The sequence below is a fragment of the Lutjanus erythropterus genome, chromosome 19, assembly GCF_056507025.1.
Source record: "Lutjanus erythropterus isolate fLutEry1 chromosome 19, fLutEry1.hap2, whole genome shotgun sequence".
Lineage (NCBI taxonomy): Eukaryota > Metazoa > Chordata > Actinopteri > Lutjaniformes > Lutjanidae > Lutjanus > Lutjanus erythropterus.
In genome coordinates this window covers 10594491-10738669 of record NC_139335.1, presented here as the reverse complement: position 1 = coordinate 10738669, position 144179 = coordinate 10594491, and the positions used below count along the sequence as shown (strand labels likewise).

The 144179-nt window shown below is 39.6% G+C and overlaps 3 protein-coding genes across 3 annotated transcripts in view; 1 reads left to right on the top strand and 2 right to left on the bottom strand.

The window, feature by feature from the left end:
• Nucleotides 1-7581, bottom strand: part of gpr146 (G protein-coupled receptor 146) — a 9317-nt gene extending 1736 nt beyond the window's left edge. The window contains exons 1-2 of the mRNA XM_084744188.1: nucleotides 7280-7581; nucleotides 1-306 (exon numbers count right to left, since the gene is read on the bottom strand). The exon at nucleotides 1-306 is cut by the window's left edge and continues 1736 nt beyond it. Of these exons, the coding sequence (XP_084600314.1) occupies nucleotides 1-266 (266 nt within the window). The 5' untranslated portion in view covers nucleotides 267-306; nucleotides 7280-7581. The remainder of the gene's footprint in view (nucleotides 307-7279) is intronic.
• Nucleotides 7582-46741: 39160 nt separating this feature from the next.
• baiap3 (BAI1 associated protein 3) lies at nucleotides 46742-86473 on the bottom strand. The gene is made up of 34 exons (XM_084744559.1): nucleotides 86264-86473; nucleotides 75575-75717; nucleotides 67271-67358; nucleotides 65730-65813; nucleotides 65445-65552; nucleotides 64889-64948; nucleotides 62918-62984; nucleotides 62327-62540; nucleotides 62026-62070; nucleotides 61110-61187; nucleotides 60244-60349; nucleotides 59968-60075; nucleotides 59798-59890; nucleotides 58797-58900; nucleotides 58589-58706; nucleotides 58289-58413; nucleotides 56962-57052; nucleotides 56599-56655; nucleotides 56385-56482; nucleotides 56237-56288; nucleotides 55978-56129; nucleotides 55711-55834; nucleotides 54259-54399; nucleotides 53998-54093; nucleotides 53519-53734; nucleotides 52691-52759; nucleotides 52513-52592; nucleotides 50798-50906; nucleotides 50218-50289; nucleotides 50042-50125; nucleotides 48735-48855; nucleotides 48529-48652; nucleotides 48245-48450; nucleotides 46742-48056 (listed from the first exon to the last, which is right to left on the bottom strand). Exons 2-34 carry the CDS (start codon nucleotides 75706-75708, stop codon nucleotides 47953-47955), a joined length of 3528 nt encoding a protein of 1175 aa, XP_084600685.1. The 5' UTR covers nucleotides 75709-75717; nucleotides 86264-86473; the 3' UTR covers nucleotides 46742-47952.
• An 8731-nt stretch (nucleotides 86474-95204) lies between these two features.
• usp31 (ubiquitin specific peptidase 31) lies at nucleotides 95205-116240 on the top strand. The gene is made up of 16 exons (XM_084744336.1): nucleotides 95205-95876; nucleotides 96695-96829; nucleotides 97027-97121; nucleotides 97208-97300; nucleotides 98292-98427; nucleotides 98835-98982; nucleotides 99078-99258; nucleotides 99490-99601; nucleotides 100231-100325; nucleotides 101698-101775; nucleotides 104295-104424; nucleotides 104895-105014; nucleotides 106053-106278; nucleotides 106397-106555; nucleotides 107582-107734; nucleotides 108165-116240. The coding sequence occupies exons 1-16, from the start codon at nucleotides 95349-95351 to the stop codon at nucleotides 109646-109648; spliced, it is 3873 nt and encodes a 1290-aa protein (XP_084600462.1). The 5' UTR covers nucleotides 95205-95348; the 3' UTR covers nucleotides 109649-116240.
• The last annotated feature ends 27939 nt before the right edge of the window (nucleotides 116241-144179 follow it).

Here is a 144179-nt window from a genome sequence, read left to right as displayed (position 1 = left end):
AAGGTAGAGCTCAGCAGCTCCACGGGCGCCACCAGGTTGAGAACGAGGCCCGCAATGGCCATGTTGACAAAATAAACATCTGGCATGGTCATGGACACCTTGTTGGAGAGGTTGACCACGACCAGCAGTGCGTTGTAGCACAGGCCCAATGGGAAGCACACCAGGAGGTAGATGAGGGAGAAGACAGACAGAATGAGGCTGTAGTCCTGGCAGAGCCGGAAGTCCACGCTGGTGTCCGTCTCATTGTAAACCATGCAGATCCACATCGCTGGGCTCTGACACGGGTCACGTCTCTCAACAGGTCCACTGCAGGCAGAGAGTTATGGAGAAAAAAAGTTAGTTACTGTTCTGATAACAATAATATAGTCTAGCAACTCACTTGCCTCACAAGACAAGTGGTAAAAAAGAGATTTCCCGCTTTTCTCAGTTTATTAAAATATTAAAATCAATATCTTTTCCTCAGTCAAATGTTTATTTCCACAGTAGCATATTGCATATTCTCTGACAGCATTACATAGCTTATGGAACACATTATGATATAAAGGCCTGCATCATAAACACATATGTTTGAATATCAATTAATGTGGAGCGTGCTCATAAAAAGTGATTATCATCTCTTGTTATTACCATGTATATTATTGAAGTAGTGGCCATGCATCGTACTAGAGCTGACAGATTCTGTCTGTTGCTGGCATTACTTGCAAATTAAGTTCTGAGGAAGTTCAGAGGAAGTTCTGAGGAAGTGACCACTAAGTTGTTTTTCCTCCATGAGCAGCATTCGACTCTCTTGTTTTTGGTGTCTGTGCTTCAGCTAGAGGAGCAAGCAAGGCCTTGACACAAAAACACATCAGCCACGGCACAGCTATTATGCCCTGGGTAACGCTGTTAATTTCACTTCACTGCATCTGACTGGCTGAATACGAATGCCTCACAATATGCTTCAATTGCTAGCTCAGCCTCAAAACCCACTATTGGTCCTCTTTGAGGGCCACGCTGGCCAAAGCAAGTGTTTGACGCCTCGGCAAGCTTTTGCCGTCTTGCTTTGTGTCTCTTTCTCTTTCTGTCACAGCCACATGCAGGGACATTGCTGCCTGTGCAGTGCTGCCCTTGTGCTTTTCTCATGGTCAAGCGACCAGATAAAGAAAAACACTCTTCTAGCCTGACACTTCACGGACTGCTTTGGTGTTACTACCATGAGTAAAGCACATGCACCTTCTGTTCAGGTTACTGCCAAGTTGACTAGGGGTTGGGCACGTGGTGATGGGTAGATTTATAAGGAGTGAAATGTGAGTCAGGCTCTGGCAAAGGGTCAGCGAGGACCCAGTCAAGGGGTTGGAGTTCAGGGCAAGGTCAAAGAAAATGGCCATGCACATGTTGAAAGCGTTTTTGATCAAGCTGCAAGGGGCTGCAAGTTTAAAAAAAAAGCTTATGTAATGCTGCCTTGCATAATTACTTCAGGTCATTTTAAATAAATTATTCAAATAGCTTTGGTTAAGGAAAAAGAAGATCATAAGGCTACTGCAGGATAGCAGTGATAAGTCACACACGATCTGTATTTTATTTCCTCAGTGGCTGTTACTTATCCACGTTTGGCTTCACTCCCAAAACTATTGACAGGAATGATTCTGTGAATAGAAAATCATTCTGCAGAATTTTTTGGGAAACCTCCTCCATGAAAATACCATTGAACAGGAAGGCAGTTTTGTTTTCAGGAGGATGAGTAACGATGCCAGTAAATGGGAAAGATTCTTCCGTTCACTTACGTAACACCACTACAGAGGGGCTGTTTTGGCCTTAAGCCTCAGACGCAGACACATATACACACACACACACACACACACACACACACACACACACACACACACACACACACACACACACACACACACACACACACACACACACACACACACACACACACACACACACGCTTCAGTCCCTCCTCTATACTAATCCAATTGGCTGTAATGAGACTATAGTGGAGGCTGGAGCTCAGAGCTGGACTGGAACAGGATCAGGAGGAAGAAAGTGTAGTGTTACTCTAAACAAAAAAAACCTGTCCTCACCCAGACAGGAGCACTGGTCAGGCCTCTTGTAAACATGGTCCTCTAACACAAGCAGCTAGGTGACTCATTTATCAAAGCAGGCCTTGACAAAAGTACATAATTAGCTATGGTCCTCTCTCCCATAGATTATGTGCTCTTTTCATATTGTAGTTTGGAAGAATTTGTTCACTCTGCACTACTTTAACAAGCTCTGATCACCTAAGGAGAAAATGACTTTAAGAGAAGTTGGTGATAATTAAAGAGAGAATGCTGCATTGTGGCTGGCTGTTCCCATTCATTAGCACCTGCTGTATACAGACATTTTAGCGCCCTTTCATTACCACTTTGGCTCACTCTAGCTGACGATAGCTGCAGGGGACCTAAAATTCAGCATATTAAAAGGACTCATGGGGTTTGTGGTGCACTGGTGTTTAATTGCCAAAACTGTTGTCTTTCCAAAGACTTTGTTTCTCCTTTCCTACCCCTCTATAGACAGAATTAGCTTAGTATTTGACACAGGACCTTGATAATGACAAAACATGATGAAGTAGTGGTTAACACTTGGCCTGGTCTTTATAATGTGTGTAAACAGTGAAAAGTGAAATGTTGGGATTTCCAGTATTTACCAAATGTTCAGTTGCAGTATGATAGTTACTGAAAAGCTGAGTGTTGTTTTCGCTGTCACAGAAAAGAAAAAAAAAGTCCCAGTTGTTACTACAGCGCCTGCTTGTACTCTTCATAGCAGAGTTGGTCCAGATGGCAAACAGCTAACACTAGTTAGCAGCTACAAGTCAGGCTGAAGACAATTAAAATAACCTGAAACCAGAGGTGTCCCAAATACGTTTTTGAGTTGTGGAACTGGAATCTGCAGGGATCTGATGATCCGGTTTTCTCTTGAGATGTTTTGAGATGTTGTTGATGGCACTACCAGGTTAACTTCTCTTTTCAGTCGTGGAGGCTATGCCCACTTCTTTTATACGGTCTTTACTCCTGATTGGCTTTGGCAAGAGTTTGTTGTTGTGTTTCCTTTTCTGCAGTCTTGTACCACTAAGGTTAGGTGATGTCTACCAAACTGGCGGATGACGAGTCTTTCAGCATAACAATTTGTAGCAATTTGTAGGACCCTAACTTGCCCTAACTAAGCAAGTTCTCTTAGGCTATAAAAAATGTTCATTCAGCTCACCACATACAAATAAATGCCTTTGTTGATCAGCTTGATTATAGTTAGCCAATGATAGACAGTGACAGACAGATGGCTCATCCAAGTGTTTTTTGAAAGTGCTTGCCCTTCTCCAAACAGTTTCCATTTTCTCCTCTGTATATCAGTTGCTACAGCCCCCAGGCCCAGGTGATATCGCTGAAAAGTCTATCACAATATTGAAACTTCTTATCAGTTTATATTGATAATTATTGATCATATAGGTCATGACAGTCATAGCACCAAGGGGTATCATAGGCTGTTTATTAGCCAGGGAGGAGGCCTGCATCGGGTGTGTCTGTTTGAGATGATTGGCTGTTCACGTGCCACTCATTGCACACTCCATCATTAAGGAACAGGTTGTTTATGACCTGAGGCATATTTGTTATGTGCTTTCACGGTGGTTTGCATTTAATGCACTAACCTGAAACTATCAAACATTTAATCGAAGTACTTTCTGATTGCTATTGGTGACATGTCTGTCGCTAATAGCACTGATGTATTGCCTGCATCAATTAACTCTGGACAACTTTTACATTGGTGCTGTGTAAGTCATTACACTTTAGCACCCATAATGAAACCTCAAGTTTTCCACTCAGCTAGGGTCGGGCACAAACAGAAGAAGTGAAAGAAAATGTCTACTCCTAACTCGGAGGAACTGCATCCTTTTACCGCATGATCGCTGTGTGTTTTAATTTAGAATACCAGACCATTTTATTGGCAAGTCCACTTCAGATTCAGCCAAAACTACAGATGAAAGTGGTGTTGTTGGGGCTGAGTGAAGCTCAGAGATAAATTCAGTTGTTATTTCACCATACTACCTGAGGCTACCAGAAGAATATGAAGTTATGGCAGTTATCAATATTTATGCAGTGATCAAAGCATGCAAATTCATCACTGAGGTGCACTAAGTAGTCTTTATCATCTGACAAGTGTACAATAATTTGTCTGGTATAATAATCATTTGCAAGTCACAGCTGCTCAAATTCAAATATTTGAGTTTTTAACATAAATCCTTTAACATAAATTCTCACAATAGATCACTATTTCCAGTATTGTATCTTTAACATAGCATCATGTATACAAATCTACTGTAAGTTTGTATTTATGAGACTAAAACCAGGAGAAAGATGTCTTCTTGCTAGCTGCCTCCTGCAAATGTGCCATATGTAAAATAATATGGCTAAGTAGGAAAAGCCTAATCTCTTGTCAGAAGAGGACATGAGGAAAAATCTTTGTTGAGTTCTTCTTGCACGACTATGACGGCAGACGTAGACCTGGCTAAGCCTCGTCTGAACTTTTTGCCCTACTCCATGTCAAAAGTGGTTAAGTTAAATATTCCCAGAGGGGGAGGCCCTGCTTCAGCATGCTTCAGCCCCACCAAACATGATCTCGTAAGAGTGACGCCCACGTGCTTGACGTCTCAGCGTTTTGAAGCCAGATCTCACGAGCTGATGGGAGTAGTGTGACATAGTGGGCCCACACCCCTCATATATCCTTACTGGAATTTACTGGCTCTTCTCAGAAAGTAGAAAGAGTGATGTCACATGATTCGCTAGTTGCGTCTGCACCAGTGCTCAGTGGAACAGCCACAGAAATACTACAGAAAGAAAATAAGATTACATGACTCACATTTATACATGTTGTGACTGTGCAGCAATGTTAAAAGTGCAGCACAATGACATTTGAAGAACAACATTTTCTAGTAATTAAAGGTATTATATGCAACATTTTGTTGCATGTATTTTTTTTTAAAAACGATGTATAGACTTATCACAGACCAGAAGTGTGTGCTGGTGGCTGAATCTGCAGAGACCCTGCTTTGCCTGTATTTGCTTATTTTTCTCATTATTTTGCTGTACTCAGGATGTTTTTCCAAACCAAAAAATCTGTATTTAACGTCCTGATACCTTTCTAGTGCATTTACAAACCTCTCAGACAAATTCTACAGATTCTACTTTAATGGTGTATAATTTATAGCAACTGCCCTCAGAACTACCAAACTACTGACAGTATGACAGGCCATTAAGATGTGAATGGTTCATTTAAGAAAGCCCCTAAATCTTTTCTGGTTCCTCTCTAGTGCCTTTCTCAGCTGCCTATTATTCTTGGAAAGCAGCCCATTAACTGAGAGTATTAATGAGAAAGCTGACTTCAGGTGCATGCTAATGCTGTGTAACATTTTGCAAATTAAAATTACTAAGCTCTCAAAGGTGATTAAAATACTTACAATTGACTCCAGTTCTGTACAGGGGGGGGGGGGGGTTATATAATTCAGAACATTTTCCCAAAATAATTATCAGTCCCCACAGAATTGAGTCACATCGATGGGTAAGACAACCTGTTTTTGAATGACTTCCTTGCAAACAGGAAGTTTTGTGGCAAACTGCACATACAGATTATCTACCTGCCAGCTGTACTTCTTGTTTGTCTGTCGACTGGTTCACAACTGAAAAACTAAAAGGTCCAAAATGTGGATGAATTATTTGACTCACTACTGCACAGAGGGGGTTGAACAATGTTGGATTTGCCTTGGAGAAAACAGTATTGCCTCATAGCAAGTTCCAGCGTAAGAGGCTCTGGTCAAGCACAGGTCACGGTCAGTCCCAACGGCGTCTTTTCGGCAACATGTTGAACTGTCACAGGAATCAACAACTCAGAGCTCAATGGTCAGCACAAAGCAGGCTTACTGCCATTAAGCCATAGCACACATGCCCATGTCCCCTTCGGTCACATGGATGAAGTTGAACAACAAGTGCAAAGCCTAAATCTCAAGAACCATTTAATTTGGGGAGCGGTGAGACTTATCTTTTTATAAAGCAGCATTTACTCAGGATCATAATTGATGTGAAATATGGCAAACAACCATTAATAAGGGCTAAAAGTAATCATTATTTTCATTGTTGATTAACCCATCAATTTGTTTTTTGGTCTATAAAATATTAGACAAAGGTGAAAAATGTTGTTCCGTGTTTCTCAAAGCCCTAGATGATGTCCTTAAATGTCTTGTTTTGCTCAAAACCCAAAAGGAGTATCAGAAACCAGAAAATATTCATATTTAAGAAGCTGTAATTAGAGAATGTTGACTTTTTTCTTTAAAATTACTCAAACTGATTAACTGATTATCAAAACAGTTGGCGATTAATTTAGTAATTGATTAATAATTGAGAAATTGTTGCAGCTCTATTTTTAAGATCTGTTATTAAATAGCCTGGTGGCGTTAAAACTGATCAAATGTTCAAAACAAAAGTGTCAAACTGGTGTTGACTAAAAAGAAAACTAAAAACTGGGAGGAAATTCATGTTCCTGTGCTTGAATCAGTTCATGATCTTGTATTTTATCAGTGATTTAACATCACAACATTAAACATACATATGTAAAAACGTTGTAATTACTCACTGATGTCCTGTGATTTATTTATAGGTTGATCAAGCGAGCAAAGCTGCTTTCATCTTGCAGTCTATTAGTTATAAACATGCTTAAATGAACAGACTCAGTATGACGTCCCATTAGCTGTAGGTCCCAATGACAGATGTCATGTCAACAATATAGAGGCTATTATTCATGTTAAGAGCGCAACTTTAAAACTAAACTTTCTATAACTAATGTATGAGCTTTTCCCTCAGGTGGCTTCTGATTAAACTGATAAAACTTTTCTCCAGCACTTGAGAAAGCTGATCCCGTGAGAAACGTCTTCAGGTGTTGTTTTCCCAAATATAAACGTCTCGTTAAAACCGCTACAGCTGAACAACGGTAATAAAAACAAACCAGCCGATCGCGGTGTGTATTGATTGTTGTGATACACTGAGTCTCTCCATCACACTTGGCTCCACGGATCAAAGCGTGGATAGCTGTCACGGCTTCACCATTATTCTGCCATTTCTGCGGCTATTGTTGGCACCACTAAAGCTAACGCGCTCACTGTCGCATCTCCAGTGGGGCTAATTCACTTCTCTGTCGTAGTGAGGTGAAAATCAAAGGCAAACACGCCACAGAAAGGAAGTCAAAATAAGAGAACGGAGATTTAAAAACTCACCAGAAACGTATAGATTTTGGTCGGAGACAAACCTACGGAGGCATAGGGTTTGGATGTAGCATTTCCACTGGCATTTCTCAGTCGTTTCATTTCACAAACAGACGTCCTGAAATACGCTCCCCGTCTCTCCCCGCGCTCATGAAGCCTAAAAACAGCAAAAAAGAGCCGTTTTACTGCATGTCGGTGGACCCTGGCTTCATCTATCAACTTTTCGGACGAGGCTTGTTCTGAAAAGGGGCCGTCCGTTACAGACTTTACTACTGCTGGAGTGCTGCTGAGTCCCACACTGTGTACACACGTGACCCTCCCCCACTGTCTCCCCGCTCCCTCCGCTCTCTGCTGCTGCTGCTCCACTACCAGGCCCGAGCGCCCGTTCTCTGCTCTGATTGGACGGATGGCAGGGAGGTGGGGCGCGAGGGAGACTGAGAGGAACACACACACACACGAACATCCAAAACCAAATTTGTAGCATCACATCAGACCAGTGGCTGGTGTATAAACACAAGAATCAGTGTCATATCCAAATTTAATTTTATCATTCAGTCCCTATCTTACGCTGATCTAAAGCGGAAGTGGAAAGCACGAGGCGCAATGGACAAAATTTATGTCAGAATCCACCTTTGCTGTCTTGCCCCAGGGGCACAGGGGTATCCTGTCCTGTCCCACCCCTTGCACCAGCAGCGCACAGCGGGATACACCTATCAGCTGTGCACAAATGCCCTCATTAATTCACTGGCGAGTTTAGGCATAAAGTTGACTCTCATCACCTTGGAGATGGCAGGATGTCTCCAAAGCAGTATCACTTGGAACATGAATGCCTGCAAAAAGTAATGCAGTGCATGAACTGTAAATGTTATGCAGATATGTAGCTGGGTATGCTTTATACTGACACACCTTGACAGAAGTACACATACTGTTTTCTTCCCGGGGCAGACTGGTCTCATGGTCAGATATAACAGTATAAGATCATAATTGTTCAGTCCTTGTTTTCTGGATCCCAGTAAACACGCAGACACAAACACTACAGCTGCTCCAGCTGTCATGTGGCTGATTTGTTAAAGACTATCTGACAGCTGTGATCCCGTCCTGTGTGCACTTTGCAGGTCAGTTGAGATTTACTGGGCTTTGTAATTATAATAACAGTTCCTGGTTCCTTATTAGTGAGCATGTCACACACACACACGCTGTTTAACGAATGAAAGGTGTCCTGTGATTGTAGAGACGTGTTCACACCTTAGCCAGGCGTTACACCTTAGCCATTTACACTTTATTGCTGATAAGAAATATGTTAAAAGGACACTTTACTAATCCACACTCCTGTGTAGGGAAAAGACTTAACATAAATTAAGGTATTTTGTGATTGTGGAGACGTGTGTGCCTCGGCCAAACACAATCTTTTGCAGGCAGACCAATTGTGCCACAGACTTAGCGCTTCAACCTGATTTTAGACAGTCTAAGGCGTCAGTGGTTTTTACTCTAAGATAGCAAATGTGTCATTTTGCCTTCATTTTTAGACCTCCTGCCCATGGCCACACAGCCCGCAAGTTCATTTGCCATCATCAAGGGGCTGTGTTGTCGAAGTCATGTTGTTTCAGGCTCCAGTGAGATATGGAAATATGAACCAGGAAGGCCAGTTTGAGACCAGTCAGTCTGAAGGTTTATCAGCCAGAAAGTTTACATACCTGCATTAAACAAAATGTCATTCCTTAGAGTTCTTCAATCACTGCTTCAGACACATCCCTGTTGATATCTAAAAGATCCTCTGAGGTCCTGCTTGTCTTTAGGGAAGGTGAAAGTTCCCCTCTTGCAAAATGAAAGAAAATTAATATCAGAAGAATTAGAAGCAGAACAATGGTGGTAATAATGTTTCTCTTTTCTGGTGAACATATGAGGAAAATGAGGAAAACTTTGTAATGAAGCGCACTTGATTATCACTTTGGGCAGTACTGTATGTTTGAATGATGTAATGCCTTTGTGTTGTTCTGCTGAATTGAGACTTTAATTAAGCAACTGAAGTTTGCTAAGAAGATTAAGGATTATGATGTAAATTCTTGTAGCACATATGATAATCCTGACATAGAGAACAATGCAGCACAGCAGATGATTCTAAGTACAAAACGTGTCTTGTTTCGAAAGCAGCTTCATGAACTACTCTGATACTGATAATGAGTCAAGTTAGTAATTCAGTGGTTTTATTACAATGCTTAAAGGCTACAGTGTTTTTATGGCCAAACTCATGCATTAATTTTCTGGTTTCTTACTTTGCTGGTTCTTAGTGTTATATTTTGCAAAGCTTGCGACCATACTGTATTTTAATAACTCAAATAAACTGCAGTTATTTCAGCTTTTAGTGGGTGTTGATTCATTTCACAGAGACAGCAAGTAAATGTGGTGTTGACTTTTATTGCGATTGTCACTGGAAACCTACAAAACATGATTTGACCATTCTTAAGGTCTATCCATTGGCTTGAGATAACATGGCACATGCAGCGTGGTAACATCAGGTCTTAATCAGCGCTTCACTGTGTGCGGATCCATCCCTTAATTTCCTGCTCAGCACCTGAGGGGAAGGAGGGATACAGCAACAAAGCCCTGAGGTGAAACCCTGAAGGTCCACAGTGTTAAAAGAACCTGGAGGCAGATATTTCATTAAACTCTTAAGAAACGTCTCCGTGCCCCTTGAGCTCTCCTTGCAAGTAATGGATTAGTTCTAGGCCAGCAATAAAAATGAAAAACAGTAATGAAAGATTTTTGGAATGCACAGTTTCAAAACAAAATGCCTCGCCATGGCTCAGTGAGCGCACTTGAGCTTTACAGAGTGTGTAGGAGTGCTGAACATAAGTCTCTTGTGCCACTTTTGAAAGGACTGAAGTAGGAATATTGGAGTGGAATAATTCAAGAGCAGCATATTTCACTGATCTTATATTAAAGAGTTTGTGTAACCAACGTCATCTTCAGTCAGATAGCTTCATCTGTTCGCCTCTTACTCAGGCGGAGATATGTGTGACCACAGAACTGCAAAATCTGAGCTGTAGTGTCCAATTTGACGTCTGAATCTTTAGGAAACTTCAACTCAAACTGCTCCCTGGTTGTAGGTATCATTGATTTGAATCAGTCAGAAAAAGAGCAGAGAACCCGGTGCTATGAAAAAAAAAGAAGCTTTGTATTAATATCAGTTGTCGCGGCGTGGCAATGACAGGAGATTAGTACGGTGGAAACATGCAGTCTTTCCTTGTGCATGTGCTATAGTGATCACTCGTGGAAGAAGCAGCACTGCATCTCAGGAGTGAGTCTTAAATGTCAGGCGCTATACTTTCCACAGCTGCATCGATCATGGAGCCAAATCAGAAGCACACACGGTTAAAGAATAGTATTTCCAGCAGAGGAGTGGGGAGATATCCACCAATTCACCAAAGTATGTTGATGATGGCAAGGCTCTACAGTATCTCCATTACACTGCATGGATGACTTAAAAAATGTATTCCAATACAATTACTTACTAACCTAATCCAAGTATCACAGTATTAATGTAATGTAACTTGATTACTTTACCTTACTTTTGGATTACCTCAGTGCCAAATATAGAGAAACTGGTTATCCTAATATAATGTTTTGTCTTTGTCAGGTTTAGTGTTTGTCCAGCTATTTCTTCTTTTGTTATGCCTAAATACATATGTAGATTAATAGCTGCAATTAATTGCCATAAACTTATTCCAGTCTAGAGCTGGTGTTTTGACAGGTTAGCTAGCTATCTGTGTAGCTAATGCTAGCGGTTGGTCTGTGTCTTTTTTTTATAAGTAACTTTTTTGTTTCCTAATTATTTAATCCCATTTCATGTGTTCTGTCACTCCCCAAGCCCGATGACATGACAACAGTGATTACAGTACTTTTAACAACCGAGACAAAGTGTTGCATGGACCATTATGACAGGTTTAAGAGCATCAGATCTATGAGTCTGGTCAATAAGAGGTGCAGATGAGACAATTTTGGTCTGTGGTCCTTTGTAACTTTAGCACTTAAACATTTGCTAGGCTCTGACTGTGCAGAAAGATATGTACAGTACGGCGACTGCAAGACAAAGCCGGAATGCAGTAGAGTTAAGTCAGACAAAAACAGCAGCAACAGCACTGTGGTTTGACAACCAGATGGGAAATCACCCAAATCCTTCTTGTTCCAAGCCAGCTAGCCTTGATATTTTGTCTTTCATCTCCACTTTTCAACTAATTGAGGCACAGCACTCATAGGTTCCTGATTTCTGCAAAAGCATCACCCTGGAGACAGAGATTAGAGTTGTTCTAGGAATTATCCTGTTGACTGTGTCTCCCTATCCGACAAGACATTTTAAGTTCATCACCATTCAGAATTTGCCAAATTGATTGGAGAATACAAAGTGGTCATTCATGCCCAAATCACTTCTGCAAGTTTTTGTAAATTGATTAACCTAATGAAGGATTACGTAGATACACACAGAATCTTGTCTCTTTTGGCATGGGATTACTTTAAAGGAATAATCTGTAATATATTTACTATAATTTCTATGAAAAAACATGATATGCAATTAGAATTGAAGGAAATGTTAAGTTGAAATGCTTGCTTCTCTGATGTGGTGTTCTACAATTAAATTTCTATTCCAGGCGGGAATAGCTGTTGTAGTTTGCCTGATTCATGTTCATTAGAATTCGAATTAATGCCAGTCTTTTGCAGAATGAATAAGTGTCTGTTTATGAGTTGTAAAAAATAACTGATACTCTTTTAGAAGGAGTAAATCATTATAGCGGTTAAATTGAGCAGTATGTTGGAGTTTGGCAGGCAGTAAGACAGGCAAGAGTGTATTTTGCTTGCTGTGCTGTGCAGCCTGCCTGAGCTTTCTCAAGTCTGGGTAGGAGAGGGTGAAGGGGAACAACTTGCGAGATGTAATGATATACACAGAAATATAATGTTCTCAGTTGACAGAGGAGATACAAATTTTGCTGTGTTAAATTTCAGACAAAAATTAAAACGATCTGAAATAAATAACGAAGCAAATAGCAAACGGTTCATCATTTACATCTCAGTCTGTACCACTTGTGTGCGAAGGTTGGGTGTTAATGCAATAATCCCTCACATATAATCGTCAGAGTTCCAAAACATTAGTCAGATTATTTCTGCTGTACATGTTTATGCACAGCTTAAAGTTTTCTTTAGCTTGTATGTCATGCATGAGAATCTGGTCAGGCATTTCTCTCAAAGAACTATGATAAAATGTATAATTTCTTTTTAACAGCAGTTCTGTCAATGCAGACAGCTCATGCTCATGCTGTATGTATAAAATATAAAAATATAAAAGATCATATTGCCATGTATTCAGGTAGCCCTTATGACATGACAACCATGAGGAAGAAAAATACTGAATAACTGCTTTGGTATATATAACAAATGTTTTTTTGGTTTGTTTTTTTAAAATATAGATTATTTTTAATTCACTAGATATTTGTGTGCGGTCTGGATAAGTTTTTTTTTAAAAGTCTTGATTGCATGTTTAAATAGGGAACAAATGTTAATCAGTTTGCGTGGCAATGTGTGTGATGTGGTCATTTACTGCAGTAGGAGAGAAAGTGAGGGGCAGAGTGGACCGTGGATCTGAGGACTAAATCACAGTTTATCCCTAATCAGGCTCTGAAATCTGTTCCTATTCTTGGAAGCTTCAACACCACTGCAAGACTCTGGTCTGCATTTACTTTCCCCTAAAGACTTTAGGCTGCATGACGACATATGGCTTGTTTACAAATGAAAGTCTATGCTCAGGCTCAGTCAGCCCTGGATGCATGTCAGCTGTTTGCACAGTCACTTTGGCAGCAGATGGTCACAGACACGTAATGTGAGCCTAATGATAATGATTAAACCGCAGTGTCTGTGGGCACACTGAAATTCTGAAATATTTCATCACATTGTGACTTTAAGTCATGTCTTCCCTCACAGAGAGGTGCCACAGTTACCAGAACTGTACTGAAAGATGATGTTGTCACAAAGTTATGATCAATCACAGCAGACACACCTCACTGCTTGTGCATCTTTTTGACTTTTTATTTTTATTTTTTTATGTGAAGAATAGCATCCATACAAACAGAGGCAACCAGTGCAGCACAGCAGCACAGTGCATGCTGTGCACATGCCTTTAAGCTCAGAGGCCTGGGAGCGCACATTAAGCTCATTAAGTCTGTGGTGGAGATTATGGTGTGTTGCAGACCAAGCACCAGCGTCCAGTGGCTGGGACGTCTCCTCATTTTCAGATGGCAGGGAGGAAGTGGCTAGATGAGGGTGGAAAAGCGCCTCCTAATCACATCAAATGCAATCCATAGCGTGTCACACACACCCACACTACTAAAAACAACGTGAAATGTTGATACAGGAGAGCAGGGCTTCGATACAGTGAGCTCCCATGATTATTCAAAACAAATTCATAATATAAACATCAGTATTAACATTGCAGCTCGTTTTTGTTTTGCCATCACAACTGATTTGGCACCACACTGAGGTCTATCATCCTGTCAGACAGCTTCCTGGAAAAAGGCGTCCCATGTAGCAAGATGTGTTTGTGCCACCGGGCCTGCTTGTGGAGGCAGTGTATGTGTCTGTGAACATAAATAAAAATACTAAAATGTTTGAATGGTGGACTAGGAGGGTGAATATATATATATATATGTGCTGTACACATTTTGTTGCTGCAGAGAAAGAATGGAATAGCAGTGGAGCCTGGATTAATATTAATACGTAAGCCTGTCTCCTAAGCTGGTGTCTGTGTGTGTTTCCCTGCTGGGACAAATGATGCTTTGGAAAGATTTTTGATGATGAATTTTGATATTCCCCTCCCATCTGTCTGTCTCCTACCATTTCCCCCCAAAGATTCATTAACCTTTGGGCTTTTCCAGCCCAATGATGTCATCAGCAGTAGTGATTTTTGCTTTGTTCTGGCCCACAGCCCTCCGTTTTGTTTATGCTCAAGTGAGCAGTATGCCTTGGCAGAAGATGGCAAAGAGCACATCTGCTAAACTGGAGATGCTTCTTGAAGTCTAAAAACAGACAGTGCAATGACGGGTATTTTAGGGAAACTTCCAAAACTCAACCTCTATAATTCATTTAGAGACATTACATGGTTTGACATGCTATCATTTTTAATCCTTTTCCATTGAGTGAGACCGTGCATGTTAGTTTTGTGTGTGTGTAAATCAAGAGGAACTAGACAGTCAGCTGCAGAATAAACTTAAGCTAATACTGCTGCTCTTCCCTGTGGTGTGACTCAGGGTTCCACTTTAGGCCCTTTTCAGTTTACCTTATCTATACTTCGCCTTGTACAAATAAGTTATACTTAAATGGTACTGTATTGAGTGGTGAAGTTGTAGATTGCAACCTACTGAATAGAGCTTTCAAGTCTAAATTAGACTATGTCACACCATTTAAGATTACATATATTTAAGCGCTATTTAGTTATGTTTTCCAGTATAATGTTATAATGGTCAATTTGAGAATTCATCTATAGTCAGGTAAAAGTCATTTGCAGGAAATATTTGCTTGAAGCCAGTTTTGTGTGGAGATATAAGCGTCTCATTCAAAGGTGACAAAAACACAACAATTCTTATTTATATCAGGTGACTTTATGCTAGTAAAAACATACTATGAATATTATATTCTATTTCTGCCATATTCTGTTGATAGATCCACCTAAATGTTAGACTTAGACAAGACTTAAAAAAATGTAGATGTCACTTTTGACCAGACCTTGATCAATGACTTTTGACTTCTTCAACTGTATATCCATTGCAGGTAAACGGATTGCTTTTACATAACACTTTTATCCAAGTACTTTTACAGCTGGCCCTTCACACACACACACTGATGGCAAGAAGCTACTGATCCTGCTCTGAACTGACCATCAAGAGGAATTTGCAACTTGCCCCACCTCCTAAAAACTGCCACTAAATGCATTATTATGTTTTCATATCTGTAGTGTCTAACTCCTGTTATAGTTTATGATGTTTGCTCACAAGGCGCTATGTGAATACACACACGTTCGCTCTGTTACTCACTAACTCGGAGTGTTCTCTTGGGGTGGGTTATCCTGTGCATAAATCATGAGTGACCCTGACCCTGCACACATCAGCATGTAAATATAATGATCTCCCGCAGTACATAGCTGCAGAGAGGCCTGCATAGCTTTGTAACATTCCTGGAGTAAGTGAGGAGGACAGTTAGTGTTTTGGTTGTGGGCGTGTTCAAAATCGGGATGCAAGGTAACTGGAGGTGGTGCTCATGTGCAGGGAGAAAAAAAAAACACGCAGGCAGATGTTTCCACCCACTGCTCTGCTGTTAGCCGGTCCCCAGCAAAAGAATGAGCGCTGCCCTCAGGTCAACCTTGTAATGTATCCTTTTCAATAACATCCACTTCAGCCGTATGCTTAAACAGTAGTTTTACGGCACGTTCCTGACATTTTCTTTGTCTCTCGAGGGAAATTTATTTGTTGCCTTTTTGTCACAGAATAGGAGTCTGAATCAGGTCAGCTCACACGAAGCTTTTAGTGTAAATACAATCCGGAAGATTGGGGTGACCTCCATTAGGAATGTGAGTAATTAAATAGCCTCCTGGTCATGTGCTCTGTCTCTCGCTGGCAAATTGATAATCATCATTATTTGGAGTGTTGTATAAATCTCTGCCATGTTTTGGGTTGTTTATAAGGTACTGATCATTGGTAACAAGAGATCTCTCTGTTAATGCTTTCTGTCAGTGTGAAAAGCTCAGTGACAAAATGTAACTTAAAACATAATTGTTTATCTTGTTGTAAAACAAAACAAAAAGAGTGGATAAACAAACAATAAAACTTATATTCTACAGATTTTACTCATATTTTCTTAAAGCACGTGTGTTAATATTGTTGCATGAAAAACTTGAAATCCTGAGTTAAAGCTATGACAAGGAGTTTTTAACCGGCTCCGAAACAGTCTCAGTTTATTACTGATGCCTCTATATGACCTACATAAGAAAACAAGATCATCTGTGAGAAGACTGGCTATTCCTGTATAGCTGTTCTTAATAGCTGCCTCCGGGTCGGATTTTCCGTGAAATCAGATGAAACGATGTTGTGTTGACATTAACCCAGAGAAAATTACAGTGAGTCATACATTAGTCGGTTAAAGAAGCATGACATACTGTATGTCTTAATTGATGTTATATTTTGTGGTTATTACAGTGGAAACACTATGGCTTTTGTCCAAAGGGGTCTCCAAACTCAACAAAATCTGAAAATTTCTTTTAGTTGCTTTTAAACTTTTAAAATCTGTTTGGTTTATGAAAACCATTCAGTTGACAAAATAATCCATATATCACTTAAGAGTGATTTTAGTGAAAACTTTAGTGAAATCATTCTTATGATATGGGAAAAAGACAATAATTCCATTATTGTGTACAGGTAAACAACATGTGGGTTAAGTCTTATTTAAACTCTACAGTCCTATTCAGCTGTTTGCTTTTATTAGAGTCTGAGGAGACCATGCAAATCCTCTTGCTCCTAATCTAGTTAAGAATGTATTGGTTTTAACACTTATATTGTACAAGAGTCTAGTGTTTTCTTTGTTGCTCTCTTTTGTTTTCTATTTTTTTCAATAACAGGATATTAAATACAATTATATTTAGCTAAACAAATGCATTAGTTGACCTCAGTTGATATTTCTAACTTGAGTATTCTCCTTAAAACACTTGAAAAACAGAAAGAAAAAAGTAACATGTGTGAGGTTCATATGTACTCATGACATCTTTCCTTTTTTCATGGTTTCTTCCTCTCAGTGGGACAGAGGGGAGTGGTGGGGCAGCGGGGGATCCGGTGAGGGCCCCCAGGACTCCCGCCTCATGGGCCCCCTGCTCCATTCTGCTGCAGCCGTAAGCCAAGATTATTCCGCTGTTTGGTTCCACCAGATGCGGCAGCGCCACTGGATGGGCACTGTCTGGCCCTGATGAGCAGATCTAAGAGGGATTAGTGGCCTGTTGTGGTGGATCGGCAAGAACAGTGGGAGGCTGTCCACACACAGCTGTGTGTTTGTGTGTTTCATAATGCTCTGGCCTCTGGCCTGTCTCTGGCTTTGGCTCCAACCCTGAACCACCTTTCCCTCCCACTGACCTCACAGTTCAGGGAACTCTCGGACTGCAGACAGCAGGAACTCCAAAAGTTTTGGAACGGCATGAAAGCTTTCAAAGAAACATGATTCTCCCTCAAGGATTGTGGGAGAGAAGTGCTCAGACAGGCGCACTGTAGCATCTGAAAGTGTTTTTTCAATGGCTGCAATTGTTTGGGATGTATACAGCTTCACAAACATTTCAAGTATTCATCAACAAATAGGCTTACAATGTCTTTTCCTGGGGAAAGATATAAGTCACTGTTGCACTAATGTATTAAAGGTGTGTTTGCTGAACAAAGAGTCAGTGTAATTCTTGGCAACGATTTAATAATCCTCTCATACAGAAAGAAATCCTTGTTTGGGCCTGAGAAACTGCTCCTGGATGTGCTGGTACCCATGCTGGCACAGACAAATGCTTCTGTCCAGGTGAAGCTGCCAAGTTGTGTTTATGTCCTTTCAGTGGCTGTGGTCATATTTCAAGTCCCCATAGCAGCCACTGTTAGCTGGTGACAGTTTCTATTTACAGAAAACAATCCCCGTGGACAAAGAGTTGGTGGAAAATGTCAGATGATAAATGTCTCGTGGAAAGAAATGTCTCAACATACCAGCATAAAAAAAAAAAAAAAAAGGAAAACGTCTCGGAGAAATGTATAAAATTCCCTGCTTCGTTTATCATCGGCTTTGCAAGTGTTAGAAACCAGCGTAATCCAAATAAGTCATGTCATCAGTGAAAGGTATTAAAACAGTTTTTCATTTTTGGAGATAAAAACAGTGTTCTCACATTTGCAGTATGTGAAATGGAAATATTTATTTGGATATTTTTGGAAGTCTTAACCTGACCCAACCAGGCCTTTTCAAAACAAAACTTTTAAACATGACTAAACAAGGTTACTCGCCTCAAGAAATGTGTGTATTAATCAAGGCCAGAACCTGTGTGTGTCTCTAATCAGAGCGCTACAAGAAGCTCATTACCTGCTGCTTTTGTTATGGTCCATCTCTCTTAGGGGAGAGTGGGGTAAGTTGAACCGGCAGGTAAGCTGATCCACCCTCTGTTTCTAGGTAACTGTATCTGTTGTCATGTGACCGTTCATTTAGGAAGCACCCATTATTTCTATCTGCCCGTGATAGAAAAACTTTTGATGGCCAAAGTAGATTTTCTGCATATAATGACCATAATATGAAAGCAAACTGATCCACATCTAAAAATGTAGGAGACTTGAATCATTTAACTAAAGATTAGCCTGAATTTCTAAACCAGGCATTTTTTTCCAAAGTGGTGGCTATGAGACAAAGTGACCCACGATGCTGTGGGTAAATTGAGCCACTGGTTTATCTTACCTCACCATAAGTTTATGCCTCTCTAGACTATACAGTAGTGTTTCAATGTAGTATTACACAATTGGTTTAAACATCGTAGAAAAGCTATCATCATCTCTAAGAAGAAAATCACCAACTAGGGCTCAAAACACCTTTTTCTAATGTTATGATTTGTTTATTTCTCAAAACATCCTACTCTCTATCATGAGACTCACACTGATGATACTAATGATAGGAGCACAGATAAGAAAATCCAGCAGCAGCATCGGTTCAAAGCTGCCTGAGCTCGTTTCTTTGTTGACCCAGAGTTCTGTTTTTTTGGCTCGGGCTGCATTGTTTTCTCCTTTTTCTCAAAACACTTTTCCTCAAAGACTTTCCCAATAAATCGGAAAGTGGAGCGGTCAGGAGAAAATGCTGTCCTTCCAAACTTTTTTCTAGAAGGCCTCAGTCTGCACACAACATTGCTAACAACTGTTTGGATTCAGTGTCTCTTTCCTCTCACTCTCTGTGTGTGTCTGTGTGTTTGATGTCGTGGTTTGGCTGTCCTCTAAAGCGTTCATTTCAGAGTGGTTACTTTGGGCCTCATTTTGACTCACTGGCTGTCTGCCTACACCCTGTGGTCTACCATCCACTACAGCAACTGCCTCTATGTGTGTGTGTGTCTGTTTGTATGTGTGTGTACAGTATTTCTTTTTGTGCACAAGTATTGTGCATTCCTCAATAAACTGTCTCTGCTCCACACTGTATGTTGTTCTATGTGCAGAATAGGCTTGTTTAGTCTGAAAACGGAGGTGAACCATAAAGAAAAGCCCCTGGCTGTCAGCCAGCGCAACAACCAACCTCCAGTCAGCTGATGTTTTTCAGCTCCACTCATCATGCTGAAGTGTACAGTATATTGCAGTCAGCCTATTAATGGAAGGACGAGGAGTGCACACTGAACATGCTCATTACTTTTTAATGAAATCCATCATCTTTAATCGCAGTCAGAACTGCAATATGCAGACTGGCCATTTAAGAGCAGGCCTTGTTTCGTTCCTCATTCACTTTGGCAGATAAAGTAACTTCCCCTGTGCCTTCCAAGAACAGATAAGCCAGGTTCCTATTTTAAATCCATTGTATCTGCGACAGGAAGAGCTTTGTTGTATGAGAAAAGATGACTGGAGTGACTGGCTCTATATTCTGGGCAGCCTGTTGATGTTCATTACTAAATAAGAACACTGCAGCGGTGGATAGAAATGTTCCAAAACTGAGTTGTTTTCTGTCAGGATCTTCAGTCATCCAGGTCAATGCATCCCCAGGAGCTAGAGACCTTTTTTGGGTTGACGTCAGGATTACGTCACAGTGTTTGCTGGAGGCAAAACAAAGGAAAAACTGGAGCCAAACACAGAGTAGTAGGACACACAACCGAGCTGAAATGTCATCTTGCTGTGTTGTTGGATGCCAGAATTGAAGAAGGAATCTTAGTTAAGCTGGGAGATGTGTGTGAGCTGTGACAACAACTCACAAAATGTCAAGAGAGGAAATATTGTCACTCATTTTCAAAATGTAACAGAAAAATACAACAAGTTTCTCTCCTTTACTGAACTAAGACAAGCTTTAATTGCCTCATTAACGCCGTATAACACACTTCATTTAAAACTCACCAAAACCATCTCGTCCAGTTTTTCCACTGTTCCAACAATCACCGTCTCTGGTTTGGTTGAAATAAATCCTTCATTCACTGTGTTAGATGTGAAAACGGTCCTGTTCCACAGGCTGTTTTAATCTCACTCACCCTCAACAGCTCATCACACCGTCCTCCAGTCAACAGCAGCGTTTTGAGCCGGAGCAGCGCCTGTCACTCTGCACATCATTACATTAGCATAATAAAATGACAAAAACCCAAACATAAAAAAACAACTGGCGATGGACACCGATCACTGATATATTCATAATGTGAACTTTTTCAAGTAACTCTTGCTGTTCTGGAGAGTAAGTGACCTCAGGCTATGAATTTAGAATAACTTTCTGAAAAATGTTCTTCAACCATTGCTAAAAAACAAGACAACAAAACTTGTGAGCAACAGCACATTGGAAAAGAGGCATGTTCACTGCAGAGGTACACTGAAATTTTCAAAATCTTATACTGAATTTGGGAAAAGGCATAAGCTATTGCAATGTGAATTGCATTGCTTCTAGTGCACAGAGATATACAGTTTGAGTAAGGTTAGCCTATAGCTAACAAATAACTGCTTTATTGGTGTCTTTGGAAGTGGGGAAACTAAGTAAAGCAAGTAGTTAGAAGAAAATATTAAGACAAAAAGCGTTAGTTTGGTCATGTAGTCTATAATGGAGAGATCATTTTCTCAGGAAAAGTCATGCCCAGTGGCAGACAGACAAAAGTGAGGCTTTTAGAGAACCAATCTAAACACAGAAGGTGCCATTTCCCTATAAATATTACATTTTGTGATGTGCTTTAGAGGCTGAAACAAAAAAGTTTTCTATTTCCACTTTAAGGGCTTTGCCAAGAAATCTGTTCAGCAGATTGTGTAGAACATGTTAAACAGGGCATATGTTGAAAATGTAGCTGTTAGGAACTGTAAAGAAATGCTTATAATCCACAAAACTTTTCAGTGAAATATAGTCAAGTTTGAACAGACGGCAGACATCTTTTCTAGGCTTTGCTGTTATCAGCTGCTCCAACAAACAAACTGAGACTTAAAGAAAAAGAAAGTACAGAAAATAAGAGCCAAATCCTCAGTTTTCCTGTCCTAAATCTCCATTATTAAGAAATATTTAGATGCATTCTGAGCAATTTGCAGACAAAGGACCAACGAATGACCAGTGGCCAAGCGATGGTTAACCACTAACTTCCACATTTACCAGACTACTTGATCAGTCGGAGTAGGTCTCTGCTGACCACGATCAACACAAAAGTCTGCTTTCACTTTCAGTGTTCAGTTCTACATCACTGCAGTGACACCACATAAATCAGATTGTAACTCATATCTCAAATAGTATTCAGTCATAACCTTTGTAGAGCTGAATACTAACCGCTTCATCAACATGCTGACATTATGACTACTGATGTGCTTTTTCAAAAGGCATATTTTTTCTTCTTATTTTCCTCTTTGAGACAAACAATTTTTGGAAACAATAGTGTCTTTTTATTGCCCATGTGTGATGCCCGAGGGAAGACCAGGCACTTTGCCTCCAAAAACATTTTTAGAATATCTGAGGCAGAGACTGACAGGAACTGTGCGGGGACCAACTGGAAGAGAGAAAGGAAGTGAACAAGTGTCGGGAACTCTTTGAATGGAGAACAAAGAGCCCATGGACCTCGACGTTTATGACTCTTGATCTGCACATGGAGTTTGCCTCTGCTGCATGGCTGTTTGAGCCGCTCAGGCCAGGCTCTCTGAGTGTGGAGAATTGAATTGGTGTGGATGTTTGTACAAGGGGACGGATGACAGCAGGGGAGGAAATGCTAATGATCTTTATGGGCAATAAACAGGACATATATCTTCAGTTTGATAGATGCACATGACCTTTGGGGTGATTTAGTTACACTTAGGAATCTGAGTGAGTGCCTGGGGAAGCCTGACGTCAAGAGGTCTTTTGGAGTTCTACTGAAGCAGAGATGAGAAAACACAGAAGCTGAGAAGCCTTTGCTCAGAATTAACTGTCTAGTCTTTATCTATTCTTTTTGTCCAGGAACCAGAACATTTCTGCTTCACCTCATTCTAAAATCTCTTGGCACAAATTAGTGACCCAATTTCCCTTTCATTCTGACTCTCAGTGACTCACTAACATAGATAGATATGTCCCATGCAGAATGTCTGTGTTACTGGTAACATTATCGATCTTTCCGGTATCTCGCAGTCATTGACCTGTGCTTGTGTGTATTTGTGTGTGTTTAAGCATTTAAAGCTCTCCGTGTTGTACTTTGTCATCAAAGGTGAGACGTTTTTAAGCCAAGGGACAGTTCATGGTGGATATACGTACCTCCTGCTGCAGCTTTCAGTGGAGCAGAACGCCCCCACCTTTCTTGCTCTTCTCCTTCATCTCCCACAAGCCTCTTCGGCCGCTGCCAAGCCTGATGAGATGGCTTTGGGGCCCCTCCATCAGATAACACTGCTACTGATAGGGATTGTCTGGTACTCTGGAGGGGGCCCTCCTTTATGGCAATGGAAGTGTAGGAAACCTATTTTTAAAGAACTGACTTGAAAGAATAGTTCAACATTTTGATAAATACTTTCATGCTGAGAGTTAGATGCAGAGTTTTCAGGATCAAACTGCGCATGTACAATTTATAGCGAGAGTCAATTGGGAAAAAAAAATGCTCCCCACACCACCCACATATTGTCCTTGCTCTTTTAATATATATACAGTATATATTTAAAAGTAATTAAGTCTTCCTCATTGAAGTTTTAGGATGTGGGGAGAGTCTCTGATGGTGGAACCACAAACAGTGTGTAGTATGGCCATGATCAGTTCTGGTGGCGTGACACAGCCTGGTGGAATCAAGCCCTAAGAAGATGTTTAGTATTTAGAGTACATATGTGAAGTACATCAGAGTCCGACACAGAAATTACAATACAGCGTTTTGTGAATTAAGTGCACATGCCCAAGAGATTTGGAAAATCCAGGGTTTGTGACATCCAGTGACGATTTGATCTGGTGATATGTATATTTTAGGACTTCTGGACTGAGCCGAGCTGGCTGTTTCCCCTGTTTCAGTCTTAATGCTAAGCTAACCTGCTGCTGATAATATTTACTGCACAGATTGTGAGAGGAGTATCGATCTTCTCATCTAGCTCTTTTCAAAGAAATTGAATAAGTGTAATTCCTGAAATGTCACACCTACTTCTTCATCACTGGATGTTAAGAAATGATACAAGTATGAAAACTGTGATTTTACCAACTTCTCAGAAAAACCCTTTAACTTATTTCACAAAACTAGTGTAAAAAAAAACAAAATAAAACTTTCCAGACATGTGTTTTCACTGTTAGAGAATATAAAATATGTCAGTCCCACATTATCCAAGAAAGTAAAGTGATCTCACTCATCTTTTGAACTGCTCCAACATAAATGTTTCTGACACCTGCTGATGTCAGTTTTTAATAGAGTAGTGATCTGCTTTCCTTTTGATCACCCTGTGTGGATATCATAAGTTAACAATGTCGTTCTGTTGTACTGTGATGCACACATGTTTTGTAATCAAAATGCTCTACAGCCTATCTTCTTGTTGTGGTTATGGCTCATGTTGTAGCTTCACCACCAGATCAGGCAAAAAACCCCACAATTTCTGAGAGATTTATCTTTCTACACCCTTGTGGTGTACCAAATGGCAGCCAGTGGGGGATCTAACTTCAACCAGCCATTTGTAGAAAATAAAGCCGCAGAATAGGACCACATGTTTCGCAGTCACATAAGGTATATGTTGGCTTGAAAGTGTTTATACAGCACCAGCTCAAGTCATGATTTCGAGATGGGTATAGAATAAAATACATCAAAGAGACCTCAGCTGTACTTGCCAAAGTGGCCTGAAATTTCATATTTATGTCTTCTCTTTCCTTTCATCAATCCTTGCCAACGCTGTCCGTCAGACAAAAACACTCTTACATGTACGTCTATGGAAAACATTTGCTTTTATTTGGATAGCAGTTGTCCAACCTGTGCCACTGGCACAGGTGAAACAGGTTTTGTGCACGTGTAGGCTCTGTGTGGACATCTATGTATCCCCCATTTGCTGTGACTGCACTAACTTGCCACTTCAGGCTACATTATTTTAAATTGGCTTAGCTTAAAATATAATGTTCCTGCTGCCTCAAAATGTGTGTCAGCTGAACATTGTTGAGTTGAGTGAACTCCCTGCAGTACATTCATTCGACTAACAATTCTCTGTCAGAGATTCTCAGATTCACTCAGATTTATAAGTTAAAAAGTGGTCTAAAAATAAAAACTTTAAATCAAAATTAGCTTGCAATTGTTAAAATGTATATATTTATGTTAAGTTAATAAGAAAAGATTAATTGAATCCACTAAATGCCTGTATGGTATTTTACAGTAAAGACACTGATCTACTGTCTATGTATGGAGTGCAACCTCCAGAACATCATAAACACACAATCTGCACAGAATTAGAGACAATATTCTTCAATAGCACAATTCATGTGATGCACAGTGAGAAGGGATGTTCTTTTAATGCTGAATTCATATCCTTGAACTACCTTTCGAATAATCCCAACCTCTCTCAAGCCAGAAAACATACAGTGGGATGCATTTTTACATAACCAGCTTCAAACGCTAATAATCCACATTCCTGCACTAATGTTCCTCTAAAGTTCAAAGAGTGCCATTTCTCCCTTTGGGGTTATGCTATGTAGCACTGCAGCGCTCAGAGAATATGAAACTACACACGCATGAAGTCCATTGATCTTGCTCTGATGCAAATTATATGGTTGACTGGCCACAAGAAAATCTCTCAGTACAGTGGAAAGCTGAAAGGCTGTATTAGTACACAAATTAAAACATCTGTTGTGCGCATGATGTCTCAGTGTTCACACCACCCATTCCAGCTTGTGATACCGAACAGATTGCACTTTTATGCAGATTTGTTAACATTCAAAAGTCTATGTGATATTTTAACTAAGCCTTGTCAAACAGGGAACTGCTCTTTAAAGAGAGAAATGTGGCAATATATTCAAATATAGCAAATAGAGGAAAGAAGGCGAATAGATGTGAAAATATGAATAATAACAAACATAGTGTACTCATTAGAGACTGGGCGGGTTACTGCATAAATGGTTCCAGAAAGATTAATCATTAGCTTCTTTACTAAGTACACAAGGCTGCTCTGACTCACATGAGGATAGAAAAAGAGGGAAAAACAATATCAGTCTCTCTGGCAAAGTTATATGCTATTAAATCATCATCTTTGCCACGGAGATAATCTTTTGACACAACGCATCCTGCCGCAATGATGGTGGTCTGGACAAAGTAAAACATTATAGCTGGTAGGAAAAGGGCACTGATGCTGTGGTCTACAGCCATTATTCAAACCTGTCACATTTCTCTATTGTGCAGTAAAACTTTATGTCATGGTGGAACAGGTATGAAAACAATACTATATGAAGAATGGCTCAATAAACTGTAAACCTTCCAAAAAAAAAGTTTTAAAAAATCACAAAAAAACAGTCAAAATGCCCTTATTGCCATGGCAAATCATCACAAACTCTGATGCATTTCAGCATCAAGCCATCTGTGTTGCCATTTGTGAATGCAGCACTAAAAGTTAACCCCTTGTCTGTGGCTCTGTGAAGAAAGGGATCTGTGTTAATCAGAAAAAAGCAGTAAAATATTATTTTTTGATTGTTAAATGTTTGTGAAGCTCAGCCCTGCCTTCAGTCAAACAGACACAGAGATCTGCAGCTCTTTGCACATCCATGACACAGACAGAGAGCAGAGATCTAACATTTTGTAGAATGTTTTTTGTTTGGTCCAACATCATTCCCGGTTGAACTTGTGATAAAACCTGAGGGAATCACGCAAATCATCACTGACTGGCCGAGGGGAATGCTGTATTATTATTTTTTGTTTTAGTGGGTCACATGCTATATTAAACTAGAACATTCTAATCAACAACTGACCTGTGAACAGTGAAAAATAGGAAACTGTATGTAGCACAGGATATATGTACCCTTGTACCCTCCAAATTTAGGCAGCATTTACTGAATACAAAGAGGACGCCCTGGTTTTCAGCAAAACGTGTCCGTCTCAGTGCACTGTAGCATTTATCTCCACCAATTATAAGCCTGGAGGGGATCATGTGTTTGGCAGTGTGTGTGTTTGTGAGTGTGACATCTGACTGTCTGCTATTTTAAGTTACTGGGGCGATCTAATAAGCTGTATTTCAAAACATTAACCCTCTGAATAGCCAAAACTTCCACGCAGGCATGAAGGCTCTGACACATGAATGGGCAACATCATGTGTGCATGATTCACAATTTCTGCTTTTGTGAGTTCCTCCAAAAATCTGTATTTATAGATCTACTGTATTGTTGTAAAGCTGCCTTATATCTTGTAATATTCTAAATAAGACGATTTCAGAGTGGGAAGTTGACCTCCTCAGGGTGGCTGCAGACAGTTTCAGGGAACGCTTAGTGAATGGAAATTAAAAAAGAACTTCTAGAAGTTATTACATAAGTTATCAAAAGGAGATAACACAGAACAGTCTAAATGGATCAGTAACAAAGATTGAAATAAAGATTCAAAGATACAATTTTGAGGAATTTTACTGTTTCGGAAACTAAATTTTTGTTTTTTATGTATCTGATGTAGTCCGAAGTTATGTAAAATGGTAATATTAGGCGATCTTGCGTCAATTGTAGAATGTCTCTGGGATCAAATGACATAATCGTGGTCTTATGATTACACTATTCTATGAATATTAAAGAAAAGTTTCATTACTGTACAAAAACAGTAAATAAATAACAGTAAATAAATCTAGATATGCAAACTTACTATACTATACAAAAAGACATAAAATTCAAAACTTTGCAAATCTCCACTGGTTGCATCTGTCAGTTGTGGTGGCATTGCAGTCAGTGCTTCACCATCTGTCGCCTGGTGGAGATCTGGGGACGTATTCAAAAACAAGGTGCTCCTAACATAACTTAAAAATTTCCAGCAAGGGGTCTTAGCTTAGGAGTTGATTAGGAAACTTCTCTTCTGAGCAGGGAGAGGACAGAAACTTTATCTTTTTTGAGAAAATATAGTTGCGAAGTATTACTCAGTTTTATTTTCTTCAGTGTTTGCAGAATATTTCTGCTTAGGCAGAGCATTTTTGCATGGTTTTCAGTATAAGAGTCTTTTAAGGGTAAAGATGCTTTATGAAAAACTTTTATATTTATCAGGATCTGATCACCTATCTAATATCTGTAAGGGAAAATTCTTGGAAAATCTCATAATTCTAAGAATTTTCATCAAATTCATCACCAAAGCATCAATCATCAAAGCTTTCATGGAAAATGGTGGAGATTTGTGTGAAAACAAGCTGAATTATTCTAAAGCTGATTTCATTTATTTCTTCAGAGTGTCACACCAGGCCAAAAAGAGGACTCAGATGCTGGACTCAATCAAGGGGTTTTAATGAAGAAACAAGAGCAGGCAAAACAGGAACACAAAAAGCAGGAACAGGTCCAAAAGTAGGATATTCTCTAGAAAAACTGTTGAGCTAGAGCACACTCTCAAACAAAGACACGAACTGACACAGACAAAGGGTGGCACAAGGACTAAATACACAAGGGAGGAGGGGTAATGAGGGACAGGTGAAACCAATCAGGGTGGGGCAGGCAATCACACAGGAGGGAAACACACAGGGGCAGGAAGTGAAATGCCTGAAACGAGAGACAAGGGTGAGTACCAAAATAAAACAGGAAAAACTGACAAAAACAGAAAACAAGGAAAACATAACCTTCAGGATGTGACACAGAGACATTACCCCCAAAAGAGGAATTTCTCTGATTTTCCCTTCTGATGGAAAATTTCCAGATTTTGTTGTTACAATACGTCTACATAATCTACGAAATGGAGCAGCTGATCTGCGAACTGGTGAAAGATTATGGCAAAAAACATTTGCTGCTGTGTTTTCAAGTGCTGTCAGCATGGTGCTGTATGTGTGTGTGTGTGTGTGTGTGTGTGTGTGTGTGTGTGTGTGTGTGTGTGTGTGTGTGTGCGCCTCCCTCCCTCTGTGTCCTGCTACACTGTGGGCCTTTCAGCCTCCCCTCTCTGGGCCCCCATCCCCTCCAAAGCCCTCCTACTCTCTATTGTTCTTGTGTTTGGTGTTTTGTTTGAGGCCTTCTCTTATCAGATGTGCAGGCTCCAACTTTCCTATTTATAAACATCTCAAATATCTCTGACTTTCTCTGCCCTGCTGCCTAAAAAATGCAACATCGAACAGAACGTTAAACGGAGCAAATCGTCTGATAAATCTGCAGGCCAGGTCCGTCTGCTTCTGTCAAATATCACCATTCTCTCTCTCTGCTCCCTCGATATTCCCTACTCTTTGCCTGCCAGCAGCCCTGTTTATTGGCCTTCTTAATGCATTGTGGGAGGTTTGTGTGGAGGTAGAGCTGAGGTGGCCGCCCTTGTCTGGAAGCCTTGTTTTATGGGAGGTCTACAATCACCGCACAGGATTTTCTAGAGACACGCAGACTTTAGCAGACGACAGAGTGTTGGACGTACGCGTCTTCATTTCCCACACAGAGCCGGAGTCAAGAGCATAATCCATTGTCCTTATGTTACTCATGTGCACATTATTTATGTATTTAAGGTGGTAGAGGGATGAGTTGTGTGAGCATAGTGAGGTCATGTAGAGGTGGGACTCTGTGTTTATAGCCAACACATGGAGGACCTTGGGTAGGATCAGTGAACCACAAGGGTGTCATTACACAGTTTTTCTTACATCAGCCACATTTCCTTCACACCCAAAAACACATGACTGTAGCGCAAACAAAGAACATGCCTCCGGTCTGTCCAGTAACACAAAGACAGATTGACTGCTAGAAAACCATCACCGCAAGCGTCTCTGAACCCCTGGGTTTGTCCGGGTGACATCTTGAACTTGAGTTGCTCCGCTGCAGCTGTGCAGGAGAGCCAGACTTCAGGCTTAACCAGCTTGTATAAGAAAGCCTGAATAAATGCACGGGCCTCCCTGTGCTTTCAATCAGATAAGAGTAAGTCCAGGGAGCAGGCATGGACTTCCCTGAGCATTCCTCTGCTGCTCCACACAAGGCGGCTTTTGTCTGCCCTCCATATCTGAGGCCCCTATTCCAGTGGCAGTGCAGGATGCATGCTGTTTATTAGATGTAGAAGCCTTTAGTCACTTGTTCCTAACTGAATCACACAGACAGATGATGTGATTAGAGTCTGTATCTACTGTACATAATGGGCCACCCAGCTGTAGTATGTGGCATTAAATGGCACGGAGGTAGCTGGGAATCAATCACTGCCTCCACATATTGTGTTATCATCAGAGATGGGAAGCACAAATTCTTCACTCCTGTACTTCAGTAAAGTTTTCAGGTATTTGTAATTTACTTCAGTATTTATTCACTCCCTACATTTTAACACAAATATCTTTGCTTTCTCTTTCTGTTTAATGCATTTTATTTATTATATTCATTTTTGCATTATTGCACGCTGCCTTCCTGACATCAAGACTGATTTTAATTTAAATAGACAATAACTCACTGAAAGGATGTTTTTTTGGTGTACCCATTAGTGGGAAAACAATGTAAAAGATATAAAAGGACAAAAACGAAAATGTAACAAGACAAAAACAAAGATGTAACATGACTGAAACAATGTTACAGACATAACATCATGGAAAAGTAGGAAAAATACGTAACAAGATGAAATGATGAAAAAGACATAACAAAGCAAAAATAAAGATGCAACAGGACAAAATCAGCGTAAAAGACATAACAAGAAAAAACAAAGGCGTAACAAGATGAAAACAATGTATGGATGTAACAAGACAAAAATGAGAATGCAACAAGATGACAACGATGTAGACGAGACAAGGTGAAAATGACATAAAAGATCTAACAAGACATAACAAACTGAAAATGACATAACATACGGGCACATTTTTGCCACCTCTAGTTATCAGATGTATGGTTTGTTTACACCTCTGCAGGTTAGTTCTGAATAATGTGTTGGTGTTTAACTTACTGCACCTAATGTTGCTGTACAACTGAGAAAATGCATCACGCAGTATGAGCAAGTTACATCTCACTAAATCTTGAGGTGCTGATGTGTCACAATATATCATTCAACTGAAGCTATAAGAGGTTAATAATGGTCTTACTGGGACACACAGTAAGAAAAGCTGTCATTATATTTGGAACCCTGCGGGACATTTCTGACTTTTTACACCTGGATTCATTAAATTCAAAGCGTGTGTGCTACACAACTAAACACAATGAGAGTGAGCGAACAAAAAGATTTACATTGTGCTGGTAATTTATACTGCCTCCAAACAGCTATTTATGACTCTGGTAGACAATAGATTCTTTTAGCTCTTGATACAGTATGTGTCTAAAGCACAAACAAAAGGGAGAAATATGAGCTGGATCGTATCACTGTAGTTAAATTGCCACATTCTTCCTTCTATAACTCTGGTAAGTAAACATTTTCCTTCCTTTTAGTCAGAATTCAGCATTCACCGAGCAGTTAATTATCTGTATGACTTGAAAATAACAACAATAATCCATGTCTTTATTCTTAAGTGATGTCTGTATGTAACTGCCTGCAGAAACAAAATTCTTTTCAGCTTTTTTAATTAGACTCTAAGCTGCAGATTTCCATGTATGCTGAATCCAAATTTGCCGGTCTTTGCTCTGCTCTTAAAACTGAGAGTCACAAGCCTGTTTTCGACTCTCTTTCATCTCAAATTGCTTTAAAACTATTTCTATTTACACTTGTGGGGTTTGGCTGATGAATCGTCATGCAAAGTGTTTCCATCCCATTAATATCTGATGTCATTATGTTGGCATTTCTCTTGCCCAGAATTAGACCTACCATAAATAATACTTCATTATGTCTAATAGCTTGTTTACTGGTTTTGGCTTGGTGCAGAGTTTGATGTATGGCTCTTTAAACTGTGTATACTACACTGTAACTCAGCCACTGCACCACACGGAGAGAGATTTATGACACAGATTATTTTAGAAATAGTCAGCGATGCAAATAAGAACCAAAAAAGCTGGTGCACCTTTGCAAACATTTGTCTTTCTCCACAGCAACGTAAGTGAACGTGATTTTTGTGGCATTTTTAAGTCTTGATTAACCAAATACACTGAAATACTGATACTGTTTTTGTACATCCATTTTTAAATAAATACGAGACATTTATGGTGAAGTTAAATCGTGAACTAGACCAAAGTAGCCCCGGACATTTGTTATCTGCCTACAGACATCTGGTCCTGTTATTATAAATGATGGAGGGGAGAAGTTTGGGAGCGATAAAAATATATATTTATCAATGGACAGACAGACAGCATGATTTTTCAACGGGGTTTCTTCCAGAAATGCCACAAACCCATCGCTCTTCACTTCAAAGAGAGCAGTGCATTCTGGGGAAAACGTCAGGATTTTGCTGTTGCGTAACAACCAAGGGGTGTTTCTAGGATTTGAGTAAAAGGGAGGATGTGGGAATGTATGTGGGAATGTACAGTGCCTGATCTGATAAAGTGGAGTCAGTCCGCTCATGCACTGATTATCTGTGTGGTATTTTCCATAGAAACTATGATTAGTTAACCTCAGACTATATTACATTTTGTGTTTACAAAACTACTACTGGGCAGTAGTACAGTACAACTCTCTGACACTGTTTCCAAAATGATTATCCCATCCTTACTCTCAAGATGCATGGAAAAACTCCCTCAGGAGGGAAAACAGGAAAAAATGGAGAAATATCAGATAGTCACAATGACAAAATTATTGATGCATTGTGAACAAATATGAAGCATATGGATGTAGGAAGATGTCCAACTGTTTCAAGGTGCCACTAAACATACCTGAGCCACAAACACTCCTTTCTATCAGTGAAGGAGGACAGACACAAACTCAAACTGCATTTACACAACAAATTTTACGCAATGAGCCTGATTTCTCTCTTTTTGAAGACATCTGGACTCATGCTGCTGTTTTTGTCAGATTTGCAGATTCTGGAAAGATCATTTTAATGAAATTCCACCAAAGTCAGATGTGAACATGACAGATTGCTCTGCTGCAATGAGTGAAGCATTGAGAGTCCGCCATGTTGTTTGTGGAAGCCAGTCGGGAGAATAGGATGAGACAGTGCTGGTGTTGCCAAATAGCAGGCATCTGGATTGAGTTTCATCCCAGTGGGGCTGGGTCTGCAGCAGATGGTGCTCGCCAAACAAGCAATGCAACTCTGATTAGAACCAGAGGGGCGGTCCTTGCACTTACGTGCACTCATTTCATGCATGCTTGTCAAAAGGCCAGTTTTAATAACGTGTACATCAGGGAGAAGAGTGCTTCCTCACTGCTCTGTGGTCAGTGCAGGGAAAGCTTTGTTTACTGTAAAAGCAGGTGATGACTGATCAGCAGTGTTTCTTTCTGTTTCTGTTAACTTCAAGGAGAAAAAGCAAGTGCTTCCCCTGAATATGTAATTAAGGTTTTAATTCATTTCATTGTGGGTTGCGTTTTTGCTCAGAACAGAGGCGACCAATTAGTTTGCATGTTAGGAAAAGGAATTTGGGACAGATGGTGTTGTGTAAACACTTAAATTGAACCAGCTTTGGAGTGAAACATCTTCATCAAGCTCGCCAGTGAGAACAAACAAGTACAAGGCGACATAAGAGTGAGATGTCACCTCGCTGCTGCGGGCTGGCACACAGACACATCATTCCCTTCTTTTCAACCAGGCTGAGTGTACCCTCGAATTACCAAGCATTAGCTGCTGGATCCTTTGCAAAGAGAGGTGGGGGTGCACTGAGCTTCTGTTCTGTTGGAATACAGGATGGCAGGTTCTTTTGAAAAGCTCACCACATTATGTCCACATGATACAAAAACACACTGCAGCACTAGCCCACAATGGCCACAGAGTTTACTAGCTATGTGGGAGCTGATGAGAGCAGACTGTGAGTGTTGGCAGCTGCCATGGTGGTCCCAGAGACTCAACGACGACATCCATCAGGCTTTGAGCAGACTAAAGAGGCTGACGCAGGATTTTGGCTAAAGCCTGGCTAGGTGTAGAGGATTTTGGCATGTTGAGGGCTGTATGGTTTGCCATGCAGTAAACTGTCACCTTTAATTTGTTTGCCCTGCCCCGCAAAGGCATCTCTGTTCCTCTGACACTCTCACACAACAGTGTTACGATCCACCACTGTAGAGACATTCACAATACTGCAACAAAAGAGAGTTTACATTTTTCTGTTTAAGTTGGTACTACAAGTGGCTATGTGGTCATATATGTTTAGTCAGGGATGTGTATTTATACAGAGATGCTTAGCTGAAGGAATGTGTTGGAAACAACAGGACTATTTAAAGGACTATTTTTAATGGCACTCAGTTTGGCTTTGGTATAATTTGTATATTTCATAGAAGTATACAATAGAGTTAGTGGCCGTGACAATGCTACATGAACAGGAACATTTTTAAAGAAAAACAGAAAAATGTGGCTTCATCTTTACTAGAATATACAGTGTATACAAGAACAGCTTGAGTGGAGCAGCTTTAAACAGTGAATAAAAAAATGTTTCATTTCCTATCAATTTTTTTCACAATAGCAGTCTCCTGTTATTTTATTGTTAAAAAGCTTTTATTATGAAGCAAAATTAGAAAATTTTAGAAGCTACAAAAGCATGGACAGCTGAAACAGAGACTTTTAAAACATTTCTCTCTGTGCTTTCAGGTATCTGCTTTATTTTACTGTTTCCTGTTTACTCTCAGCTGTAAAGGAGTTGTGTGCCTGTGACTGTGCTGAGAAATGGGGGACTTTTACTGTGAAGAATTTATAGGAAATGCATTGTTTTTATTTATCATTTTTCAGCTAAGCTCATCTTTAGTTAAAAGACACACCTTCAAGTGGGCAGCCCTGTTACAATGGAGATGCAAATCCCTACAGTATGCCAAGTCAAACTAAGTCAAACCGAGGCAAGCACATGCGTATGGAAAAAGGGGTATAAGTAGGTTGTCAGGGGTTGGATACAGAGACTCAGCTCTCACCTGCTCTGATAATGTGTCATGTTCATTTCTAAATGGGTGAATGGGCTCTCAGAGTTAAAGTCAAGATCACAGGCGACAGTGAAACAAAACATGGGACAGCTGAGCCATTTGTGAAACATCATGTGCTTGGACAGAATGGTAGGATAACATTTTAACAGCTGCTCCTGTCCTGAAAAAACACAACTTGAAAGTGCCAACACCCCAACACTGAACGCCCCCCCACACGCACACACACACTTCTAGTGTGCGCTGTGCACAGCACTGCTGATGTACTGCTGCGGGGGGGAGTGATGGTGTGTAGCTGAACAGGGGGTTTGTCAGAGAAAGCTGATGTGACTTATGTGAAGGTCTGGGGGCATGAGAGAGAGGCCAACATTATAGTGTTTCTCGGACTCGCATACTATACCCACAGGCCCTGTGACTGTGGAGGCTCTCTTTAGATTTGTGTTTCTCACCATTATTCCCTTTTGGGAGGATTCCTTCAGTCCTTTCCCACAGCCTCCATGTAAGGGTCTAGTTAAGAGAGAGACAGAGAGCGCTGCATGCAGCTGTACCTCCCACCCAGTGAACTTTGACTGTGGAGACTTTTAATGAACTACCACAATGAACTTCTTTGCTCAGTTTACTTATATTTGCATGCTTTGTTCAACGCCTCAGATCCAATTAATGCAAGAAATGAAAGGTGGCATGTGAACTGACTGGAAATCTTCCAGAAAACTGAATAGTTGGCACTGGAAAGCAAGAAGACTCTATACAAGACCCACATACATTTTATGAAATATTTGCAGCCGATACAAAAGCATGGAAGGAGCAGGAGAGGAAGCACATTGTGTTGATGTCCGCTTCAGAGGTCAGAGTTTCCTGTATGAATCATAACATCAGTTTCGAAAGGTGCTGCAGTGGTCAGTTACAGAATGTGTTCCTCATCCAACAAAGTTTGGGAAGTGTGAAAAGTCTGCTGACCTTGAAATGAACCGGGAGATTTTATCTGTGGCAACTGGTCGCATTCATCCTCTTTCACCACCGGTGGCCATGGATACAGTCGTCTTTGTTAGTTAGTGGCCATCAAAGACTTCAAAGAGAGAGCTGTGAACGCTTTGGCTTTGCGACTGACCACTTGACCCTCGGACGCCCTGCTTGTGGAGAGCTGTAATAGGAAATGAACTAAAGATTACTCTGAGCACAATCAGTCAAGGGATAAAAAAAGGGCTTCACACCGGAGGATATTAGCTGCTACAGCACGGCGAGAGAAGAATACACGGGCCCTCCAGAGAGAAATGCTAAGGTGGTGGTCCTTCAGATTCAATTAATACTGACTTTGGGTGGCACGGCTGCTACTCTGAAGAATTCAGACTCTGGCTCTGTTATTTCTTGCCTTTGAAAAGGGCAGCGGTGACAAGGAATAAATAACAATAGGACTAAGCAGCTCTGGTCAAAATGTCATCTTTAATGTCACCCCAGTCATTTGATTAGCAATGGACACAAGTCTTTTCCCTCTCCTCCAGTCTTCACCTTTTGTGACCTTCACACCCTCTGGATGTAATTAGACTGGGCAGTTTGAGTATTTCTTTCAGGGAGAGAAGAAAGTTTTATTACATCCATCACTGCAGTCAGCATTTGCCAAAAACCAAGAAGGTTTACGTTTGCTTGTGTATTGGTAGTAAAAGTAAAAGTGTGTCACAGTGTATGACTAATGTGATGAAAAATAGACGCAGTGCTGTAGGAAAATTATTCCGTTTGAACTGTTTTATCAAGGCCAGATTACTGGCATGATCCCTAAATACAGTTTTCCTCAGAGTCTGCCATTTTGCATCTTGCAGTGCCAAAGCAAACAGTGTGCATAAAAGTACAGGAATCAGACACGGCAGATTTAGTAATACTCGAATTTTACGGTGTTGAAATAATCACTGCTATTTATTTTTTAATAAAGTACAGTGACTAAGTTCAAGAGAGTCCCGATGTTGAGATAAATTCTTTCATGCATCTGCAACTTGAATCATCCTTCCTGTTCCAATGAAACAACTATTTACAGTAGTTTTTGTCTTGCAGTATCATATTCCCAGGGGCGGATTTAGTAATTTTAGAGCCCAAGGCAAACACAGACATGGGGCCCTCCTCATCACTTGTTCTTCCCCCTTTTTTAACCCTTGAATAATTTAAGTCTTCAAAAAACAAACTTTTATTTATGGTGAAGTATGGAGGATGAATTGAGGAGTCTCACAGCCTCATGAAAGAAGCTGCTCTGGGTATGGCAGTGTATACTTCTGTATCTCTTGCTAGATGGCAGCAGGGTGTTTTCACAAGTTGTCTACTGTCTTCCTGAATCAGAAATCTACAAATGCGCAATACGATCAGTGAATAGTCCATATTAGTGGGGAGGCCCTGAGACATGAAAGAAAGACATGCTTATTTAGTGAAAAGTTAAAAAATATGACACAAAACAAAACAAATACTTGCTCATAGGTCCCTTCTTGCATATTCCATTGAAAGTCAGAGTATATTGTATTGTTCGTATGGAGTTGCACATTCTTGTGTTAACTTAAAAAAAAGTTTAATCTTACTCTCTCAGAGAATGTTATTAACAGTTTTACAGCCCTTACTTTGGCCAAACGTTGCCTGCTGCATATTAAATTTTAGTGACAGCCTCCTGTTTGCTTGAGGAAATCTGCAGCTTCAGAAGTCAGTCTTGCATGTAAAGTAGACTCTCACCATGTGGCAGCAGAACTGTGCAGGCCGGATGTTTCTAGGTGAGGTAAAAGTTTATTTTAACACCACCATCCAAGTTAGTCTCCCATTACGCACATAAAACAAACTGCCAAGAGAAAATAAAGTCTGATGGTGAAAATACACTTTGCATTGATAAAGAAGAATGCCAGGAGAGCTGGTGAATTATGTTAATGCCCTATTCCAATCCTGTAATCACTGTAATTACAGGTATACAAAGATTATCTCCAATGTAGGTACCATGGTGTCTTCAGAACCAAATTAATCCAACATAAACCTGAGTCGAAATCCTACACCTCAAATGTTTCCACCAATTGTGAGTTGTTTGTGAGCTCTGAGGGACTACACACTGCTAAGTCGTCAGTGCTGTGGCAGAAATAGCCAGGGATAGATGTGCGTGTTTGGGACCAACTGAGGAAGGAACCACAGTTAGTGTGCTTGCCGAACTGAGTGGATAAACAGAGGATTCATGTGGACATGCCCTGCCACAATAATGACTTCTTCACAGAGTGCTCTCTGAGGAAACAGTTCTGTTTTCATTTAAGTCCAAAAATGAACATCCCTCTCAAACTATGGTGTTGGCTAACCTCCACTGTATGCTCTTGTCTGTACTTTTCACGCTCTGTTTTGGTAGAACCTCCCTTTCTGCTATGACTCAGCTGTTTATCGTCTACCAGCAAAACAGTAAATTCACAAACAGAATGTCCATTTGCTTTGGAGAGCTAACAATGACAAAATGATCACTGGTTTCAGAGGAATCAAAGAGCCTCCTCTGGGCTGTTCACAGACATATCAGACACCGGAAGGAAATCAGACGCTGTTCATGTGATAACCATTTGGTTATAAGTCCGAAAAGCACATACTGTTCTTTATGCACTGAGGCATTGTATATTTTTTGCAGTACATGATCTACTTTGTGCACCTGTCATATCTAATTGCATGGGGCTCTTCACAGTGTAGCCTACAGCACAATTAACTGTGTAGACACCATTGACATAAATAAGGATGGATGCTGCAGCTCCATTTCCTCCCTCAGTACAAAACTGAAGCCAAAATATCCCGGATATGTGAGCTGCCATCTTGCATTGGTCATGTGATTTGGAACCAGAATCTGCACAGAACTGATCTGGGTTGGAGGCATGCTCTCGAGTTCCCACCCACACAGCTGACTGACTGAATCTGGAGCGATGCTCAGCCATCAAACATGGTATGACACCCCATTTTTATAGCATCACATAACTAATTATAACCAAACTGATGAGAAAAAAATAAAATTTATTGTCATTATTAACAGAATGTGTTGGCACATTTGAGTGACACAGTGTAGTATCAGCAGGAGCAGCACACAAGTCGGTTTGCAGAATGAGAGTTGCATGGTGCTTCTCCATGGTATTTGTGTGGAGTGCGTCTGTGTGTCTGTGCACGAGTATGCGCTTGTGTCTGGGGCTCATCAGGCATGTGTTGGTGTCTTTGGATGATGTTATAGTTATATTTTTAAACCTGGGCCCTATTCTTTTCACATATTTTGGGGTTGAAATGACTAATAGTTACAGTCGTGCAGTGGGTGCAACACAATTCCAAAACATTTTGTACCTTTTACTCATTTGGACCCCGAAATATGTCAAATTAAGGCCCAGGTTTACAAATACCGGAATTGCCCTTTAAGGCTTGGAGAAAAACTTTGCAGGTCTACCAGCAGAAGCGGAGCTAAACAGCGGGGGGCTGTCTGCCTGATTAGTTTGCTCATGAAACCGGCTCGCACTGTCAGTCTCTCCAGAGAACAAAAAGAAGAAGTTAATTATTATCACAGTTGCCAGAGGGCTGTTTTATGAGATGTAACTGCGGACAATGACTAAGAAAGAGAGAGGAACTGTGTTTGTAGTTCACTGGATTTCACTTCAACAAGCAAACTAGAGAAACTTGACTGTATCAGTGTGAAGCAGCAGTGGTGTGTATGGGTATTATTTAATCATCTTTAACGCTCCTGACATATTATCATCTTTAAGGTCACATACAATCCCACTTCAAATAATGCAAACTATCACTTTCAAATACAATTACTGCTTAGTGTAGTTTATTGTTTTTTATTCTATTGGGAAATAGAAGAACTGCATGTGAAGGCTGAACATGAACTTTATCTGGGCCCACTGGCTTCACCAGTCAGCCTTGATAGTTACCACTTTTCACTCTTTGGTCTTAGCACTGAACTTAGACTCAAAATACTAAACTGTACCAGAGGGACAGGAGCACTTACTAGTGACCTGAGCAAAGGCATTTCTGTGGTTACTAAATATAGTTTAAATAAGCCTATGAATGTTTCTTATAAAGTCTAAGTTTATCACCAAAATCATATTGCTCTTGGCAGAAATCATATGAAATAATTTGGAAATTATTATTTTAAGCATAACTACAGACAATGATTGCGAATGAGCTATGCACATGTAGGTCTGAACTTGTTCAACGGGGGTCTGGATTTCCCCTTTTTTAATGTAACAATACTATAAATTGCGGCGGGAGGGAGCCCTCCGGCACTGGTTTTACAGTGGGATAAACCTAATCAGAGCATGCCATAACATGTGTGTTTATGTCGATGGGCTGGGATTGGACCACTCACTCAGGCACTCACTGTACTGAGATCCGTTGACGCTGCTCTGTGTGAAGCTGAAGGGATGATTCTGTGACGGGTTCTGTTAAAAGGCTCAGTGGAGTCTCTGGCTTGGGCCCAAGAACTGTCCCAATTGCATTCCTCAGGGGCAAGCTGTCCAGTGTTATCTCTGCTCACTCCGACAGAGGCCCCTGAAGCCACAAAGGACTTGCTGTGTTGGCCTCTCCTCACCCTGGCCTCATCACATTTGCTAGAGAGGAGAGGCCGACTTCAGAGGTGCCTAATTATTGCTGACGGCGCAGCAAAGGACGCACCTGCAGACAACAGGTGTTTATGTCCTTAGCCTGTGAGGAGCCTTCCTTTATTCTAAAGGAAATATCTCAGGACTTGGCAGTAGCAGACATTTACTACGTGGTATGTCAGAAGTAATCACATTTCACATGATTTTCCAAAGGAGGATATTGGGAGTGCATCAGAAGTTTTCATTCCCTCATTTCCTTGATGTCTCTGAAGACACTTAAAGTAATTTAATGCATGAAAGGAAGCACACGCACGTACAAAAGCATACTGTACACACAAAAGCAGTTTATATTGAATTAATGACGCCCCTTGGCAGATGTAAATGTATCATGCAGGGTCATAACTAAACCTGTGGCGTCAGTCTTCAAAGGAAGGCCACGCAGCGTCACATCAGGGAATTTTCAGGTGTGTAATCTAAAATCTTAGATAGAAAAAAAAGTGGAATGAGTGTCTGTGTGGGGGTTCAGGTTGAACTGCTACAGTAGGAGTGGACAGCTTCTGCGGTGTTACATTTCTGTGTGGAGGCTTAGTGCTGTTTGAGGGGAGATAAGACACCGCAGGATCACAGCGCTGTTAAATGTGTCTGCCAGAGCCAGCACAGGAACAGCAGCACCGCAGAGACTCTGCCAACATTCCTGGGGATCAACACCAGCTGAAGACTTCCATCTATCTGCCCTGCTGCCTAAACTTAAAGAATATCTGATAAGGGAAGATCACTGTGGCTTCTCACACCACTAAACAATGTAGATGTTTTGTACTTTTTATTGAATCGGTTTTAAATCGAGGCTTTTTTCGTCTTTAATATACAGAGACAGCTGAAGGCGGACAGGAAAGGGGGTGGAGAGAGAGGGTTTGACACACAGCAAAGGGCCTACAGGCTGGAAACAAACCTGGCTGCTCTACTAACTGAGCTACAGGGGCCCCTGGAAATTGAGGCATATATTATAAGAACTATTATTAAGAGGATAGACACCAAGAACCTAGAACCCAACCTAAAAGATTATATCTAGAACCATCTGTAAAAGGCTTTCAACCAAAAAAGCTCTGGTTCTTGAGATGGCTGTCTTAAAGATCCCTGGAACTGTGGTGCTACCTGGACAATCCACCTACGTTTCCACCAGTTTTGAGCAGAACCATTGTAATCAAGGACGTCATCAACAGAGGGCACTGAACAATGCACAACAACCTGCAAAACATGACACCCCAACTTTGGCTCCCAAGGAAAACCTGCAAAACTTTTTTGTTTCCAGCTGAGAAACAACTTTCAGTTTCCAAACCAATTTATTTTTGGTGGAAATGCTCAAAACGGTCAGAAATTAGGTGCCTGACCCGGAAGAAGGCCGATTCCATGTTGGTGGGAAAGGCCTGTTGGAGGGTTCTCCCTCTAAACTCAAAGGTTCCACAGAGAATCCTTACATGGTGTAATTGTTCCACCCAGAAGGTTCTCTTGGGGTTCAATTCAGAATCTTTCCACTTTCTTTTATTCCTAGGGTTTCATCTAACACCCACCCAGGGGAATCATCCATTATTTTATTGATCTGTTACAATCCTTGAAGAACTCTTTCTTTAGTGTTCTTTAGATGCACAGGGTTTGGGATCTTCAGAACCAAATGGTTCTCAGTAGAACCTCAGCCCCTAAGGAAGAGCCTTTTCCAAACCGTTATTTCTCAGCGTGTAGTAATATGTTAGGCATGTGTGTTTTATAGTTTTAATCCAGGCGTTTTATTTTTTTTTATTGGTATGTCATGCTATTTGTCCTCAGAGCAACACATCAGCACTATTAGTAAACACAAGCTGACCCTTCGTAGGCTCCAAAGTACCTTTAAAATCAGAGATGATGGAGGAGTATGATGGTCATGAGCCATCATAGAGGAGGACTACATGCATAGAACAACTCAAGCTCATGAAAGTATTTGTAAAATTACGAGGACATCTAGTGGTTAAAATCAGAAGTCCTAAAATGAATCTCTTGATTTTCTCTCTCATACTCATGCATTTTGGTCTGAATGAAGCTTGTATTTTTCGTCCCTGAATAGACGACCCAGTGAGAGTATTATTAAGCAATATGAAGCTTCCAGCTGCACACAGACATTAAAGTAGCAGCAAGCTGTCAGGAGCACCGATGAATGCAGTGTGTGCAGGCGCTGACTGGAGGGCATGATGTCCGCATTAGATGACAAGATCCTCTTCACACCTGAGCCAGCACACAACTCAATACCCTTCAGTCATCCCTGGGCTTCTAATTTAAAATGTATCGACTAGCATTCAGTAGAGTACAAGCTCTCACAGACATTCGTGTCCTCCAGCTATGTGAAATCCTTGTCTAATATACTACTGTAGCAGCTCTTTGAAAAAACATGGACATGAAAAGGATTGTGTCACGGTGAGTCCTCTGGCCCTCTGATTTTTCACTGGACATAATAAACACTCCGGTTTCTCGGTGCACGTATGTGGTCTTTCTCCGGGGTTGCTTTAGGATGACAGGATGCGTTTGATCTCCAGGTAGCTGCTGCAGAGGGGAGGTAATATATTAAAGGTCGAGGACAGACGGAGACAGCGCTAAGGGTAGGAACATGGCAGATTGGTCAGGTGGGCGGGAAGATGAAGTGTAGACAAACAGGTCAGTGTCAGCCTGTGGCATTTCGCTGCACTAAACACACCTGCTGCGTGAAAACCAGGAAACAACAGGTGCTTGTTCATTCAGAAATAGTTCCAAGTATTATTAATTTAACCACCCTGCATATTTAAATGATTTATGCTTGTGTCAGTGAAGGCACCAAGTTCAAATTTAAATACAATCTTTATTCAAGGTCATAGACACCTCCCAAAGTTATAATCCAATAAACAGCAACACAGGCATTTACAATTCAAGGACGAATAATTCACTTTTACAATAACAAATTGAAGACCGTTTTGCCTCTTGAAGATACATTTCACCAGCTGTTCTTTAAATTTGGACGGCAGACGACAAACCAAATACTCCATTCAACAATATTTTTTATATAGTACCTCAAATAAAATATTTCCATGTGAGAAGATTCTGTTAATTCACAGTCTGATATCCTTTGTCTTGTTTTCCAAACTAAATGCTTTTTTTTCCAATGGTCATCTTTCATGAAATGCACTTTTTAGGAAACGAATAATACTATTGACTTCACTTAACATTTGAAGACTAAAATACTCTTTGAATTTGAACATCACCAGAATAAATCCATTTAGTCAACTAATACTGACCAGATTGCCTGTCTGAGGGCAACATGAAGACATCTACAATACTGTGACTGAACATAGACGATCATATTTAATGGGAAAAGACACGGTGCTTTCCTCACATAGAGAATCTGGAAAAAGATTGTTTTTAATTTTAAACGGTCCCTTTTAAATTGTACTTATCTTCCAACACTGGTAGAAAGATGGAAATTCATTCTGAAAGTGTTATTGTGACTCTATAATAAATTTTATTACACTATATTCACTTTATTTGACTATATAATGGTTGTTTAAGTGAGGTTGATTTTTTTTGTGTAAACATCTGTCCAGAATACCTGGTTTAAAAATGATGTAGAGAAAATATAAACTGCCACACTGACAATTTAAGTCCATCTGTCTTTGTTTATAACCTCCAGTAATTTGTTAACACAAAAGACGGCAGATGAATTAATATACTAATGATGAAAGAGTTCATCAACGATGCACACAAACACAAATTCTGCCTGCAATATTAAAAAAATAAAACATGAAGGCAAGTGCTGTTCAGATGGACTGAAAGGATTCCTCGCTCCTGTTAAGTAAGGCAGTCTTCTTGAACACCTGAACAATCCCTGTAATGCAGCGCACTCTCCAGGCATAGATATGTTTTTTTTTTTTGCGTGCTTCATCCTCACAACTCCACAGGTTTAACGACAAAGCACTAGACAAGCAGCTACCGTTAAGTTACATCACTATCAAAATGCTGTCGGTGTGAACATTTTGGTGCTAAGTTCTCAGTACTTGCTACAGTGTTTTACGCATGTGTTACTATTTTGTGTTCCGGTTGTCTCACTACAATCAGTAAAAATGGCAAATTAAAACAGAAAACATTCAGTGACAACTCTGAAAGGCCTGATCTGTTTATACTTTTTGAAAATACGTTTTAACATGCAACATCATGATACCCGTTTTTTTTTGTTTGTTTTATTTTTGTTGTTGTTGGGTGCTTATGATTAGAGGAGTGAACCTTGCCTAAAACTGCCTTAATATATGTTTACCAACTGTAAACTTTAAGCTACATTTGTGACTATAAGGGCCAGTTTCCTAGACAGGAGTTAAGCCTAAATTACATGTAAAAGTGTCTTTTTTGACCATTTCAAAGGGATAGTTCTGATTTTCTCAAGTGGGCTTGTATGACCCAGTTTGTAGAAAGCTAAGCAATGTACTGCAGTGGACAGTGTCAGCATTATTTTTGCCATTTTAACTTGTTGTCAGGCAAAGAAGGAAAAACAGCAGTTTCACCTTGCAGAACATAGGAGGTACTGCCTCAATCTGACTGTGGTGTTTTAAAGGGTTACTTCAGATTCACTGATTTCCTGAAGAAAGATTACAGTTCACCCAGGAATAGGAGGGACTTGGGCTTAAAGTAAATCTTCAATTCTGAAGGTAGATTAATTGTTAAGTCAGTAAAGACACATGGAAAATTTGGACTAATCCAATAAAGACCCATAAGTTCTTTTCATGCTTGCTTTGTTTTGTCTGTTTTCTCTATAATAAGGCATTTTTGCGTGTGACTGACTAGTTTCAGCTTTCAGGAGCACCTAGTGCAGCTCTAATGAGGGTGACGCAGCTGATTGATATTAACCTTGTTAGTGAGAGCTGAGTGCAGACTGACTAGAGAACAAACACAGCTGACTGAAATTAAGCTTGTTAGTCCGGCTATTGTAGATTTAATGTGTAAGAGTTACAGTGGGTTTACTGGCAGAATGTGATAGAAACTAAATGTAATATTCATAAGTATGTTTTCAATGACATATCATCACCTGAAAACAAGTATCTGTGTGTTTTATTTACCTTAGAATGACCTGTTTATATCTACAAAGGATCATCTTCCATGGAGGCCAACATGTTGCACCACCGTGTCTCTACTGTAGCACAGAATAGACAAAAAAGACACTGGCCCTAGATATGTCCTTTCATGTTTTGCATGACTTTTATGGCCACTGCTCTGCTACATCAGGCATCTGCAACCTTTACTATTAAAAGAGCCACTTTTGGCAGAGAAGGAAGAAAGAAATCTGTCTTGGGCTGCAAGTGCTAAATTCTCTATTTTCCTCAGAGACTTTTTTTTTTTTTTTTGATTTGGCATCCATAACTAGAGTAGGGAGACTAGCTAGCAGCAAAATTTTGAGGAGAAGGTGCCGAGTAGGTGTGGGCACATTAGCTGGAAAAAATATTAAAACATTATTTTCCATTTGGTGTATGGGCTATGCATTTATACAGTTGGAGAATGTAAAAATTAGTTAAGACCTACAACAACAGGTGGAAATTGTTAAAATAAGAACCATTATTCACTTCTGTTTATTTTTTTTGTTAAAGCCAAAGGGAGACACTGGAGAGGGGCAAAAGAGCAGCATGTGGCTCTGGAGCTGCAGGTTGCAGACCCCTGTCCTACATGCTTGGAAGAGGAGGGAGCGACGAGGTGTTTGCAATCTAAAAGTTCACCACTAGATGCCGTTAAATCTTACACAGTGGTCCTTTCAACAGAATCCTGGTTTAATTCAAACCCTGTCCAGGAAACTGGGCCTTTAAACTTGCTACAATAATGTTAGCTTGCTCAGTCACCACTACTAAAATAACATCTAGGCTACTCCATTAATAAACTGTTACCAGAATTTGTGATTTTTTTTTAGTTGTTGTTGTTTCAAGTGCATAACAATGTTATGTTCATCTCAAGATGGTAGTTGAATTCCAGGCTGTAGTGTGATGATTATTTTTTTCTGCACAATGTTACGATCCTAATCTTTCAGTCACAGACAAGACACGTGGCTTTGGAGGACCGGTGAGAGCTGGTGCTGAATTATGCCCGTCAGAGCTGATGCAGGCAGCGAGGTCTCGCCTCACCCCTGAAGTATAATTATGCCTCAGCACAGGTTCATTATGCTTCTCCTTTCTCTTTACCTCAAGAGATTGTGCCCCACATTGAGACACATACTCAAATTTTGGTCCTTTTAGAGGGACTGTGATGAGATTGCATTGATTTAAAGTCAGGATAACAGAAGGCTTTACCGTGTTTAATGGCTCTTTCCAGAACTTTCTGTAAGCTACATGAGCTCATTAACTGCAATTAGCTGGGTTTCTCCTATTAAGTGTTTTTGAAGCTCTACCATCTGGACATAAGGCAACACACTGCGATACGCACCGTGTTATCTTTGGAGATGTCATTTTCTCCATTTCAATTATCAGGCATCAGGGTCTCCTGGTGTAGCCTCATAACCATGAAAGCATGAACGCTTCTGAATATAGCTTTTCTCCCCATGGAGGAGAAGCAAGCTACAAAACTGATTAATCATTTCACAAATTAAGTCTCAATTTGAATGAAAATATACAGTTTATTCAACTTAGTTGGTTGGACTGTGCTCTTGCTTTTATTTTTTTTAAAAAAAGGCAATAATTAAACCATGAAACTGTAATTTAAGTAAAACTAACATTAAAAAGCTAAGTAATTATGTTGGTATTAACATGCAGGTTGGCAACTGCTCCAAAAATGTTCTGTGCTTTTCTATGACACTCAGAATGGCAAAATGTAGTTAACATTTTTGAAGAAGTATATGTCTCTACTGAATATTTTAGTATGATAATTTGATAACAATTCCTGGAGTCTTGTCATCACTATGAGGTGGCCAGACAGCCACCAGAGACATATATCTCATTAATTTTAAAGCCAGCAACACGGATTCAGATTGAATAAATCATTACAAATGTCAGTTATTTCATCATCACTTCTCTAAATGAGCATGTTGATTGTTGAAAACTTTAATTTAGTGAGCTGTTGCCAGAATAACTATCACATACATTTCTGCAGAGATGTTGACTCACTGCTGTCAAGACAGCAAGATGGAACTGAGTTAAAAGAACCGTTTTTGGCCTCTTCACCGACCCATGATGAGCTTTGTGAAGAGCAATCTGAAAAGTCAAATGAACCCGAGCTGTGGCGCGTGGCTCAGGGGAGCGTCTGACTGGCTGTAAAACACCACGTCTCACAAAGTGCATTTCCCCAAAGCTGTGTCCTCATGATTTCCTTCATGACACAGGTATTTTTATTCATAACTGTTCTTTAGTATGCCGGGAAAATCAATGTGGGTTCAAGCGTTCACATCCTAAATAGGCTTTCATGCAATTTATCTCCACTCTGTCCATGGAGAATGTGAAAAGTCTCTGTGAAACTCCCCTGCAACTAATGAGCATATCTGAGGTATAGATTTAGACTTTGACTGAATACTATTGGATATGTAAGCTACTTCCACAAAATATTTCTGTAATGATAAATCTATCATATCAAAGATCATACAACAAAGATAACAATTACCTCATTACAAAAAAATAGAGACTAGTAACATTTAGGATCAACTATCCATTCAATTCTAAAATATAGTTTAACTGAGACAGCATAGGGTTGCACAGTGACAGGATGGTTATCTCCCAGTTAGAAAACACTGTTTTCTGTTTTCTGTTCTCTTTTCATTTTGGTATAATTACTGAACAAACAATAACATTGGAAAAAATTCAAATATTGTAAACATCGTACCAGTACAAAAGCACATGTCGCAAGACGTGGTCAGAAAACACCAATACAGGCAGCGCTGACAGCTTTTACTCTTCCTCCATCGACTTCTCAATCTCCTTCAGCCTGCGGACAAACTCCTGAGCCTCTCTGTCTCCAATGCGAGCGTCCAGCATCCTCATGATTGGCTTGTCTGCAGGGGAGAGCAAACAGATGAGAGCAGTTCCTACACCTGACACAAATATCTCCAGATTGAATGGCTTTTCATGCTGTATTGGAGAAGTAATTGGAAACCGAGACCTGCACCCTCCGGTCTCCCATGAAGCCAATATTATGTTTGTGTAAAACAAAAAGGTGGATACAGCCTGGAGCTATATGTACCGCTGGGTTTACTGCGAGACAGGTGGAGAATGACAGGCTGGACGCTCTTGCCGGCTGGTGAGGCGTTCGGTCTCCCCGGCCAGCAGAAGTCGCTGAGAGGAGCCACAGCTTCTCCGGCGAAGTCGTTGGTGGAAAGCCAGTCATAGTCCATCACAGTGAAGGTCAAACACGCAAACCTGTGTCTGTACTGCTCGGGACTGACGTGACTGGAAGACACAGGAACCAACAAATCAGCGACAGGGTGTGCACAAATAAGAAGAGGAAGAGAGGGAAATGGGACTCACAAGTAAAAGAGCTCGTCGAATACTGGGTGCAGCGTCTTAAGCTTCACTTGCGTGCGTTGACTCTTGGCCAATGGGAACAGGTGGTGAGGACAGAGCTCCACTATGACAAACGGGTCACTCAGACCTGAGAGGGACCAAAGAGAGTGAGTGAACGCTCAAATTTAAAAACAACAACCTGTATTTTGTTCTGATTGCAACAGTTTTACCGTTGGCATCCAGTGCGATGATATCTGCAGCGTGCAGAATCTCTACCGTCAGTCTCTGCTCTGGAGCGTCATAGTAGCACTTCACACTGATTCGCCCGTAACGGGTATGTTTGAGTGTTTTCTGAAACATTTAACACAGTTTTTAGCAACAAAAAACAGACATGTTCAGCATTAGGGTTGCCACAGTGTCAATTCTAAAGAGAAAATGAGCTAAATCTAAAAAGCAGGTATCCCAGTAGACGACACAGTGTAGCTTCCCAGTAGCCTGCAGTTGTACTTTTCACTGCACTGAAAAACAAAAAAGTCAAAGTTTTTAAGACAACTTACCTCAATAGCTTTTTAAGTTCTGAGTCCAACTCAAATTCTTAAGTTTTGAAAAGGTTTTATAAACTCATAATGTTTGATTTAGATAATTTACATTTCTGCATTTCTTCAACTTTAATCTTTGAGTTTTAGAAAGTCAAAAAATTGCATCCACTTCAAAAATTGTTGAATAAAGTCACTGAAGTGCAAGTAAATGATAGTTAATAACTTCTCATTTTCAGTTGCAGCCATTTAATTTTCATGCACCCAAATAATTACAGATCAGGTTCACAGCTCACTGAACTGTAAGAAAATTATCTCAACAAAACTCTGTTTAATTTAGTTCAATAATAACTCAAAAATCCAGTGAAGACAGTTGCCTTGAATGTTTTCTCAGAGTCAGAGTTGGTATCCAATTCTTTGTTTAACCCTCACTCTGCACCATTGCCACAGTTATCATATGACCTCCTCCCTGTCAGGACATAAAACCAATAATCTGCTGATCTTTACAAATCAAGACTCAATATGACATAGTGCTGAAAAAAATGTTTCAATTGAAAATATAATTGAATCATGGCCTTAAAACTGAAAGTCAGATCAGATTGTGGATTTTGAGATTTTGTCATACACCTACAGTATATCATTCTACATTAGTGGTTTTCAAACTGGGGTCCAGAGACCAATAGGGATCCTCAAATGGGTTGTAAGGGGTCCCAAGCAGAAAGAGAAACAAAAGATTTTAACCTCTATCACATATTTTGGAAGGTGGAGCAAGAAGTGAAGAAATCGGGATGGCCATTTTGGTTGACTGTAATTTACAGGGATCCTAGATAAGACCCCTCTGTTACAAGTTACATCAGCTGACAGCGTCTTGAGACCAGGAGAAGGCAGATTTTCAATCAGAGGTGAAACAACAGAGGACAGGGTGTTGTGCTGTCCAATCAATACCCGTCTGTCCTCTTTAGGGCTAAATGAAATTGTCAGTCTGGCAAGCTGGAACACACCTGTAGGGAAATCTTCTCCAGATAGTACTGTTCAATCAGCTCAAAGGAGGAACATTTATTCAGCCTGAGTTCCTCATCCAGGACCTAAAGCAGCAGCAAAAGGGACAATCAGAAAGGGGAAATGATAAATGACACTTTAGGCAGGACATAAATCCTGAAAAAAAAACACATCCTACCTTGTAGTCTCCACTCTTCATGTCTTCCAGGGAAAGACCTTCCCCCTTAGCATGGAAGAAGTGCAGCAGGGTCTAAAGCAATTCAAGTGAAAAAAAAAAAAAAAAAAGAAGTACATAACTGGGAGTCATCACATTCATCCATCTGCTTTTGATAGAATGAAGTGTCAGCAGAGTAGAGAGACGTGTTGTTCACACAAATAGCATGAAACCTCTGGCAGGAAAGCACAATATCTGTCTGCCAAATTTCATGAGCCCACTCTTGTGGCAAGCCATTACTTCTCACACAGATCTGTCACATTCCCTGCTAGCTGGCTGAATTGGCATTAGAATATACAGTAGCTCCCATATTGTCATTCATGAGGGGACTAATTTTGCCGCTGAGCTATTACCCAGCGACTGCATAAATATCTAATATATGCAAATGATTGCACAACAGCAAGAACACGGAGCATATTAAAGGATGATGGGAACAGTTGGGATCTTTATTGAGCTGACACGTCTTTTTACGCAGACTACTCATCTTAGTGACTGGAAGAAGCTATAAAAGAGTAGCGTGCAATGACACGTAGAAATCACTGACCTCCACCGTGTACTGGAAGCGGTTGTAGAACTCCACCTGAACGCCCCTGTTTTCTGCCACCGCGTCCAGGATCATCCGCATGAGCAGCTCCCACATGCTTTGGAGAACTCTGTGACGAGACAGCAGACACAACGAGACACCCACGTGTTTGTGTTTACTAGCTTTTCCAATTACACCCCCGTGCCTTCACTTAGCCTCATGTATGTTTTCACAGATAATAGCGTGATAATGATAAGTTGTAACACAAAATATGTCTGAGTGGTTTTATTATTGTTGCAAAGCTTAAATTCACACACAATCCAGTATCTTATTTGCTGTGCAGTCACAGCTTTCAAATGTTACTCAATCAAATAAATGAAATCTTATTTAGAGGAAGCGGAAATAGTGAATCTGGCTATGTAAGCTGACATAAGGATACGTCTGTTGTGAGGTTCAGTTTCTACAAAAGTTGATTTTGGGTGTGTTGGCATTTCTCCTGGTTTACAAGTCATGTGTATGCTGATGATGCAGTGTTTTATGTGTATGCAGAGAATAGACAACAGACTGGACAGGAGCCCTACGCTAAAGTGGTGCACATTTCAACTTGTTTCCTGAAATCATGATTCAATCATCATTTAAAAAAATAATAAATTTTAAAATTTCTAATAAAAGTTTGACATTTTTTATTTTAACAACCCAACAGAGTAGGCTTATACACACTCATCCTTACCAAAAGAGTAATAATGAGGTCACAGAGGCGTGGCCTTCTAAGTGGCCTACTACAGTGTTTTTGAGTGAGGACAATAATGTGTCTTTTTAAATAGTGTTGTATACAGATTTTTTGTATAAACTGTGATTTTCGTTGACATGTGCAAATCTAATTTTCACAACCTCAGAGCAGACAAAGCCATGGGAACCCCCTGTGATTTTTGTTGTCATGCTCCCCTGCTGTTTTCCCTCTGTCGCTGAGCAGCAGGCAACATGAACACAAAGCAGAACCTGATTGGTCCTCCTATGTACCCTCTAAGTGCTGATTGGCTCATGCAGTCAGAACCTTACTGAAACGAGTCTGACTTTGCAGACAGATCATTTTTGTTTTCTGAATAAAAAGCCCCAAATTGCATATGAGTACTAAATGCAGTCATATTTTCTTCCAGGGAAGTTTTAATTTCTCTATGCTACATTTCTCTGTAACATGTTTGTCATGTCTTTCTTTTGGCAAGAAAAGTATTGGCGCCAAAAATCAGCAGCCAGAGGAAAAACATGACAGGCATGTTACATAAGTTGCAAACACACAATATAGTAAGTTGATTTTTAAAGTGCACTACTTAGAGCCCTACTTAGAGTACGAGGTAGTAGTGCCCTTCAGACTCTTGTGGCTGAAATGTCTATTCCAACAATAAACACTCAGAAAAAAGAAAAAGAAAAACACTCTTTACCTGTTCTTAAGTCATCTCTTACAGGAGAGAAAACAATTTAGATCAGTCTGAGAGGAAGGATCAGCATATTTTTTTTCTCACTTGCCTCTCTCGGACACTTAACAGTTTCATAATATTGTACTAAATGTTTTCTTTATATCTTTATCATTAGCTGCACAGGCATACCAGATGGAAATGAGTAATTAGGCAGAATGTGTCACAGTAATAACTTAGAATAGTTATTAAAATTAATTTGTGTTGCCAGAAAATAAATGAAGTCCTATTTATAGTAAGGAGAGAGGAAGAGGAAGTAATTACCTTGTCAGATTCTCCTTCACAAGCTTTTCGGTGAGGATGACCATAGTGTCTTGTAAGTACTTCATAAGTGGGGACACAGCCTGGAAGGATGTTATATTAACACATATTACATGAGCACTGTTGGCTGCAAACACTGATACAGGAGTGAAAGCTGCAGAAAACCACTGCTGGGCCTTACTTCATCATTGTTGATGGAGTCTGGAGACAGACTGATGTGCTGGATGTACCTCCTCAGCTCAGGCAGCATCTGCACACAAATATTATCTCACACATGTGCATGCAGGTGCATGTGTACACAGCAATTCATATTTGCATCATGCATGAACACTTCTGCTAAGAGTTTACGTACACAGAATGGTGCAGTTTTGTTGCATACAAAGAAACCTGAGCAATCATCCATATTCTATAATCTTACTTATGTCACTGCCTGTACCCACCTCAACATTTTGAGATTACTCCATTCAACATATTTACACTGCACCCATTTTCCTCTGACAACATGCTAAGGGTAAAAATCTCCGACTGTACTGCTCTGTTTAGGTTATACAATGTCATTATCATTTCACTGCTTCCTGATTGATTGATTTTCAAACATTTTCTAGCCAACGTTTCCAACATCATTACTGCGACACCAAACAAAGTGCTTCTAACTTTTGTGTTGGATGTAATCTGTATAAACACTACACAGAAACATGTGCTCCAGTGAGTATTAGCATATATTACAAACTTGATTAGGTTTTAGCTGATTTTCACTATCCATTGCCTTTTCAATTGCTTAACAATCAGGAACCAGTGAAATTAAAATGATTTGTCTGATTGTTAACGTTTATATGAATTGTAGACTGGAACACACACACACACCCTGAGTTAAAACGTAAAAACAAAATGTGAATATGTTGAATTCCATTTAAAGCATAAAATAGTGGAGTTACAAGCTTTTTGCAGGCAGTGACATGTTTCTATAGGCCTATGTGAAGCATGTCTTAGAAATGCAGTTGATCTGCACCTTGTCGGTGAGCAGTGTGATGAGACGTTTGGCCTCTCTCTGCAGGTCCAGGTCCATGTTAAACAGCTGCCCATTGAGTGCCTTGTACACCTGCTCCTTCCCCTCCATCCCACAGGACTCCTCCATGGCCCGCTCCACACCCTGCCAGTCCAGGTCACGGGGCAGGTGACCCAGGAAAACGCGCACGTGCTCCGTGTTGTTCAGGGCAATGCAGAGCTAGCAGAAAGCGTGGAGGAGCAGAAGAGGAGAAACAGAGGGTGGAGGTGGAGAAACAAAGAAGGAAAAGAAGCAGGGCTACAGAGAAGTGGAGGGACGGGGTGCCAGTGTAAATGATTGACGACGACAAGAGTTTTTTTCTGAGTGTAAACATATCTGATCTCCCGCCGAGCCCTTTGTGTTGCCAAGGAGAACACTTGCTGACATTTACTTCCCACGTCATTGTGCGCCCTCCCCCAGTTTTGTCTTGCTACAGGCGTTACCTGCACTGTGAAGCTCTTGTGGTCTCGGCCCAGCTGGTTCCTCTCAATCTTGCGTGTTATCATCTCCGAGTAGCAAACAGCCTCGCTGCAGAAATTCTGTGATAAAATACCAGTCTTGTTATTACAGTGAAATTCTCACTTTCCTTTTTGTTTTTGACTCTAATAAAAAATCTTTTTCCTGTATGTGTGTGTATATGTGTGTAAATCTGCTCATGTTTTTATGTGTGCAGGATGTGGGTACATGTGTGAAGTGTCACTCACGTCTGTCAAACGAGTGATGAAGATGAAGGCCCCCGCAGAGTCTGGCCAGGCCAGCTGGAGCCAGATCTCACGTACCTGGCTGAAGCACATTGTCACTTCTACTGCTGAGGAGCTGTGTTTGGCCGGATGCACAGGCTCAAGCTGCTCAAACAACACATTAAAAACTCAAAATGTAATGTACACACAATACTACTAGTATTACTTTTTAACTACTTATTTAGCATTTATGAGGATTATGTAAACAGTTAATAATGCTAGTTAACTGTTAACTGTTAATAAAATTAATTAATAATTAATTACACACAAAAGAACACATTAAAGTGTAGCTGAAAGCAGCTATAGACGATAGTTTGAATGTTTATTTATGTGATTTTATACAAAAAATATTTACAGCAATAAGATGGTTGTAACAATTGCTATGCTATCATAACATAGTAAAAAACAAAATAATGAAAAATGTAATTTAAGAATACAAATTGATATACCTTGACCATAACCAATATAAAAAGGTAAGTAACACACAGTTTAACTTTGCTATAATCATGTATTTTAATATGCCTGTAGTACAGTAACAGTTTTAACCATCTTGTGGATTATTTGTACATGTGTACAAACTGTTAATAAATAGGTTATTACACAATGTTGAGTTGTTAGTTCAACCACCTAGCTTACCGGTTAATACAAGTTTTACAACACACTGTATGACTGTAGGCCAGTATATAAATATATTTAGAACTGGTTATCCATGCATTTCTTAAAAAAAAAAACCATACAAACCAATTCATATTCTACCTATGATGTAAGGTGCATGTATATGGTGGTTTATTATTACACATTAAATGCAGAAAGCAATTACTTTATAAAGATATATGTTATTTAGATATATTGATAAAAACAATCATGACCAATGACTATTTTATGTTCATGTTTCTGTTAGAGGTGGAACCACAAAATTTGCTGTGGAAACTGTTAAGACATGTGGCTACAGATAAAAAAATCAGGACTTTAGATTTCACATATTTATCATCCCATATCATTTATCAATTATTGCAATTAGAGTAGTTTTGAATGATACCAAACATTTAATAATACTTTGTGTAGTTTTTGAGATACAGCCGTTTCTGTATCACACTACATTTAGTTGTTAGTCACATCATTTTTCATTGTTCTTAATCACATCTACTTATGACCAGATAGACTCGAGTGAGAATAAATCAGAAAAAATAGTTTCCAATTTGTTTTGAGGGCAAAATGAAGAAAAATGTAGCTCCATAACACGAGTTTCCATGCATTTCTAAACCCATAACCTCCACAGAGATGCATGGAAACTCATGGGTTTGAATTCTCATTCACTAATGACCTCTGTTCCTTTTTGATGTTTGAGTTAACCACTAACACAAATGCACACACGCTATTTCCATTCACATCATTTCAAAGGCAGAGACCTCTCACCTTGTCTGTTTCCACGGCTTTGCGAATTCTGTCACAGGATCTGTCATGAACGATCTGCAGCCACTTATGGATGGAGGACTTAAACCAGTTGTGAAAGCCTGTCAAGGCCAACATTTTAGCATCCCTGTTAGAGAAGAAAACAGGTCTTTTTAATAAATTCAGAGCTGAAGTCTCATCTTCTCGCTGGCATTTCCAACAAATAAAAGGCCAGTCACAGCCTTTAACGCTGCTATATGAAAAGTCATTAAAGTTGAACTGATAACCAACTTGAGAGGAAGGAACTCCCGGAAGCCTTTGAGGATTTTTAAGGACATGAAGAGCTCAAAGATGGTCTCTCCCATTGTCTGTGTCAGTCTGGAGCTCTCCTGCTCCAGAGTCCCGCAAACCCGCTCCATCGCTACATTTACATCATCGGCTACCTGAAGAATGAAAGCATGCGACTGTGTCAAAGTCAGCAGCAACAACAGTATACGTCTCAAATAACACTTTATATGACTTGGATTTAATTTTATTTTCAATGATCTACCTGTTTCTCCAACTGTCTGTATGATATGCTGAAGAAATCTACTTTCACTGCACTGTGAAAACAAACAAACAAAGGATGAAGTGGCATCAGTCCGACAGTGTCCAGTGGAAATCGATGTTTCTGTGAGATGTGCAGCACTGATGTTCACCTGTAGAATAGCTTGTTGTAGATGTTCTGGGCTCGCTGCACATCTGCACACACACCATCCACCACCTGAACCAGCCTCTTCAGCTGCTCCTCCAGCGTCTGCATTGTCAAGACATAACAGGAAAAAAAAACCATACCAATTCTCAAGCCACAGTCAGAAAATGATAAGATGTGATGGTTTCTATCATTAGGACTTACAATCAGTGTACGCTTACCCCTTCCTCTGGTTTGTATCGTGCAATTAAGCTCTCGTACCACTCTGCACTTCCTTTCTGTTGAAATAATTATACAAAGAGAATGAGTGGGTTAATTAAATATTTAATGTTGTTTACGTTCAGTTTTTCCTCACTAACACACACACACTCTCTCTCATACACACACATATAATATACAGACTTTCTGGTCTTCCTTTTTCTTTTTTCTTGGTACTTTGCAGCTTTCAGACCAACGATAGGACCAACAGCTATCCAGTGCTCTACTGTACTCTAATTGGCAGAAACGTACATCATGTCAGCCCTGCTTTCCTGACATGTGTTTTCACATCTAGAGGTAAAAAAAAAAGACTCTATCATTATTACCTTGACAGCAGTAGTGATGTCCAAATGCAGTTCATTTCGAAGAGGACATACAGTCTTAAATGCCCGCATGTTTTGCATGTAGCCAATCCCCCTGGCATACACAGACAGGGAAAATTACAACGAATTACAGCACAAGAAAGCTTTCAGGTCACATAAATGCTGGTTTCACAACAAACACTAACACTGTTTTTGAAAAAAAGTACAAAAGCTGCAATCTTACAAAATAATTTTCCACTTAAATTCTATGCAGGATCCTGATCTATTATCGCTGCAGGAACTTTACTTCAACTGTTAGCTGAGTCACTGTGTGTGTGTGTGTGTGTGTGTGTGCACGTGTGTGTGTGTTTCTGAGAGGTGTAGAGAAGATCTCCCTTGAGGTGTTGATCACTGGGCAGAGCTGGACTTCTTACTGGGGAAGTTTCTATAAAAAAGTCTGTCTCCTTCAAATTAGTGTGACACAGCAACATGAACTTCAATAATTAGCTGATTTTACTGGCTGGCACTGAATGTGGAACAGACTCCCTAATGTGGTACAATTCACTGCTCTAACTTTCTTCTTCTTCTTCTCCTCCTCCTTCTTCTTCTTCTGGTAACTTGAAGCTGAGGCAAAAAGATGGTAATTTTTGGCAGTCTATCCAAAACTGAGCAGAATCTCTACAATACTGGCCAGATTACCATCCTTTAGTGCGGATATCCATGGTCCTCCATGGATTGTTTGTCATGATTTTCTGGTGAAATTTACACTTGGTCAACACATTGGTCAGTGCCAATGTGTCTAAAAATTAATGCCTGGATTTCCATGAAATTCACTGTGGATTCATGTCCTCCAAAGGATGAATGCTTATGATTCTGTGATTTATTTGAACTAAAAGTCCCACATGTAAGCCATATTAAAATCTAAAATTCATCTAAATATATGATGAGTTTGTTTGGCCCACATACCAGTGTGTATGACAGAATTTGGTAATTAATTGAATTTCTGTAATAGAAGCTTAATATGGCAATAATACACGTTATATAAGGTAAAATATGTAAATTGTTGCTTCGGACCACAATATGTTGATGCAAATAACAGCTATTTTATTTCAGGTTTTACTAAACAAAATTTGTGGCCAGGAACAAATGTTTAATACTTTATTTTGAAATGAGTAATGAGCAATGATTAAGATATTTCTGTTTGCGTAAGAAGCCCAACACTGCTTTCTCCACACACTGACTGACTGAGGTCCGTGTGTGTGTCTGTGTGTTGGGCTGAGAGGTTGAGCGTGCTCCTGATATGGTAGCACAGGCGAGTGCGTGATGTGATGTGATGGCAGTGTGACTTTACCTCAGCATGAGCTCGTAGCGTGTAATGGCAGCGGCGCTGGTGCAGGGGAAAACCTGACGCATGTTCTTCATCAGACACAGGCAGTGCTCTGTGTACAGCCTGAAGCTGTCTGACAGCTGCCTCTCCTGGACACAGGAAGGGCCCTCAGTTATAGCTTCAAGTACACTGGCTGTGAGACATTTTTGGCTGAACCAAAAACCTTGATGAATGTCAGTGAAGAGTTGAGCTAATGAGGTGGCTGTTTCCAGATGATGAAAGGTTTTTTTTTCCCTACTGAGAGGCCGATGGCGGCGAACCTACCAGGTCGCCCCTCACTGCGGCGGGGTCCCACTCTGCATCGATGGTCCTCAGGAGGCGCAGCAGCAGGGAGTAGCACACCCTCTGGGTTCGATGGTGGCTGCTGTAGCACTGCCAACGACTGCGTTAAAAAACAACGCATGCACCTTTTGCCTGATGTTGAAGCTTTCATGTTTGATTTGATCAATTTTATTCTTCCATTAATACTCACATAATAGCCTGTTGGAGAGGTGAGAGATCCGTTTGCACAGCATGGTGAGTCAGTACAGTCCATGCTGCTGGGCAAACCTGCCCATTCCAGTTGTAGGGCTCTCTCTGTAATTATATTACCATTTCATTTCAATCATACTTGGACAAGTATAAGAATAATCTGCACGTTCTCATCAAAAACTTTGTCTTAAAGTTAACAGCTGAGTTCACCCACATGGCAAACACCAAAAGAAAAATGTTCTTTCTGTCATTTTAAAACACTCAAAGTGAAAGTGAAGCTATTCACATTTATGAATCGTAACTTACAAAATTAGAACTCCCCCACATTTCTCTGTTACATATAACAGCCTGTGGACTGATTTCTCTTAAATTAACTTGGGACAGTTTTCTCAGGAAATCCAAAGGCAGTGAAGTTTATGCATGCTCCTGAGTGTCTTGCCACTCTTTATTTCCCCCACAGCATCAAGTACGGTAGCCCCTAATAGTCAATTGAACTGTTAGTCAACCAAGTTTTCATTTCTCTGTTAGTGCAGGAAGAAAAGACACTTCACACTTCATGCATCTTGCCATTAGGCCTGGGAGATGGAAACAACACAGACCTTTTCTTCCCGTAACACTGAAGTCCCTGTCGCACTGCTGCTAACTGTGCTTTTGCTGCCATTAGCTAGTTAGCTCAGTTAGCCCGGCCCTTTGAGACTCATGTATGTGTGATTAGACTGGGGCACAACCTCAGAGACTGACAGAGGCCAGTTTGACGACCGGTAATACAGCATCAATGTGATGATGTTACAGCGGCTCCATTGGTTGTTTGTTCCAACCAACAGATCAAGCAAGCAACTGATCAACTAAAGCCATCGTTAAAGCTTCAAATCCATCATGACGCACTTTTACTCAGGTAGCTCAGAATGTTGTTCCTATAAAAAGTGCTATACAAATGATCTTATTAACTGACTGATTGACACTGTAAAGGCTGAGATGAAAAAATATCAACTAGAAACTCACCTTTACATGAGCATGCTCATATTCCACAATCTGACTCAGCAGTTTCTTGTGAATAGTGACATTTAAGTCTTTCTTAGATAAAGCTGTGTCTCTCTGAAAGGAAAAAAAAGAGTATTAATCCATTATCAATTAATGTTCTGTATACTGATTTACTGTTGTACCGCACAGACCTGGCTGGTGAAGAGTTTCAGTATCAGGTGACATTCTCCCTGAACTTTAGACGTACTCGATCGAGGCTCTAGCTTAAACCAGGTGTCATAGCCGATGACTGGGATCTCCTGCGAGAAGCAAAGCAGACAGATTAGTGGCACTGACATACTTCCAGGGAAATCCTCAATCCACATTGTATCCCTCAAGGGCATCTATTTGTGATTGTCTTTGATTTCTCGCAGTAGCCCGATGCCTGTGACTAGTGAAAGTTTGAAATTTTCCACTATGAAACTCACATTCAAAGGGATGTTGATGCATCCGAGGAAGTCGTCGGCGTTCTCCTCAGAGCCTGATGATGCGGATCCATTGGCACGCACCGACTTTGCTATTTGCTTAAAATACCTGACAAAAAAAAAAAAAGCAGAGCAGAGGGAAAAGTCTAGTTTGTCACAGGTTGAATTCATGTTAAATTATAATGTGGGAGCTATAATCTAACAGTTTCCATTTCTGGGCATTCAGCTAATGCATTCATCCGCTCTGACTTACAATTAGACTCGACAAATTGAGTTTCATTTCCTGATAAAAGTTGGCCATCATTCAGATTTTTGTTCAAAGTGAAGTTGCACATTTTTCACCACAGGATCCTTTTGTCCCTTGGTTATGATTGACATCTCGAGGTTTTCATTAGACACGTCTGCTAGTTATTAGTCTCTCCATGACCACAGTTGAACTCTCTGTGTTCTCTGTGTGCACAGCTTTATTGCCCTGTATGTCAGTCTTTCTTAAGGTTAAAGGATAAATATCAAATATTCTCCTAAAATCAACAAAACAGTGGGTGTCAGTTTTTTCTCTTTGTTCCTAAACTGCAACTTTTGGCTTATTTAGATGGAAATGACCCTTTGATTGACAGGTTGGCTGACTCATCTAATTAGTGCCACAATACCAACTGAATGGATAAATGCGTTACCAACCTTATAGAACTGTGCACACAATCACAATTAGTGATTCATTTGTCCATCAGACGTTCAAAGAAAAGAATAAGACAGCTACCGGAATATCCGGCATTTCTTACCAATGATGTATCTAAGGCAGATAAGGCAGATACATCATTATGTGCCATTACTATAATGATAATTTAGGTACAAAATAGAGTTTGTTCTACCTGCCCATTCCACGAAGTCCACTGACTTCATTGAGCTTTTTGCAGGCTTCAGCAACAGACACGTCATCATCATGATCCCTGGAGAACAGAGGATAATTCAGAGGTTATTACAGCACCTCATCTCCTGCAAGAACAAGTTTGTACCACAATTAACTGAACTGAGCGGCACGAGGCATCGGCAGTCAAGAGCCATTACAGTTCCAGAAAAGCACAAACTTACTCAAGTTGTTTTGAAGTCAAGAGAGGGGTGAAAGCTCACAACTTAACCTGTCTGTTGTGGCTCACATTTGACCCAATACTTGCGTAGAGGAACATGCAGTAATGGATACTATTATCAGCTATAACCAAACCAAACATTTTTTTTTCATCCAACCTAAAAGACCTCTTCTGTTTGCTTGGCGATTGAAAAACTGATGTTTATGGATTTTGTCAGTAAATTTCTTCTGTAACACTTTATAATATCCATCACTGAAAAATGGAAAAGTGATATTAATTAATCTTTAGTAAAAAGTCCATATATACTTTAAATGCCATTCATTAGGAATTTGTAAAGATTTATAAACATCTGTTGCTACTTTACAATTAACAGCCAGATAACATTTATAAACAGTTTACAAACTATTTTTAACCATTAATTAATTAATTAATTAATTAATTATTTTATATCAGGCAAAATAATGATAAAAGTGACATACATTATAGTATTACCAATAATTACTAAACATAATTAATTATCATTTTATTGTTTGTTATCAGTGAAAAACACCCATTCTTGAGAATTGGGACAAATCATGTCCTTTAAAAATTATTAACAGTGACACTCTAATTACAATTTTCATTGGAACTTTATTCTTTAAGGCTTTATGAGATGAGTTCCAGTTCAAGAACTGAAGGTGTTGCTGTGTATAAATCTCACCATATGTCAAGATGTAAGAGGTCATTGTGGACATCATCTACTTCACTGTGAAAAAAGAAAAACAATTAAAAACAAAACAAAACAGGGAAATCATCAGTTTAACCGTCCTCTCCATGAGTAAGTTCTGACAATAAACACCTCGATCTTCATCCCTCCACAGGGATGACGACGTGCTGCACTGGACCGGTCTGACTAACAGCTTTGGTTGTTAGTGTGAAATAAATGAAACTGTGAATCCTGCATGTCGCACATATCACCATGTCCAGTACTTTGATGATGAAGGTCAAACTGCTGTACTCACAACACAAAGTGTTCGTCCCACACTGGGTTCAGAGTCTCTGGTTTGACCTCAGTCACCTGGATACACCTGGCAGGTAACACCTCCTTGGTGCTGGAGCGTTTCTCCAGCTTCTCCTTTCTCTTCCTGAAGCTGAACTTTCTCTCTTTCTTCTCCTCCATCTCCCGGGGGCTCTGGCCCACCAGGATTCCCAGCATGCAGTAGGGGTCGCTGTACCCTGGCAGGCCATGGGGTGACAAGGAGAAAAGGTTATTGCGCATATGAAGCTGTTTATATCCCCCTGATGATGCTGTCGGAGCAGCAAGAAGAGGGAAGCCTTTGGGCTCATTTATACTCTTCTGTGCAGATTTATCATCTGTATCACTTAATCTGACTGTAAAAACAATAAAATTAATTAATAAAACCTATGCATGCCTCACTTTTGTTGGCCAGCCTCATTGCCATGACTAAAAACTATTAAGACAATGACTGACGGGAGGTGAATCATTTAATTGGCTAAGTACCATGAAAATGTTTTCAGTTTCATTGTTGCTGGATAGGACATTTCATAGTTTTCTAACAGAAAAAAGTCATTCAGTACTTGAGGTGCCTCACCATTTGCATCCTTGGCCATCAGATTCTTTGCCTTCATAACAGAAACGCCCAAAGAAAAACTGGCTCGCTGTGAAAAGAGTTGAGCAAGAAACTGTTAATGTAACAAATAAAGGTCATGCATTGAGTACATCACAATTTAACTATTCCTCTGTCACCATTTAAATAAAGATCAGCATGCATAGATTGAGGTGCAACGTACAAGCACTTAAAGTTCCAGCAGAGGCAAAGGAAAATTTTCACTCTGGTCACAATAATAGGTTTTGCATGTTTTAGCACATATTCACAAACTTTTGCAAACCATGCTATTGTGTGTCAGAATTTTTTTTTACAAGGCACCAATTGATTTCCATTAACTTATGTATTACACAACATGACAATATATTAGGAGACGTTTTAAAGTAACTTCAATCCTGTTCTCCATCGCCGTCATGATTTGCTAAAGTAAAATTATTGTTACAAAGTAAAAAAGCAGAGAAATAAACCACAGATTAAATGAGAAGAAAAACCCACAAATTTACTCAAGAAAAGAAAAGTATATTCTTTAAGAATATTAACTCACAAATTTAAGGGAAATAAAAAAACCTTGGAAAAATCGTGTCTTTTTTTGCTGCATTGCTTTAAAGTTATTACTTTAATCTTGAGAAATTCTGCTTTTTTTGGAATATTTCCCCTCATTTACCAGTTCATAATTTATTCTTTTTATACAAAGGTTTTAGTATGAATTTGTACTGTTCAATCTGGCCAACATAATTATGATTTCAAATACCAACAAACACTAGTGTAGACTTGATGTGTGTTTAGCTGGATGAATTTCTCAGTTCACACAAATACTAAGAGTTCACTATTTTCATCTTAAAATTACTGTAATGGAACTTTTTCTGGAAAAGCAGAAAAAGACATAAAAGTCTACAGTTGTGCAGCATGCATTCAAAAACATTCAGCAAAAATGTCTTTTATGCACACAAAATATAAACTATACTATTTCATATAACTATATAATCTTGGCTCATTTTTCGAAACAGTGGTTACAAATATTGCATGTCTGCAGACGGACCTGACTCATCCAAAACATTTTGTTCATGTTTCAAATCCTTGTTATTGTGTCAGTAAATGGGTCAATGCCACCAAAAAGAAAAGTTGTTTTGTCACTGTGTGAGCCGTACGACATGTTCAGATGTTTTTTGCACGGTGCCAGGCAACTCTGGAAATAGCTCTTAAATATGGATCTCTGTTTTGTTCTTATTTTTTGTTGACATTGACTGCTCACTGAGTGAAAGAAGAATGTCAGTTGGCTGAAGGCTGTTGTGCATCACATTGAGGCTTTTATATTCAGATTTGAACAAAAGGTTTCCCTGAAAAAAGTCCACAATACCGTAGTACACAGAAAAAGGATATGCACATTGAATATATACAGTAAATTTATTTGTGTAGAAATGTTAACAAACTAGTTGTTCAGAGATTTGAACTCAATGTTTTAAAAAACTTAATTCTCATTCAAGAATTGAGCCAAAGCAAAAACTTCAACTACATGTTGGTTACAGGCAACACTCGAAATGCTATTATGTCACACTGGAGATCAACATGAAAAGTGGCACTTTTCCCTTTAAAGGACCAGTGTGCAGGATTTACTCCCCTTCCAAGTGTGTAAGACAACCTACGGTGGGTGTGACATTTGAAAACACAAAATGCAAAAGGCCGTATACAGAGCTGGTGTTTGGTTTGGCCGTTCTGGGCTACTGTAGAAACATGGTATTGCAAAATGGCGGCCTTCATGGATCTCCAAACAGCTGTGCCCTCTATGAATAGAAACAGCTCATTCTACAAAAAATGATTCTAATTATCTATACACTAATGAAAACATACTTGTGAATATTATGTTCCATTTCTGCCAGCTTCCACTACCACAGTGTATCTGAAGGATACTGTTATGATAACATTTGAATACAGAGTGACTCATATAAAGTGTATCACCTTGGATTCTTGAACTTTTTGGAGAATGATGTCATGCTCCTCTTCGCCCATATCAAACACCTTGGAGAGACGGTCAGACAAAAAACAAATTATGCAACAGAAACCTAAATAAATGTTCAAGAAGCACTCAAGCTCCTTGTTACAATTCAAAATTAGACCTAAACAGATGAAAAATGTGTCAAGCTCACATAAAATCCACTACAGAAATTCCTTTGACTTTGGTTCAGTGAGAGCTCCTGCCAGCGCTGGACCAGCAGGAGAAAAAAAAACACACCTTGAAAAAAAGACGCCCACAGAAGACATAAAAGACGCTACAGTCCTTAACATGACATCATCTGCATGGATGTAATATCACAGCTGAATATCAGCACACAGTGTGACTGGGCTTTGATGTTTAATCAGGTTTGAGCCAAGAGCATCTGCTCGGATTCTTACAGCCTGCTCACAACAAATAACACTCTCTGTGAGGTGAGAGTGTTACTAACAGAGATTTAATGAAGCTCAGGAAAAAGTCTGTTTCTCTCAGATAGATATAGATGGATAGATGGATGGATACCTTTAGCAGGTAAGCAAACAGCTCTTCATCACTTTTCACATGTTCTGGTGAAGGCACTCCCACCCGGTTGACCACCGTGTACACAGCTTCCTCATAAAGCAGGTCCAGCTACATGAAAACACACTCCACTTAATAACAGCCCTTCAAAACGTTCCGTCATGCTTTCTGCTCTGCTGCACATCAAGAGCAGGGATAAAAACAACTTGACTGCATTCTGTTATTGTGACTTTTAAGATTTAATCCCTGCTGAAATGCGATGAAAACAGAAAAGCTGAGCCGACGCACCTCCGTCCTGCTGATTTTGTCGGAGATAAAGGACTGGTCCACATGCTCTTGGGGCGGCGGCACCGTGCAGGCCCCTCTTTGGCACTGTCAGGGGACAGAAACATTTCAGCCAAAACAAAACCTGTCTGTGTTGCGCAAGAAGCGGAGAGAAGAGAAACTGAGGTCTCTGTGTTACATTGTCGTCTATAACTTGAAAGGAGCAACCTCTCCACTGATTTCATTGTTTCTCTTCATTGCATAGACACAATTAATGAACCTGCGATCCACTTGATCTTCATGATCACCTTCTTAGCACAGCAGAAGTCTTCTGTTGCAAACATGTTAACACTTTGTCAAAATGGTGGACAGATTTCATGGAAAGACACAAAGCTCTATTGGATTGACTGTGTTAAACAAAAACAAAACATCTTTTTGCAGCTGAGTTTATTTGCATAGTTATAATAATAATCTGTTATGCACCTGTATGTCAGTTGCTTTGTACAACTGTTTAATCAGCAATCATCCCTCATTCATCTATAAAAGATGCCACCTCTGTGTAGCTATTTGCATCCATGGCAGAGGCGCCAGAGGAAGACGAGTTTGCATTTACGGTGTGCCTTTCTGTTGTGCTTCGTGAAAAAATCAGATGGAGTACAATACTGTATTATTTATTTTTATTGTTTCTGAGTAGTTCTGATGTTGGGTAAAATTCTCTGTTGGTTATTTCATGAAGGATGAATGCAGTACAAAAACTGTGTTGGCGCACAAAATGTATTTTAGGTAAAATAATAAGCTGAAAAGAGACTGTCAAACAAATGTGAGAAAGTATTTTTTATCAATAGTGCACCAACCAGAATTGGAAGACTCATCCAAATTTACACATTCACAAAAAAATAAAACAGAGCAGCTCTCAGAGGATAATATGATGTCTTGTCTTGTCGACATGTTATTTATTAGACGGCTTTGTTAAATGCCCAATTCTGATTGGTTAATAATAATTTTCTAAGGTCTGATATTTCTTACTAGACTGTTGATATGTATAGGAGACTGTTGCTCTTGATTTTTTAGTACGTAGCTCTGTAATAGGAGGGACTATGTATTGTGAGCAGGTCATTATGGTGAAATAAACCCCATTCAACAGATTCCCTCCACTTTGCATTGAGCTCCTGCATCACCCTGTCAGGATTTATATCCCAGTAATGACTTGCTTACTGTACATCATCCCTTACGCAGCGTGGATGTTCCTTCTGTTTGATGATGACTCTTTGCTTTTTGCTTCTTTTTTTCTATAAAGACATCAGTTACTTTGAGTAAAGATGTTAATACAGCATCATTGCCTTGTTAACTCTGGCAGCAGGAGGAGCTGAACGCTGCCATCAACAGCAGCTTGTAACAGCTGAGCTACCACTCTCTTCAGCGCCCAACTCAAGCCGGCCCTTCTGTCTACAGACGTCATACAGGCCATGATGGCGGGCTGAATGACAGCGCCGAGGCCTACACGCCACATGAGGACATTTTAAGTGTGTAACAGATGGAAAGGTGGAAGTCGGGGCGTGGGTTACCTCGGCCTGGGCAGCCCGCAGCATGTTGTCTTGTTTCTGAAGGATGGCATTCACGCGCTCAAAGAACTCCACACTCTCCTCGGAAATCCTGCCAAGACGAGGAAACAGATTGACAATTCAGCTCTTAAATAGAGATGAAACACTTGGAAAACATGTTAATTTACGAGAAAAAGCGAGGTGAAATGCTTGTTGTATTCACAGATAAATCATCTCATCTGTGGTAATTAAAAACAAAGTGAGATTCGGTGACATTGGTGGAATCACACTGCATCCTGTTCACATGGAAAGATGATCTGTTCCCTTTTTATGTTGAACTACTGGACTCCATCGCCTGCCGTTCAGATCCTTATTAACAATCAAACACCGTCTTATCTCCTGCACTAAACAGCCAAGCAGGTCTGAACCAAAGCTCTCAGCGATGCAACATGTCTGCACTCTGCATGAACCGTGTTAATCTACTATGATGAGCAGGGCTGTGTGCAAAATGCAAATGATGTTGTCTGTTTCCTCCAGGTGTGAGTGAATCCCCGGACTCCCACCGTGCCCAGTTGTCATGGTGATACAGGCACATTCAGGGAGGGGGTAAGCTGGCTGAACACCTTGGGAATCCCCCCCTCCACCACCACCTTCAACCTCACCCCCTCCCCAAATCTCTCATCGGGGCATCTTCCTCCCTCGAGCGGAGCTGTCGGGATCAGCCATGCCGCCTGCCTCCTCTGCCCCACCTCCTCCCAGCTTCTGTCTCCTTCCTCGTCTCTCCACCGCCAACCCCATCACATTATACAGAAGAGCCGTCCACAGAGGCCCTGCCACGCTGCTTTATTAGCGTCATCACATCACAGCAGGCGCGTGGCAGCCCATCCCAGCACCCACTGACTCTCACCACGATGGGGAAGCGGATGGCAAACCCCTGAGGTATTGATGAGGACTAATGGCAGCCATGCTGGGGGAGATGGACAGGTTTCCACTGGCATCAAACCCAGGAAAACTTGAAAAGTCAGTTAAAATGCAAAGCTAGGTGCAAAATGCAATATATTCTTCAACAAAGGTCTAATCTGACTAAAAGTTATATCAGACCACATGTAGACCACCACTATTTTTCATTCATTCATTGTAGTAGGTCTGCAACTAATGATTATTTTATCAGCTAATCGGTTAATGGTCAATTGCTTTGTCCATAAAATGTCAGGAAATAGTACAAAATCCCAAAACTCAAAGGTATTCAGTTCAGTTTAACATGAACCCCCCCTTTTGCACTATGCTCCAGTAACAGTTCAACAGGTCAACTTTCTCTTTTTCTTACAAAAGTGACATATAGGGTCACATCTTAAGTTAGTTGATGTTAGCAAAACTACCTAGCTAGTAAACTGATGTAGATTCGCTAGCTTGCTAGCTAGCGTTTTGCCCACATTTGCTAATTTAAGCTGTGACTCTATGCATGGCACAACGGTTAGCACTTTTCACCTCACAGCATTGAGGGGATGGGATTGTATCCTGGTTTCGACACGGACTTCCGGTCTACGTCAATTACAACAGGTGCAGTCAAGTGCAGAAACAGGAGAGGAGAACGTTGACTGAGGTACCAAGCTTGCTCAACTGCTATTGGAGCACAGGACACAAAGAGGCGGGACTTATGAGAGGTCAGTTGAGTACTGAGTCCAATTTTAATTTATATCCACATCTTTCATTTGCATTTTTGTAGCCAATAAGGCTATGTGGTTGCAAATGGGCCAGTGAAAACCATGACATATGGACAAAAACAGCAACAACAAAAACATGACATGTTGCAGCAGCACAGGAGTTGGGAGTAATTTAGGCTGAAGATTTGGAGAAACAGAAAACCCCTCGACTGAATGCTTTGTTATTGATAACGCATTATACATCCACAGCTGAAAAGTAACTAAAATTCGGAGAAGTTTTTGAGGAGAATATTTTGAGGTACAGGTAGAATCATGATGATGATGATTTGGGTTAGTAAAGCATCCTGAGCGTAGCAAAATAACAAGAAAAGTAAAATCAAGGCAGAGGGCAGGGTTTGGCAGGATTTTGTGTTGCTCAGCTAATCATTAATTATTGTTTCAGCTCCACTTGGAAGTCCCTGTATTTTCACGAAACTATGGTGTTCAACCTTTCATTCATTAATTTAGCATTAAAACTATTTTGAAACAAAGGCAGGCTTCACTGGTGTGTTTGCCGATTGCCAAATACTGATCAAGTTATTCTTATCTGTCAGTGTTTGAAGGCTTGAAACCATAAAACCAAGTCTACAATCTGTGAATGACTCAACAAACAAAGCCTGTTCCGCTGACAGGAAACGGGAGGCTTTACAGTTGTCATTTGCACATTTACTGTAGTACAAATACGCTTCATTTGATTGTAATACTTCTGAGACACACAATTCTCTCCACATCCATCTTCAATCTTCCAGGGTATTCTGGTATCCAAAAATCTGTCACGTCTTCTGTCAAGTCAAACAGCTTGAGGATTTGTCCAGACAGTCTGGGATCTTTTGTTTGGGGCTTTGGGATGTCGTGTGAGCAGAAATAATCCCCAAATGATGCAAATCCAGTCAATTCTGACTTGATACACCTAAAAAATGATGCTGATATCTTTCAACCTTTCTCTCTTACACACACATACATGCACACACACACGCCACCAGAATAACAAACTGATTTGATGTTGCTAGGAAACAAGTCCTTTAAAAAAACAAAAAAACAACAGTCATTTCATTCTAATTTATTTTCAGAATTCATTCAGTTATGTTTCCCTGTCTGGAGAGTAAATCAGAAGGAAAACATAAATAAAAACATGAACACTCTGAACTTCTTCCATCTGTGTTCATGTGTGTTTAAACATGACTAATTGGGAGTGTGACAGTCACAGCAACCCTCATTTCAAACTTCAATACAATATGGCAGTGCATACATAGTAATTAATAGTGCAGACATCACTGTTGTCTGCAGCATGAAAGACCATGTGACGTCTGTATGCCTTCTTATAAAATAAGCTGATTTTTTAAATCAGATTCAACATGGTTGTCAGCGCATAATATCAGCCTGCAGCTCCTATCAGAACCGAGGATCTCCGTGACAAGGATCCCTCCTCAAATACAACACACAAGACTGTTTGTTTTACTCCAATTACACTTTGATTAAGCAACAAAACATCGCAGGTGAAAAGACTGCAGATACCATCGCAACACCTCTGATAGAATCTCTCCATTCAATAACTTGTGAACCAGCAGTTTCCCAGCTAGTACTGACAGACAGAAGAGTAGTACTCATAGTATTAATGATACAGTAAAAGTAATACCAGTATTGTGGATAGTCCTTCCTCAGAGATTAAATGTACAGCACGTCACATGTTTGCATGTGTCAGGGGTTGTCTATTTAAAGGATACGGCTAATAATATATTTTGCCTTTTGGCAACAAATCCCATTAAAAGACATACACCCCCTGTGAGGGTGTGTGTTTGTGTTCAATAAGTGTAGCAGTGGGAGTGGCTTAAACCTGACCAAACTCATGCACTGTGTTGTGGGAAGCGTCATTGCTCTCAGCAGAATTCCTCTTTTGTTAGTGATGTATGCCACACCCCCTACACTTTAGACACGCCCCCTTTCATAACACACTATTTGCCATAGAGCCTGGCAGCAGGCGTCACTGGACTCAACAGTTTTGTTTTTTTTTACTGGTATGGCTCCACTCCTTTTTCTTTTGCCACAAAAGTATATGGTTATGTGAATGCATGCACCAGTGGAAGCATATGCATACGTATGTAGCAATAGCTGGTCACAGCTATTGCAAATTTGCACTTGTTTATTATTATGTTTCCATTACAGACAACACTAATGAACAAATTCATGTTTTTTTTCCCAATGTTTACCCCTCTTACATCCCAGACATCAGCCCCTGCTGTGGTTACTTGTTTATGCAAAGCAATAGGCTAACGTTACTCAAACTATATTATTACTATGCAATGAACATCAACAGTTTATGCCTGTTCACAAATTCAATATAAAATTGTTACAGTTTACCTCTTCAGTGACCATGCTTCTTTCTTCTGTCTTATTTCCAAAGTGTTGTTGATCCTTTCTCCATGAAGCTAGACTCTGAGGAAGCGGAAACTGATCTGGCGTTGTCTTTGTGACAGTGGCACAAACAATAGTACCACTTATAAACTCTAAAAGTTGTCTGTTTGCACTTTTTTCCTGACCTTGTTGTGGGTTTTATGTTTGATATATTGAATAGTATTACCTATTTAAGCCTCTAACAGTTATTCAGATGACACAATCTGAGATGTTTAGGGAAAAAAATTCACTCTGAAACTCCTTAAAACTTACAGAGGATTTACTGGTAGCCAGTGCTTTATTCTAAGTGGTCAACAGGCAAAAAGCTTGGGAACCTCTGCACAATAGCACCAAATATGTATCCATCTATGCCTGAAAATAGTCCCAAAAAATACACTGTTTATGCCTGTTTTGAGTGAAGTTTTCTACATCCCCAGGTGTTTTGGGGATCACAAAGCCTTTTTAAAGGTGCAATATGTAGCAGATGCCCATGCAAAAATGAGCAGAGCAGTCCAAATAGCAAGATGCAACCATAATTGCTATATTAAATAGGCTGAAATGAGATATTTTTGACCCATTTGATATACCAAACACAAAATAGGTAGAAATCCTATTTAATAAGCAGCCTATGGTTGAAGTCAGCTGTTTCTTCCTGCCCCCTCGAAGCTCAGGCAGGCTGCAGGAGTACTTCAGGAATGCAAGGCGCACCAAAATTGTAAACTGGCAATAAGCAAGGACGAGTCCTACACTGTAAGTTGATCAGCTGTTTGTAGTGGTCTGTCAATGTTAAGTTACAACTGTTATCATGAAAAAAAGGCCACTGCTCTGAAAAAACACACTCTGAGTTCAGTGACTACCTGCCTTCTGCCTGTCGGACCCCTTTAACATATTGCTCAATTTAATGTGTTATAAACATCTACCCTTTCTAAAAGATTATTAATGATTTATTACAACTCATACACAGACACTTCACTTGATTTTATGATTTATTACACTAAATATATAACAGATTTATCCTTTTAAACAAAACTAAATGATATGGCATCAGTTTTCAATGGTTTTTAAAGATGACTTCATTAGAAACAAATGGGGCTGAGTGCCAAGGACAGGCTGTAAACATCAGGAAAACACAGAATAACATATTGACAGAATTACACCAGCCTAATCCTTTAAATGTATTTTATGTCTGTCATTAATTACTGTAATTGCATGCACATGAGGGGACTCCATTTAATGTCGTTCTCAACTGATTGCATTATTATGCTGAATTAATTAAAAAAATGACCTCTATGCAGTGACACAGAGGAGTCAAAACCATTAATGATACTGCAGCCAGCTCATGATTGAAAACACAGTACAGCCTGTTGACAGAGATGGACATGAACACTGAAATAAGCAAACAACAACAAACCAGAACATACATTTAAATATAAATCCTTGTGTGTTTATTGCTGTATAACACCCCGGTCAAGCTCATCTCTGCCAAGGCCTTGTGCATTTCCACAGACGTAACAACCAGCTCGCACAGAGGTAAAAACATAATTTGCTGGACTGAATTAAAAAGTGCAGTTCTAACGTGCCACTCTCTGCTCCGAGAGCTCGACTCTGACAGCCGACTGGACTACTGGGTCAACAACTGTGGACAGAGCAGCCTAAATCTACCGGGTCTCATTTGCAAATTCTCAATTAAAGTGAGAGCGCAGGCAGAGCAGCGGCAGTCTGAACGGATAACAAAGATCAGCAGCCCGCCTCTAATGATGAGCACTCGGGGTCTGTGTGTAGCTGAGGCTCAGTGGGGAGGCTGTAACACCAGGGTGCTGGCATGGGAAATGAGAAAAAGGTGAGATACTGACAGTTCAACTCACTCTTTAATGAAGAACACAAATAAGGCTCTACTGGAGCGAATTTTACATAAAAAATATGATTAAAAATACTAATTTTATAAAACATTGATTTAACACATCACGGATATGCATTACATAAAAAACATATGAAAAATAGTTCTCTGTAGGTTCAGTATTATTCTTTCAAATCCAAAATTGATCAGTGTTCACCAAGCATCTGAGGTGATCTTCCGTGTTAAAAATAGACATGGTCGTCATTAAGAGTATAAGTTCACATCGTGACAGCAGCCTGTGTTAAGGTTGCTATAGAAACCTCAGGTTCATACTATTAGTTTTGGCTTCAGATGAAGCTTCAAAACAAGACTGAAAAAAATCTGATGATTTTACCTGTGCCAGAATTATTTGATGCTGTGAGGCAGGCGAGGAAAAACAAAAAAAAAAAAAAGTTTAACAGGAAAATAAAGGCATAAATCTTGAACAAGATCAAGACCAAGACAGAAAATGCACTGAGATCCTGTTTATTGTCCACGACCCCAAGAACACAGTGATGTCAGGCTAAAGATAACACACAGCATTAATTAAGACTTTCACAACATTAGGAGAGAAAATAGAACATAAAAAGAATAAGAGAACAAAACATAAGAATACATACATATGGCACAAAGAAACTACATACATGTAAACATACAGACTTACAGTCCACACATACGGTATACAGCATATAAAAATAAAAATAAATACATACAAACATACATATGCACAAGTTTTTAGACAAAAACACATAATGATAACAACAAAACACAGAAATCAGTGGGTCATTGTGAGCAATTTGTTTTATAAGTACAGGTTTTGTCTGATATTTTCTATAAATACATTCAAACAAGAGAAGTGGTGTCTGCCAAGAGTAACATCTGGAGTAAATCTGATATACAGCTAGTTAGCACACGCATATGAAATTATATATACACCCATCCATCTAAAGCCATGCACACTCAACTTTCATGTATAATAATTACATACACTAAATATAATATATGTGATATAAGAAATGATTTGCTCTTATGAGTTATGATGCTGCAAGATGTCTTTATCACTGGAGTTAAAACAGTGCTGTGATATACAGTGATGCACTCATATGTTGAAGGAGACATGTGGGCATCAGAGCCATGTGGTTTAAACTGATATAAAAGAAAGTAATATTTGTGACCCAAGTCAGAGCCTGACTGTGCATGTAATGGTGTGGTTGATGTGTCCTTGGGGGAGATCGAGGCAGTCCGCGCATGGCCCGCTCATAACAAGTCACAACACTGGAATAAATGCCAACCACATTAAAACAGTCTGCTGACAAGAAATGATGACCTGTGGCTTCGGCTGGACGGCCAGTGGAAAACAAATGAATAACAGACATGAATTATTGCTCATGAGTCTGTGCCGCCGTTTTCCAAAAGGCTGTCATTATCTTTCTGAGCTACACTGACTGCAATTCAATTCTCCTATAAAAAGACTCTCATTATCAAACCTATTGCTTGTTCTAAATGGCAACAATCAAGCAAATATTAACTGTAGCTAGAAACTATGTTTCTAGAAATACTAATATATTAATAAACAGCTTGCCTCCTGCTTCGTGCTCAAGCTCAAGCAAGGCTTAATTCGTGTCTGAGAGTAAAGCAGAAGGTAATTTAAAATCAAAAGCAGAGAACACTTCACAGCCCTAATATCAAAACACAGAAAGTTCAGGCTGAACAAACTTCAATTTAAATTTTCAGCATCACTAAATTTTCATCAGGTAAACTCTGTATGACAGCAAGGTCAACACAGTCATGAAGCCTCAGCAGGATTATTAATGACAAGTTAAATCAAACAACACAGAGTGTTCACAAAAATCCACAACTGCCACATCAAATCAAAAAAATCTTCATAATAACCGGAAACCAGCTGCAGAACCGGATGTAATGTGCAAGCTTGGAGAGCAACAGATTACATGTAACAGGATTACGGGTAAAAAACCTAGCTTGTTGTGAGCAGTTTTATGTAAGAACTACTTTCTTATTTCAGTAGAATCTGCCAGAACTACTTTAGAATCTACTGGAACTATTTTCTTTTCTACCAGCAAGAAAGTAGCTCCTATATGAAACTGCTCACAACAAGGTCTGTGAATTATTTTGAGTAACCGGGTCACGATTTTTGGAAAGAAAGGGGGGTTTTGAATTTTTCATTTGTATTTTGTGGGGCTTGAGCAACACAGGACTTCACCAGAAATATTTGTTTTTGATTTTGGAGTCAACTGTCTCTTTAATATTGAGATACCTGGATCAGGTTACTGAATACATTTTCACGTAACGCTCCCCACCCTAGTCGTGTGTATGTCTGCGTGCACACCAGTGGCTTACCTGCGAGGTAAGGGTTCGGGACAGTGTGTGAGGGGGCTGCTGGCGGTGGGTGGCGGCTCCCTTCTGCTCCTCAGTGACTGGCTCCTCTGCACCTGCCTCAGCACGCTACTCTTCAGGTCCAGCAGCGTCGTCATGATGTTTCACTGCAGAACGGACACACAGAGCAAACATCAGACCCCTGACTGGTGAGTCGAAATGCATTTCATTTCAGCTGTGGGTTCATATTCATAAAACCTGTTGTTTTATAGAAATACAGTTGGTCCTGGGGGATTCTTTTGCCCTAATCAGCTGCATAATCACCACCCCCCTCCCTTCGCTCTTTTAACATAATTATACTCTTCCTCAGCAGAAGGTGTGTTCTATTTCTGTCTGAGTGTGACTGATGCCGCAGGGTGTGCAATTTATCTTCCACCTTTAAGCCTGGTCAGCTCAGAGTCAATGGACCTCAATTTTTTAGACCACACTTTGTACAAAATATGCAAATCAAGAAGACTTGGTGAGCTGAGAGCCACAAGAGCCTCATAATGGCAATTTCACAAAAACGTTTGTATGACTATAATAAAACGGCGAGAAAATAGAGCTAAATAAAAGCTGTGTTTAGAAGTGTTTTCTGAATGTCCTGGGGAATCTGCAGGCTAAAAACTATAAGAGGATCTAATATCTGCACCCAGAATATATTGTAAAAACAGCTGAGTCAAAGCCACATGAGGTGGAAACAAAGAATAGTCACATTTTTATTTGGGTTTCGATGAAGAAGAGCTTGTAGGAAAAGTGTACCCTAATGTGGGCCTGCAGATGGTACTGGGCTAATTAATTATGGACTAAAGACTAATTAGATTTAAAAGCTAGTATAAGGAACTCATATTTTCTCGATTTTGGAGGTCCCTGTGGACAGTATCAGTAGTGTTTCCACCATAATAACCACAAAATAATAACAAGAAAAATAAAATTATCTCAAGGAAAATCTCCCTCCACTTCTTTTTAACTTGCTAATGACTTTGCCTGAGAAAATGTTACCACCGGACCCTATCAGGTGACCGACATTTAGAGCAAAGATACAGAAACAGTGGATCTTCTCTCTGATGGTCTTGTTTGCTTATGTAAGTCATGTAGAGGCATCAGTATTAAAATGATAGTTTTTTTATTGTGGGTTTTGTTGAAGATAAATGTTCTTTTTCAACAAATGATACCGATCTAAACTTTTCCAGCAGGAGGTTGTGACATGCTTTGCTCACGGGGCACATCAAAACCAGGTTTTAAAGTTGCCCAAAGGCCAAAAGAAGTCACACACTGCGCATGAGGTGTCCATCAGAAAACAGTGGAGAAGTCTGTCATTCTTCTCGTATGTTTATTTTTTATTGTTTATTCTTTTCCGCCCCCTAGCATGTCCAAACGGTGCTATTGTCGCATCATTGTGGCAAAGACAATAGGTGTTGTGTTGAAATCTGTTTCCCTGTCGATACTTACTGCCCCCTTACCATGCTATTAATAACCATAACCTACCACTCAACTGCAGAGGGCATCACTACAGGAAACACTGTCTAACAGGGTAGACATAAGACCGGATTGCTCTGCATTTCCTCAGAGTTAGACCATAGCTCCATGAAGAAATTATATAATATAATAATCTAATATAATTTTATACTGAATGAGGAAATAGGCATAAACTACTGCAATGATGAGACTGAGTAATGTTCTTGCTTCGCACCAGCAGGGGTTGGTGGAGGACGGGAAAATTACATTAGAAGAAAACATGAGGAGAAAAAGTATGAATTTGTTCATTCATTTAATCTGTAATGGAAAAATATAACGGGAAAAATCTTGCCTGGTGTCCAACAAATTTTCATCGTGACAAGTGAGGCTTATAGGAAACCAGTGTAAACGTGGGTGGTGTCATTCTAACCCGACACGCCAGATGGTTTGTAACACAGAACCATCTGGGAAGCTGTCAAAAGAAACTGTTTCAGTTCTGATGTAATTGATGCTATCGCAGTATTTACGCTAAACTCTTCACGAGCCGCCATTCTTTCATTGAGGCGAGTCGTTTCCATGGATGCTTCTTGCTGTCAGCGCACCTGAAACCACACCCAAAGTTGCCAGTAGTCCATCCTAGGATGTTGATTGGCTCGCAACACCTCTGGTGCGGACACAAGCGGATAGCTTGGAGCCTGGCGAGATGGACTCTCGTGAGATCTTGTGATCTCAAGAATCCAGCTGCCTCGCAAAGTGTCACTCTATTGCACTGCTGAATCAACATTTACCTCAAAATAACAAGTTAAAAGTAGGAAGTTGTGAGAGCTACAGTTTCTGGTACCGTAGTTGGATTTCCTTACGATTGCACAGAGTCAAACTAGCTGTTTCCACCTGTTTCAAGTATTTATGCTTTGCTGCTGTCTGTTGCTTCTTATTTACCAACATACTGCATGTGTGGGATCAATTTTCTCAACTAACACTTGCCAATGAAGCAAATTAGTGTATATCCCAAAAAGTCTTACTATTCCTGGCAATAAAACCCAAGTAACCAAATTTATTATAAATAACCACTTCTAATAAAATCTGTTTCAGTTTCAAGAGTGATATCTTTTTTTGAAATTCCGTTTTCTGTCATTCATCTAGGCCTAAAACTCATAGCATAGCTTTAATCAAAATATTAAAATGCAAAAATAAGTTAAGATAAAATGGGAATACAGGCGTTATATTTAATGAACAAACATTCTGTAAGATTATTACCTTCTGTCAGATTTTAACATATGCCAGCTTTGATAAGGTTTAACAGAAGCAGGACTGTTATCTAAGCATTTGTAGAGAAGGGGACACTCAGGTTATCATGACTGTGAAATATGGAGTTAGAAAAATGAGCCTATCTGGCGACCTCATTGAAATTGGCACTGTGTTGCTTAGCAATTCCCTGAAACCAATTGCCATACAGTGAAGTCTCATTCTGGCTTCATGGTGTCTTTAAAGTATAACTGAATTTTATGTCCTCATAATAATATTGTGCACTGTCAGTGCTCCCCTGCAGAGGAAGAGCTAACTGCTCTGTTTAGGGATATTCAATGAAACTGTGCATGTCTGCATTTCTCTCAAGTAAAAGGGTGAAGAAAAAGGTAAAGAAAATGTTAAGTAAGCAAATTTTAAGCAACAGCAACATCAATTGGTTTTATATCAGCTCAGTTTATTCTATTAACTATGACCGAAGCTGAGTCTGCAGTCTGAGTCTGTCTGCTTTCTGTTTTGTGTAAAAGGGGACAAAGAAAATATACTGTCTTCTCAAGGGCCACATAATTGGCATGAATATTGTATTAAAGTGACATATTTAAGCTCCATTATGACCTTTGTCGTCAGAAGTCAGACACTGAACTTCATTATGTATCTGCAGCATATCTACCCTTTATTGTGAGTTAATCCTTTTAATCTCGACAGAAGGTTGGACGTCTATAAATACCTACAGTTCAATATTAAAGTCGGTCACTAAATCCTCACAGGAACGGAATACATTTATTAGCTGGCACATTTTTCAAGCCACTGTGGCGGCGAGACTGCTTACAATACCGGCTACGTTTCATTTTACTACTCATTTCAAAGCATGAAAATGATGTGATTGCAAGGTCATTAATCTCGTAAATGTCAGTAGTCGCGACAGCAAAACACTCAGGGATGCTCGCACATCTGCCTGGCAACTGATTGAAGCTGATTGTCAAATCAAATCAAAGAGCATCCAATCGCTTTTATCCCAGCTTGTACAATTTGTGGCGTTTTAACTGTGTTGTGAGCGTCTTATAAATGGGACCGGCTCCACCTGGATGGATGAGAGACTTCAGTCAGCCTCCAGCAGTCAGCGAGCCGATGAACAGCAGCGGAGAAGGAAGAGACAGAGCACTCAAAAAAAAAAATAGAGGAATGACAAGGGCACAAGAGAGAGGGTGTGATTGATGGAGAAGTTGTTTCAGAAGACAGACAGACTCAGACAGTCAGACACTCTTTTCAATGGTTGACAGCCGATGTCTGAACATCTGTGTGAAAAAAAAGGCGATGAACCGTGGGCCGGGGGCTTGTTCTGATTCTCCAGCCGGCAAAAGACACAATAGTCGCTATTATTATAACTGTAATAGAGGACAATTAACTCAGTGCGCTTGTGGACAGAGATTCTGAGCTGCTGCTGTCCGTTTTACAAGCAATGTTGATTCATTTTTTCTTTTTTCTTTTTTTTTGCATGGCTGTGCTGAAGGTTGCCTGTTTTGAATTACCGTGCTCACACCAAAATGGATCCAGAAATTGAAGCATATTTTCCAGTATGACTGCTATCATTCAGTGCTCCAGGCCAATTGCTCAGAGAGCAGCGTGCGGTCGGCTCTCCAGCTCGGAGCAAGCCAGAAATTTGTGGTACAAGTCGCATCATTGGCTCAGCCAAAGGACAGTATGGTATCGATCCGGGAGGCTGACACCTGTTATCCACTTGGAGTATCCACACTTTACTCTATTAGACTGAAGTGCCGATACTCCCTCCCTGTCAGATATCGCCAACGTGTCATTTCCAACGTGCTCCAGTGAGAAGCTGGTGGAGTTTCCTCTGTTTTCACTTCAGATAGTTGTTTTCCAAACTGGCAGACAGGGATAAGGTGTGAACTTCCTATTTTCAATCAAATGTGGCCGATGTGTATAAACATTCAGCTTGTTGTCAACATGTTGTGCTGTATTGCATTATGGTCTATTGAAGTGAGTAGCTGCTCACTGCTGTGAGCCTTGTATGATTTATTCTTGTATGCTTTCTGAATGTCACTGCTTTAAGTCATGAGAAAGCTCTTTGTAACTGAGCTGTTGACACTTTCTGCTGTCAGTCTCCATTTTGCCTGCACTGGAGATATGTTATAAATACAAGGGTATAATATCTAAGTTATTCAGTTATCTGTGTTTTATTTATCCAGTGGAGTAAGAAAAAGCAGAGTTAGCAGCCAGAAAAGACTATTTTTTCCATCATTGCCACTGAAAAACATACTCAAAATTGTTTTATCAGCTTGATGTGTCATAACTTTAAAGAAGTAGTATAAAGGATTTATCTATTGGGGGAGCTTGCAGATTACAAACACCTCACATCACCCTCAAAACTCACAAAAAACGCGAAAGGTTGTATCTGCAGTCAGTGTTTGGTTCGTCTGCTCTGAGTCACTGTAGAAACATGGTGGTGCAACATGACGGCCTCCATGGAAGAGGACCTGAACCTGCAGCGCATTCTAAGGTAACGAAAACGTGATTCTTATTTTTGGGTGATTATAGACTAATGAAAACATACTTATGAATATTATTTTCCATTTTTACCATATTTTGCCAAGAAATCCCTGCAAAGCTTACACACCTGACTTTATGTGCACATTATCATGAGCTCTCAACTGTAAAACATGATTAAATATGATGGATGGTCATTATACTCAAGGGACAAACTCCGGTCCTGAAAAATGAAGCTAACAGTGTGAGTTCCTCCAATGGTCACTTGAGGCTGGCTCCAAAAGCAAAACCCACATAATCAAATGCTCAACTTAACAGCATAAGTACTGTTCATGACAACTGTGCAAGGGGTGATTTTTTTTATATTAAGGCTTATGTATAAGCATGTGACCACTTTGAGTGACAGGTGGGTGCCCTAACAGTTGACTAACTGCTAGGTTAACCACTTCAATCAGCCATCTCAGCTCCACCCACACTCCATCTTGTTGACCATTTTTGGATTAGCCAGGGACTGGCGGAGTCAGGCATTGCCAATATGGCGATGCTGAAGCCACCACATTGTAAGGGTCAGATTGGCTCATCAGAGACCTACTGATGACATCTATGACTATGTCCATACAGTCTATGATTATGCCCTGTTTATGAAGCTTTTCACACTGCATATTCTTAGAACAAGGCTAAGGATAGCCTTGGGCTAATAGTTAACCCTGAGCTAACTTAGCCCCCTTTCACACACATATTGTTAGCCTAGCATTAAGCTAAGCTCAGTACTATATGATTCACACTGCACCTCTATTAGTCCTGCATCAAATGTCCGTTGGTACTGCAGTTAATATGAAGATAATAAAATGTTTCTTGAATACTCTTTAATTTTGTAGGCCTGTTTCACACTATCACCACTTTAAACCTGGGTTTAGTTGATCTCCAGGGGATAACCCCACAAACTAACTACGTTTCTTAGTTGGTGGCTAACAGCTTCAGCGCAGCGTGAAATGTAGGATAACAAACTGTATGTTTCATGATCGGTGAATGACTTGTCCATGTGTAGCCCGTTAAATATTTAAAAGATTAAATATTTCTTTATCTGTCATTTTCTATTTCTTTAAAAAGGGAAGAGTTTCCACTTTAACATTTTTGCATTGGATTTTAATAAGGTCAGAGGAAACAAAACATGTAAGGAGGAAAAATAAGATGATTCTGCATTCATTATTTATACAAACAGCAGTGGGAAATGTCGAGGAATCACAAAGGTTAATCAGATTTTGGTGATTCAAGTTGGGTCTTATTTCTTATCCATAACACAGAATTGATGCAGTATTCCAGAACTGGAAAGGCACATTCTCTCAGTCCTCCAGTTCTGAAAGCTAACACTGCATTTATGTTCATTTCGTCACTGAAGTTAAGAGGCTACAGCCTTGTAAGGTGAGAAAGTATTTCATGCTCCACTTACTTGGAGACAACAGTGTTACATTCTCTTCATGACATCTTTAAAAGGCCACACAGCTGAAATACCAGAGGTGTTTTTTCCTCGCTGTGGTAAATAGGAAAAATGTTGTGCCAACTTGAAACTACGGTGTCACTAAAAAAAAACATCACATCATATCCACTCCATGCAGACTGGGAAGCGCGGACTGTCGACAGCTAACAGGCACCACCGAGCAGTTGTCTCCCAGGTGAACTCATTTCAATTACAGGAGTGGATATCTCCCAACTGGATTTCACTCTCAGTCTCAGCTGTCAACCTGTAGTGACAAAACGGGCCGACGTGCCACCGACGGTGGGATACCGGCTGCCAAGGAAACACTGTCAAAGCCAAGTAAATGCCTTTCCTGCTACACTGGTGCCCAAGTCGTGCCAGGGAAACACTTGCTCACCAGTGTCTCTCTCTTGAGAGAGCCAATGAGCCCGGCAGCCAAAGGCGCCTTGCTGATAGGGATGGAGTGTCTCTATGGTAACAGCAGAGGAAAAGGAGGTGGTAAATACAGGTAAATGGAATTCTACAAAGACTGAGAAAAAAGACCCTTGATGTTAAAATGTGTTCACTTTAACGCAGACAGAGATTATATGTAGTTCATTCAAGAATTAGTCATGTATGAACAGCGCAGCCACAACATGTCACTATCTATTGACACAAATATAGAACACAGCTGGAATCTGGGCTCGAACAAAACACTTCCTCCCTAACATTGTACCTCAGTCTGCAAGCGTCGATCAGTCAACACTTCACTGTGACTTGTGAGCTTGTACATCTTATAGGAGCAATATGTAGCGGCTCAGCATCCAGAAAGTCAGTCATAAAACAGTCTTTGGTTGAAGCACATCGTTTCCCCCGATGCAAAGAAGCTCAGGCACTGCAGGAACACTCGAGGAGCGCAAAACGAGCGCAACACTGACAATAACAAGTGACGACGAGTCCTACGCTGTAAGTTGAGCTGTTTATAACTATCTGTTGTCTATCTATGTAAATCTGAGCCCATTATCCTGAAAACAAAAGTCTACTGCTCCACAAATACACACTCTGGAGTTGAATGGCTGTCTCTCACTACCTGCCAGACTCCATTAAGATATCGCTCAGTTTACCCATTATGAACATCTACACCTTCTACCAGACTATTAATGATTTCTTACTACTCATAAACAGAGGCTAAATCATTCGGGGAACATTTGGAATTAATTTCAGCTCGTGGGAAACTAAAACAATTACTCAAGGAAGCCACCGCGACTGTAGTGCAAGTTTTTCTTTTTAGCATGTTTCATTAATCTCTGATGCATATCATGGTCATTTTATGATAAATTACAGTATATATATTACAGATTTCTCCTGTAACTTCTGTCCCTACGTCTCATTCCTCTCCTGTTTGAATTTTTCAGCGTCAGACAAAAGACGCCAAGAGATACAGTAGCAGGTCAATAAGTAACACGCTTTAAAGTGTGTTCTGCTCCAGTCAGTCATTAGCGGTTTCAAGCAGATGCCTTGAGATTAGACTTTGTGTGGTTCTCAGTAGCACACCTTTCTAAGCCATTAGTTTTGTTGTCGAGCACTTCTCCAAATGTGTGTTTGAGCGTGAAAGCTTCCGCCTCTCAAGAGCGTTTCAAACGTGGGGAGAAAGACAGAGACGGAAGAGACGGATTTTCTACATTTCTTCGTCTTACGATCAGTCTAATTAGCAGCATGCATTTAATTCATTACATTCCTCCTGAGTCTTTAAAATGAAAGAGAAACATTAACTGTGTCCTTCCATGGTGACAGTGACATTGTGTAATTGAATCAAAAAGGACTCGCATACTTTGGCCTTCATGTTCCTCTGGACTTAATTTAGACAAATCAGCCTGAGGGGATACACATTCATATCATAACTGTAAGTAGATTATTCTGTAGCGTTGCTGGTGTTAAAAAGCATGACTATCATAACCTTTTAGGCAGAAACCAAGAGCCTCATCATCAGCCATCAGTGTTATTATGTGACTGGCCCTCAGGGACATGTGGCTAAATGGATCAAGCTGCCAATTCTTTAACAAGCTTTCTGCTGGATTGGATGTGAAAAAGTGTAAACATTGCTAGGATCTATACTGTACTTTACTGCACCTGAAGATAACACATAATCTATAATCCAGCAGGCTGTGGCCCAAAGAAAACAACACATGCAGCTGTCTATTCCCAAAAGCTCCCGGTGTCTGTGTTGTCAAGGCACATGACAGGCACTTTGGCTTGGAAATTGATTGCCGGAGAAAATCCCAGGAATTGACGGTTGTGAGCTTCTGTAAAGGGCGACTGACTACACCACAGCCAGGCAACAGAAAGCACTGAGAACCACGCACCAAATATAAAACTTGGTACAAGACAATACAAAAACAATGGTACAAATTCTTGCTTATAATAACACAGATAATTCATCCTTTGACACCCTGAAAACACTCCAGCAGTTACACTGCTGTCAAAAATAGCAGCCATTGAGTCTTTATGCAGAGGCAATAACGCCACCTCCATAGTTTACGCACAAAACATCAATCTGCATCTACAAGACAATGTGCTACAATACAACTGATGCTCTGAAGTCATACAACTGCTCACACGCTGTAATTAATGCCGTACTTCCGGAGAGAACAACTGAATACTATATTTGTACAGCATTACCATAACCTTTTCATGATGCCTCTGTGAATGTGTGAAAAAGGGAAAAACAGTGGGGAAGCTGTTTTTATAGGAAGGTTTTTGAGTAACAACCACTGATCTGCTTATAATAAAGACGCAATAATTAATTAATGACTAATGGACTCATAATCATTACTCTAAAGTGGAGTTATGACCTGCAGCGGGCAGCTTCTTAAGAAAAGAGGAGAAAGCCACACAGAGACACATAATTTCTGCAGATGCTATTAGACTGCAGGTTTCATGCAGTTGGTGAATAATGAAACAGTCCTTTTTTATTACCCCTTTAATCTGCTACACATTTAATCACTGTCAATATTAAAAGCACAGGTAAATTACAGGCTTAGAATTGCTATTGCTGCCTGTCACTGGGGAAAGGATAATAGTGTGTGTGTGTGTGTGTGTGTGAAAGAGAGAGCTCACTCCACAAGCACCACAGAGCAAAAGATTGATTTATACACAGTATGAAGCTCAGCATGCAGCTGAAGGGGTTAAAATCACAAGATAAAGAGGTCTGAGCCCACCTTTCTTCTCATGGCAGACATAACTTGGAACCACCAGAGTGAAGCATGTTTTCTAGCTTAGAAATGTTTCAAAAAGTGCATTTAAGATGCGATAATGAGTAAAATAACGTCTTCAATTTTTTTTTTTATCTTTATCTATCTCTGCTGCTTTGTTGCACCCATGTGTGTGTGTGTGTGTTTTGATTCTTGATGGGTGTGGGGCTCTCTAGCTTGAAATGTACAGAGTATTAGGTTACATAACAGCAGAGCATTTACAAAAAAAAAAAGAGCTAAAACATTAAATAAACCTCATGAAGGCGTGCAACCTTTTCTACCTGTCAATTTTACGTAGAGGCAACATTATGTAACATTTTACTGAAATGGATTTCTAGAAACTGCCTGAATCTGGTTTCACACAGAGACAAGTTGAGCTGCAGATCAGCGTCCCAGTATTGAGATCTTCATGATGAACAGAATGGGAACTTTTGCCCATATGGCAGATATTGTAAAGAATTTATGTTTATTCTCACAAAAAGTGCAACAGATCTGATTGATGAGTTATAGATCCTCATCATATATTCATCCATATGTTAAAATTATCTGAACATAAACAGAACTTTATCCTCCATGAGAAAAGGCTCATTTCAAATTATTTTCAACTACAGGGAAATTCAGATCAACAGGTGCCAATCAGCCAACCTCCTTATCAATGACAGTATCAGTCTGTGAAACTGATGCATATTTCTGATTTAACTGTTCCAGACCAGAGGTGATTTTTCATGCAGTTAAATGATTAAATGAATTCCAGTTTACCTGTGTCTCCTGACAGTTTTCCAGTGTGAAATGTTTTTGCTGCTGCGTGTGTCAGAGTTGTCAGTGGATCAAAGCTCAGCTCTCTGCAGCAGGTCAGGACGCTGCTCTCCTCTGGAAACGTGGCGCGATCAACTTAGCTGGAAACAACGTTTGGATATTTTTCTTGCGATAGACGACAGACAAAAGCTCATTTTTGGTCCTTCGAAATGCTTCCTGAGCTCACGCGCCGCCGTTGCTCAGCCAAATATGGCCATAGGAAGTGCAGAGATACTTCACTGACCTCGACCACTGTCGGAAATATCGCAATTATGAGTTGACCGCACGATACAATAAAAGTTGAAGCTGTATGCAACTGGAAAATTGGTCATTTTTTTTATAAGCATGAGAAAAACCTTACTTCTGACGTGGAGGAGGCGGAGCTGTGACGACAACTGATTGTTTTAAAATGTAAGTGTGTCTTGTTGTAACCTACTTGTTGCTGTTTTTCTGTAGCAGGCTTGTCTGAGGGACATAACTAATAAAATTCCAAAGTCTGGTTAAGGTTAAAATTGTATTATTACATGACTTTGTTAAAAAAAATAATTTATAATCATAATAATATAATAATATATATAAAATAATAATAAAATAATTTTGTACTTCACTGTACATTATCCTTTTCTTGTTATCTGACTCTGATTGAAATAACCAGGAACTACTATGAGAGGCTGCATAATGCAAGAAATATATTTATCATCATACAACTGGGTTGTATAACGAGATTGTTGGTGTACTTTCCTCTTTGCTACTCAAAAAACACATATAAAGTGAAATATAATAGATTGGCTCAATAGTTAAAAAAATGTAAAATATAAAACAAACTAATATGGTGGGATGCTGAGGATGAGTTAAGCTGTCTACCAGCCTGAAGTCTGGCAGTAAATACTTATGTATCCCTTGCTATACGGCAACCAGCAGGGTGAACAAGCTGTAGCTGGGGTGGATATTGTCATTTAGTATCCTCTGGGCTCTGTGCAGCCATTTTACCTCCCCAGTATCATTGATGCTCCGTAGACGGGAGCTATTGATGTTCTGGGCGGTTTTAATCACCCACTGCAGAGTCCTGTTGTCCTTGGTAATGCATTTCCCATAGCAGTTTGTGAAGTTTCCAGTCGGGCTGCTATTTAACCATTTAGAAACAGGTGGCAGCCGAATAATTTTCTGGCATGTATGCAACCTATCACGCCCAGAAGGGCACCCAAAGGGCACTTTATTGTGTTTTATCTGCCACAGGGGTGTTTTCTTTCCTTTTTGATTTTTCGAACATGAGGGGCACCAGAGGGCAATCTAAATTTTAAACTGCGTTTGTTATGAGCACAGATTGTGTATTCTGTCCATAAACCGAACAATAATTAAACCATCTGGCAGAGTAATCAAAGCTGTTTTTCAACATCAGTATTAAAAGAGTTGTTCACATGACATGCCCCTTTGTTATATTAGAACTCATTTAAGATAAGATGAGATGAGAAGAGGTGGAGAAAATGTGATGCAGTGACATACAGGCTGCCCTACATGCATGAAGATTAGCTGGCCTCAGCGTGCCTCTAAATGGTTAATACTTAATATTTCCTTGTGTGTTTTCATGGCAGAGGTGCAGTAGTAGTTGTACTTTAAGTAACATAATAAAGCAGTTTAATCTAAACCAGGGGTTGGAAGTGATTCACCCTAAATGCATCACTTCTTTCAATGGACTGGTGCCCCACTGGATATAGCTGGTGGCATTTTTAATTTTTAATTTTTGCCTCTGCCCCTCAAACAGCCTGAGTCCACCGCTGCTCAAACTGTAGGGTAATGACATACTATCTCAAGCAAAGTTAAATAATGTGACTTAACAAATTCACCAAGGAATAGTAGACTATATGGTATATATTGGATGTTTCTGATTTTAAATTAGCCTCTTAGTAATTATACTTGACTGTCATTTAATCAAAATAAGGTGAAGACTTACTTCTGCCCAAAGGCACTGATATGAAATGAGTTTACCGTGCGCACCTGAAGGCATCATTTGACTGTTGCTGAGGGATGTCGCCGAGAAAAATCCTCTGAGCGACGGAGGGGAGCAGGATCAGCTGTCAGTCAGACTGGGATTCATGTACTTTTACTTTGTTGTGCTTAATGAGCTCATCCACTGCTTTAATTTGGTTTAATCTAAACGAACCTTTAAGGCTCTAATGATGTTAGTGAGCTACTGAGGGGACCAGGGAGCCACCACAGGCTTCACTGAATATACAGCAGGTCTCAGTGTTTACCGACAACAGAAAAAAATAAACAAAAAGAGCATATTTTACATTTTTAACAATGTGTCAAGAAACAAATAGAGTTTATTCTTAGAGTTGGGAGGGTTCATTTGAAAATGTATTCTGATACAAGTGTATAGTCAATAACCTAATCCAAGTAACACAATATTAAAGTAAAGTAACCTGATTACTTTCCCTTACTTTTGGATTAGGTCAGTAACAGATATGATGAAACTGTTCAGCCTAATATAATGTTTGTTGTTGATGTTGTGATTAATTGTTTGTACAGATATTACTTCTTTTGTTATGTGCAAAGGCACATTTAGATTATCGGCAATTATGCATATTTAAATGTACATTGTTTGCTCTGTATGTTTGCAAGTTTGCTATTCACTCTTCACTCTCAAACTTCAAGTGGACCAGTCATACTATTGCTATTTATCTGGCTAACTTTACACTGGAGGCCATGATAATGGACGGATTGTATGATCAGCTGAGTTTCACTGGAGACCAGAGTGGTGCACTGCACATGGCAGCATATTGTTCTTTATTTTAAAATGTATTTTAAAAGGTTAATCCTGATAATAAACGCCATTTTTACAAAATGCTTCTGTAATCAGACATGTCCTTTTTACCTTTGACTGTAATGGAATCCACTTATCATTTTTTGTATCCTAATTACGTCCTGTCCTATTATATGTACTCCATAACTCCCTGTATGCCTGTATGTACTACTGCACATTACACAGCTGACACATACGGCTGCGTTTTGTCGCTGAAATCATTGCAATACCTTTGGATGTGGGTTTCCATTAATAAGGAAATGGAGCAGAGAGTTGCTACCCAAAAGCCTGTTTGTCCACCATAATCTATTAGACTTTGTTAGTGCAGTACTAAGCATGCCATGGCAACCACATTCACTCCTCATTGGCCATTTGAGGTGAGCAATATTACATTTGAACCATAATTTAGAGGATTAAGCATGGCATTAATATCTAAATGATGGATATAAAACATAAGTTAATTTATGTTTCTTCTGCTGCATTAATTCCTGGTACTGTTGTTTTGACAACATCTCCTAACTCAGTGCATCTTTGAATGGCACTCTTACAGTAATATTTACAGCGCATGTAAATCACGTCAGGTTGAACGGAAGCACTTCTTCTATCGCAGGACATGTCAGGTGTTTTCTCACTTGTCTGTTTGCACACATGAGGACACGTCGGAAGGAAGAGCATGGGCACAAACACTTCAGGCACAGGAACATTAATTATGTGCTTGTAGGGGAGAGGTGCCCCTCTCAAAGCATAGAAATGATTTCACACATGGCCATTATAACAGAAGCTGCAGTCAGACACCATCTCACAGCGTAGACGAATGGAGCCCTTCATCAGCATCAGCAGAGTCAAAGATTATCAAGATCCGACGACTGGGGAGTTTCCTTATCACTGTTTACCTGCAATAATCTACACAAGTGGAAAATCAATTGCCATGGGTGAAATTTGTTTTTAATGCCCAGGTAACATGAAATCAAATCTGATCTGTTTGAGAAGTAATGTAGCGTGGAATTGCAAATCTGTGCTGCAAACAGACAGTTTAAACGGTGTAAAAAGCCACTTTGGAGCTGCTTCACATTCCTGTGAAAGTCAAAACAATACCCCAACACTTCAGCTGCCTGTTGGTCAAACACTTTAACATTCAAGAAGATAATAGCGACAGTACAGGTGTCAAAATGAAGCTTACAGCCGCTGTTTTTCAGCTCAAAGTCACTGCTAGAAAATACTCGATCCTCAGGTGGGTTATGATTGGATGATTGTTTGTTTTTTAAGAAAGGGAATCTTGACTGATTGTGCCTCCAGAGCTGTGAATGAGGGGGAAATAACACAGAAACAGACTGACAAGGAGACTAAAGCTTGAGTCTGGAGAATTACATTAGGAACCTCCTCTAATTCACTAATGAGGGAAAACAAAAGGTAGACTTCTCTGTGATTTTGATATGTTTTGACATCATTTCAAAACTGAACAGAAGGCTTTTCCTGTGCTGAGTGATAAGACACATGTGACCCTTTGCCTTGTTTCCATGGACACATCATTAGAGGACTTCCCCAGCTGGCCCCAACTGCTTGAAGCGTCAATGGCAAACAACATGTGAAGGATTTACTTATAACCAAGACAAATGCAAAACTGAAGTCCCATATCTGTGACATAACGAAAAAATACAGTAGATATGCTGTAACTGATGTGTTTAATGATACATTTACTTATGTGTGTTTATTTTTTGTACTTGTGTTATCTCTTCAATTTATATTAATCTTTTATGACTACTTTGATAGATCCCATTCTTATGTGTAGTGCACTACCAATCAGTGTCAAGTCTCTGCACTTTCTTACCTTCAAATCGGACCCATGTCTTTTCTGAATCATTCAAAGGTCACTCAGACACTGTATTCATTAGTCATACCCTACTGCTGCAACTGTTGGAGACGGAAGTCAGTCTCCTTTTCTTTTCTTCTCTCAAGCATATGAGATGAGTCACACCAGTGTTTTCTGCAGACAGTATGAGCATGTGCACGCCGACTACTTCCCAGTGGCATGTTCACCAGCATTTACCACTCGTTATAGATCAATACAGAGCAACACCTTCTGCAGATCCCGCCATTTGAGTCTGAGCTCAGCCGAGAACTTGCAACAATGGAAGCATCGGTGTTCTGATCATGTAAACTGTATTCAGAGGCCTGTTGACAGGTTAAAATACACATCCACCACAGATTTGACCCACTTTATTCTGTGATGAGCAGCACAAAGCAGTGGTACATTTGAAAAAAAAAAAAAAAAAGGCAGGGAGTTTGAGATGCATGTACAGCCACCCAGTGGTGAAGAGTGTGCATGTGCATGTCCCTCTATGTTTGAAACATGCTATCACACATAACACATAGGCTTTCACACATCTGGACCAATCAGAACAACAAAAGTAAGGAAGTGAATCACAGCATTCGCACTCATGACCATTTTTAGCTGTGACAGACTGAGTCACAGTCAGGGAGCAGCTCATGTGCAGCGTGGTGCTGTTTTTTTTTTTCCTTTGAGGACAAATATTATGATTTCTTCTACTTGTATTGATCTCTGTGCTTATGCCGAGGCTGTTGGAGCAGAGGATGGTCTCTACACAATAACCAGTCACTCTTTATTTTATAGTACGTAAACAAGATGTAACAAGCCGTACTTTGTATCAAATTAGACAAAAACTTAAAAAAATATATGTTCTTTATTAGACAGTATTAGGCCTTTTATTAGACCATTAATGGACTAAATAAGAGAGACAGGTTGAGACACATCTTCTTTGGCTGGTCCTACATAATTGGCAGAGTAGCCTTGACTGATGCCTACTTCATTATCTGCCTACAGTATTACAGTAAGTCTGTGCAGTCACCTATACACAAAATATTCATCTACTGCTGTAACTTGTCCTTTGTTCGGTAGATTGGATTCACTTATTGTTTTTAAATAGGGAAGATATGTGATTTTGCTTAAGTTTGCAGTGCAGTTCTGTTGTAATGCGTCCCAGATTACCTCCTAAGAAAATCTAATAAGCAGGGCTGGAAGTAACTAATTACAAATTCTCAAATTACTGCAAATAAGTGGTTTTTGATACAATCTACAGGTTGTTACATCTTCTCCGTCAGCAAGAGCAAGCAGCTAATCGGTTCTTGGCAACACAGAACAATTGTCACTCAAAAATCAAATTTCATTATGTCCAGAAAATTTGCTGTGTATCTGACATGACAAGCATGATGGCAGCACTTCAGTTTCTAACACACTTAGACTCTCATTAATTAACTTATTACAACAGCAGCATACAGTATGATGTTGAAAATGGTATTACATTCTGGGCATATTTATAATATGTTGCATGCTTCTCCTCCTCATCTATTAATTTATGCATTGTGGGTCAGTGTTGTGGAGCAACAAGCCTATCATAACAATTTTCCTTAATGTTTAGGATTTTCACTTACATTATAATTTGTTTTCTATTGTTGAATTCATGCCGTAATTACACTACAAGGAATAAAACTAGTTACTAGTCATCCCTTGTAATATTTGAACGTCACAGTGTCGACAGGATGATCGATCTTGAGTAAATTTCACATTGTTTTTCACATTTGTTTAATTAGACTTCATTAAACCCAAACCTTCTTGTGATATTTGTGGGTGTATTTTCTCTTCTCCTCTATCTTTATCTTCTCCTCCCGCCTACCTGAAAAGTAAAATGGATGATTCACATTGATTAAATACTAAGATGCCTAACCCGCTGAAACACAGTGTTTCCACTCTAACACTCTCAAGGCCACTTTATGCAATTATACACACTCTGCCATTAAAGGCAGCAATATTCTGATTATTTTGTTAGTTTCACTTGCAGTAAGATGTGCAAAGACATGGACATGGAGATAAAGTAGTGCATTTACGCTCGCTTCACACACACACACACACACACACACACACACATATATACAAACATAATGTACACACACATACACATTAGCATTCCTGTAACAACCCACACATGAACATCCAAAATCACTTCAATGAGCTTTATGTATTGCACATATGGACAAATCCTGTTCCTTTATGTCCCTCAGTGTTTTTTTTTTCTCTCTCTCTTCCCAGACTCACTGTGCCTCCCTCAGGCAGAAGAGTGAACTGACAAAGAGCAGTGATACCAGTACCCATACCACTGTACTGTTTGGTATACCAGAAAAAGGTTTACATAGTATGTTAAAAGCAGTATGCCAAAAATACCAGGATGTCCCCACTTTAGAGTGTGTAAGCCAGCACGCTTTTCTGGCTATTCTGACTCACAACCCTTTGTGACGGGTGGATGAGCAAGAGGGTCAAAGTACAAGGTGCAATGTTATGAGGAAGTAGTATGTCCTAACTGTATACATGCTGCACACAACAGCATGTGCTTTGTAAGGGCAGTACGTGCTAAAATGTATGCCATTTGGAATTCAGGGAATGACTTTAAAGACCTTTTTCACAGCAGTCATATTGATGGGAAACAGCAGGTAAACACAGGTTTAATTAATGAGGTGAATTGAGGTTCCATTTAGTGTAGCAGAGTCTTTCCAGTGGGCCAACATGCATAATAGCATCAACCCGATTCTGTCTGACCTGAATTAAATGGAGCCTTAATTAGTATAATTGGCAACTGTGAAAAAGGTCCATTACAGTCCGTTTTACTTTGAATCACTTCTATTTGTTTTGACATGAAAGTGGCCTTCTGTCACGACCATCATTGATTAAAATCTTTTGTAAATTTCAAAAAGCAGAAACATCTGTCCTAAACTGTCATATATAGAGCAGGTACAGAAAATATTTGTAGTGGTGCATTTAAATCATCGGTTTGAGCAATACAGGTTGAAAAGATAGGAATTCATCTAATGAGAGTCAGTTGTGTACTGTTAACCTTCAACGCAGCACACATCTCACAAAGGCTTCAAAGCCATTTTAAGAGCAAAATAAATCTATTTTTAGAAGTCATCTATTGATAAGTAACAAGCATGCTTGATTTAAAATTATTACAACCAGCAGTACTCATTATAATCAGGAGTATACTGCTTTTAGTATTTCTGATGTCAAATCTATATCTGCAGCTGAAAATAAGAGAGATATCTGAATTTATCTGCATGGATAATAGTTAGTTTTTGCAAATAACTAAGTCTTTGTGGATATTCATATTCACAGATAATCCTGTATCTGATGAACAGGTGCAAATTTTCTTCCTTAAATCTTAATTAACTCATAATTAAAGTAGCATGCCTTCACTATTTTATGCGAATCTGATGCATGTGCTACCATCTTGATCAGGACTCCCTGGATGAAGAGATTGCAGTGGGACTTTCCTGACTCAAGAAAAGATAAATAAATACCATAAAAAAAGTAATGTAGAAAAAATAGAACAGTTTTTAAATTTATCTTACAATTAAATTATTGATTTGTCAGTTAAAATGCCTGGCTGGGTGTATTTAAAGACCAACTATAAGAAAGAGGATCAATAAAACAACTGTCAGGCTGCTGCTCTAACTCCAGGCCAGTAGGGGGCGGTAATGTGATTGTAAAGCAGCGCACCAGCTGCCAACACAAACAAGAAGAAAAAGACGAAGAAGTAAAACGATTCTGCTGTTTGGTAGCCTAGCCCGAATGTGCCTCCAAATATGTGACAAATATGAGGTTGAACAAATTTCGGACTCACTCTCCACTTTGACTGTCACTCCCTGCACACCATGGCGGACTATCGGTTTCTTCTGGACGCGGACAAAAAGCCGAAACGGACTGTTGCTGTTTCTGCTGGTCTTGTTGTTATTGTAGCTAGCGCCAGCGTTAGCTAAATTAGCTAACACTGCTGCCTTCGCTCTCAGCATAACCGATGTTGATTCATTGCTGCGGGTCAGTAAACCGCAAAAACAAGGTAACTCTGGAGCTGGTTGGAGGCATAAACAACTGACATGAGCAATATGTATGTTCTGCTTCTTAACTCATTGTGTAATTGGCCGTCACCAGTATTTCAGGCAAGCTTGTAGTGCAAGATTTGCTAACATTAATTAAAATTAAACATCTACCGGTGCATGCTTTAGAAGAAGACATCTCAGTTAAAATGTTAAGGTCAGCTAATGCAGCCTGCTGCTGAAGCTTTGGCGTTAAACATCGCTGTCTACATGTTTGGAGATGGAGCAGCAGATAGTAGCCAGTGAGATGGCACTGGTTCTTCACATCACATCTGTCTGAGTTGTGCGTCTGTGAAATAAGCAATGATGTCTTGCAAAGCCGCAACCAAGGACAAGAAGTCGAGCTTCAGCAAGAAGCTGTTCAGGCGAGGCTCAGTGCGCTCTGTGGGCAGTTTTATGAGCAGAGTCCTCAGGACACTGACAGCCTTATCTCACTTTGGATCTGAAGTGCAGACCGAGGATGACAAAGATGATGGGGGATTTTCCACTTACAAATCTGGAAGTAAAGATCTGCCCATGGATGATGGGGACCTCGGGGGTTTCCTGTCTGGAGAGAGAGTTCCTGGAGTGTCTGGTCTCAAAAACCACGGCAATACCTGCTTCATGAATGCGATCCTGCAGTGCCTCAGTAACACTGAACTCTTTGCTGAGTACCTGGTTTTGGAGCACTATAAGAACGAGGAGCTGGGTGAGGACAAACCAAAGACAAATGGAGTACATCTGCAAAAGAAGGGTCCTCTGGCCAAAGGAGAAGTTACCGAGCAGCTGTCAGGACTTGTGCGGGCTCTGTGGACGTTTGAGTACACCCCCCAACATAGCAGGGATTTTAAGGTATGGATCCCACTGGTGCACTGCCTGTGCAAATATTAACTTTGCAAATGCATGCTAAAAATGCCAGTGCTACTGACCCACAACACTGCTACACCAATGATGATTAGTATCCACAGCGAATGAAACTCATGATATTTTTGACCATATACCTCTTGATATTTGTCAATATTGTGACAATATTATAGGATTGACTACTGGTGCTTTCAGAAAATATCAAATCAGTGATAAAGCTGATGAATAATTATAAGTAATTTGGATCTAATAACTTATTATTTTCATTGTTTAAAACTGGGAAAAGACAATACTTATGCCATATCACAATTAGGGGTGTAAGAAAATATTGATATGTTTTGTGATACTGTATCGATTCTCAAAAACACTATTGTGATACATACAGATTTTTGGCAGTGGTTCAAACCCAGTGTGTTTAAAATCAGTGTTGTTGTTATCTATCTTAAGTGTTCTTTGCATGAAAAAGTAAACTTCTTGTACCTATATTTTTATGGACATGATGGCGTGTTCTTTAAACTGTGACAGTTTTCCTAAAATTAGATAAAAAAAAAAAACAATACATCACTATAACTACAGTTTTACAATATTGGAATATATTGAATCATATTCCCTGTATTGTGATATGTGTCGTATAGCCAGATTCTTGCTGATACATAGCCCTAATCACGACAACAATATCAGTATATCAAGACAATATCTAGTCCTATATCACAAGACACTATCCAGCTTTATGACGAACACGTAAACATTGTTGAGAGTCTGACTTTGCATGCATTGTAATTTTTGAGCCATGCCGTTTGTTTCAGAATGCTGTTTCAAAAAATGCTACCCAGTTTAAAGGGAATGCTCAGCACGATGCCCAAGAGTTTCTCCTGTGGCTGCTGGACAGAGTACACGAGGACCTCAACACAGTCAACCCCAACAGCAGGCCCGCCATCAAGGTGAATTTAGAGGGCTAGTGGAGGCCGTTATGGGGATAGTTTGGTGTTATATTGAAAAATACCAAGTGTGTGGTCCACCTGAAATTCACACAGGCTGGCTAAGCTAGGCCTGCCTGGTCCTGTTTCCTCTTGATTTTGTGGAACTTGTCAGTAGCAACAGAATATATGACAGCTTTTAACCTTTTATGTTCATTCAGCCACCTATTGAAGAAGATGACCAAAGTATAGAGGGGCCATCTCCTCCCCTCTCTGCTGGGTCATTTGTACAAGAACTGTTTCAGGCTCAGTACAGGTAGGCTTTATGTCCAGTACAAGTTCCATGATATTTGGCCACATGATCTGTCTGCTATATTAAGGAGTTCAATTTTGTCCCAACAGGTCCTCTCTTACCTGCCCACATTGCCAAAAGCAGAGCAACACGTTTGATCCCTTCCTCTGCATCTCCTTACCGATCCCACTGCCACACACACGGTGAGCTCTCTTTTGAGTCGTGCTACAGCATGATTGCAACAGTACTCACCTGACAGGTTTTTACATGTTCATGACTAATTATTACTGGGTTACAAAGTTTACACAGTAATTGTTTGTACATCATAAAAGTAAACATATAAATAATTTGTAAGGCTCTCAAAAGTGTGTGGTATGTTTATGCTACCTCTGTTTATACCACCTGGGAAAACACAATGTATGTAAGTTAACTTTCATTGAAGGCCAAACTGTGTGTGTGTGTGTGTGTGTTGACAAGTTTATGAGAACCTGAAGCAAATTCAGTGCTTCCAGCAGAAAGAATGTAACCTGGTGTGTTAGGAGTGTGTGTGTGTGTGTGTGTGGGGGGGGTTGAGAGTGCAAGAGGAGCAGTAAATAGGTGTGGGAGGAGTGTATACCCTGGAGTTTTAAACCAAAACAACAGTGTGCTCATTTTAGGGGTGACTTCAGTCCAGAAAAATATATCTAATAGAGCTGTCAAAATGTGTAGTAGGAGGAAATAGTCACATCTTTATACGATAATTAATGTAAACCTGCATAAGATACGAGAAGTTAATACTTTATTAGTCCCACAACAGTGAAATTTGTTGTGTTACAGCAGCAAAGGGGATAGCAAAATAGAAAAGAAGCATCAATAACAGTCAGTAAGTGATGAATAAACAAGTAAAGGAGCAATATAAACAAGAGGAAATATAAAAATAGGAAACAATATATACATTAAAAACAAGAAACAGACTCAATAGTTGAATTTACACCACTTGCACATAGAAAATATTGATATTCCACAGTTGAAATGATAGTACACCTGAGTAAGCTACTGATTTGCACAGCATGAAATGAAATTACACCTGAGTGAATGTTTATGTCGCACAGTCGGTATGCATTGATAGCGCAGTTAATTTTCAGCGTGGTTATAAAGTAGGAGAAACCCTGCTTGCACACTAAATGATGTTGTGTATGTAACTGTTTTTGCCAGGCCCCTGTATGTGACAGTGGTGTACCAAGGGAAGTACTCTCACTGTATGAGGATTGGAGTTGCTGTTCCCCTCAACAGCACCGTCTATCGCCTCAGAGATGCTGTGTCACGTGAGACCAAGATCCCAATGGACCAGGTGCTATTCCTGTCTCTTATCAGCTCAGGGTCTGACACAGTGAGACTATGTTACAGTCAAACAATGTTAGCGCACTCTTCCTAAAGCCAGGTCTACCTCTGAACAGCAGCTTGTCATGAACCCAGGTGTTTTTATGAAGTGGACTCAATGCACAGTTAGGCAGCAAAACGTGTTTAAACACAGTTGTCCTTAGGGCTGCAGCAGCAGCAGCAGCTCAGTGCTAACACTCATTGAATCTGGCAGGATGAAAATGCCACAAGACTAAATATTAATGAGGGCTAAATCAGGATCAGGAGTGATATTATTATGACTGTGTTATTTTTGGAGCATTATAATAAAACAAAAGAAGAAGCTAGACGCTATTAGTGACACTTTTTTAAAAATATATTCCTTTTTTCCTCTTTCAGTTTGTTTTGACTGAAATGTACTACGATGGTTTTCATCGTTCATTTTGTGATGATGATGATGATCTTGACATCATTCAAGAGAGTGACTCCATATTTGCCTTTGAGACACCGGAGACCTTCAAACTGGAAAACATACGCACAAAAAGAGGTAAACCACACATTGATTTTTATATTCAGTGGGTTTTTTTCACATTAAGTTAACAGAAGAGAGTCTATTGAGATTTTTTTCTGTGTCTGTCACAGGCAGTCTTCTGGCAAACCTGAATCATAACAACTTGAAGTACGGGACAGAAATCAGCAGGACTCCATCTTTCATGCAGGGAGCCATGACTCCGCTAACTGCATCACCCAATAAAAACCTGGGACCAGAAAAAATGATCCTTCTGGTGTGTAACAGGGCTTGTAGCGGCCACCAGGGAAAGAGGTACTACAATCAGAGTATTTTATGTTTTGTCATGCTAACTTGTCCTCTGTTTGTCTTATTACTGCACACACCTGGTCTTTTCTGCTGTTCTTGTCAGTCATAAAGACTGTAGTATCGTTACAGTAAGCAGTTCCCCAAAACAGTAGTAATGCCTTAATGGGCTGTTGTTGTTCAACTTTCCTGGAGAAATTGTTAACAGTTAACAGAGCTCCACATATTATGTTGTTGTAGGTTCGGGCTGCCTTTTGTACTGTACATGGAGCGCACTGTGACCTGGGATGCTCTGCAGAAAGAGATCCTTGAGAAAATGAGACATCTGTTGAGGCCTGGTGTCTACATTCAGGTAAGAAGAGGAACAAGCAGCTTGCCTTTTATGTTGACTGTACAGTAAATAAATTGATGCTTGAGCAGACAGAGGAACAGATAATAATGTTTGTATTTCAAATATGAGCCTGAAAAAGTAAAATCAGCAAAATTGCTAAAAGTGACATCAGAGGGAACATGTAGTTTAGTCACCTAAAAAAGGTCCACCTAAAATAAATCAGTTTAAATGTCACTGCCTCAATCTGTTAGTTTTTTTGTGTTATTTGACAACTGTGGTGTTTTTAAAGCTTAGTTCAGATTCAGCAAAGTCACAAAAAATACTGTTTTTAGCAAAGAGTCTGGTTTACTGAGAGAGAGTAACATTTGGCTCATTTCACTGTTGTTTCCTGACAGACAGGGTTGTCTGGTGGCAGGGTAAAGTGGTGAAAATATATATCAATATCATGTACAGTTTTTTTTTTTTTTTTAAGGTCGGCTTTTTTTTTAACTAGTCCACAGCAGCACATTGCTTAGCTTCCTTGCTGGTGCCCCTCTTTGCTTCTCCAAACTGGGGACATGTTAGCTGCCATCTACTGTAGGTAATAAGTTTACTATCTGTCAAGATAGATGTTTAAGCAGGTATATTGATGGTTTTGTTCCTCTGTGTAGGTTGGACCTTTCAGCCTTCGGGTGGTTGGCGTTGTTGGTATCACCTACCTCCTTCCTCAAGATGAGCGACCACTGTGTCACCCAACTGTGGACAGGTCAGTTCTTCTGTTTTCTACATCATCTGTTTACTGCTTAATTAGAGCTGAGTGTTTCAATCAAACACTTCTATTGTGGTTCATTCTGAATGCCATATAATTTTGTGATTTTTATGTTTTGCAGTTACACATATGTACCTGTCTCTAATGCAGTGTGTATATATGTGCAAACAATAAATGCTTTCATAACTCTACTGACATAATGCTACTCTAGTTGAAAAGGTGGAAAACACTTAATAAAGCTGTGTCTCAATTCGGATACTTCTGTCAGTACACTGCCGTGTGGTACACTTTGCACACTATGTATTCACTTGTGTAGTGCGCCAATTTTGACAGGGTAGTGCTGTCTCAAATCGAGGATGGTTGTTGTGCCCTTACTAGAAATGCAGATTGTAGCTTCTGGGCTTCCTCGATTGCCTGGGCCACCGTGTTCACAAGTTTGGTAGCCACGCCTCTTTTGCTACGAAGACAGTATGGCAACCGTTGAGGGTGAGAAGTGTCCAGCGTTCCACACTCAACCTTTTGTCCATTTTGAACAGCATCCGGGTCCTCGCAGTGCACTTCGTTTTTCCGTAGATGTCAATGTGAATGCACTTACACACTCTAAACAAGAAGCGTAAGTACAGAAGTACGTGAATTGAGACACAGCATAAGACTTGAACGTTGATGGGCAAATGTACACACACTTCATTTGTTTAAAAATACTGCACTACATTACTAGAGCCCAGCCAGGGAAATCCAGATATTTGAAACCAAGCGATTGAAACTAAGCATTAATTTCAGTGAAAGGGGAAAGTGAAATCAAAGCAAACACTGTGTAGACATATGCACACAAAGGCAAAGACAAAATTACATCCATCTTGCCCTTTAATCTTCTCTTTATGCACATGCCCCATCAGTTCTGTTCCTCTCATTGGCCTGCTGAGGTGACATGTCCTAGCATGATTTGGACTGTTTGCTAAAATGCCAGTTAAGCACGTTTGGCTTATTACCTACATACTGTGAGTTCACAACAATAAAACAAGTCACAGCAATCGGGCTCCATAGAGATGCAAGGTGAAATCTAAGTTGATTTTGCCATAATTCTGTAACCTCAACAAAAGCTATTACAGTGAAAATATATTTCAACTGTGGAGTCATGTCTGCTCTGTAAGAGTAACTAAATGATTTTATTTCCTTTGCCCATATTGGATTAACCCATTCTCCAAAGAAAATTTGCTTCACACTGACCCCATTTTTAAATTGCATGTGGACACACAACTGAATCCAGAAAAAGCTTTTCATGCTTGACTACAGTGGCTTAAATGAAAGGCTGTAAAGTCCCATTTGTAAATGACAGCTGCCTAAATGTCTTCATTTGTTTCCATTACAGGGCGTACAAGTCCTGTGGACAAGGGGGGCCACCACACGTGAAGATCGTGGTAGAGTGGGACAAGGAGACCAAGGACTAGTGAGTGATTAATTGGTAGTTTTTCAATACCATGTGTTTAAAAACAACATTCAGTCTTTGTTGTACTTTATTGTTCTGTACCAACAGTTGTGTGCAGGTTGTTTTTTTTTTTTATTTAGTTTTTTAAAGAAAAAAAAAGATCCTTTTTGTCCAGGACTTTTTCTTTTTTCTCTTTTTGTATTGTATTGAAGTTTAGACTTCAGGCTCTGTGACAACCCTAATCTGCAGTATATTTGCTCTACTGTATGTTCAGTGTGAAACTGTTTTGGAGAAATGCATACACCAAATAATATTTGATTCAACCATGGTGTTCATTTGGAAGTTGCTCATTTAAATAACTTGCCTTGCGGACATGACATTGAATATGTAATTGGATGTAGCTGGATTGAAGGCCATTCATTAACAGGCAGGCTAACAAGCTTGTTTATGTAACTGATTTTTGTAGAAAGCACAGCTGAGGTGACAGAATCAGTTTTCAAGTTGAACACTAAAAATAAGAAAAAGGTATGCTTGAATCTTGCAGCGGTGTGTGTCAACAGTATCATGTATTGAAAAAAAAATGGTTGTTGAATCTCCTGCTTGTTTTTTGATTTAATCTGACTGCACACAAAGATAATCTCGCCCACACATCGCTGCACCTTCACGTGTCAGTTAAAAATACAGTTTTGCAGCTAAAGGTGAGGCAGCAGTGTGCAGGATTTCAAGTTAAGCAACATCTTAAAATTAACAAGGGCTGTTTTACAGGACTGAACCTATTTGGAGCCCTAGAATTCAGGTTCCTCCTACCAGTTTTCTCCACTATTCATCACATTATTTGCTTTTGGAAAGTAAACTTCCTTAATCCACTTGCAAATGTACTTAATGTGAAAAAGTAGTGATTTTAACCAAGTAAACAGCAGAGTCTGAAGTTCCGCCTACACAATCAACGACATGTCTGATCTTATGTCCTCACTTAAGCTAATTACTATGTTCTGTGGTTAATGCACATACACACACACACACACACACAGTGTTGGGAGAGTTGCTTTTAAAATGTATTCCACTACAGAATACTGAATACATGTACTCAAATGCAATTTGTAATGTAATACATTAGATTGTGTAAAACAATTAACATTTCCAAATACTTTAAATGACTTTTGGAATACTAAGCTTATTTGTTTGAATGTCACTTTAGTTAACACTTTAGGGAATGACCCTGATGGAGAGATACCTTCACTGTTGCTAGATCACATAAAACAACTTATACATGCCACATATGTCTAAAGAATAATTTGTAAGTCAAGCCAAATTGTTTTAATATATAGCCCAAATTTACAAATCACAAATCATTTGCCTCATCTTTACAATCTGTACAGCTTACAACACCGTCTGTCTTTGATGTTAGACCATCATTAACATGACAGAACACATCGAAAAGAACAAGTTACCTCAAGGTGCTTCTTCACATTAGATCGGGAGTCCTTTAATGAAGAAAGCGGCCTGGTTGATGGCAGCAGAGTTTGCACTTTTGCGACCCTCTTGTGCTTCTCCTCTCCTGTGGTATGTGTGACAGCTGCACTGTGTGTGCACAAATTAAACAAAACGCAAAATAATCCTTTCAAGGAATAATTTTATAGACAGTAACTGTATTCATAATACCACCAATACTCATGTTTTGTATTTTTTAAATACACTACACTTGTATTCTGTTGCTCCCCAACCTGCACACACTTTGCTGGTCAAATAGAAGTGAGATTCTTTGAAGACGTGTTGATGACAAGTTAGTTCATCAATTTACCAGATTGGCAGTAAAGTAATATTTAAGAAAATGCCTGCAAGACACTGAATGGTTGCTGTCAATCCTGGAGTTAATATTGTGCAGAAATTGTTTATGATGCTGTTCTCAGCCCTTTTCAATGCTGTTGCACCCTTGGGCAAGATTGCGCACCCCCTACAGCAGGGGTTTTTAAAGTCTGAGACTGTGGGCCTCCCCTGAGACGAAGCTGGGAAAAAGGTGCCCCTCCATAGTTTACTTGCCTAGTTTGGCTCAATTCCAGGATGGGATCATTATTTTGTTATTTCATCCTTTAGATTGAGCAATTCAAACAAGACGGTCTAATGTTGCTGTTAATATTGCAAAACTACACCAAATACACAAAAAGGTGTGTTTCAAGGTATTTATTAGTTTATGAAAAGCAGTGAAATTTCCCCAAACTCTGCACACTCTTTAACCAAATCACACTCATTTTATTCTACATGAACTCTTTTTGATAACTAATGTAATATTTTTTATTTCCATTCACTGAACCTGCCCTGAAACTGTTTGTAGGCCTACCTCCTACTTTGAAAACTTCTGCCCCAGAGGCAGCTGCAACACAACACCCTGTGTTAAACAATTACATGAACTCTCTTGGAATGTTTCATTCTGATATAAGAAGCAGTTTCACTAAAATTCTGGAGGCATATCATATCTTATGGCCCTCCTCACCTGACTTTGCCGTTGAGTGACTTGATGACTTTGCTTCATGTCCCCGCAGTCTGTTTGGACACACTGAGGAGGAGTACATTCCTGATGCTGAGAGTGTGTATCTGCACAGGGAACAACATCATCAGCCGCAGGCCTGCACCCTCGCTCAGTGCTTTCAGCTGTACACTAAGGAGGAGCAGGTAACATTGTGACCGCACACATACACTAACACACACACACACACACACACACACACACACACACACACACACACACACACACACACACACACACACAGTCAGTAGACTGACATTAAAAAACAAACCTGTGATTTGCCTTGGCACATGTCAGTGGCGAGTATATTTTGAAGTATAGTCTCACATTTGCTTCCCCATCGGTTTATTATTCTTCTGCAGAAAATCAAAAGGCTTTTCACTGTCTGTGGTTTTACTGTGTATTTCGCTTCTAATGCTACGTTTGGAATAAACCAGAAATTCTGAGCACAGACCCACATATACATTGTGGTTTGACTTGCCTGCGATTTCTCTGGAGGAGAATAGAGAGAAGCAAGAGAAAAACTCAGGGCCTCATCCTGTGTGAGGCCTATTTTATAGGCAGTGTGGTTGGAGCTTGTCCTTGATTGGTGCCGCCTGGGCTGTGTGTGTTTCAGCTGGCTCCTGACGATGCCTGGCGCTGTCCCCACTGCAAGCAGCTGCAGCAGGGCCGCATTAAGCTCAGCCTGTGGACTCTGCCGGATGTGCTCATACTGCATCTCAAGAGGTTCAGACAGGTATTTCAGCTCAAACAAACACTTGCTCAAGTAGAAAACGGAATATAGATCTACTGTCTACTGAGTATGAAGGCATGAGACACTTCTGTTTTTATTTTGCACTAACTGTCGTTTTTCTTGATCTGTCTTTATGTTGGATTTCTGAGCATTTTTTCTTATTTTTTTGGCACTGGCTGAAATAGATCAAATATGTGGTCAAAAAACAGTTTGTTTTTTATACTTAATCTTTGTAGAAATGGGGTCAGTCAGATCCAGTATGATATTGGTATTGATGTGTGGCATTGATCCACATTCATCTAATAGACATTTGATATCTGTGCTGAAAGTGAGACATCATATAGGCACCAATATGGGCATATTTTAAAGAATACCCAGTCTCACTTAGGGTGTTTTGTAGAGAGACTTCATTTTAGATTTTAATTTCTAAAGCTTTCATCCTTTGTAGGTTTGACTAAATTAATCTTGAATGTTAAAAAAGAGCTGTCTGACATTCAGAAAAAACTAATCAAGTTCCTCAGTAATGGTTGTAGCAAGGGCTGAACAGTTAATCAAAATTTTATCAAAATCGCAGTATGACTCATTGTAATTTTCAAATTGCTGGCACAATATTTGTTAAAGGTTAAATTTGTGTCCAACTATGACTTCAAATGAAATATTGTGGAGCTGCAGAGATGTCATGGTCTACTCATCAGATTCTACAGGCTTAAGAAAACATCTTTGTTTATTACAGACCCTAACAAATATATGTTTTTCAATGAAAATCAGAATAATGATGTAAAAAATATCATTAATTGTCAGAAATCATATCACAATTGCAATATCTGTTCAAGTAGTCGCAATTAGATGTTTTTGCAAAATCATACAGCTCTAGTTTATAGCTACTTTGGGCTTTTCATAAAACCACAAATAAACTGAGACTCCATTATGCTGTCTGAAAACAGATGACATATCACACCACAAGTACTATAGGCTGCCACCAGTAGGTCCGCTGGAGTCGTTTCGTGATCGCTGATCTGTTTATGTTGCCGTCTGTTTCAGGAGGGGGACCGGAGGGTGAAGATGCAGAACATGGTGAAGTTCCCACTCATGGGCATGGACATGGCACCTCATGTGGTTAAGAGAAGCCAGAGCAGCTGGAGTTTACCTTCCCACTGGTCGCCATGGAGACGGCCGTACGGCCTGGGAAGAAACCCAGATGACTACCTATATGACCTATACGCTGTGTGCAACCACCACGGGAACATGCACGGAGGCCACTACACAGGTAACTGTATCGGTGATTAGTTTAAAGTCTGTATGTAAAACCTGAACAAAATTAGACTGTATAGTTGTGTGTTCATCGTCCATTTTGACTCATTTCACCCTTTGCTTTGCACTTACAGCCTACTGTAAGAACTCCATCGATGGTCAGTGGTATTGCTTTGATGACAGTGAGGTTTCACCAATAGCTGATGAAGATGTATGTCAGCAGACAGCCTATATACTGTTCTACCAGAGGAGGACGGCTATTCCCTCGTGGTCGGCCAACAGCTCTGTTGCTGGTCAGTATTTAATTCCTTCTGTCTATCTTCCAGTCACAGTATTTACAGTAACTTCTGGATAGAAAACTCCTGCAATATGTTGACTGTTTTCTTTTTCCATTATGTTATTTCAGAGTATATACATTTAATTCGTATAGAATACATCTTTAATGCTTTAGCTAACATTAGGTTGAAGAACTAATTTACCCTTCGGGCTGTAAACTAAAGAAAATGAGTTTTGCCCAAACTAGTTAGACTGTATTCAGACCAAATCAGGCATGATGATTGGCACAGGGTTGTGTGGCTGTGTTGGGAGTTAGGGGGTGATTATTTGTCCTGAGAACATAGTCGCAGCAAAACAATCAGAAAATAATGTTTTATTTTTACGATTGACCAGCTGTCTCGCAACCACCTCTCTTCTCATTCGGTCTCTTTGACCGCTGCTTTCTCAGAGAAAAGGACAGAAACCAAAGGAAGCTTCTTGGTATCGCAACGCAGCATAAACTGCTGCCAGACCCAGACTTCAAAGCTAGTTACATAAAATAAACCAAGCAAGAACACAACTGGCAGATTATCATCGTTTGGTCCGTGAACTCTGCCTGGATAGCAGCTGCTTTCATTGATATTTCAGGCTGAGTTAGTCCAACTAGTGATGTTAGGTGATTATCAAAGATGCTGGTAAAGTACAGTACATAAAATGTGCACAGCAGAAACGTCAGATAGGTCGGACCAACGTGTTTAAATATCTTTAAATGTTACAGTTGCAGCTGCAATTCAGATCAACTTACAGTTTTCTACTTGGAAGTGAATGCTGTTAGTGTGACATCAGTGATTCAGTCTGTGTCTGCAGTATGTAAATATTCCAGTCAAATTGTGATGAAGGCTGGCATGAAAGTCTACTCATGTCAAAGTCCTGAAAGCAACCAATGTAAACATCTTAATGAGAGTAAAGCATCACTGTTTATTTTCGTATGCATGTTTCTACCACACAAGTCAGACCCTTTTGGGTACGTTGTCATGTTAGAGTTTTTATTGTCTTTTACGCAGGTTCCACCAGTTCGTCCCTGTGTGACCACTGGATCAACAGGTTACCTGGCAGTAGGCCTGCTAGCTTGGCCTCCGGAGCCTCATCCAGACGCACCTCTCTGGCATCACTGGCTGAGTCAGTCGAGTTTCCAGGAGAACGCAGTGAAGATGATGGTGAGATTATGCTTACATTTTCTTTCATTTATTTGATTTTACAGGTATCAGATTGTGGTTCTTTGTGGTTACACACATGAACTGCTGTCTGTATTTTAAATTGCAAGTCATAGTTCTAACAGAAACACAAGTTTTCATGTTAGAATGATGCTATTTGGAAGTCCATTCACCCACCCCAGATGAGACTAGACTTTGTTTTTTAATTCAGAGGACCAAAACCAATATGATGAAAACCACTTCAAAGAGACAGCTCTGCCTCCAATTGGTCTCATGTTTGAATTTAGATGTTTCTCATGCTGCACTGCATGAATTTATTTTCAGTAGGTTGGAAAATTGTTGTTCTAATTTGGATTAATTGGGAGTTTCCAACAGCACTTTACATGCAGTTGAGTGTCTTTTATAAACATACTTCTTCTTTCCTTGTTTTTAGGAGGGTTCTCTGTCCGACCTTTTGTGAGGAGCATTCAGCGTCAGAGCTTGTCCTCCAGGTCGTCCATTGCTAGCCCTTTAGCCTTCAGTGACAGTGGGATAAAGCCTTCCTGGTCTCTCTCAGCAAAGCTGCACATGAGATCCAACTCACCCTCACGTTTCTCCCTCGACTCTCGTTGCTCTCCTCCTCTAGAGAGGATCGGAGAAGCCTGTGATGATAAAGTTTCCACGTCCTGTTTTGGCAGCTACAGCAGACATGAACGCTACTTTGGCAGCAGGTCTCCCCTGTCCATGATGGAGAGTGACCAGGACAACAATAAACGGTTCCTAGACATGATGTACTGCAGGGCTCCCACTCCAGTAGAGAAGAAGAGCTCCAAAAATGAGCCAACGGAAAACAACAACCAGATTTCAGCTATAGACCAAAACACTCTACCCACCCAAGCTACTCCCTCCAAAGAACAGAAACGTAAGAGCAGTATTGGAGGATTTGGCTCAAAGGCAGAAAGCACAGGCTCCACAAAGACTTCCAACAAAGTGGAGCAAGAGAAAACCTCCAAAAAACGTTTATGCTCAACCCACAAGACCTCTGCTTCTGAGTCATCTTCCAGTACACCTGTGAAAGGCAAAAAGACAAGCAATACTAAAGAAAAGAGTGTTAATGTCAAGAAAAGCACCTCTACACCCAGTGGAACTCCCTCCAAAACAAAGGAGGCAACTCAACCTGTAGAGGCAACGCCACAACATAAGCCATGCGTCCGCTCCACACCTCAGTCCTCAGCTTCTCCCTCACCAACGGCAAAGAAGAATTCCAGCGTTGCTGAGAAAACCACCATGAGCAGTCGGAAAAAGATGGTAGAAAGGAGCTTCAGCAGAGATTCTATGCACACGAGTCCCCTGGTCGACGGTCTCCGAGGTAGCTCGGTAGCCCACTCCTCACTGTCAAAGAGTGGGGAAAGCAACCGGCCTGAGAGGAGATTAATGAGGAGCTCCAGCAGCAGCTCCTCTGTCACTAGCCTGCGCTCACCCAGCGTGTCCACCAGAGACCTGCAGCGCAGCAGCAAACCTGAGGAGAAAGGCTTGTCTTTCTTCAAGAGTGCCCTCCGACAAAGGGAAAGCCGCCGGTCGGCTGATTTAGGAAAAAGCACTTTGCTTGCCAAAAAGGCCTCAGAGAGGACATGCAAGCAGAATGGACAAGCCAAGGACATTGGTGGTGATAAGGGAAAAACAGGAGACGCTGTGTCTTCACAGACATCTATAGAGAGTAATGGAGGTGACACAAAGTCAGAGACAAAGGCGTCTTCCAAGCCCCCCAGCTCTCTCAGTCGCACTCTATTAAGCGTTGGCAAATCCAAGTCTTCCACTTCTGAAGTAAGTCTCAAGTCTCCCGCAAACGGGAAGAAGCCTCTAGAAAGGATGGCATCTTCCCGAAAGCTGTCATCAAGCATGCAATCTCCTGCACGTACAACACAGAGGCCTCAATGATACATCCACAGTACATTGAACTTACATAATGCAGCTATTTTCTTTGTGCCTAAGTTTCAGTGAGCACCAGATGTATTTGTGAAGAGACACTTTTTGAAGTTCGGCTTTTTTTTTTTTTTTACACTGGCACCAGATGCAAATGCAGGCTTTGAGGTTTGAATATTGGCAGCCAGCTCTGAGTATTTTTAGCTGTGCTGGATAAAGGGTAGAAAACCGTACATCATCTGCATATTTGAGTGCAAAAAAAACTTGTCTCATATGTTGTCAGCTCTAGTTTTTAAAGCAGTGCATATTGTTAACAATGACACCTTTGAGCATGAGGTGTGATTTTGATTCGAGTGAGAAAATGGAGCGCAGGGTGGTGGCTTCACACTTTACATGGCATGAAGGGTACATGAGCATGCCATATGCATTCAGCTGTACAGCACAGCATATTTGATTGTGTTACTGGAGGCCTACATGACAGCTGACATAATTCCCTGTTGGAATCTTGAAATCCAATTATCTTTCCCTCAGACAAGAGGCTTGACATAACTTTGAATTTCTGAAAACAGTATGTTTAGTTAGCTTGCAAAATATTCTGCTTGAAAACCTGGTTTAAAATGCAGCAGCTTATACATAAAAAAATTAAAGGGGTTAGAAACATTTTCACTTTGTATGCATCAACAATGCATAATTTGTCTTCACACTTAAGATAAAAATAATCTGGCTGTTAATGCTTAAACCTCACTGCTGTTCTGTCAGCATTTTAAACTCCACATCAGTGAGAGCTGAACTGTAACCTCAAAAATCGTCTCTGGACAAATACTGAAGCTGAGTTTATCTGCTCACACACACACACACACACACACACACACACACACACACACACACACACACACACACACACACACACACACACACACACACACACACGTACAAAAGAGTTTCATTCCGAAATAATTATGGCCAAGCGTTTGTAGTAGTTTTCATTGATTGAACGCACAGTACGTGATTTCTGCCGCTAGGCGTCTCTCAATCAAAACAAACAAAAACAAAGATGGACTTTGGTGATGTCATGAAGTAGCATGGGATCATGGGAGTTGTTGTCTTCATTGTTCAGCACTCACCATTGCTGATGAAATCGGGCGTGACTCAGGCAGAAATGATGTTAACGGACGAGGTAATGTATTCACGTTTTATTCATATTTCCTTCACCACACTGATGTAACATCAGGTGTTTCCCCGAAGTTGTAGCAACAGGCGACCAAATGAAACGCACCCTTACCTTGAATAATATTATGGATTTCTCTGGGTTTAAACATTGTTGGAAATATTTGGCATAATGTAAGTACACAACTCAACAAAGTACATCTGTCTGGTTGTTTCTAGACATTTACTTCAGAAATATTGTATTTTATTCCTTAAGATAAAACCTGCAATCTGAACACTTTCCCCATTATACCTCATACATTAAAAGGGGTATTTTAAGTGTTTTTGTCTAAGTCTTTAGAGGAAAAGACATTAGTAGACAATATGTACTGTACTCATAAGTAGTTTCATGTCTTAAATGTATTGAGGATTGACATGTAGCTTAAAGGTCAAATAAGAGATAATAATAATAAGATATAATATTTTAAAGTTCCTGATCATGAACATTATAACAGTAGAAATACAGACGAGATAGCAGGCCCTGGAAAAGGATTTGAGAAGAATTAGAGCTGGTACACACATTGAGACAAGTTTTCCAATATTTTAAATCTTTATTTTTGTTTAATATTAGTACTTTTTGGATAGAAATGTATTTTATCACGTTAACTACTTTTTTCTCAAAGGGATGGTGCGTTTTGGAATGAAACCCTTTAAAATCAAAGTATATAAATACATATATATGTGTGTCTGTACAGATATTGACAAAGTATATAGTATATAACCCATCTTTTCTTTTCCATGAGCAAGATGAAAATTATCTTAAGCGCCTTTCAATGCTGTACATGGAAACAAATAATTGCCTTTGGCAACATTGTAATCTACTGTATGCATCACTGAGTAGGAATGTTGTATTGTTCGCACTTTTTTCTGTATAGATAAAGTAGATTTCTTTTACCCAGAACAGTCATATGTATAGATATATAGATACACACTAACTTAACAATGTAATTATCTCATTTTTAATATGTTGACTATTCATGAGTTGAAGACATATCGTAAAGTATCGTCAACTGGCCTTAGACTTGAAATGGTAAAAGGGTACATTCATCTCGATGTTTCAGGGGTCATTTTAAGAAATCACCTCTTAACTACACCTGGTGCTGTAACAGACCGATGCTCCTCTGGCACTGATATTTCTTAAATGAGCATATTTTTCAATTGCTGATGTTCAGAACTGTGACCACACACTTCAGTGAACCAGAAACCTGTCGGCAGCATTTATCATAACCTGTGGTACCTCACTGGGGAAGATGACACTTTGCCATTGTTTTCTTCATCAGGCTGAAGCAGAATATTGATAATGAGCCATTTAATTATACACAGAACTTCATTTATCTTATCTCTGAGTTGTTGTCCAAATGTGGACATGTTGGCTAAATTATCTCAACGATCGCTGCGTGGTATTTTATCTTTTGCAGTAAAATGATAGAAGCAAAGGCGGAGGCAGGATATGGTCACTGCAGCTGTTGTGATGCTCACTGGTCTCGTTTTGAACAATCAGCTTTGTCATTGTAGAATTACCCCGCTTGCAATTGCAATATCCATACATTAGATACCAGCACAGTGTATGTTTTGAATGAATGAATGTGGTTATGCCACTGAAATCCAAGCATTAGTAAGTAGTCTTTACTTTAAACATGCACATAGTCTTTGAATTATAGATCTACAGTATTTCTCTCAGCTGTTTCTCTGTAGCATCTACCAGGTTTACATTGGTTCTCAGATGGTTTCCAAGGAAATACCACTTAATTTAAAGATGTATGTTATTTAAATGGTCTGTGCAGAGATCGAGCGCATCAGCAGCCGTAATGTGCCTGGCTTTCTACTCATGATGTAAAAGTTAGCTGGATGGTGACAGCAAGTTGAACACTTAAACTTGTTTTCTAGCCAGACATTATTGTTTGTAACTCAAAGATTTATAATACCCTGTTCGGCAATATGCTGCTGGCAAGTAAAACTGTTTTAAACCCTATTCCATCCAGCAATGGTCTATTCAAACAGCCATCTGTTGAGAATACCAATTAGACCATTGAACCAACAAAACACACTGCGAACATAAATTATGTATGTGTGTATTTTCACCTGTAGTTTGGTCTGTAGTTTCTGAAAAGATTTCTCTCCAAACCGTGAAGCCAGAGCACCGAACCTGACGCTGAGAGGGAAAAAATTAAACTTTTAATATTGTCTGAGTCAGGTTACCTGCTACGTGATGATCATGAATGACACTAAAATCCTTTAAGTGTCTACAGAATCCGCATCACTTTCACAAGCTGATGTGCAGCCCAGTCTCACAAAACATCACGACACGTTTAATGTCCCATCATTAGAAAACATTAAGTGGTCGCTGTGTTCGATCTGACACTGGCCACAGAAGTAACATACTGCCGTTTAAATGTTGTGGTATTCCTCTAGCTGCTCTTTTCTACTATATTGTCAGGAACCTATGTGTGGCACTTTGGATCAAAGCAGGACAATTTTATGTCATTTTGGCTTTCACCGTCTTATTTGCCTGTTTGAAAGTCTGTTATTAAGTTGTAGTGGCTTGTGTGCATTTTAGAGCTGGATCATGCTGTTAGACTCACTTGTTTGTCCATTCATTCACTTGTTAAATAAGTTTATTGAATTACTAATCCATTCATGTAGCCAAACCCCAGTGCATTAGCTTGTGAGGCCCCTCACTTTTGACATTTTTCTTTTTCTTTTTGGGTCGCTGTAAACAAGGAGCAGCAGACGGTGTGAGTCATATTGTATATCGCTTATAAAATTTAAATAGGGCTCAAGTTCTGAGATAATTTTGTAGCCAAACAGGCATTTTATGGGGAGAATAACAGAATTCTGTAAATTCCTCTCCTGAAACGCAGCCTGTCCCCTTGTTTTCCAACCATTTTTCACTTAACCATAACAATTGCGCTGATTTCCACCACATTGCCTACATTTTAAAACACGTAAGATTAGATGAGATGGCTCATTCAGTAGCAGCAGTAGAGACGTCTTGTAGAATGCAGAGCTGAGTTGAATGTGTGGAGTATCACTTTGACAAACATGAAACTTTTTAATCAGTAGCTTCCAATCATAAAAAATTACATCTTTAGTTTTATTATGCCTCGGCTAACATACTAGTGTTACTAGAGCAATAATCCAATAATCATGTCATTCATCAGTTAGATTAAGGAAGCTGAGGTTTGAATTACCAAAAAGTGCAAATGCAGTGGCTGACTTTTGAAAGCTCAAAAGGCCATTGAAGCCCAGACAAGTACTGTACTCCATATGAGAAATATATACACACAATTAATCCAAATACATACCTGTTGAAATAAGATGTCAAAAATCAATGTAAAATGTAGGAGAAAATGAATCACCGTCTTTACAGAATTGATTTTCCTCTCTAGCTTTCTTCACCGCAGTTATTGTCTGTGTTGTTGTTTTTTTGTTGTTGTTGTTGTCAATGTACAGAATTGAGGATGATTAAGGAATGCAGTGTTGCATGAAAACGCTAATGCATGTATTTCATTAACTATGCAAGAGTCTGCGGCTGTGTAAAGTAGAGAGCAGAGCATGGCTGGTATATTCCATTGCTTAATTTGCACACCATTCCAATATTTAGAAACTGTAAATTACAGAATATTTCATCTGTACAGTTAAAACTTAAAATTCTTGCCTATATAAAAGTCTATTTAATGCCATAATTGCTTTTTGCATTCTACCATTTAATGTTTTTATTTTGTCATTATTTTATTTTTGAATTCTGCTGATCTGTGCTCTCTGGGTGCTCCTACCGAACTGGTAGGTTACTGTCTCTTTTTATTTTGACAAGATGTTTAATAATTACTGTTGTACACCAGCAGAGACAACACTATGGATGCGTTAATCTTTATGTGGTTACTAAATAGCCTCTTGTATGTATGTATGTATGTATGTACTTATGTACGTATTGTGAAAAAGCCTTCCATTAATTTACTTCAGTGAAAACAGTTTGTGAACCCCTGTTGAAATGTTCTCAGCTGCATCAAAGATATGGTCGGTCTCTAATATAAAGACAACTTAAATAAATATATCTAGCTAAATGCAATAAAAAAAGATAGTAAATTTGTAGTTTTATATTAAAATATGAACAATGACATTAAATGTTCAGTTAATAGTTTTTGTAGTAGTTATGCCACATCAATCATTTCAATCATTATGTGATTTTTATTTATTTTTTTTTTATCCAAACAGGCAGTTAATCAGCAAACAAACAGCAAACATGCTTTATAGCAGCACCACTATGTGTGTCTGATAACTGGTGAAGTGGTTCTGAAACATCAATCACTCTAATTGTTAAAATGCATATAGGCGTCCCTGCAGAAGTTAATTAAGATTAGAGAATCAGTTCATTGAGTTATTGTTGCATGTGGCACAGCTCTTTTGCTTTGTTGTTGTTAACAGAGTCACGAAAAGTTGCACTTTTTCAAGGTGAAACCGTTAATGAATGCCATTACCCGCAACATGTTCACGTTGGCATTTCACAGCCGAATCAAAGTTGCAATAACCACTGAAACACCTAAATCCCACGTTTGAGCCACAGATTCTGCAGATACTGTAGCATCACAACAACACAGCTGCATGGACACGCTCGTAGTATCGAAGGACTCAAAATGAGGAACTTCGGTTGTGAGTCTGGAGTAAAATTGTTTTTGGACGTTATTTTTTTGGGGCAGATATTTGAGGCTTTTGAGGACATTTTTCAGATGTAAACACTACAAACAGATGATACTGACACTTTTCAGAAGCCTTAAGCAAAACAAATTGTAATGAATACTTTCTATCTTGCTCTGGATGATACAGAAACCAAGGAGCTGTGTAATGAATGAATGTCATGAGTCTCACTTATTTTATTTTTTTAAGCTATCAAAGAACACTACAGTGCTAAATGCATAGCACGTCATCTCTTTGACCTTTTCGTTTTTTACTTATGATTTTTTTTTCAAGTGTATGATTCATAAAGCATTTTGTAAAATATTGTGTTTTGCATTGATTGAGATTTTTTTTTTCACATATTAAGGCCATTTTACTGTATTCTTTGTTGTACCAGGTTCATAGGGTTGTTCTTGAGATCTACATTTTTCAAAATGTTTGTTTTTATGTTTTATTTTACATTTGGGCCTCTATTCCAGCATTTGCCTCTTAATTTTCTTTTAATTTTCTATTTTTTTAATATGTTCTGACATTCAGTAGTTTCAACAAAGTTCATCGGACTGTGTCAAAGTCTCCTGTGTTAATTTATTTCTCTTTTGTTATCATGTATGCACTTTTTAGGTGTTTGTTTTTTTTAATTTCTCCAAAAGGACAAATGTGTATATACTTTGTTGGTTTACCCATGCAAGTACAAAATGAAAAATCTGATTAAAAATATTGAAACAGTTCCAGTGTTTTGCTTTCATGAAGGTTTGTGTGAGAGTACTTGTTCCTACACTAGAGGGAGCTTTACTCTAACAAATTGTCCCTTAGCAGGACTCCCTACAACATGTAGCTCTTGGATTTCAGTGGTTTTGTAGAGACTCACTGATGCTGTATTAAAAAATAATTAAAGTCAAATTAACATTTGAGTTATGCAACATTTTGTGTGTCACTATTTCACAGCTTCTGATGGATTAATGTCAGAAAAGCCTCTGATCTCGCTTTGAGCCGGTAATGAGTGTAACCACTGAACAGCAGGCTCAATTTTCAGATGTGCAGGACTGTCCGCAGTCTGTATCTATAAAAGCGTTTGTATTCTCACAGCTGTCACAAGTTGTACTGTAGCAGCATGAGACACATTTTGAAGACACTTTTATTTTAATGTCCCTTTTATCCAGTTTAGATCCACTTGGGGTTGGGCAAGCAAGCGTACGAGCACACAAATCTCCAGCTCATTGTCTCGCTGCTGCCGACACTGTGTATTATCTGAGACCTCAAGGCTGTGCAATACATGAGCGACTCTAAATTTCTGGGCAGGATTATTATTTCAAGCCTCTCCTGACTGCACAATATAGGGGCTGCAGGAGCCTGGATGTGCAGATGCAAGCATGTCTCAGCTCAGTTTTTACTTAAAGAGGGACATCCACTTGTCTGATACTTTGGCACTGATGACTGCAACAACAGTGATGAATTCCCCTTCAGTTGAAAAATTAATCTAAGCTCTAAAGATCTAAAGATATTTTAAATAAGCAACAAGATATGCAATTCATGTTATTGGCTGGATCAAGATATACACATTTGTACAGTACATGCTCCTGGACTCTTCATCAACTGTTATTCATCAATTTACTTTTTAAAATGTCAAAAAGGAACTCATGATCAGTTGGACCAGTAGTGTCTACTTACTTTGAAGCTGCAACCAGCAGATATTTGCCACCTATGATTTAAAATGTTACAGAGGTGTGTCCAGACTTTTTTTTTTTGTTGTTGACTGGATTGAAGTACACATGTACATGGGTGCATACGCCTCAATGTTGGATTAGCATTATGTGTCATTTTTCATGATCTACTTTGATTACTAACATTACAGTATCTTACAGTTTCTTACACTCTTATGTTTAAAAAAATTTAGAAAGAAATTGAGAATCTTTCATTTAATCCTAAGCAGTCTACATAAAATATATATATAACTACTCATTTGCTGTAGGCTCTATAGCTTTTGTCTTTGTGAGTAGGATAAATGGAACAACAATCAGCTAAAATCTCATTATTTATCTCTGTGTGTAAAATGATCAATAAAGTCAATTAGCCTTGTAAAAAAAAAAAATAGGCTTCATATCAAAGAAAATAATACACATTTTAAAATACTCATCATCAATAGTTGGTTCAAAGTAAGTTCCCACATTTCACTGCACAAATAGCCAATCATTCTCGTGTTAGCAAGTGGTGGCCAATCAGATTTCAGTGGTGGCCATTGCACACTCTTTAGAAACAACCTTGAAGTAGCACTATGCCTGAGTACAGCAGCGTTATCAGTAAAATGTAAAATATCATCAGCAACATAAGATCATAATATAAGATATAGGTCATTTGTTGTTATTATTCATGCATTAACATGTAAGTAGCATTTTAATGTTGTAGCTGGAGCAGATTTGATCAACTTTCCATCTATTACAATGCAATTACAATAACAGGGGTCTCAAACTCATATTTTCCTGGGGACACTGATTTTATTGTAATCTCATACTTCATTGTTCATGTCCTGCAAGAAATTGCAATATTCTGAAAATTTACATTTTTGTTTCCATTACTAACATATTTTTAGAAATGCAAACAGCAGTTTCTATACATTTTTATAACCCTTAGTTACTTAGTTTGTGTTTTTATTTCAGTTGTGTTCAATTGAAGCAGTGATTTAAACTAGTATGAAACAACTAGCAAAAATAATTCAATAAAATAATTTTTCGAGCTGGATCATATTATATATCTGGCGTCATGTCGCAGGCCTGATGGGACCAGAAATAGCTGGTGGGCTGGCAGTTTTAAGCCCCTGGTTTATAAAATGATGTTATGTTTGTATGAAAAATCTCAATCTGCGAAATTACTACAGCTGTTAGATAAATGCAATTTTTTCCTCTGAAATGTGGTGGAGTATAAGAACATAGTGGCATAAAAATGGAAATACTCAAAACAAATTGTACTGTACAAGTTTAGTAAGTGTACATAGTTACTTTCCACTGCTGTAGTCATCAATACCTTTCTAATATACAACTAACTGATTGTTCAAATAGTCATTTTGCTACTAAAGACGACTTTTACAGTTCAGTGCTGATGTCAGTGTGTAACCACCTGGTAAATATATTTAGGGACCAATAATAGACGAGGTTATCGAGTCATCGTCTCTAACCAGCCGGCTGATTTACAGTCAAAAGGTCATTTTCAAGCCGTTTTTTTTTGTTCAGAGTTTGAAGTATTTTCGTCCCACTTTCTCTATGTCTATTTGATTGGCATCGGTATGTTAGTTTGTGCCATAAAACAGGGCAGCCAGTCAGCTCTTGGCTGAGATCCACCTCATGAATCATTTGAAATTTCCTGGTAAGCACAGGATGCCATTTACTCATCTTCTCCAGTGCTTTTAAATGGACTTGAACCAGCATCTGACTCCTCTCTCATGATAATATCAGTCCCCCCACGGTACAGTGGAGTTACTTTAGCAATTCGCCTGTGGTTTTATCTCCTTTGTCCCCTCTTTTGACTCCACCCCAGAGAGTGCAGAAAAATCAATAACAATTGATTTTAGAAGGCAAGAAAAGGCGGTTGGAATTCAAGGGAAGAAGCAGGAAAAGACAGAGACAGAGAGGTACTAGCAGAGAGGTGTTAGACCCTAAGCATAATGTGCATGTGCTGGCACAGCTAAAGGTCACCAACATGAACCTGTCTGTAACAACAGATTATGAAGTGTCTGGGCCTCATGGCTGCTATATGAGCTCTCATATAAGATGAGAACAATGGCAGCTGTGAACGGTGACGCTGACTCTTCACTGAAAGCAGGGTTAGAAAGGTTATTTTAACAATGTATTCCTATACATTTACTAATTACCTGTTAAAATGTAGTCGACAACCTAATCTATCACAGTATCACAGTATTAAAGTAACTTGATTACTTTCCATTACTTTTGAATTACCTTAATACCAAATATGGCAAAATTGTTTAGCCCAATATAAAGTTTTATTTTCATTCTGGGCATTAATTGCACATTTTGATAAACAGCAGTAATTATGTGCATTTAAATGCACTTTGTTGAGTAATGTTATGCTATTTATACTTCACATGCAAACTTTAAGTAAACTGGCATAAACTTATTCCCACACACCATCCTGGTCACTTGCATTTTTAGTAGTAGTAGTATTGACAGGTTAGTTAGCTAACTAGATTAGCGGTTGGTCAGTGTTAACAGATGGTCTGTGTGGCTAACAACAATGTATAAGAAATGGACAGGATCACAGCTGCCAAAGCATCTCCCCTGATGATCAGCTGATAAATCCTGCCTCCCATGTTAACAGACAGGACACGGAAAGTTTGTTTCTGTCATTTCAGGTAGCTCTTGTCACGCTGAAGTTTGTTCAAGTGTTCATTTCAAAGACCAGAAACATTATCAATAATGCTGAAATTACCATGCACTCAAAACATTTCTTACATTTGTTGTTATCCTAATTACATAATCCCATAATATGTAATCAGATACCTGATTGTAAATCATTTTAATCCATAAAGAGGAAGACTGTCTTCCTATAGCAGTTGATGTTGATGACTATAAGCTCACAAACACCGCAAGACCTAGTTGTTTCTGACATTCATTGTGAAGTGGGAAATAATGTACCGAAACTAAATCTGCTGCCACACTATCAGCATTAATTTGTCATGTTCCTCCTTGTAGCAGCCAATTAGTTGCGTGTTTTCTACTATCTGCTGCTGAGCTTCATTTCACATTCACTTTCACACTGCTTGTTTGTTGTCCCTGTGTTTTTTCTCCTAGACCACTCAATCAACCTTCACAGGGTAATGTTCAAAGCAGGACAAGACAGCAACAGACTTTCACTAGAGAGGAAGGGCTGTTTGATTTCTATTGCAGGATACGTCCGGGGTCCGGTGGGTCAGCGAGGCTGACAGCTCGGAGATTGACAGTGGAGATCTTTCCCAGGCGGAACAGTGTTGGACAACATGAGCAGTGATCCAAGGCACCAGCAGAGCAGGGCGGAGGTGGGGAGGCTGCACATGCGGTGCATCCCTCAGTCAAATATGTATGTGTGTGTGTATGTGTGTGTGTGGTCTTTTGGCTGAGGGCCATGTCCCCCCCTGTCATCAGGACTGCTGAATGGTACTCAGTACCTGCAGACTTGATCTAAGCACCTGAGGACCCATCAGTGGCTCAAGACAAGTGAAATTTCAAAGAAAATGGAAACCTGATTTTTTTGTTGCCTTTTTGTGCCTTGTTTTCTTTATTGAATTTTTATTATTCCCTGCTGTCATTTCCTTTCCTTCTTTATCTAGCGTTTCAGACAAAGCAAATACACCAAGATTAGCACTGAGAGAAATCGTCACTCTTACTGATTTTGATCAGAGCCATCCGAACGGTGCGTTGATTTTAATATAGATGCGCACACACACGGACATCCAATCACAATGCTGCTACGGCGTTGCACCGATTCTTCTTCTCTTATGAAAATAACACGCTTATAAAAAAATAATTTGTGCAATATCACAATAGCGATTTTAGAAGTTGATATTTGTCTGGTTGGGTCATGCTTCACTTTAAGGTGTGTGTGTGCATCTGTTACAAGAAATATTAGTTTTTGATTATTTCAGCAAGTAGTTTCATGCTGACAATGGAAGTAATGACATAAACAATATGAACTTACATGTGAAAGATAACTCATTACCACATATATTTACACACATAATTATTATTATATTACATATACAATACATAATTATCCAACAGTGTTATGCTATACTATTATATATTTGATATATAATGCCTATATATTAAACTACACCATTTTACGTTATTTATTTATCCAATTCAACTCCACTGTTAATTTACATTGTTTTACATGTTTACATTCATGCTGCTCTTATACACATTTTGCACAGTATCCCTGATAGACTTTTACACTTATGTTGCTTTCACATTTACATGATGATGCTGCTACTTTTGCATAGTCTTTTTAATATTGCTTATTGTATGTTGGACAATGTAGACGACATGTGTGTTTGATACTTTGTAACTGTACATCATGTCACACTATGTTCTTGTCTCTTTATCTTTCCTGACATCGTTATGTCTCTTGTATATTTGCATTTTTATATTTGTATTTCCATATTTTTCATTTCTTGACTTTTTTTATACGTGTGTTTCATTTATTTTCATTCAGGGGGAGAATTTCATTGTACAGGGACATTCGTTTTAACTGTGCATATGAGAAATGCTTAGACTGACTTTACTGCACTCCATGCTGTCACTTTGGGATTACTGCACCCTCTCTCTGATCTGACAGACTAAAGTTACCTCATACAACTCCCACACTACCTCAGTGCAACTTTAGTATTCCATAATTGTTTATTGTTTACTGTCTCGCACTGTTGATCTGTATATATTTGTTTCTTATATATGCTTGTTTGTCATGTATGTTGCAAAATGAGAAAAGCTTTTTGTAATGCTGTAAACTGAATGAAATTGAATATGCCTATCTAAATATCCATGTGTCAATACATGACAGTATCTTAAATGCTTCATGAGATGCAGCAGAATACAAACTGCTTCTTTTGGTCTAATTTTTGAAGCTCAGCAGTGTGTATGATTGTGTTGGCATGACTCCCAGACATTTAACAGCAGTAGCATGCAGCATGTATTAATTATCCCGTTCGCTGTCTTTGTGGTTACAGGACCGGAATCAGACAGGTTGATTTCTGCCTTCAGCGTGCTGTCAGTTATTCTCATGACATGTGATTCTGTGTTTGGCCACATTTCCATAAAGGTGGGATAAAACATGCCTGGACCTGTCAGAGAGCCAGTGACCACATAAGTGCTCCATTTACAGTATAATCATGCATACATTCATGGAATACTAATATAAAATAAAAATTATGTTTGTGAACCATTTCTTCAGATTGGAAAGCAGTAGGCCTCTGTTCTTTGTGAGGTCTCTTTGAACATGGACAAGATAATCAAATACTAAACAACAACAATAACGATAATGATAATTTGTATCTTATGGGTTTCTGAGACCTCTACAACATCAGTATGATCAGTACTTTCATGAAAAACCCGCTGTATGCAATCTGACACGTGTATTCTGCCCTCTGGTGGATTAACAGTGCACTGCAGGCAGCAGCCGGCCTGCGAGTGCAAAAATCCAACATAGCTTGCAGTGTTAAGTTTATGGGCAAGGAAATCGTTGCTAATATTGAAAAAGTTATGGTTAGAATAACTGTAAATAGTTAACTGTTAAGTGTTCATAATAACTTGTTAATACTTTTTTCTTTTTTACTAATATTTGATGAATATTTACTGTATTGAAGCATTTTATGCTGATTTAATATCTTGTGCTTTATTTTATTGTAAAGTTTTATAGTAAAATTGTGTTGAGATCTTTTCAGGACTTTTGGAACATGAAACAGAATCAAATACTAAAAAAGGAAAATATATTCAATCACTCTTGATACATATGTTTCTGAGACCTTCTCTCTCTTCTCTTCTAAACTTGTTGTATGTAATACAATGCATGTGAGTTGCCCCCTGGTGGATTATCACTGCACTGCAGGCAGCAGCTGGCCTAAGACTGCAAAATCCAACATGGCTGCTATGTATGAACATATGAACGTTTTTGGCCAGGGAATCTTTTTTAATACTTAAAAAGTTATGGGAAGAACAACAATTGTTACTAATATTTCAACTTAAATATTTACAGCATTGAAGCCACCTATAACTTAATATTTTGTATCATATTTTATTGTAAAATCATACTGAAAATGTGTGCATCAAATATGATACAACAATTTATCTGTGAATCCCTCAGTCATTATTGAATTCCACAATGCAATCTGCATTTCGATCTGGCACTCAGGCGATAAAAAACAAGCCAGTCAAAAAACCTGAAGCTGACCATTTCTGAACATTTCACAAGAGCAAAAACACATCATGGACTGAGATGGGTCTAGACCTGAAAGTAACAAGTAACGCTGCTGGATTAAGAAGGCTAACAGAAACCTGAAAATGGACCCAGTGGAGCATAAACGGGGATAATGGGCCCACCAGCTCTCCTACACCTGGTACGCTGTGCTCAAAAAGCTGCCAGACAGCACCTGAAGTCCCTGCTTTGCAATTTCCAGCCATTAAAGTTATTTGACCACCTGTTAGATGGTTTATGTTGTAGACAGTAGAGCCAAAATGGTCAAGTTAACATACAAGAACATACGCACTGACCTGCCAAGTATGAAATAGTTCACAAACTGTGCATCTGAGTCTGTGGACCTTTTACAACATGAGGATACTGGAGTGCAGTGCAGTTTCTTACTCTGACCCAGTATGCGTGAATGTAAATTTATATCTACATTTTTGCAAAGAAAAGCACACATTACAGGATTAACAGGGAGTACAAAAAGAAACATTGCATGACTCTTTTTATGTTATGCTTTTCTACAGGAACTAAAGGCTTGAAGGAGCCATATTTTAAAATGGCTTCAGTGCTCATGAATCCTCTTTATCATGATACATGGTTTCATGAACACAGCAGCTCATACGAATATAATGCCAGATGCCCCCATAAGCTGTTTTACCATTATTTATTTATGAATGAATATTCTTCAGCTGCACTAATATGTCCCTGGGCTTAGGGAAATGGTCTAATGTATTTGTTAAGCTTAGCCTGGGATTCTTTATTACCTGTCAAATCTCTAAAAGTAACACTTTATCATGGGGTTTTATTTCTTTTTCTTTTCAGTCCCCCATATGATACAGAGAATACTCTTCTTAAAGCAGGTGGTAGGTGTGACTGTGGAGGCACTAAGGTCCACATAAAGATTTTATTATCATTACCTGCATCGTGAAAACTGACAGAAATTTGATGGTACTTGTCAAGAGCACAAATGTTATTTATTCAAAAAAAGCAAACTCCTTCAATAATAACGTAGCGCTCAAACATGAAAGCATCTGTATTTCTTAATGACCCTGATGTAAATGCAGCGGCTACACTCACGCATTTACATCGCTAATTCAGAGCGCTGAAAAGGGGAGTGAATTGGTACCTTAAAGGGATACTTTAGAAAACACTAATTCTGGTCCACCTTAGAAAAATTAGAATTAGTTTAAGTGTACACAATATTTAGAATATTTTCACTGCTTTACCTTGTTATCAGACAGCCTTCTCTCTATAAGCCAAATATTGTTCTTTCCAAACTAACCAAACCCCATAGGCGAAATCAGTAATTTTACCTCACAGAATACAGGAGTTGCTGGGGTGCCACTGCCTCGAAATTTTAGCTTGTGTGTTTGTGTTATTGTGCAACTGGTTAATCCAAACTATCCTTTTGAAACACAGAAGTCACACAACAGAAAACAGCAGATCGAGGCAGCGGCAGACCAGCGTATTCTGTGTGGTAAAATTGCTGATTTTGCCTCTGGAGTTTGGTTCATTTCAAGAGGGCAATGTTTCACTCATGTAATGGCAATTACCTGCCAAAGTAAAACAGTGAAAATATTCTAAATATAGGGTACACTCAAACTGATGCTGATTTTTAAAAATACCCTCTGTTGCTGAGCCCATCCACAGTGGCACATTTAGCTTCTGTGCTTTACTATCCATTTAATAAAATTTGGAGGGGGTCTAAAATTTATTTCCTTAAACATCTGGACAGGAACAAAGTGCCTCCTGTGTACCGAGATGTGCTTATGCTGTCATGACGTTTCCATGCATCCTTGAAACCTCTCAATTAAACACAACCATGAACACACACCGGAGGAAACTCATACTTAAGCGCTTGAAGCACTGACCGCCTGACTGCCTCTTTTTCCCCCCTTTCTGTACCATTTCCCTGGTGAAAGATAGCTTTTGAAAATGAGAAGTGAACTACAGATTGTATTTCAGCGATATCGCAATGAGTCAAATTTCCCAGTCACCTAATGGCCTTGTGTCATGTTCCTGACAAGTTTCAAAAAAAGCCATCCTCTCTGCTCTGCTAATTAACAGTAAGACGAGGCCCTATCACATTCCCCAGACTCTCCTTTCCACCAGTGAGAATAACAATGAACCCGGCAGAATGAATTATAGATCGTCCAATACTCTGAAGAATCATATGAGCATTTTAGTACACACTGTGAATTTTGGTGACCATTTAAAGGCGCTTTAAAGCGGTTTTCAGTGCCCACAGAAACTGACTAATGAGTGTACTCACAGTACTGTAATGAGTCAGCCAAGCGTCGGCTTTAACCAGAGCAGCACCCTAAACCAGAGTCCCGCTGCTCTGCTATATATGTGTGTGTGTGTGTGTGTGTGTGAGTGTGTGTGTGTTGTGTATCAAGCTCTCTCCTTCATTTCCCACCAGTCTCTGGCTGGCCTTCAAAACAGCCTTTCTTCAGTGATAAGCACCGCCTTTGCTTTTTAATTCTGTTATTTAAAATGCAAATAACACCACTAATTTCACCTTTGTAATAACGAGAAATTCTTGAGATCCTAAGATGAAAGTGCACGATTAAAAGATGCATGGTTTGAAACAAACGTTTTCTTCAGATTTTACTCTTAGAAATAAGGGTTTCAGAAGGGTTCTGAACGGCTGACGTTCTACCCAAAACCATTTGTTCTGAAGAATGCTTTTTTGAAGAATGTCAAGGGTTCTTTGTAATACTAAGGGTTCCATTAAGAACCCTTTCTCTGCTAAGAACCTTTTTTTGGTTCAGAGAGCCAGAGATTGTTGAAATCTTTGAAGAACTCTTTCAGCAAGGGTTCTTTGTACCATGATATAAAAGGGTTCACAGTAACCCCCGTAGGCGGGTTCTAGTTCAAACCCTTGGAGAAAGATTCTCGGTAGAACCCCCTGAGTGGGTTCTAAGTAAAACCTTTGGAATATAAAAAAAAGTTCTCTGTAGACCCTCCAAAGAGGCATCTAGATCGAACCCTTGGAATTTCATAATTTTTCTCTGTAAAAACCCCTGAGCGTGTTCTAGATAAAACCTTAAGAAAAAGGTTCTCTGTAGAACCCTCTGGGTGGCTTCAAGGTAAAACCCTTGGAATCTAATAAGGTTCTCTGTAGAATCCCTTGAGTGTGTTTTATAAAACCCGTATAAAAAGGTTCTCTGTAGATCCTCTCATTGGCAGTTCTGGATGAAACATTTCACAGATGGTTCTAGGTCTAGTCTTCTCATGTTGGATTCTATTTAGAAATCTCTGAAAGGGTTAAAGTGGAACCTTTATAAATGGTTCTACTAGGAACTAAAAGGAGTTATTCTATGTGGACAAGCCAGAGAACCCTTTATGGTTCTAGTAGGCACCTTTATTTCTAAGAGCGAAATGACATGAAACAGTATTTCATTTTTTTCAGGATATAGAAAATCTTCCTCCCTGGTGATAAGCAAAGCATTACTTCTCATTCTACAGATTTCTGACCTCAATCCGACAGCTTTTATCATCTCTATAGAGCTGGAGTGTCCTGAAGAGTTCATTTAGCCATTTCTGGAAGAGATGAGATGAAACCCTCAAGAGCTGGAGAACATTCACTGCAGTTAGCTTCCTCATAAAGCGAGAAATGTCAGCCGTGACTTTGAGGCGAGCTGTTTAAGTCTACCTCTATAATTATGATGTAAGGAAACACATTAATGAATAAAATATCAAACTGTGCCTGGAGTGTGTAAACTTGAAAACCCTGTGGCAGCCCGAGAAGATCTTAAAACTCTTATTTTCATGCATTTTTAATTAGTGGTAAAATAAAGGGGAGAGGAAAGAAAACAGACCGAAATGAACTCGCAAAAAAGTCTTTACATGTAATGCAGAGGCAATTTACAGCAATTTAGTGTGGCTGGAATCCAGCAGCCTCCTCGGGCACCTCTTTTATTTTCATAGAAGTTCCAGTGACAGTAATGAATCATAGTTAAGACCATACTGCAGTGTAAGCTTGCAGTTTATCAAACAGTCAGCAGCTCATTGCTTTTGATCCTTGGGAACGTCATTGTAATAGATTACAGTCCAGCACATTGATAGTTCTCCGACCAATCCTTCTCCGACGTTCCTTCCCCTTCCATGTTTCAGACTTCATATTTCTTCGCAGGGAGCTCGGAGGAACAACAACAACAACAACAACAACAACAGGCAAACAGACCCGAGGAGCCTTGCTTTGGAATGTGAATGCAATGACCTTGGCTCATGTTATCCTCTTGAGTGTTGAGTTTCTGTGGCTGAAGGCAGGAATTTAATCATTGCATTCTTTTGTCTCTGAAACAGGTTCACTCTGACATTCTGGTGAAGGACGAGATATGTTTGGAGAGAGTTATCAGCTCTTACACAGCAGCAGAACCCTTTCAGTTTCTCTCCACTGCATCATTTATCATCTGATGATTGATACTTATATCTGGTGCTGACATGGGGTCATTCTTCTTAATTCTGCTCAACATCCGGTATTAACGCCGGAGCAGCAAGTCAGGACGAGGTTATGTTGTTGATTAGTGTGCACCATCAGTATTGGGTGAGATTTGTGACATTGACAGCGCCTGTCGGGTCCTGGAAATATTGATGGGGAAGGATGGAAATGTTGTATAGTCACATTTAGGAGGCCAAACAAACATATAGGCTGAACAACACTGCAAGGTGCTTGAGGACTCCGTTTATAATCAATTTTGTGAAACTTATTCGACATATTACCTCCTTTTGATGCAAAGACCTTCATCAAGTTAATTTTACAAAAGACCATACATAGTTTTGGTAATCCACATAGTCCAGTCAGGTTACACAACAGAATGGCATAAGCCAGTCAGGTCACACTAAACAATTACATTATTCAATTACAGCATTCATAGAAACATACAGCTTGCTAGCCTAACCAAATGCTGTTAATAAAGTCTGAATTTGCAAGTGCAGAGGACAATTCAAATATTACCTGTAATATCAAATTCAGAACATTGCAGTAAGCAGGATGAGATAAAGCTCGATACAGTGAGGTATACTCAGAACATTTTTCATGATGCAGCATGGTCCCTTGTGTTTTTCAACACAGTAGCTCATGGACACGATGATTAAATCTCTTATGTCTTTACAAGCAAAGATGCCTCAGATTTGACTCTAGATTGCTCAGCTTTAAATTAAAAATACTCAAGACAATTGATGTCACCTAATTACAGAAGGCTTATGCAAATGTGTAGAAATTGGGCATGAAAAAAGTACCAGAGCCATAACTGCTGCATCCACTGTTATTACCGCTGTTCTGACTGCTAATCAGTCAACGTCAGTGTTTTCAAAATTTCAGTGATGGTGATAAATTCTTCTCGGTCGTCTTGTGCAACTGCTTGAACAATTGCCACTTGTGGCAGTCAAGATTGCGCAAATGGATTTCTCTTCTTTTCTTCTCTTTTTCTCTCTGCAATTTTATCCAAACTATAGGGTTGGTCTGAGAAGCCTTTTCTGGGGAAAGTGTTGGTTTAACAGGACAGTTCACCCCAGAATCAATAATAAAATATTTTTTCCATTAGATGGGGGAGAGACGGTCATGCTTGTGATAGCATGGGATGTAAACATTAATTGCATCTTCCTTGGCTGACTCGTAACCTCTTGTCTGTGAGTAAATGCACTTCCTTCTTCATGTAGATACAATTAGCAGTTGTAGTTTAGCAGAAAGAAAATAATACATGAAACTGTGCATAATAAGGTCTGTGGATTATCGGTGGGTCATGATTTCTGGAAGAGGAAAAAGGGATTTTTGATTATGTGGTGAACTGTCCCTTCAGGCTTGTAATTCTCATTCTGTTTTGATCTGCACAATATTTCATGATCTCTAACCTTAAACTTACTGTGGCTGTGTAAGATGACTAATTCTCTATATTATATTGATATGCCGTTTTGCACAGACCTCCACCCCACATAATGAAGCTAAACAGTGAACAATATGCACACTGTTTGTCTTTTTCTGTTCTTATACCCTTTACCCTGTTTTTACACTGCATGTACTGTCTTTAGTACAACTGTTTACCAACTTGTTTACCTCAGTTATCTTTTGCACAGACTTTTAGATTATCTGTATTTCACATACTTGTTACAACCCCAAGTTGGGCTAGGGGATGAGGGGTGCAACATTAAATAAATATAACCGGGGGAAAAAGGAAGGAAGGAAAACTGAGACAAAGATGTGAACAAAAGGTTCTTTTATTAACAAATGTAAAATGAAGTTAACACATTAAATAACAAAAAGGGTTAACTTAAGCTACTAAATCAAACAAGAAACACATACAAGACAACAAGTGTCCATGCTAGCCAAGATGGCTGACAAAGACACATGGACAAAGACAAAGACAACAAAATGCAGACCTCCACCTGCCAAATGGCCCACTGGCCCTAACATGTAGAATACTGTCCACCAAATGGCCCACTGGCCCTGAATGGCTGCACTCTCCAGGCTTTTAAGCACCAGGTCCTGATTGCAGAGCAGCTGCACCTGATGCCAATCACTGCAATCTGCAAGGGGGAGGGGCAGAACCTGGGCACAGGAGATCACAGCACCACACAGACACTGTGACACGTAACAATACTATTTATTCTGTATTTTGTACTGCACTTACTGTTTATTCTAGTATCATGGTGCACATACTGTTTTTATTCTGGTTTGTACTGCACCTAATGTTTTTGTATTGTTTATTACCCAGTCTACCTCAGTCATCATGTTCATGTTTCTTCTGTTCTTTCATTCTTCCTTTCTTTCTTACTATTTTATTTATTAAACTTAAGTTTCTTGTATATTTTGTCTCAGCTCCAACAATACACATGTCATCGATGAGCTGATACTTAGCCTCCTGACTCATCCACACACCATCTGGTTGTAGGCTTCCAAGCCTTTGTAACATTTAAGGTCATCAGCTGTGTATGGGCTTGATAAAAAAAACCTAGCTTTGGAAAAAGATGGACAAATTGTTAGGTTGTCATTCCAAGACAAAGTAGCCAGCACATACAGATCTTCATCATCCATTAACCTTACTTTCTGAAAATATTGCGCGTCTTCCTGCTGACCTTCCTGTCCCTGTCTGTAATAACTTCTCAGTGGTTTAGACATCCTAAAGTCGACTTGAGCTGAATATTCAGCATGTAACCCAGTCTGGTGTTTACATCCAAGTATCTCTGAAATGGCCGTGGGTTCCTGATGTCAGCGCAAATGCTCCATGGGACCAAATTGAGCGCACCTGTACTGTGTCATGCAATTGCACCTGGAAAATGCAGTGCAGTGCATGTCTTGGATCACATCTTGGAAGAAGAAATGCATTTTCTCATGCGCACTTGCACAAAAAAGCACAGGTGCGCTCTATTTGGTCCCTTTATAAGTTTTTCTAGTCAAACATTTGCCCTGATGAAATCCCAGACACAGGAACTGATGTCTAAATGGTTGCATTGTTCCTTCTTCCTTCACAACTGAATGTATTAAATTGTGTCTGATTCTGGCATGTGTGAAATAGCTGAGGAGCATGTTGCAACCACCAGCTGCCCATCATCCACCCATGGTGAGAGAATCGAACACAGTCACAATGCTTCACAGCCTGCAAAACACAACATACAGAGCGGCATGTTGAACAATGAGGTCCTTACATTACATAACATGGCAGGTGCTGCTCCTACCCCTGCCCTCCCTCGGCTTTCTCAGCAGGATTTTTCCTCTGCTTATGTTCACAGCAGGATGTCATGTGGCTGAGCAGGTCCGTGCCGGTCAAAGTTTTTCTTCTAATACACGGAGGGCCTTTGATGCTGATACTGTAACGGCTGCAAAGAAAAGCCTGCAGTTTCTGGTGACACGTGTGCAGCTGTGAGGGCATATAAAACTCAGAAATATTATACTGATTTTAGTTTGCATGTTTCAGTGCTGCGACTTGTCAAGCGGCAGATTCTGTATAGTGACAACAGTGAAACAGGGTGTTGACAGAAAGCAGTTCTGTGGCAGAGCAGCAAGACGACCATTTTTCACTTGTTCAGAATCAGTCTGAATAAAAAAAAATCAGCTAAATGCCTGAAAGCAGACTTCAAAGAACATGAAAAATCATGTTGTGCAATGTGATGCAAGATTTGCAACAGTTATCTCAAAACTTGAAACTCCAAAAACTTTCATAAAACAACCCAAATAATACAAAGAAAGTGGAGTTATGTTTCCGTGGAATGTTATTTTTCCTGAGGGAAGCTACTGTAACATAGATGGAAAAACACGGACAAAAATGTTCACTTAAGGTGATTAGTGTGTAGTGGAACATAACTAAGTACCATAATAAAGTACGGTTTTGAGATACTTTTGATGCTTGCTATTTTATGCTTCTACTCAACTACATTTCATTAACAAATATTGAATGTTTCTCTCAATTACATTTGTTTCACAGCTGTAGTATCCACTCTGCTGTCTCAGTGTCAAACACCACTATGACCTGAAAATGACCTGAAACTTGGATGCTTCACCTGGCGCTTTTATTGGACATGTCCAAACATGTTTAAACCACCAGAGCCAGAGGACGGTGACCGGATGGTACTTTGTTTTTCCTTCTGTGTTGGTTGTTGGAAGCGAAGTGAGCTGAAGTGATCTGCAGGGCTCATTTGGACTGAGAGAGTTGCTGCGTTTGTAACGGTCATGGAGGGTTAGGAGAGGGGGAGACGGTGTCTTTTGTGTGTCTGTTCGTGGGGTTTAGGGGGGACCATGGCTCCGTCCGAGCCATGTTTCAAATCCAACCAATGTCCTGAACACAGAAATCATGAACAACAGTCTATCAGCGTAACTCCACAGTTCAGTACCACATAGTTCTCAGTCTTTTTACATGTTTTTAACAATTAATGTATAACATTTATAATGTGTTTAGGAGAAAAAGTCCATTTTTACTTCACATAATCTTTAAATACTGCTTACAGGATCAATGACAACAATATAATAATGTAAATGTAATATAATAATAGTCTGAAAGGGGCAATTCTGCATAATGTGCACATTTAATTCCTATACAGCTAATTCTATTAGGCATATACTCTCTGTGTCCTTCCTCTAATGCCTACACTAATTTTGAGTGTAATTAAAATTAAAAAAAGAGACAAATGTGCAATAAACAAAGTTAAAATCAATCTGACTTTTTTCTATAGCAGCACATACATACTTTTGACTAAAGGCTATAATCTATAATTTTTTGAATACTTCATCTAATAACAATGCAAACAACATGACAATGTGAAAGGGATCATTTGTTGTGATGAGCCTAGAGATAATTATTACCCGAATCTAAAGCTATGTAGAGCTTTATATGGAGTTTCAGCTCACGGTCCTGGCTGCAGATGTACTGTTTGCTTTCACTCTCCGTGCTCTCATTGTCATTCCTTTGGCCACAGCTCACTCTGTAAACCCACGGTACACTACCTGCTCACCACCAAATGGCAGATAAACCCAGTTAAAGACTAAGTGGTGAACATATGGGGCATTTAGCAGCTCAGTGAAAGAAGAAATTCCCTCAGGAATTGGTGGAGACAAAACAGATTTAAAAAAAAAAAAAAAGACTGAATACTGGACTGAAATTCACCAGGTGGCCAGAAACAAGACTCCAAATGAACAACAATGTTCGGCTGTAACTGGATTTGTCAATAAGCAACCTTTTGCTTAAGTTCACCTTATCAAAATCAAAGGTGATGATATATCCATGTTGTATTCACTACTAGTTTGTGCTGCTGCCCAACTGGGGTGGAAAAAAAAAATCAATTATTGAGTACTCTGAATCTTCCTCCCTCTCTGTTGCTAGCTGACAGAGCTAATTGGTGCATCTTTCAGGAGCACACAAATTTACAAGACTCCAACTATAACACTGAAAATGCACTCACTGTATTGTATGGAGCCTGTTAGACTTCCAGATGTGCACTGCATCACACAGAGGGGTGCAGTGTATTGTCTTACTGTGCACAATGACTGATTAGAAGCATAAGAGGAATTCAGCCCCACCTGACACGCACTAAAAGTGGCTTTAATCAGTGTCATCATATTCTGAGACCCTCTGCCAGGTACTATCAGGCCCACAGAATACAGTGAGACAGTCAATCCCGCACCTGCTGTGCTCAGCATAAGGATATGTGAGTGCAATCTAAAAGCTGTTCCACTAACTGAGACAGAGCATCTATACAGCCCTGTTCCTGGGAGCATATAATTTCCCATTTCAGCATATTGGCCTGTTCTGTAATTAATCTTAATTTAGGGGCAGGAAGTGGCAGGGGAGGGTGTTATATGGAAGCTTCAGAGACTGGTCTGCTGTCAGCTTGGGTCTGTACTCTGGGCTTTTAATAAAGAAGAAAAGAGGGAATTGAACACAATCGGTTGTCATCGAGGAAAAACTGAAGAGGCTGTAGGAATGATTTATCTTTTGGGATCCTGGTGTTGTGCAAAAGTGGAAATAAGTTAAGATATTCTGCTTGCTGACTGTTCTGATAGGCTATCCAACTCCACAGGCAATGATTATAAAGCCTTATTTAGTCTTTCTCAGCGTAGTTTATTGTGTCATAAATCACCACTGGGTTTATTATATTGTTTCCCCCCAAAGAAAACAAAGAAATATATTTGAAACAGAGGTGTACGCTTACTTCTTTATGATTATCACAACAACAAAGGAGGCAAGTAGCAATATTTTCATTATCATACATCCAACAAAGAATGATCCTGAGATGACAGGAGCTTTAAGGAGAATAGTTACCATCATGCTTCTGTAATCAGGTTTGTATTTATCTATGTTCCACGTTAGAAAAGCAGATGTTTGTGTCATGTTTAATTAATCACATTAATTTCATACCTCACCACACTGTAAATATGTGAGCCGGCAGCTGGATACATGTGAAATACAAACCCAGTTATTGAGATGAGACGCAGCACATGGAGGTCAGTGTGGGCTGCTGAGACCAGTATGGCCATACATGGTAATATGGTATCTATTTTCTGTTCACACAGCAGCCAAATAAATGGATGTAGCATGAATATATGGCTGCGAGCTCGGGGCCTGAAGTCGAACTGGTGTTTATGCTTAATTGCAGCCATTTATTTATTTAAATCCGTTAAAGAACACAATGTGCAGTAAGATTTACCGTCAGGTATTTTAATGACCCCCAGCTAACAGAGTGCAAAAGAATACTAATGAGGACAGGACGGTAAATACACTGAGATCACTGAGCAGTTTTTAGAAGAGTTTTCATACATTATACGACTGCAGGGCCCCCTTTTTTTCTAAACTCAAATTGGGAATCAGTTGCTCAGTATTAAGCCCATTTTAGGCCAGATCCTCCTGCTCCACTGGCAGAATAATGAATGCGCTTTTAATATTACGAAGATTATTAGGCTGATCCTTTCACAAGACAGCAGCTGCTTATTCTGAGACTTCCACCACAGTCTCAGGTTCAAGCTGAAAATCCCTGTGACATGTTTAAAATATCAAGTAGCTCAACACTCGGAGTAATTGCGCATATTTGCATTGATGGACTTGCTGTTATTTCACTCGGGTGATATGCAGGATATGTCGTGTGGGAGATATTAACTTCTCAACTCACTCTATCTCTTTCTGTCTCTCCTCTCTATCTCTCCCTCCTCCTTTCATCTCTCATCTGCAGTTCTCGGCTGATCTGCCACCATCTTTAAAGTCGCTCTGGATCTCTGAGAATATTCCTCGCTCAGCAGCTATGGATGAACTGATCCTCACACTCTGCTGCTGTATAAGGGGCAGGTGAGCATGTGAGATACCTACAGTTTTACCAAAACACTCTCTCTTGGTATATGACAGATTTATTAAATACTACACCTCAGCAGCAAAAAAAGCTTAAACAAATAATAAAAACATACCATTTCCCCTGTGAGCAAGGAGGTTTAGATGAGACAACTTTTGTTTCTCTAACAGAAAAGGCTTTACTTTAGTTTGTGTCAGTTACCACTAACTGAAAAGCAACATGTCTGCCTTTATTTGTCCAAACATTGGTAACACACAAGCCCTGAATACTCACAAAGATCTGATGTAAGGCAATCCAAACAAGATAGGCCCTTTCGTCTAATCAGAGTCTTGATTGTTATTGATCTTCTCTCCTTTCTGCAAACAGAGGTCCGGGAGCATTTTTATCATTTCACAGTGAAAGAGCTTCTATCTTCTGACTGTTTTGGTTCAGCAGAAGCTATTTGATTATTTTCTGTTGGCACCGATTTGCCCTCTGATTGGTTTGTATGTAGTAAAAAGCAGGAATAAATACAAGTGTACACAGCTGTGGGTTTATTAAAGTGATGCACATCATCATACTCAATAATGAATGAGAGGAGCAGCCAGTTTGGACGAGGCAGTGATGTGAATTAGAAGCTGTTGTAAATCTTCTTTATCTGCCAAGCTGGAGGGAGTTTGCTCTGCCATCAGGAAAAGTTTTACAGCCCATTGATACTTTATGCATTGGCCTATATTGTTTAAAATGTGTCTTTGTTTGAGCTTGTTTCTTGCAAGCGTGCATAAAAGGCAAGCTGCCACTGTGCTTCCAAAAGAAAAAAAAAATCTCAGGATGTGTGCCTTATATTGAAATCTCACACATTTTCACAGAACAGTTGGCAGATGTGTTGTGCAAACCTCATGTCCCTGGCTGGGTAAAAATGACAGTCATTAAAGGTAATGGCCATCCAACCAGACTGTATTCAATCCTTCAGACACTTACAGCCAGCAATTAGTCAGTCTCACAGTGTTTTACAGGAACATGTAATGTTCCTAAGCACATTATTCTGAACATCAAACAAGCTGGTATATACCCCCTATGAATTATAGAAGACATGATGCTGCTCCTCTTGGTCAGTTCAAACGAATCTTCTGTACAATACCCTGCTTTCATTCTTTTATAATAAGACATGAACTTTTGATGAAAAATCAATGAAAAGGCAGCCCATGTCTACATACTTACACAGCCCCATTTCTAAAAAGTTGGGCCACTGTGTAAAATAGTAAGAAACAGAATGCGATGATTACCAAATGCTTTTCAACCCACATTTAATAGAATGCAGCACAAAGACAAGATATTTCATGTTCAAACCGGTAAACATTATTGTTTTTTGTAAAGATACACACATACTGAATTTGACGCCTGCAATATGTTTTTAAAAAATGGGACGGGGCATGTTTACCACCGTGTTACATCACTTTTTCTATTAACAACACTCCTATTTTTTTTGTGCTGGTAATAATCTGGAATGTCCTTCTCCTTGCCCAAAGGACACGGCGTCCATGATTTCTGACAACAAACTGAAATGTGGACTCATCAGACCACAGCACACTTTTCCACTTTGTGTCAGTCCGTCCCAGATGAGCCTGGGACACGGACAAGTCTGCAGTTTTCCTGGATGTTGTTGATATATGGCTTTCCCTTTTCATTGACGACAGTTTTCAAGAGTGTTCCTGAGCCCATGTAGTATCCTTTAGGCATGTATCAGTTTTTAATGCACAGACATTCAGTGTTGGTTTCCAGCCTTGCCCTTTAAATATCTTGTCTTTGAACTGTTTGCAATGGACTATAAGTTCAAAAGGTTTTGGAAATCACTTATGTTTTTATTTACATTTTATACAGCGCCCCAACTATTTTGGAATCACGGTTGTATATAAAGGAGTGTTTGCCTCGGTGTCTTGGCTCATGTTTGTTTTCAGTTTCAATCTGACAGGGCTGAGGTGAGGACACACTCCAGTGTTTCTGAGGGCAGAGGCCCATCCGCCTTCGCTCCACATCCCGCCAACAAACAGCGTGTCACTTGGACATGTTATTTACCAGACTGTTGGCGTTCTTTAACGCTACACTAGAGCGAGACGTCCCGTGGAAGAAAGGAGTGTTTTCTCATCTTCTGCACTTCTAAAAAGAGATGTAATGCTTGTCAAGCATCAGGCCAAGCTTTTACACAATAATAACAACACAGAGGAAATATCTCCTGCTCTCATTTCTGCTGCGGCCTTTAATTTTAGATAATGAGGTTTTATTGTCAAACCACTCACACTGCCTGCAGCCATGCAGGTTAATCTGTAATAATTACTGTAACTGGATACCAAAGCAAAACATTATATTCATAATCAGAATTGTAATAATGATGTTTGTGGCGTGCATGTGTTTTTACTACCACTGTGGTGTATGAGTGGGAACGTTCTGCCCACATAGCCTGAAGCAGCAGTCAAAGAATTTCACATTCATTGGTTTCAATGAGGGTTCAGGCCTCATTTTAATGCTTCTGCAGGAAGGACTGGTGGTGCTTGATTCATTTATATTCATTTACAAGTAGGTACTCAAATTCTAAATGACCGTGGTTCATCACATTGTTATCTGTTACTTATCTTGTAATTATTTAGTAAATTCCCCATAGCATTTCTAAGCAATGAATATTTAATTGATTGTTTATGACACACTATGATGTAGATATATAAAGCAGGAAGAATTGTAGAACAGAATTGTTCAACAATTGCAACTTTTCCTTTGAAGACATTATTTTATACTATGACACCTGTGTTTTACTACAAACCCCAAGAATAGCTGGGATGCTGTTTAAAAGTTATGCAATTTGTAAATACTTTTCAACCTACATTAAAAAGAATAAAGTACAAGGCAAGATATTTCATGTTCAAACTGATTGTGAAACTATTGTATATTGTGCTTCATAATGTGCCACAATTTGTCAATGGGAGACAGGTCTGGACTGTAGGCAGGCCAGTGTTGTTGTTTACTATGAAGTCACGCTGTTGCAGAATGTGTCTTGGCATTGTGTTGCTGAAATAATCAGGGGCGTCGCTGGAAAAGACGTTGTCTGGATGACAATGCACTGTATATTGCTCCAAAACCTTCATGTGCCTTTTAGCATCAGTGGTTAACACGCCCCCATACCATGATGGATGCTGGCTTTTGAACTTTGCAGAATGAGTAAGTTGAACATTAAATATTGTGTCTTTGTGTTGTATTCAACTGTATATAAGTCAAATAATTTAATAAATGCTTACAACTGCATTCTATTGTGTTATAAACATTTATATGTTTATATATTGCCCATAAAGCACAGTTTATTATATTAAACAGTATTCATGATTTAATGATTCATTAATAATGAAAATATACAGAGGCATGCACAAGCTTGTATCTTTAGAATATCTCTACTAATGAAGATGAAACTGTTTCAAGGCTCATTTACTGTATATTAATTTGTAAAAGACTGAATGAGTGGGAGGTTAATTGGGGAATTCGAAATCTCAGTTGAATTAGATGCAACTATGAGGCCAGAAACGCGTCAGTGTTACTCGTTTTACTGGGCGATTAAGCTCAGTCATGACCATTAGCCTCTGGAAATCGCAAATTCAAACAACGATAAATGTAGTTTCATAGAGGGCATAACAGAATGAGAATGAGAAAATATTCATCATTATTACCAGCACCAGCAGATTTCTTCTTTACTGGTGGAAAAACAAGATTAGATTGAACTTCTTTGTAGAAAAAAATGACCTTGGATGTTAAATCTCCATCTGCCTTTTATACTTTCTATTGTGATAGATGATAGAATAGAATCAATAATTATTTTCCTAATCAGAGAAATGTTTTTCAAAGAAGACTCAACAGATGTTTGATCAGAGCAAAAACTACCCCCAGTCCTCTCCTGGTTGCAGATTACAAGCTTGTTAAAATGTCTGACCACCATTCCTGGTATGGAGATTATTAGTATGGGGGCTGGAGGGTAAGTATCAGGAATTGTCAGTCAGTATCACAACCACTTTTTGTGCTCTCCGACCCATGTGGGGCCACACGGGGCATAATAAAGCATCCCATGCACTTTGCTCACATCCTCGCAGCACTCTCTGTCCTCTCAGCCCCTGGATTCCTCTCTGTGGGAGTCGGCAGCAGCACTCCCTCCTCTCAGCAGGAAGGATGGCAGTGATTTTGGTGAGGATGCACTGCTTGAAAAAAAAAAAAAAAAACTTAACACATAAATTCATCATGCACGCTGCAAGTCACACCACTTGTGCAATCAGAAGTGTGAAACCAGTGCAAATGAGCAGCTTGTGTGTGGCTGGTGTGCAGTCAGAGACCTGCTATCTGATTCCTACAGCAGAGCCTTCTGATTGTTCCTTCAGGCCAGTTTGTGTGACACATAAATATTCAATTACCCTCAGATTAGCATCGATCTGCATCTAGCAGATATTTATTTTAAACCGAGGACCAGTCCATTCTACTTTTTCTCAAAAAGCATGAGTGCTTTTGTGTGTGATCGGGTGTCCAAAATCCAGTACCTTCTCTACAATATAATAAATCATTTGGTTCTCTAATTGAGCTCTATGAGACAGTGTCTTTGGGTTCTCATTCAACTTGAGACATTTTCATTCACACCAGCTGGAGCGAGGGTTTGGTGCACAGACTGTGGAGTGGATTTACAACTCCTCCAGCCTGTCCCATTTTCTGAACGTGTTGAATAGTGATGATAAAACTGTCAGGGAGTTTGCCAGAAGCTCTTTGTTTCTGGACATGAGCCGACGCAAGGTTCTGGCAGAACAGAGACGGCCAGGTTTCTTTAGTCTGCGAACGAAATCCAGCCCGATGTCATGAAGGGCACAGACTGGATGACCTCAGTGACCTGTGTGGCAGAACTTCTCTGGACTGAAGGGAAGTCTGACATGGACTTGAGACTTTTTCTGAAGATAGTATGACTCACTCACCCCAGACAACAGCACAAGATGACACTACATTATCTACCACAAGGTCATATTGGGAAGCAGCGGTGGAGCAAAATGGGGACATGACGCTAGCAATAATTTTGATAAAATAATAAAGCATAACCACCACTGTCTTTCATTGTCTAATCTTTAGTGAGAGTCAGTATTGTGACAAAGCACCTGTGCTAATTACAGATGTAAAATTTTATGCCACACATTGGTTTGGTCCAGTGCCAAATATTTGATATGTGAATTAAGTGACAAGCAACAAATCTCATGACTTGTTGGCATCAGGGGGGAAGAGAGAAATACACACAAATCTATTTGTTTTTTACTTTATTCCCACACAATGCAGAAATTGGTACCAATACTTACAAGTATTACTGTTGCAAGTAATATGTTTAGGGTAAAAAGGTTGGACAATTTCCATATTTAAAAATAAAATCAGGCTACATACAGTCAATAATAGATAGAGCAAATAGAGTTAGAGACTGCATTACAGCTGAAAGAACTTCTCACACAATGCATTGAAATAACTGTCACACTCTTACTTTCGCAGTTTGGTGTGACAGTGATTTACAGAATAAATTCCCTGTCTTCCCAGAGTTGAAATTAATACACTTGGTGTTGTAATTGTTAATTAGAGCTGTGGAGAAGTGAGGTACGTGTCTGTTCTACACTAGTCTCAAAATGCTCAAATGTTAAGTTCTCTCTGCAGCATGAGCACATTTTATTTAACTGCAGCTTTTAACCTGAAGAAGTGTAATGTAGCTCCAGGAGATCTGTATGTCAAAGAATTTATGAAGGTGTTGCACAAACACGTCATTAGCATCACACCCAAATTTTTAGTGGATTGATTGCTGAGTTGCCTGAGCGAGGATCAGTCTCTCCATCGCGTAGATAAAAGTATCTTAAAAACACAAACTGGTCCAAAAGCTTGACTTCATTCTAAATGCATGAATTTCAGTGTCGCAGACCTGGAAGCTTATACATACAAATAAAGCTGTCACCTTTACTGCCTTATAGCGCTAACTGTACCTGTCAGTGTTGCCAAGCATTCATCCAACTGATTTAACACAGACTGTCTGGGCCTGACTGCTACTGTCCAGGAAATGGCTTAGTAACGGTTAGAAAACAGACAAATCCCAGCAGATACTGTACTGTACTATCAGGGGGCACGTGTGTTATTTGCATCTCTCTTGGCATTGATATTACAATCACATACTTCATGGCACGTTGTTTGAAATGTTTCTTAGGGAAGCCTGAAGCATAAATATTCTTTGAGCACTAAAGATCAATTGTCTCCAATGATCAAAAACTACAGTGCTGCGCTGATTCCCTTTGAAGTTTAAGGCAGTTCTGCTGAAGGCTTCTGATTTCAAACATTGCTGATTCAGTGACATTTCATAACCCCTGCAGTGCATTATCACACTCTAATCTATTTTGAATAATACAGAGAACCACAAGGATGGCATCTTACAAACATTGTGCTGTTTGTTCTGGTATGCAATAGTTATATTTTGACGGCACTGATAAAAATAATGTATGGCTGTGTGGACTGTTTTTTGCATTTTTGTCCTAGTTTTAATCATTCCAATCTTATGGGCAACCCCTGCAGTCTAATCCTGCTGGTAAAAAGTGTACGTGTGATGCATTCGTGAATATGCATCAACATATATTCCTAATTGCTCTATGTATAAGCAGACAAGCTCTTTGCATACTGCCTCATTACAAATGTCAGCTAAAATATAAAAATCTGTGTCATTCAGATGTCTACATTTTGCACCATTTTTCTGTTAACATTAATATTTCACTCACTTCTGTCTGTTAGCGTCCTTGCACCAAGGAAGTAGACAGCTGATAGATGTGCTTTGGTAGAGAATAGTTCTTAATGAAACTGTCCATAATCAGGTCTGCACATTATCAGAAGTAACTCTGACATTTCAAAAATCTCAACAAGATATATCTTTCCCCTGAAATACAAAAAACATTTTTGCTGCCTCAAACCAGTTGCTGTTCGAGGTGACAGCAGATGTCTCTACTCCAGCAACCTGAGGGGATCATACAAAAAGATAACAGGTAATAAAAAAAAAAAAAGACCCGCCCTCGTAGTGGGGAAAATGTGATGCAGCGACCTCTGGGTTGCCCCTCTTGTGGAGGGTTACCCTTCCAGTGGACAAACTGTGAAGCAGTGACTTCCAGGTTGCTCTTCCAGTTGAGAAAAAGTGATGCAGTGACTTCTGTTTGCCTCTCTGGTGGAGAAAACACAATGCAGTGCCATATAGGCTGAACTTCATGCTAGAAAATCTGTTGGTTACCTACTGCTAAATGATTTAATAGTTCATAGTTCACTGTTATTGCAGACGTTTAGTAGTTATACTTTAAATCTGGGTCACACACTTGTGCCCCACTGCATGCAGCTGGTGCCCTTTTATTTATTTTTTTGCCCTGAGTCTACCACTGACTGCAGATGACTATGTAAAATATGTTTTTTGTATTTTGGGTGAGGAGATCCTTCAAATGACGCCTTGTCTCAAGGGATACTTTTGATGTAGCCTTTTTCAAAGTTTGTGTGACTGCGAGCCGAAGAATGACAATGTCAGCATTTCAGTTTGTAACACTCATTATACTGAGTTTCAACTTGGTGTGTTATCTGTGACTGAGTTGGCAGGCCAGCTCAAGGTCACCAAATGGGGAAATTACACACTCAGCCATTTTAAAAAGTAGGATAAGACAGTACAGTACAGTGTGAAATATGGTTTACTCAGGCTTTAAGTCTGAGTAGTGTTTTGTAATAATCTATACCAAACTGAGCCTGGTGTTAAATTGCAGCGCCCGTCGTCTTTAACATGGCGTCTCTCTTTGGATGCTCATCAGACCCTCCATGCAGCAATATATGTGACCTTTACATGATGAACCATGGGGGGCCACAGTTCTGACATATCGTTTTGTCTTGGGAGTCTTTGGCAAAGAGGCTCAACTCTCCTCAGTGCAAGAATCCATGACAGAGTTCTGGGGTTTCTGAAAGGCCACTATCCATTTTCAGAACATTTAACAAGCAGCTAGGACACACTGTCTTTGCTTGGGCCCATGAATCACCCCTGTCAACCCAAATCATCCCCCTTTATTTGCTCTAATGTGTTCTTACTTTGACAAAAAAAAAAAACCTTTATCTCTGTGCTTGGTTTGTAGTATTTTTTGTCTGCACCCTCACTCTAATGTGGTTATTCTGTTAAAACACTATGAGATTCACATTTGTTTATGTTTCTTAATTCCTTGTAATGTTGGGGAAGATGAGCCTTACTCTGTTGTTGCACTCTCTGAACACCAGGGAGCTGTGGGCAAAATTCAAATGTCATTTTGAGAGTGAAACCAAAAAAATAATTGTAGTTTCTCCATGTATGTGTGCACCAACAGTGGAATAGCCAATGCAGCAATTTACAGCTAGGTCTATGTAGACTAGCATGGCAGAAACAAGTAGCTGGGTGTCAGGATCCTATGTTGCTATTTGCACTTTACTGGATGTAATGAGTTAACGCATGGCAGAGACAAACCATAGTCTTTTTCTAACTTAATCAAGTAGTTTTGTTGCCTCAACCTAACCAAACTGTGACTGAAAACTGAAAATAATGATTACAAAAGAGAACAGATCATTAACACTGAATTTCAGTTTCACACTCAAACAGACAAACCTCAGTCTTCTTCAGGGAATTCCTGTGCTTAACCTGCTTATCCATTCCTTATAATCTGACTTTGTCGCTATTTATAGCTTAAGTAAGGGAACCTGGTGTGAGTAACTAAATAGCTGTTGTTTTCTTATTTCATCCAGGTGTAATGTGCAATGTTTGTATTGTCTAAATATGTAGGCAAGTAAGGGGGTGGGACTACTTCTTAGGTAATTTCTGGACAAGACTGACCCAAGAAAAAAAATACTGCAGATATTATCTGTAAAACGACTTGTCATTCAAGGTTAGGGAAAGGTT

What these genes read in the sequence shown, in the direction of transcription:
- baiap3 (XM_084744559.1), bottom strand. Translation starts at nt 75,708, where the DNA reads ATGACGACGCTGCTGGACCTGAAGAGTAGCGTGCTGAGGCAGGTGCAG. An exon ending in TGGGACGAACACTTTGTGTT is followed by an intron (nt 62,071 to 62,326) that starts GTGAGTACAGCA and finishes CTTTTTTCACAG; the next exon opens with TGAAGTAGATGATGTCCACA. An exon ending in GCTTCCAGTACACGGTGGAG is followed by an intron (nt 50,290 to 50,797) that starts GTCAGTGATTTC and finishes GAATTGCTTTAG; the next exon opens with ACCCTGCTGCACTTCTTCCA.
- usp31 (XM_084744336.1), top strand. Translation starts at nt 95,349, where the DNA reads ATGATGTCTTGCAAAGCCGCAACCAAGGACAAGAAGTCGAGCTTCAGC. An exon ending in AGCGGCCACCAGGGAAAGAG is followed by an intron (nt 99,259 to 99,489) that starts GTACTACAATCA and finishes ATGTTGTTGTAG; the next exon opens with GTTCGGGCTGCCTTTTGTAC. An exon ending in AGAACGCAGTGAAGATGATG is followed by an intron (nt 107,735 to 108,164) that starts GTGAGATTATGC and finishes CCTTGTTTTTAG; the next exon opens with GAGGGTTCTCTGTCCGACCT.